Source organism: Bos javanicus, chromosome 23, assembly GCF_032452875.1.
Source record: "Bos javanicus breed banteng chromosome 23, ARS-OSU_banteng_1.0, whole genome shotgun sequence".
Classification (NCBI taxonomy): Eukaryota; Metazoa; Chordata; class Mammalia; order Artiodactyla; family Bovidae; genus Bos; species Bos javanicus.
Genome location: NC_083890.1, coordinates 38863097 through 39007275, shown reverse-complemented (window position 1 = coordinate 39007275; position 144179 = coordinate 38863097). Strand labels below are relative to the sequence as shown.

The 144179-nt window shown below is 39.8% G+C and overlaps 1 long non-coding RNA gene across 2 annotated transcripts; it reads left to right on the top strand.

Moving 5' to 3' along the window:
• The first annotated feature begins 38077 nt into the window (after positions 1–38077).
• Positions 38078–97645, top strand: LOC133236637 (uncharacterized). 2 transcript variants are annotated; one of them, XR_009732956.1, is made up of 3 exons: positions 38078–38295; positions 60347–60411; positions 96896–97645. It is a non-coding gene; the product is annotated as an uncharacterized LOC133236637 (long non-coding RNA). The 2 variants fall into 2 exon arrangements; XR_009732957.1 differs by lacking the exon at positions 96896–97645 and adding an exon at positions 72839–73171.
• Positions 97646–144179: the final 46534 nt, after the last annotated feature.

Sequence of the window (144179 nt, the reverse complement as noted above, 5' to 3'; positions counted from 1 at the left end):
TGCTCTGCAGAAGCACATCATATTGCCCTAGAATGATTCTAAAGGTAATTATGGGAGAGAAAGTCAGAGATATCTGCTCAGTTCTGAGAATCTCTCTTACTATGAGAGACTATGTGGGCATTCACAGCAAAACTCAAAGGGTTAAGTGGACTAAATCAGTGGCTATAACGAGGGTGCAATAAATGGGCACATAATCGCCCCACCATGAAAAACCCCTTCAGTGGAAATGAGCCGAGCTGCTAGTTACTTGTCTGCTGCTCTGTCATTTTCCTGCAACCATCCACCTCTAACAGGGACTATCAGAATCACGTACGGTTTGAAGTGCTGGATCCCTCCTAAGCAGTTCCTGTCTGTTGTGAAACTGACTGGTTAGGGGAAAAGAACAAGGGAAAAAGACAATGCCTTGACCGACAGCGATTAGAATGGGGTGATGAAATGTGGGGAGTGAGAGAAATGGAGGGAAGACAACATGGAAGTAGAAAGAATTAAACATTGTACACTCTGCGGTTGATTCCATCTGTCTTGTAGCTTGAATGGTTAAGTCACGCATTTAAATACTAGACATCTTATTATTATTTTCTTCCCGACTGATGCGCATGGAATCTTTACAACACAATCAGCAAAATAAACTCCAGCCCAGGGAACAATCTTATTGAAGCCCACAAAAAATAAATTCAATATATAAATAAATTTTCCACACATTTTATATGGACTTCCAGTAATAAAAGCAAATATATGAGTTCTGGAGAACAGGTGTAATTCTTATTCAGTGGAGGAACTGGCCCTTGAGGAAATTAATGACCAATGCCTTGATGAAAACCTGGATCCCAGGACTTGGATCTTGCTTTAAAATTATTTTATTAAAACCATACTGATATTTTAATTTTATTCCTTCTAGGAATGCCTTTTGGCATTTCAAAGCAGAACGGTAGTGATCTTAGAATACTTCTGAAGTGTATCAAATGTCTATTCTTCTTACATTGTAAGCATTTGTCTACGTTTGAATATTTTATCAAAATTTTCACTGGAACTCCCTTCAGGTAGTATCTTTCCTAGGCCTAGTGTTTTGACCTTTGCTCTCTCTCAGAGTGTAGAGCAATGAACAGCAGCCCGACTACATGGAAGACAGAACGAAGCCCTTCAAATGGCTAAATAGATTCAAAGCAACTTCCAAAATGTCAGAAAGAAGAGACCGAAATGTAATCAAAGTGCAAACAATCATAGACAAACACGCACTAGACTCCTGAAGCATTTGAAAATATAACTGAAAAGCTGAGGGCTATTTCAGGCAAACCCTAAATCAAATTAATAATATGTATTGTTCCAGCAGCCATGAGAAAGCTAAGACAAGAAGCAATATAAACAAATAGGGGCAAAACTACTGAGTTGTGGAGTCTATTGCTTTCTCAGTCTCTACTAAATGACCGTGTGACTTCCATCAAGACCAGCCACATACTCATCTCTAAAATGAGAGCATTTGGCTCAGTGTCATTTAGTGTCCTGGCCAGCTCAAAGGTCCGTATGATCCTGTGACCCAGTGGGGAGAAGAGAGAGAGAGGCATAACAATATTTGATGATGACCCTAAAACAGCTTCTATTTGCCTCATTTGGATGTATTTTCCCATTTCCAAGGGCTAGCAATGAGGTTTAAAGGCCACATGCTCAAAGGATTTAGGGGAAAATATTTTGAATATTTATATAAACTCTTTTAGATATCATGTGGAATATAAAAATGTCTGTGGCACAGTCCATGTCACAGAGGAGCGTTCACTCTCCTTGGGAAAAACATTCTTTATGAAAACACAATAATGCTGTAAAAACCCAAATAAGCCCGAATGAAGTGCTAACATCACAAAAGTATAAATGTTGGCTGCTTTGGAGATTCAGAGATACATGATCTCCAGCTGGAGGAGTGCTGAAGATGGTCTTGAAGGAGAAGCTTGGACCACAGACATCTGGATGGACAGATGTCTAGAATATAGTAAACACTTTAGACGGGAATAAGATCACCAAGGGAGTGAACACATAGAAATGAAGGTGACATCTCCCAGGAATAGTAAAAAGAAAGGCCTCTTGGATCAGAGAGACTGTTATAATAGCACTAGTGGGAGGTAGGATCATACTTTATAGACGTTCACACAGAAGAAGATGGACTTTTTTTCTTTTTCTTTAATTTTTTTTTTTTTTAGGGCTTATGGCACCCCACTCCAGTACTCTTCCCTGGAAAATCCCTTGGACACAGGAGCCTGGTGGGCTGCAGTCCATGGGGTCGTGAAAAGTCGGACACGACTGAGCGACTTCACTTTCACTTTTTACTTTCCTGCATTGGAGAAGGAAATGGGAACCCACTCCAGTGTTCTTGCCTGGAGAATCCCAGGGACGGGGAGCCTGGTGGGCTGCCGTCTATGGGGTCACACACAGTCGGACACGACTGAAGCGACTTCGCAGCAGCAGCCAGTGGTAAAGCACTTTGGTGCAGTGGTAAAGAATCTGCCTGGCAAATGCAGATGTAAGAGACATGGGATCAATCCCTGGATCAGGAAGATCCCCTGGAGTAGGAAATGGCAACCCACTCTAGTATTCTTGCCTGGAAAATTCCATGGACAGAGGAGCCTGGTAGGCTATAGTCTATGGGGTTGCAAATATTCAGACGTGACTGAGCACACATGCACCCCACCACCATAGTTGTTTTACAATGTTGCATTCGTTTCTGCCGTACAGCAATGTGAGTCAGCCATAAGTATACATATATCCCTCTCTCCCTGGCCCCATCTCCCATACCCCCGCCCCAGGTTGTACAGAGCTCAGGGCTGAGCTCCCTGTTACACAACAACTTCCCACCAGCTCTCTGTTTTATAAATGGTGAGGTATGTGTTTCCCAGGTGTAAGGGCTTCCTAGGTGGCGCTAGTGGGTAAAGAACCCACTTGCCAATGGAGACAGAAGAGACATGGATTCGATCCCTCAGTTGGAAGAACCCCCTGGAGAAGGAAATGGCAACCCACTCCAGTACTCTTGCCTGGAGAATCCCATGGACAGAGGAGTCTGGTGGGCTACAGTCCATGGGATCACAAAAGAGTCGGATATGACTGAAACAACTTAGCAGGCAAGGCCACAGATGTATATGTTTAAATGTTACTCTTTCAATTTGTCCCACCCTCTTCTTCCCACAATGTGTCCACAATTCCATTCTCAATGTCTTCATCTCTATTCCTGCCCTGCAAATAGGCTCATCAGTACCATTTTTCTAGATTAAGATGACTTTTCCTAATAGTTTATGTGGTACTAGCAATGGGAAAGGATTATGGGAGACAACTTCATCTTTTAGAAAGATCAAGCAAGGGCCAATTGGAAGAACTGATTGAGGCAAAAGACAGGTAGCGAGAGTCAAGATAGATGTCTATGGGACTTGTCCTGAACAGGTGAAGACCTAAAGCATTAAAAATGGAAAAACTCTGATATTGAAGGAGCTCCCTCACTAACTCTTTCCTTCTTTCCTCTTTCCCTTCTTGATCTGAATAAGCCTCTGGGTCATGAGGTAATATAGATAAAATTATGCTTTCACTCACCAAGCCAAAGAAATGCTCCCAGCCCCTAGTGGTGGTCTTTGGTGGGATGGGTTTGAACCATCGAACTGATTTTGTAGCTTGTCTCATGGGGGCCTCTGGGAAAATCATTCATTGGGGTGACCTTTTGTTTCCACATAATTATCGAGATATGACCCAAATCCCCACCCTGAGTTCAAAAAGAAAACAAATCCTCTTCATTATTTTGTTGGCTCTCCTCACTTCTTGATCTCAGCCAACTTTCTCCAGGGTCTCCTTCTATCTGCTCTCCTCCCACGATAATAGTCTTGTACGTTTGTTCCCTTGGAGCCCGAGACACACTCTTTCTGTGATGAAAAAGAGTAGATTCACCAAAGTCACTCTGGACTAGCTGTCCATAGCCCCGTGGTAATCGTTTCACTATCTAAAAGAAAAATGTGATTTTACCACAAACACTCCCGTGATGATTCAGTCCTCACTCTTGCCAGAGGGAGGGCTACGCCATTTTTCCCCCCTTCTCCCCAGCACGCAGGCTGCTGTGAAGAAGCATCTGCTGTCTAATTCTTTTCTATATTAGGATAAAATGTTTTTTGGCTTGCTGATTTCAAGCCCTGAGGAAAAGGGCGAGGGGGGGTTGGGGAGAAGAGTTTCTCATAAAGTGTTCATTGCACAAGCAATTGGTCTGTGTCCTGGGAACCCCAGGCATGTGTTCAGGGACTGGGCCCCAAGAGCAGCAGCTCAGAGCTGATGGGGTCGGGACCTGGACAAGACGTGCTCACTCGAGGGGTGTAGATGGTGTCTGTTTAGCTAGAACTCTTCTGCTATGATTGCTTTCTCACCCAGATCATTGTAACTGGCTTCTTACCACAGTTGGGAGGGCCAGCATACTTTTCCTAAAGGCTGATCAGGTACAGCTTTCGATTTGCACAGTTTAAATAAGAGATGGGTGGGAAGGCCAGCTGAAAAGAATGGGGTCTAGGAATGAAAACACTCATTCAACGATGGATATGTCACTGAGAATACATCTGAAAAGCAACCCAAAGGAGAGAGTATTGGGGCTGTATTTCCCTATCAGTTCCTTCAGTGCCCTGCCTCCACACCCAGAGAACACGGCCACGGTGCCCACAGTAAGATTCCTGGCCCAGATCGGGGGCAGGAGACCGAGAGAGGTGAGAATGCCTAGGAAGTACCAACCTGCTGAAGGCTCTTCTCTTGGCCTTTCTACCTCATGAGAAGACAACATAGGAAAACTTGGAATAAAATGGATTGTGCTTTGCTCTATCCATCTCATCCTTCAGCTTTCTGTGTGCCAGTGGCCTGACTCATTCAGCAAGTGCACCCCCAGACACCCGGCGGAAGTCAACTGGAGGCTGAAACAGCCCAAGCTACCTCCTGGGAAAGAATCCCATTGGCAGGGCTGTGAGCTATGTTTTTGTTCAGTTTTGATTTTGTAATGTAATAGTAATAATAATCCTCATCATTGTAGCTATGATTTTGTCAAACTGGCCTATTTGATATATTTCCTAATATGCTGTAAAGCCTTCATAGACATGGAAAATATAGCTGTTGAACATGCTTTGAATTAGCAAATCTCATATCTCATTGCTTGCAATTTTTACTTAAGGACCAGAGAGAATGCAGCCTCCATTTTTGTTCAATGAGATAGATTTTTAAAAAAGAAATAAAAAATAAGATAGATTTTAAAGCCAAAATGAGGCATATCACAATCAAAAGGACTTTTTTTTTTTTTAAGTAAAGGTGATAGATAGAGGAAGAAGATGCTTATTACGGGGAGTGCTTTTTCATAATGAATCCCAGACTTTACGCTTCCAATCAGAACATATCAGTTCTCAGAGGTTTTACAATGCAGCTCTCCAAAGACTTCCCTTTTGGTTGTGGGCAATTCACAGATTTCAGCTTCTTGCTCCCTGGTTAGGGTTGATGGGCCAGGGAACCATTTTTATGAGGTTCTAACGCATCTGCGGTACTTAAATACGAGACTGAAACAGGCACTTGTTCTCTGCTGTAGGGTGATAAGTTGCATTAATTTTTATTTTAGTCTGTCTCCAAACATGGCTTTTATAGACTAATAAAAAAGCAATTTTTATAAGTTCACAAAAACAATGAACACAGTCGAGCATAAATATCTTACAAACACGGCCAGAGGAACGTTATGAACTGAAAAATCTGCTGAAAATGCACAAAAGCACAATACCTAGAAGCTTCATTCTCAAGGTAAATTAAACTCTCACCTAAATGGAACATTCTGTGATGTACATTTCCACCAGTGATTCCTCCCTGATCTCCTTCTATTGCAGTGGGAACTCTGTCGCCCTACCCTTCACTAATGTTTGTCCATTGTGCTCTTTTAAGATCAGTCTCAAAAACTCAAGTCCTTATGTTTCTTTATAGCATAAGTATATTCAGAATATACTGGAAAGCACTAAAACTTTAAGAGGAAATCTTTCAGGAAAATTATTCCAGTCATATCTCTGGAGAGATATTTTATAAATGTGTGGGCAGAATCTCTCGGACAACAAAATATGTAAAGTGTACCTGAATGAGCTTCCTAAATGGCATTAATGGTAAAGAACCTATCTGCCAATGCAGGAGACGTAAGAGACACGGGTTTGATCCCTGGGTCAGGAAGATCCCGTGGCGTGGCAACCCACTCCAGTATTCTTGCCTGGAGAATCCCATGAACAGAGGAGCCTGACAAGCTACAGTGTATGGGGTTGCAAAGAGTTGGACACAACTGAAGTGGCTTAGCACACACACATGCACCTACTCTGAATATCCCTCTTATCAAAGCAATCCCAGATGGTTTAGATATAGAGGCAGCTACTATACTGTTACATAATTATAATGCTATGTGAAATACATGGTCTCAATTAACATTATAACAGTGTGTGTGTGTGTATGCATACTTAGACATTCAATCTTGTTTGACTTTTTGCTATCCCATGGACCAAGAGAATTTCCCCCAAAGTTAAAAATATATATATATATCAATAACTCATCTAGATCTTTTGTTTACTTATTGCCAGAAATCTGAATATTTGGAAACTTCCAGATGACTGACAATGATGTTGACTTTTGATTCTGCCAATCTGAGCTCATGAGATTACCCTTTAAATTTGAAGCGTAAATCCTTGCTTTCACTACTTTTGTAAATTTTTGTTTCAGCCACACAATTAGCCTGACATGAAGATTTTCCATTGCTTCAATACTCCATGCAAAAAAGAGAAGAAACATGTCGGCAAACAAAGTATTCAAGAATTTTCTTTTTAATATACAACTGTCACCTTAGACAAAGCATGTTGACTTTCTTAGGCTTTAAATTGGTTAAAATTTCCTAACATAGTGACATCTCACTGCCGAGGTGTTTTGTTTTTTTGAAAAATAAAGGTAGTAGACAGAATTTAGTTAGAGATCTTACTCACAAGATACCTTTGTATTTGACATTTTCTCCATTCTTCCCCCCAGTGGAAGCACATGGGAGATGGCAGTATGGGAAGCTATTCCATAATTTCTATGCAAAACCGATTTGAGTTCAAAAGTACTTGCCAGAAAGCTGGCTTTACTAGCAAGTACATCATTTTACATAAGTTGCATGTTTATTTTGAGAAGCTGTGGAGGGCCTTCTGGAGATTATGAGGAAAATTATCCATATTACTTAAGGTGATACTTGCAGCTAAAACTAAAAAATTCCAAAATCTCAATGGCTTAACACAGTAAAATTTTACTTTTTATTCATATAACTGCCTAATGCATATTTATGATCAAGTGACTTTTCTTCAAGTACTAATTCCTGGCCCCAGACTCCTTCTAGTCTGGAGCTTAGCAGTCTTTACCAAAGGCCTCTAAGGACACCAAATTTTTAGCATTAAGCTGTGCAAGGGAAAGAGGAAGGAGAGATTTCTTTTTGAATTTCCTAGATTAGCCCTACAAGTGGGTATCCCCTTGGCTGGGACTTATTCCCATGGCCACACTTAACCACAAGGGAGGCTGGGAAATGTAGTCTGGCTGTGTGTCCAAGAAAAACATCTTAAAAAAAAATTTTTTTTTAATTGAAGGATAATTGCTTTACAGAATTTTGTGGTTTTCTGTCATACTCAACAAGAATCAGCAATAGGTACACCCATTTCCCCTCCCTCCCAGAACTCCCTCGCATCTCCTTCCCCACCCCACCTGTCGCAGAGCCCCAGTTTGAGTTCTCTGGGTCATACATCAAATTCCCATTGGCTATCTGTTTTACATATGGTATTGTAAATTTCTATGCTACTCTTTCCATACATCTCTGCAGGGAGCCGGAATATTGCATATTGAGTGCATATTGCATATTGAGTGCAGCACTTTCCACAGCATCATCTTTCAGGATCTGGAATAGCTCAACTGGAATTCTATCACTGCCGGTAGCCAGTGTGAGGAACTCCGCCCAGGACAAAGGTCATAAGGAAGGAGGCTCAGCATACGCAAAGGTGGGATCGAGCTTCAGGAGTCCCCCTGGAAATTCTCGAGCATATACCCCCCAAACCAGAGTCTGCCTACTTTCTGCTTTGTGCTTTCACCTACACCCCTGACTTTACGGGGGGCTGTCCCCCACTACCTCTCTCTGAAAAGGGTTAGCTTACAGTTCCAGTTAATAATTCCTGGGTGTGACAGTGTTTAACCTACAAACTCCTTTGGAAATCCTCTAGCCTGCCTGAATAGGTTTTTCCGGCCACATGTGATTGTTCAGAGCCTCCCAACTGTGAGAGGCAGGAGATGTTCTAAACTGTCTAAACACAGATTCTTCTCAGTAGTTAAAAGATTGATTAGAAATTGTATTGGTGAAGGGATTTTCACTTGTTGGGCCAATGTTTGCTGCTAAGTTTCCATATCCCTTACCTGCTGTGTCCCTGGCAGTGTATTGATTAATATAATTGGTGTAAGTAGTAGCTTTAATGTTTGTAACCTGGGACCCTTGAGTTAATTCTTTTTCTTGTTATAGCCCACCACACCTTTGCTCTGTAGGAATGCAACTTTATCTAATGCTTTTGGAGGGTAGCTCCTGACCAATCACCTTTAGAGAAAAATAAGTTTTCTGAAGAAAAGGTCTTAAAATGTTAACAGGCCTCCGGGCCAGAAGATAATGCAAATCACCTAAGCTTTTGCATATGATAAGTTTGCAGGAAGAAAGCCTGGCTTGCTGCATGACTCTACCCCTTCCCCCATTATCCTCTGTGCACAACTTAAGGTATAAAAACTACTTTGGAAAATAAAGTGTGGGCCTTGTTCACCGAAACTTGGTCTCACCATGTCGTTCTTTCTCTTACCTTCTGGCTGAATTATTCAGCCTCTTTTCTCCACTGAATTTCCTCACTGAGCTATCCTTATTTCAGCCTCTTTTCTCCACTGAATTTCCTCACTGAGCTATCCTCATTCTATTACTCTTTATATCCTTAATTAATGTTTAATTAAGCAATTGTTTCCTGATCTTCGCCTACGCCGTCTCTCCTTCGAATACCCTGGATCAGCCGGGGCTGGACCCCGGCACGTCTCCCCTTCTCCCTCCTCTCCTCCCATCTTGTCCATACATCTCTTATCTATGTCTATTTCTCCATTCCTGCCCTGAAAATAAATTCATCAGTGCCATCTCTTCAGATTCCATATATATGTGTCAGTATATGATATTCATATTTCTCTTTCTGACTTACTTCAGTCTGTATAATAGGCTCTAGGTTTGTCCATCTCCTTAGAACAGATTCAAATTTGTTCCTTTTTATGGCTGAGTAGTATTCCATTGTATACATGTACCACAGCTTCTTTATCCATTTATCTGTCAATGGATATCTAGGTTGCTTCCATGTTCTAACTATTGTAAATAGTGCTGCAGTGAACACTGGGGTACATGTGTCTTTTTCAGCTTTTATTTCCTGAGGTTATATGCCTAGGAGTGGGATTGCTTGGTCATATGGAAGTTTTATTCCTAGCTTTTTAAGGAGTCTCCATACCATCTTCCAAGAAAATTTTTAAATGAGTTTGGTGATCAGCTAGCAATCTCAGCTACAAACTTCAACTTCAGCCTCCAAGTCTTCCCTTGATAATCCCACTAGAAGGAAGATGAAGCATAAACTTCAGTGTCAAGCTTCCATCTCCCAAGTACTCACCTTAGAGGTATCAGTGAAGGCCATGAGATTCCCCCCAAACCTAGCAGCTTTGAATAGGTTCCCCCGACCCCCCAGGAGTGTGTCCCTTCACCATGCTCTACTGTACTTCCTGATTCATAAGCCCATGTCACTGTAGGGATCACCAGGCACCAGGGATGACATTTAGAAGATGGGACTTATTGTACACAAGAGTTAAATTTCAAACCACCAAAACTGAGTCTTCTCATTTCCTTTTTTTCTGATTTGGCATTGATTTTTTTCATGTTTGAATGAGCTTTATAATTTTGCCAAGGTGGAAGTTCACATTTGCAACTTTTTTTTTCATTTCAAAAGAAAACGAAAGTTAAAAAAAGTCTGATTAATTTTCAAGAGCTAGAAAAGGTTAGTTTTTTTCCCACCCCCATATAACACAAAAATGGATGTGCTAATTTAGCTGAAATGTTATGAAATATGTACTATTGGGTTGAAACCAAGTATGGAAATTCCATGAACATTTCCCACTGCGATATCTCTTCAGAGACACCTGTTCACATCCTACCAAACAGATTTCTGTTCCAATAATTAAAATGTAAATACATCCAACATCAGTAAAAGAAATTCAGCTACCAATGTTGGGATGTCTCAGCTCTCTGAACAAGTTTGATTCTTTACAACAATATCATGCATGACTCAATCTGTTATACATTTATACTTGAAAATTAGCAATAACTGTCAGATTCAATTATTGTTGTCTTCAGCTAAAAATTTTAAGGGCTTTCCTGGTGGCTCAGTGGTAAAGAATCCACCTGCCAAAGCAGAAGACATGGGATCAATCCCTGGTCTGGGAAGATCGCACATATTGCAGATCAACTGAGCCCATGCACCACAACTATTGAGCCTGTGCTTTAGAGCCCAGGAGCTGCAACCACTGAGCCCTTGCACTGCACCTACTGAAGCCGGAACATTCTGGAGCCTGTGCTCCACAAGAGAAGCCACCACAATGAGAAGCCCCTGTACCAGAACTAGAGAGTAGCCCCTGCTTGCTGCAACTAGAGAAAAGCCCACACAGCACAGAGATCCAGCACAGCCAAAAACTAAACAAAATTTAAAAGAAGAGATGACCTTTTAAAACAGAAAAACAAATTTCAATCTACAGTTGCAATTTCCGTGGAGTTCAAATTTTCTCCCATGAATATTTTTCAGCAGTCCACTAGCCTTATGAACACTTTGATTCTTAATGAAATGGTTAGCAGAAGGACAGTTGCATGTTCAGATGTTGTATAGCTCCTTGGAAGCCAGTTTCCCACAGCATTTCAAGTTCTTAGAATTCCATTGATGATGTTCTCACACTATGAATGCTCAAAAATTCACTGGCAACACACATCTGTGTTTACCCTTTTAATCAGGACAATGTCCACAATAATTTTCATATTCCTAAAGGATTGAGTAATACCTTTAGAATCTTAGAAGGCAAACATGACTTATGCTGGACCTGAAATCATCCTACCATCCATAATATGAAGAGTCCAAAATTGGAAGTCACTTACAAACCAGAAGCAGAAGATTGTCTGAACTGCCTATTTCTGGCAAATTACTATAATGAAAGAATCTGTAAAGTTGTGAAAGACTTTGGTCTTGTTATAAGGGTCTTTGGCTTTCTTTTTCTCTTCATCCACATTCCAAATCACTTATATTTGAATTAGGGATTTTTTTCCCAATATATAGTGTATACTGTTGTGCATCTTGCCAGTTTTATTTTATTTTTTTTTAACAACAATGAATACAGATGGGAGCAATCACAGAATGAGGCAGGATCATCAGTCTTTCCATGTTTTATAGAGAGAAAAAAATGTTTGACTCCTAATTAGCCTTTCTTAAAGGGTCTTAGGAAAGAAATAGAGATCCCATGAAATAAATTTCCTACAACTCTGGGGTATAATCAGAATCAAAGAACCAGAAAGCAACTGAAACCACACATGTTCAATAACAGTCACTACCACTCTGCTTCCCACTCTCTTGGCCAACATTGTTAATTGATCACATTAGCCCAATGGACCCAGATATGAGTGAAGAATTGTTCTCAACATAAAGCTTTAGGTATCTATTTCCAACTGACAGTTGATTTAAGTTGTTGAATCCTGTTATAGCAACTTTGGTGGTGGTTTAGTCACTAAGTTGCATCCAACTCTTGTGACCCCATGGACTGTAGCCTGCCAAGCTCCTCTATCCATGGAATTTTTCAGGCAAGAATGTTGGAATAGATTTCCATTTCCTTCTCCAGGGGATCTTCCTGACCCAGGGATTGAACTTGGGTCTCCTGCATTGCAGGCATATTTTTTTACCATTTGAGCTACTTCAGTTCAGTTCAGTTCAGTCGCTTAGTCGTGTTTGACTCTTTGCGACCCCATGAATTGCAGCACATCAGGCCTCCCTGTCCATCTCCAACTCCCGGAGTTCACTCAGACTCACGTCCATCGAGTCAGTGATGCCATCCAGCCATCTCATCCCCCGTCGTCCCCTTCTCCTCCTGCCCCCAATCCCTCCCAGCATTAGAGTCTTTTCCAATGAGTTAACTCTTCACATGAGGTGGCCAAAGTACTGGAGTTTCAGCTTTAGCATCATTCCTTCCAAAGAAATCGCAGGGCTGATCTCCTTCAGAATGGACTGGTTGGATCTCCTTGCAGTCCACGGGACTCTTAAGAGTCTTCTCCAACACCACAGTTCAAAAGCATCAATTCTTCGGCGCTCAGCTTTCTTCACAGTCCAACTCTCACATCCATACATGACCACTGGAAAAACCACAGCCTTGACTAGACGGACCTTTGTTGGCAAAGTAATGTCTCTGCTTTTGAATATGCTATCGCGGTTGGTCATAACTTTCCTTCCCAGGAGTAAGCGTCTTGTAATTTCATGGCTGCAATCACAATCTACAGTGATTTTGGAGCCCCCCAAAATAAAGTCTGACACTGTTTCCACTGTTTCCCCATCTATTTCCCATGAAGTGATGGGACCAGATGCCATGATCTTAGTTTTCTGAATGTGGAGCTTTAAGCCAACTTTTTCACTCTCCTCTTTCACTTTCATCAAGAGGCTTCTTAGTTCCTCTTCACTTTCTTCCATAAGGGTGGTGTCATAAGGGTGGTCTGAGCCACCTAACTAGATATAAAAATCTATTTTTCATTCTTGACATAGAATATCTCTGGGTAAGAATCAGAGTGAAAGAAAAGTTGCAGCCATCATCTTGGAAACGTCTCTGTAGATTCAAGTGGTCACATCTACAAAAGAAGCTGCCCTTTACACTCTGAGGTTATTTTCTTCTGGTTTGATTTTTCCTCAAGAAGCTTTGATGCCTTCCTGGCAGGCACATCTGTAACAATCATGAAAAGTAAAAAGCATGATAGAGAAATAAGTTTAACACCTATTGTCTATAGCATCCCCTTTTCCCTATGTTGAAGTCTCATCAGTTACCAAGCTGTGGTATACACAACCCGTCAAGTGCAGTAATCTTACCAGAACATACTGGGCCAACCTTGACAGTGGGGCCCAGGGTAGGGTTTCCAGGGGCAAGAGTTCAGGGCTGCTTTCTCTCTTCTGGGTCTTTGAAAAGTAAAATCTCGGCTAGTCCATAGCTTTTTGGTTAACTGCTTGGTGGTGGAATGTGTGTGTGCTCAGGTATGTCTGACTCTTTGTGATCCCATGGACTGTAGCGTGACAGACTCCTCTGTCCATGGGATTTCCCAGGCAAGAATATTGGAGTGGGTTGCCATTTCCTCCCTCAGGGGATCTTCCCACCCATGTATCAAACCTATGTCTCTTGTGTCTCCTCCGTTGGCAGGTGGATTCTTTACCACTACACTTTCTGGGAAGCTCCTGACTGATTACTAAATTAATTCTGAATCAGACAAAACCAGCAAACGTACAAAACCACACAAGCCCTTTTAACTCTAAGTCATTTTTAATTTTTAAAACTCATTTTAACATTATTCTTAAACATCTTAAATCCTTTTTGGTACAAGGAAAGACAAAAATAATAAAAATGAATTAACATAAATAAATCAAAATTACCACCTCACCACTAGCCTTTTTACTGATGCATTTCACAGTCCACAAATTTCACAGAAGGTTACTATCTTCTGAAAATCATTTGTTTTAATAGAGTGTCTGTTAGCCAAAGGGGGTCTGTTTACCAATATATCCAACAGAAATAAGTTAAAGACAGGCTAATATACCTAAGAATAACACCACAGATATCATCAGTCTTACAGTTACATTTATAAAGGTGCAATGTTCTTCTTTGCAACTTTAAGATATTGTTGGGTCTTTTTTTCCACATGGAGAAATTAAAGTTATTAAAGATATTCTATGATTTAACCAATGCCTCAGAAAACCCTAGAGGTGCAAGAAGCTGTAAGAAATTGACTCATGTCTCCAGGGTTTAATATTCCCTTGAGAGAAGACATTATTTCTTCTCTTTATTTATATCTGTGAAATCTTGCTTTTGACTTTGACCAGGCCAAAGAAAATAATGTCTCTCGGGTAACTGATAGACTGTGAAATTAAGTTCAAGAAAACAGATCACTCGAAGGAGTAATCCTTATCCTTGAAGCCATCCCACCATCACTGACTCAAAGAAATCGAACTTTGAACTTATCTATCAGTTTTGTTTCCTCTCTTTGTTTTTGCAGTTGGTGGGAGAAGCTGGTGGTTTTGAGATTGGCAGGGAAGAGTTCAAGTGAAAACAAAGCTTTCTTGTAGGCACTTTTGCTGGTAATAGGATCCCTTTCTCCTTTGAGTTCTCAATGCATTTCTCAGTTTTTCAGATATTTTCCTTTTGAAGTGCTCTCACCAAAGCTGTCAGTAGGATTTATGACAAGTGCAACTTATGCAGACAAGAGCACTTTCTTTATTCTATACCTGCCAAATATATTGCTTTTTAACCTGGCTATTTGTTACCATTGGTGGTTCCAACTTTAATGCTGAAATAAATTGGGTTTCATGTTAAGGGAAGCTGCCTATTGTCTTGTTGACAGAGGTGACTTCTTATCATCTTACAGAATAACTTGCTCTTTATTGTGCACACCATGTGTGTGTCACGGCCTAGGTCACTATGCGTCAGGTTTTCTCTGAGTCAAACAGAAATAATACGTAGTTATTATCATCATCATTATTAAAGAGTTTCAAAACAATGTCAAAGGAATTAAAAAGTAATTAAATAGGTGACTGAAAACCATGTAAAAATTAGAATTTAAACCCAAGAAAAATCTGAATTCAAAATCAGTGTTCTATACTATTCGCCTCTTACTGTGAAGCTGCTCTGAATATGTTTCACTCAGGCTTCAACTTTTCAGTATACAAAGTGTATACTAATCAAATTTTCAGTTTTATTAATCAGAGGCACCTTATACTCTTTACATTCTTCTCCTTTCAAGAAGATTGAAAATGTCCCAATGCATGGAACTTTACACAGTGTTATACCTATCAGTTTTGCAGTGAGCTGCATTTGGGATCTTTAGTCATTTGAAGTGCTGTAATTCAGGAATCAGAGAAAACAAATCTGCAAGTCTTATATCAGGACTTGCATGCATTATTTTTCAAAACACAAATGAAAAATCACTGCCTAATGTGGTTGGCATAATTAATGAGATTAGGCACTTTGTTTGGACTTAGATTTCAGTGGTTCTAAGTATTTTCTTTTAATATTTTGTGGAGTTTTAAGAGAGATTTGAAGGAGTTTGGCCTTCCGTGCTTGATTTTAATTTAAATATTTTTGTCATATCTACCTCCATTTTCCTTCACATTCTGTTTTCCTGTTCCTTTTTTTTTTTTTTTTTTGCATCTGTGAACTATAGTTTGATCCAATAAGAATGATAAGGAACTTACATAACAGTGTGTCTGTCAGCTGGAATCAACACTTTCCCAACTTAATTTTCTTTTTATGTTTCATTGAACATCCTGTACATTGTGTACTCACACAGGAAAATAAGGACTTTTATTTCTGCTCATTTTTCTTACCTTTTTCCAGGCATATACAGGAAACAAGTCAAATTTTCTGAATTCTGAGCATTGTCACCTATCAATCCATCTTGCAATTGTTCATGCATTTAATTAAGAGCTATTTTTCAGTGCCTTGTGTGTTTGTGCCAAGTATAATGTAGTAGGCACCAGGACTATGGCAGTGAAATAGATAAAGTCATTTGGGTCCTCTAGAAATCACAGAGCAGGTAGAAGACAGAGAGAAACTGAAATCACCAGTATGGTGAGGGGTACGAAAGAGGAGAGACATCATTTGTTGAACCAATAACAGAGGACTAAATTTAGCCTGGAGAATTGGAGGATCAGCAACATCTTCCCTAAGGAAGTGACATATATCCTGGAGAAATAAAGGAATTGGCCAGATAGGAAAGGGAGGGGTAGGGGTAGTCAGGCTTTCTAGGCACCATGAGCCACTTAAGTGAGGGGCTGTAAGGTGATACAGAAGACCTAGAGTTCATTGCCAGTATTCTAGATGTATTTTAAAAGTCCTTTTTGCCAATGTCTAAATTCAAGCTTTTCATTCCAATCCCAAAGAAAGTTAATGCCAAAGAATGCTCAAACTACTGCACAATTGCACTCATCTCACACGCTAGTAAAGTAATGCTCAAAATTCTCCAAGCCAGGCTTCAGCAATACGTGAACCGAGAACTTCCAGATGTTCAAGCTGGTTTTAGAAAAGGCAGAGGAACCAGAGATCAAATTGCCAACATCCACTGGATCATACAAAAAGCAGGAGAGTTCCAGAAAAACATCTATTTCTGCTTTACTGACTATGCCAAAGCCTTTGACTGTGTGGATCACTATAAACTGTAGAAAATTCTGAAAGAGATGGGAATACCAGACCACCTGACCTGCCTCTTGAGAAATCTGTATGCAGATCAGGAAGCACTAGTTAGAACTGGACATGGAACAACAGACTGGTTCCAAATAGGGAAAGGAGTATGTCAAGGCTGTATATTGTCACCCTGCTTATTTAACTTATATGCAGAGTACATCATGAGAAATGCTGGGCTGGAGGAAGCACAAGCTGGAATCAAGATTGCTGGGAGAAATATCAATAACTTCAGATATGCAGAAGACACAATCCTTATGGCAGAAAGTGAAGAACTAAAGAGCCTCTTGATGAAAGTGAAAGAGGAGAGTGAAAAAGTTGGTTTAAAGCTCAACATTCAGAAAACTAAGGTCATGGCCTCTGGTCCCATCACTTCATGGCAAATAGATAGGGAAACAGTGGAAATAGTGGCAGACTTTATTTTTCTGGGTTCCAAAATCACTACAGATGGTGATTGCAGCCATGAAATTAAAAGATGCTTACTCCTGGGAAGGAAAGTTATGACCAACCGCGATAGCATATTCAAAAGCAGAGACATTACTTTGCCAACAAAGGTCTGTCTAGTCAAGGCTATGGTTTTTCCAGTAGTCATGTATGGATGTGAGAGTTGGACTGTGAAGAAAGCTGAGCGCCGAAGAATTGGTGCTTTTGAACAGTGGTGCTGGAGAAGATTCTTGAGAGTCCCTTGGACTGCAAGGAGATAAAACCAGTCCATCCTAATGGAGATCAGTCCTGGGTGTTCTTTGGAAGGACTGATGTTGAAGCTGAAACTCCAGTACTTTGGCCACCTCATGCAAACAGTTGACTCATTGGAAAAGACCCTGATGCTGGGAAGGAATGGGGGCAGGAGGAGAAGGGGATGACAGAGGATGAGATGGCTGGATGGCATCACTGACTCGATGGACATGAGTTTGGGTAGGTTCTGGGAGTTGGTGATGGACAGGGAGGCCTGGAGTGCTGCGATTCATGGGGTGGCAGAGTCAGACACGACTGAGTGACTGAACTGAACTGAAATTAAAGCTTTAAGGAAAAAGCTTTTGCTACTATATTTCCCATTTCCCATATATTGGTTCTTTTTTAACTCTCGATACAGTTCATGGAATTCTCTAGGCCAGAATACTGGAGTGAGTACCTTTCCCTTCTCCAGGGATCTTCTCAACCCAGGGATCAAACCCAGGTTTCCCGCATTGCAGGCAGATTCTTTACCAGCTGAGCCACCAGGGAAGCCCAAGAATACTGGAGTGGGTAGCCTGTCCCTTCTCCAAGGGATCTTCCCAACCCAGGAATTGTACCAGGGTTTCCTACTCTGCAGGTGGATTCTTTACCAATATGCTATCAGGGAAGCCCCAAGATAAGAATAACTGAGGATAAAAAACCAGAAGAGGTTTCTGCAGTATTAGCAAGAAGGTATTTCAAGGGAATTTTAAAGGGAGAGGAATCATTTATTATTCTTTACTATAGGCATTGTGATAAGGTCTCCTTTTAAAATTTTTATTTATTAAAGTGAAGGATAATTGCTTTATAATGTTGTGTTGGTTTCTGCCATACAGTGTGAAGCAGCCGTAAGTATCCACATACACCCTCCCTCTTGAGCCTCTCTCATCCCCCACCTCATCCCATCCCTCTGGGTTGACACAGAGCACCAGGTTGAGCTCCTTGTTATAGAGCAACTTCCCACTAGCTAGCTCTTTTATATGGTAATGTTTATGTTTCAGTGCTACTCTATTGATTCGTCCCACCCTCTCCTTCCCCTGCCGGGTCCACAAGTCTGTTCTCTACCTCTGTGTCTCTGTTCCTGCCCTGCAAATAGGTTCATCAATGCCATTTATTTCTAGATTCCATATATATATATATATATATGGAACTGCTTTAGTGATTTTACCACCAGCTTGGAGGAGAACACCACTGAGGTGAAGTTATAGCTTTTTGAGAAAAACAAAATCACAAGATGATGAAGACCTTCATTTGTTGGATTATCTGGTGCCTTCTGATGCTGGCTCCACCACATACTCTCAGGTGACCACAAACAAGTCATTTAACTTGTCTAAGCTGCTGCAGTCTGGTCAGTTAAATGGGGATATTAACAATACCCCCTCTTAGAGTTTGGGGGGAGGAATAAACAGATATATGTCTCCTAGCATCTGACACAAATTAAATGGTAGTTTAATTATTATAACTAGGCCACAGTGAAACATTTCTTTTTCTCATTAAGGAGGAAAAATTAGTGGCTGTATTTGAGTTTAAGGATTTTAACAAATGTTATCAAATATTTTTCTTATTTGCTAACAACCAGAGTCATTACATTTACCATTTCTCTGGATTTTGAGCATGGAGGGGAATCAGCTGTGAAACTGATCATGGTATGTAAAATAACTAACCTGTATCAACCGGAAATTGATATACAGCTCAAGTTTTATACTTCACAGCACTTCTGAACCAAAAGGGAAAGAGGGCTTTCCATGAAATCAGATTAAATAGAAACTTAGGCCTTAGCCCCTTTCTGATTCTAAAGGTCGGCTATCAGTTCCACAAGTCACCCAGGTCTGAAGCTTCAGAGTAACTAAGGCTAATACATGGAACAGTGCGCTTCTCTTGACTGTCAATGGGATCCAAGGTACTCAATTCCACGTGCAGAAGTTGACAGGAAGAACACATTTCACGGACTTCTACTAGCAAGGGAAGTTTGCGTATTTATTCTCTGTTTAGCAATTAGGTTGCTTCTGTCACAGAAAGACAGTTTCTGGAGGAGAAGAGGCAAGCTGCAAATGTGTGCTTCATTTTTGAATTTGGGATGAATTTGCTGATGGTTCATCATCTTGGCCCTGAAGAATGGTTTTATAACACTGAGTCTATATGTTTTCAAGTTTTTAATGGGGATAATATGAGATAATATTTGAAAATTGGTTTTTCATTTTCTTAGCATAACTTTTCATTTACTTTTTATATCTCTAGTCATGGCAGGAATAAGAATAAAGGAAGCAATAATGGCAATTATTAATTTTTATTACTGTTAATAACAGTTATTATACAACCAGGGGTTAAACCTGTTGTTCATTTAGGCTAGGATGCATACAAGAAGTCAGAGCATATTGTAGCCACAGCTTAACTCAGGTCATGGGTAGATGGCAGATGTGGGGAGTACTAAATGTACAAGAGAAAAGTTGGAAACAGAGAAACCAAGAAGAGAAAGATCAATGTCAAGTGGTAAGTGAGAAGTGTAATTAACTATTTTCAGGGATGAGTCAAGGATAGAAGTCTATGAACCCTTCATCTCTGCCCTAAAGGAGGGCTGCCCATTCCGTGGTATTCTGGGCTACCTGTACTGATAAATTCAGTATGCTTTTCAGAGAATCATTTTTTTATCTTGCCAAATGCAGTTCTCAATATATAATTATATTTCCCCACACCTTCTCCCAGTCAGGGCCTAGCATTTAAGGGATTTCCTGAACTCACTGCTGTTAGTATCAAGCCATAGGAACCTTTAGGTGACCACAAGCCTATTCTTGTTTTCTTAGCAATGACGTAGGGCAGAACCAAGAAGCTTAGAAAAACTTGGACTGAGTAGTTTTTAAAAAGGAGCTGTGGTCTGTGTGAGATGACCACTAACCCCCTCAATTCCTCCTGTCTAACTCCTCACATTGTCTTAGAGCAATAATCTTCAAGGTGGGATCTTGCACCATGTAAAGCAGATTCAGCTGGTTTGTTTATTAAAAAGCATTCCTGGGTTCTAATATGCCTGGTATGGCACTTACTTGCCTGTAATTTTGACAAAAACTTCAAATAATATGTGAAATAAAGCTTTCTCTAGGTCCTACTTCTTCCATCCAACTACCCTTCCCAAATTTGCTCTTAGGTGGCTGCCAATCAATTTTTGCAGAGGTGTGAAAATTAATCACAATGTTCACAGACACTGTCCATACTTAAGAGTATTTCTCCCACAAAGGTATTTGCATTTTTGAAGTGGTCTTCAAGAAGGTAAAATATATTTCTTGATGAGATGGAAACTGTAGTATTAAAAGAAGTTAGTTTGTCAATGTGTTATGCAAATGTTCAAATAATGAGACTATAATAATAATTATAACCAAGAATTATGGAACATTGATTTACTATGTGTCAAATCCATTATAAGCATTATTGCTAATTCTTATAAATCATAGGAGAAGAAATATCCCATTTTCACTGAAGAAAAACCTGAGGGTCAAAGTGGTAAAATACTTTGCTCCAAGACCATACATTTGGCAGATGTCTGATCAGACTTTAAATTTTATGTTGTTTTGGCCATATAGTTCAACCACTTACCATTTAGACTATACTACTTTCTGAAAAAAAAAAAAAATAGCCTTTCAATGACAAAGTACACATTAGACATCAACCTTAGAGAATTACTGTGACATCCATTTGGCTAAAGTAGCTGAGAACCGTAATTATTTTTATGAACGATTAAAGCATTTTACATGTTTCTAGACATTTCTTTAATAATGTTTAGCACTGCTGGGTTGAAAATGTGTCATTTTCATTACTTCTCTGAGACTGTTTCTGCATCCAACTCTTTATTTCTGCTACCTTGGTTTCATTTCTATCATCTTTCAAAGAGCTGCCTGTCTGAAAATATGGTTAGGTTATTTGAATTACTATGAATTAACTCCAAAGAATGGGAAAGACTAGAGATCTCTTCAAGAAAATTAGAGATACCAGGGAACATTTTATGCAAAGATGGGCTCAATAAAGGACAGAAATGGTATGGACCTAACAGAAACAGAAGATATTAAGGAGAGGTGGCAAGAAAACACAGAAGAACTATGCAAAAAAGATCTTCACGACCCAGATAATCATGATGGTGTGATCACTCACCTAAGAGCCAGATATCCTGGAATGTGAAGTCAAGCGGGCCTTAGGAAGCATCGCTACGAACAAAGGTAGTGTATTGAGGTCCTTTAATGGACCGGAACCTGGTGGTCTAGAGTCAACTGATAAGAAAGTAAAGGAGAGAGAAAGAGGCTGATATTCCTTGGTTTACCCAGAAAGCCAAAAAGCCCCTGCATGGGACTTGCTCTGTTCACAAAGGCCTCAGGCACCCTCTCGATGGGGTGAAGGCACAGAGTGCCTTCTCAAGAGGGTCTTAGAAGCCTGGGCAGGAAAGTGAACTCAGAGAGCCTCTGCGCTCCAGGGGATCAGCTTGAAAAAGAGAGAGAGAGAGAGAAAGCAAGACACAGGGACCAAAGCTCTGATGGAGCAGAGGTGTTTTACTCAACACTGTGTAGGTATTTATACTGTCCTACAAGATAGCTATTTTCAGCAGAGATAAAATCAAAACTTACAAGGAAACATGAGATCATCCATATGAAAGAGAGAGGGTTGTAAATAATCACTTTTACCATATGGTTCATAAAAAGGAAAAGGGTACTTATCACTGTATAGAAAAACTAACGAAGGAAATGTCTGGATTCCTCAGCCCCTGGGAGAGGCTTGCCTCTCCTCTTAATTCCTGAATATTTAGGAATTAGTAAGGAACAGAGAAATTTTGACAGATCCAAAACAGCACACAGGAAGCCTCCTGTTAAATGTTTCCTGACAATAGTGGAGGTGATGGGATTCCAGTTGAGCTATTTCAAATCCTGAAAGATGATGCTGTAAAAGTGCCGCACTCAATATGCCAGCAAATTTGGAAAACTCAGCAGTGGACACAGGACTGGAAAAGGTCAGTTTTCATTCCAATCCCAAAGAAAGGCAATGCCAAAGAATGCTCAAACTACCACACAATTGCACTCATCTCACATGCTAGTAAAGTAATGCTCAAAATTCTGCAAGCCAGGCTTCAGCAATATGTGAACTGTGAACTTCCAGATGTTCAAGCTGGATTTAGAAAAGGCAGAAGAACCAGAGATCAAATTGCCAACATCTGCTGGATCATGGAAAAAGCAAGAGAGTTCCAGAAAAACATCTATTTCTGCTTTATTGACTATGCCAAAGCCTTTGACTGTGTGGATCACTATAAACTGTAGAAAATTCTGAAAGAGATGGGAATACCAGACCACCTGATCTGCCTCTTGAGAAATCTGTATGCAGGTCAGGAAGCAACAGAACTGGACATGGAACAACAGACTAGTTCCAAATAGGAAAAGGAGTACGTCAAGGCTATATATTGTCACCCTGCTTATTTAACTTTTATGCAGAGTACATCATGAGAAACGCTGGGCTGGATGAAGCACAAGCTGGAATCAAGATTGCCGGGAGAAATCTCAATAACCTCAGATATGCAGATGACACCACCCTTATGGCAGAAAGTGAAGAGGAACTTCACTTTAAAAGCCTCTTGATGAAAGTGAAAGAGGAGAGTGAAAAAGTTGGTTTAAAGCTGAACATTCAGAAAACGAAGATCATGGCTTCTGGCCCCATCACTTCATGGCAAATAGATGGGAAACAGTGGCAGACTTTATTTCTTTGGGTTCCAAAATCACTGAAGATGGTGACTGCAGCCATGGAATTAAAAGATGCTTACTCCTTGGAAGGAAAGTTATGACCAACCTAGATAGCATATTCAAAAGCAGAGACATTACTTTGCCAACAAAGGTCCGTCTAGTCAAGGCTATGGTTTTTCCAGTGGTCATGTATGGATGTGAGAGTTGGACTATAAAGAAAGCTGAGTACTGAAGAATTGATGCTTTTGAACTGTGGTGTTGGAGAAGACTCTTGAGAGTCCCTTGGACTGCAAGGCGATCCAACCAGTCCATCCTAAAGGAGATCAGTCCTGGGTGTTCATTGGAAGGACTGATGTTGAAGCTGAAACTCCAATTCTTTGGCCATCTGATGCAAAGAACTGACTCATTGGAAAAGACCCTGATGTTGAGAAAGATTGAAGGTGGGAGGAGAAGGGGACAACACAGGATGGGATGGTTGGATGGCATCACTAACTCAATGGAAATGAGTTTGAGTGAACTCCTGGAGTTGGTGATGGACAGGGAGTCCTGGCGTGCTACAGTCCCTGGGTTTGCAAAGAGTCGGACAGAACTGAATGACTGAACTGAACTCCAAAGAAAGCTTATAGAATTTCAGAGATCTGTAAGAAATGTGAGGATCTATTTGTTTAATTTTAACTTAAAATTTATTAGAGAATGATTTCCCAGGGTTTATCAACTTACTCTGTTGGTTTGACATGTAGTTGAAAGTAGTTACCCCTATGATTCCCAAAGAACACCATCTCTTTTCTATGTTCATCTCTAAGATATTTTTGGAGAAGACCATCTATGTGCTAAATCTAAATGCATCTATACACCTACTTTAGTTTTAGTTTGTTTTGTTTTTCTCCAGCAAAGGCAGAAGTCTAAAACTCAAACTGATTAGAAGTGATTTGAAACCTGAGGTAGCAATTTGATTAAACTGAACATTACTTGTACTCAAACATGACTCCAAGGATTTAAAATCCTTTTGAACTGGCAAGTGTTCTTTAAGCAGCTATGTGGAGAGAGGCCATCACTTTGCACTGAGTAAGCAAATCAATGGAGAATATAGAGAGAGCATAATGATGCTGCCTGCCTTGGTGCGTTGATGGCATTTGCTGCTTGTCCTAGGATGCATTTCTCATCACTCCTGTCCTCTGTAGCGTCAGGGAAGAGCAGGTGTTAAGCATTTGCCTGTCACCCTGGCAGTCACCCAGGCTGTGCTTGGTCAATAGTAAGCACAGAAAGGACCCTGTGGGAGGCGAAGAGAGAAAAGAACCTAGTTATTTGTATTCCTTCTTCTTTGCTTTGGGCAGGTTCTTGGGGGTGACTTCATTTTATGGAGTACCAAATCATTAGCTCCTACCAGACATATCTGCTATGATTCTACTTTTCATAAAGCGATGCTGACCTGTGGGTTCAGAGAACACCATCTCCTCTCTTTGTCTCTCCAGCCTAGGAATGGAAGTGGTTCCTGCCATCAGAATCTCTTGGGTTACCTGACTGTCTCTTGTTTGATATACTTGTAGAACCACCACATGTATAACCACGTCCCTGAGTGTAGATATCTGAACTTAGTTTTGTTTTTCTGGTTAAACCTTAACCTCTACACCTCTATATACATAACGTTCATCATTAGCACTAGTAATATGTTTAGGGTTATTTTAGTGCCTTGTAATGACAACCTAGAGGAGTACTGGGAAAACTGCAACAAATCTAACTATTGTCATGATATTGAACTATAATTAATTATTGAGGATTTGCTATCATGTATTTTTGAGTGAATAGAAGAAAATGTATCTTGCCGAAAGGATTTTTAAAATTTCCATTATAACCACATGGTAACCTACCTGACTTCAGGCTCTACTACATAGCCACAGTTATCAAGACAGTATGGTACTGGCACAAAGACAGAAATATTGATCAATGGAATAAAATAGAAAGCCCAGAGATAAATCCACGCACATATGGACACCTTATCTTTGACAAAGGAGGCAAGAATATACAATGGATTAAAGACAATCTCTTTAACAAGTGGTGCTGGGAAATCTGGTCAACCACTTGTAAAAGAATGAAACTAGACCACTTTCTAACACCATACACAAAAATAAACTCAAAATGGATTAAAGATCTAAACGTAAGACCAGAAACTATAAAACTCCTAGAGGAGAACATAGGCAAAACACTCTCCGACATACATCACAGCAGGATCCTCTATGACCCACCTCCCAGAATATTGGAAATAAAAGCAAAAATAAACAAATGGGACCTAATTAACCTTAAAAGCTTCTGCACATCAAAGGAAACTATTAGCAAGGTGAAAAGACAGTCTTCAGAATGGGAGAAAATAATAGCAAATGAAGCAACCGACAAACAACTAATCTCAAAAATATACAAGCAACTCCTACAGCTCAACTCCAGAAAAATAAACGACCCAATCAAAAAATGGGCCAAAGAACTAAATAGACATTTCTCCAAAGAAGACATACAGATGGCTACCAAACACATGAAAAGATGCTCAACATCACTCATTATCAGAGAAATGCAAATCAAAACCACTATGAGGTACCATTTCACACCAGTCAGAATGGCTGCGATCCAAAAGTCTACAAATAATAAATGCTGGAGAGGGTGTGGAGAAAAGGGAACCCTCTTACACTGTTGGTGGGAATGCAAACTAGTACAGCCACTATGGAGAACAGTGTGGAGATTCCTTAAAAAACTGGAAATAGAACTGCCTTATGATCCAGCAATCCCACTGCTGGGCATACACACTGAGGAAACCAGAAGGGAAAGACACACGTGTACCCCAATGTTCATCGCAGCACTGTTTATAATAGCCAGGACATGGAAGCAACCTAGATGTCCATCAGCAGATGAATGGATAAGAAAGCAGTGGTACATATACACAATGGAGTATTACTCAGCCATTAAAAAGAATACATTTGAATCAGTTCTAATGAGGTGGATGAAACTGGAGCCTATTATACAGAGTGAAGTAAGCCAGAAGGAAAAACATAAATACAGTATACTAACACATATATATGGAATTTAGAAAGATGGTAACAATAACTCTGTATACGAGACAGCAAAAGAGAAACTGATGTATAGAACAGTCTTGTGGACTCTGTGGGAGAGGGAGAGGGTGGGAAGATTTGGGAGAATGGCATTGAAACATGTAAAATATCATGTAAGAAACGAGTTGCCAGTCCAGGTTCGATGCACGATACTGGATGCTTGGGGCTAGTGCACTGGGACGACCCAGAGGGATGGTATGGGGAGGGAGGAGGGAGGAGGGTTCAGGATGGGGAACACATGTATACCTGTGGCAGATTCATTTTGATATTTGGCAAAACTAATACAATTATGTAAAGTTTAAAAATAAAAGAAAAGAAAAGAAAAAAAAATTAAAATAAAAAAAAAGAAGAAAATAACGTACCAGTTTTAGAGGGGTTTTTTTTGATATGTTTTTCATAATGCTCAAGGTTATTAAATCATTTAGTAAAAAATTCCATCCCTGGGACATTCCACATTGTAGTTTCCCATGAAAATCTAAATTTCGAAGGCAGCACAAATATAGACACCCATCAAATGTTTTCATAGCATGAAATTTCTAAACAGATTTGAACCAGTACATAAAAGCCTCATCTACATTGAAAAAAATTAATGTGTGGTATATTTTGTGTATTTGTACCAAGGGCCAAAGATGGTCAAAATTACTTTTACCTCATGACAGTTTAAATATAAGAAAACTAGTCAGAGGCTTTGTAGTTTGGCTGGACACTCCCCTCGCATTCAGCCAGGGGTACTGCTTGAGGGGAACCACTTCTAGCTCTGTCCCTAACTGTTACACAAACAAAACTAGTGTTCTTTAGACCCTGTTCCTTTTATTCCTGTTTGCACAAGTGAGTGATACATATAGCTTTCAATTTATATAGAAAAGGTCATATGTCTGAGTTCTGGCCAATGGAATGTGGGAAAAAGTGATGCATATACATTTCAAGTACTGATTCCTAGAAACTTGCTAATATATTCTTCACTTGTGCTTGGTTTTCTTTCACTTTGCCCAAAGCAATTGATATAATTAAAGAATATGAGATTCTTAAAGATGGTAAGCTATAAGCTGAATGTGTGGGGCAGAAAGGCCCATGTTCCCCAAAGGCTGACATGTATTGGACTGTGATGTGAAATCACTGCAGATGGTGACTGCAGCCATGAAATTAAAAGATGCTTGTTCCTTGGGAGAAAAGCTATGACCAACCTAGACAGCATATGAAAAATCAGAGAAGGCACTTTGCCAACAAAGTTCTGCCTAGTCAAAGCCATCGTTTTCCCAGTAGTCATATAAGGATGTGAGAGTTAGTCTATAAAGAAAGCTGAGCACCAAAGAATTGATGCTTTAAAACTGTGGTGTTGGAGAAGACTCTTGAAAGTCCCTTGGACTGCAAGGAGATCCAACCAGTCCATCCTAAAGGAAATCAGTCCTGAATATTTATTGGAAGGACTGATGCTAAAGCTGAAGCTCCAGTACTTTGGCCACCTGATGAGAACTGACTCATTTGAAAAGACCCCGATGATGGGAAAGATTGAAGGCAAGAGGAGAAGGGGACGACAGAGGATGAGATGGTTGGATGGCATCACCAACTCAATGGATGTGAGTTTGAGCAAGCTCCAGGAGTTGGTGATGGACAGGGAAGCCTGGTGTGCTGCAGTCCATGAGGTTGCAAAGAGTCAAATACAACTGAGTGACTGAACTGTGATGTGTGGGAAGATTTGCTTTTCTGTGTAAAGTCACTAAAATTTAGGGTTAGAGTAACAAGTGTTTACCTTGATTAGTACACAGATAAATTAAGCACTGACAGAACAAAATTTCAGAAATATAATATTAATCTGGTACCTAAATCCTTCGATTTGGGCTCTTTTTGCTACCTCATTCATCGTTTCTTCTCCTTTTCCTTCTTCTAATGTCCATATGTTCATTTTAAAATGGAAAAACGGGCTCTGTTGAAATATAAATTAACTAAGGCATGCTGCCAAAGTCTTGTCTTGTGGTGTGCCTTGAGGATTTAACTTGGATTTTATTTTTCATAGCTATAGCAAGAAATCTTTTTGTTAGTCTTTTGAGGGGTGAAGCACTGGGAGCAAATAACAGGGACTTGATCCATCTCCTTGCCAAGCTGGACATAAGACTTTCTTTGTGTTTATAGCAATTAGGCCTTTTTAAATGTACCATCAATCTCTTCTTGAAGGGATAATCTGCTCTTTTGCAAGAGTAAAGGCATGAAGGAGCTCGTTTCGTGAGGATCTTAAAATAATCAAGGACTGGCAGGACATTGAGGACAGAATATGAAAAAGAAATAGGTTCAGGGTATTAAATGATATTCTAAGATCAGGGCAAATGGACTAAATGAAGTATGCAGGAAGGTCGCCTTATAAATGCTTGGGACCAGTAGCTGGACTAGAGAACCTGAAGTGAAGTGAAATCACTCAGTCGTGTCTGACTCTTTGCGACCCCATGGACAGTAGCCTGCACCAGGCTCCTCCGTCCATAGGATTTGCTAGGCAAGAGTACTGGGGTGGATTGCCATTTCCTTCTCCAGGCAATCTTCCTGACCCAGGAATCGAACCCAGGTCTCCCACATTGATAGACGCTTTACCATCTGAGCCATCAGGGGACCATCTCAAACTTATTCCTATGCTTCCCTAATAGTTAACAAATGACCATGTAAGGATTTACATCTCATATCCTAAGTCTACTACATACCAAATGGAGCAGTGGAAGAGCAAAAGACCCAGCGTTTTGAGAGTTGGAGTGATCTATGCCAGTTATTCATGAAACTAGGTGAGAAGACAGTGGATTCCTTATTGCTTGACAATTTTGTGAAACTGTCCTAGGCATGGATGTGTGATACCTTTACTGAGGTCCACTCTTCAGTATTTTCACCTTATATGTCTTTGTAAAGCTTATTTCAAATAAATTGGAGAGCTCAGGTCTCTAATAATGCAGTTCAAGTTTTTATTAAATGTTCAGTTCAGTTCATTTCAATCGCTCAGTCGTGTCCAACTCCTTGTGACCCCACAAACCGCAGCACGCCAGGCCTCCCTGTCTATCACCAACTCCCGGAGTCCACCCAAACCCATGTCCACTGAGTCAGTGATGCCATTCAACCATCTTATCCTCTGTCATCCCCTTCTCCTCCTGCCCTTAATCTTTCCCAGCATCAGGGTCTTTTCAAATGAGTCAGCTCTTCACATGAGGTGGCCAAAGTATTGGAATTTCAGCTTCAACATCAGTCCTTCCAATGAACACCCAGGACTGATCTCCTTTAGGATGGACTGGTTGGATCGCCTTGCAGTCCAAGGGACTCTCAAGAGTCTTCTCCAACACCACAGTTCAAAAGCATCAATTCTTCGGTGCTCAGTTTTCTTTACAGTCCAACTCTCACATCCATTCATGACTACTGGAAAAACCATAGCCTTGACTAGATGGACCTTTGTTGACAAAGTAATGTCTCTTTTTTAATATGCTATCTCGGTTGGTCATAACTTTCCTTCCAAGGAGTAAGCATCTTTTAATTTCATGGCTGCAGTCACCATCTTCAGTGATTTTGGAGCCCCCAAAAATAAAGTCAGCCACTGTTTCCCATCTATTTGCCATGAAGTGATGGGATCAGATGTCATGGTCCTAGTTTTCTGAATGTTGAGTTTTAAGCCAACTGTTTCACTCTCCACTTTCACTTTCATCAAGAGGCCCTTTAGTTCTTCTTCACTTTCTGCCATAAGGGTAGTGTCATCTGCATATCTGAGGTTATTAATATTTCTCTCGGCAGTGTTGATTCCAGCTAGTGCTTCCTCCAGCCCAGTGTTTCTCATGATGTACTCTGCATATAAGTTAAATAAGCAGGGTGACAATACCCAGCCTTGACGTATTCCTTTTCCAATTTGGAACCAGTCTGTTGTTCCATGTCCAGTTCTAACTGTTGCTTCCTGACCTGCATACAAATTTCTCAAGAGGCAGGTCAGGTGGTCTGGTATTCCTATCTCTTGAACAATTTTCCACAGTTTATTGTGATCCACACAGTCAAAGATTTAACATAGTTAGTAAAGCAGAAATAGATGTTTTTCTGGAACTTTCTTGCTTTTTCAATGATCCAGTGGATGTTGGCAATTTGATACTCTACAATGAGCATAAGTTTGCCTTCTCTTGCTTGTGGTTCCTTCTCCTGGCTCATGCTGACTTCAGAATGCTGTCCCAACATAGCAGAAAGTACACCATTGTTGACGTAAAAAAGAAAAAAACACAACAAAAAGCCTTCTGTTTGGCTACTGGAAAATCTATTTGTCCTCTTTTGATTTATTTCCTCTGGGCTACCTATATTATGGACGTGTGACCAGGATGAAATGAAATAACATATATGAATGCACCTAGCATGTTGCCTGGCACATGGCAGGCACTCAGTAAATACTATAGATACTATGCAGGGGTATCTTCTAAAAATAAATGGACCTTGGTGTTTCTATATCCAGGAAGACCTGCGGAGAACATCTGTTGTTCCTGATACAGGTGTAGCCCTGCTATTTTTCTCATGTCTTTTCAAGCATTTAACGTTCTTGTCTTCACAGCTCCTATAGGCCTGAAAGCTCCAATGGTCAGGGCAGAATGTAGACTATAGGAAAAAAGCCTTTCATGTTCTCTGGTATTGCCTGTGCTCTACCACTTCAAATCTTATCTGGAAACCAGCCTCTAAATGGCAATGATTTGATTTTCTCAACTCTGATCCAGGAACTGTCACTGTGTCCTAGAATCTTTACAATAACCTCAAGAAAAAGGTGCATGATCTTGTTTTCTGTTGGTCTCAGCCTATCAGTGATGATATGCCTAGGAATGCCTGGGAACACTCACCTGGGCCCAAATCACTTGTGGTAGTCCCCACAGAGGTTTCCTGCCTGGAAAGAGTCAGTGTTATGGCTGAACAGGGCCTTGTGGTTCTTATTATGATTGCAAGATGCACCTCAGAGAAAAGCTATCTGGGAACTTTGAAAAAATAAGATTTATTATTCGCAGTTCTTGGATGGCATACGGCATAGAGCCACCCAAGGAGGTTCTGGGTAGAGACACAGTGTAGACCTGAGTTCTCCCTTTCCTGGAATTGAGGGTGGGATGCCTAAGGTTTTATAGGTTTATTCTTTATTTGGTGAATTTAAAACCTAAAGGTAGGAATTTGGGCCTGGAAAGGGAAAAGCAGGGTGACTCAAAAGGTCAGGAATCTAGGTTGCCTGGGGCTGTCTAAAAGGGCGACTTCCTGGGTGGAGGGACCTGGCTATTTATTTAGATGTGTAGCTAGTGGTATGTTTATTCAAGATGGGTGTCTTTGAAATAGACGCATTGGCAATCAGAAACTAAATGTTAGGCACTTACGTTACATTCAAAAAAAGCTTACTGCCAAGCACTTACACTCTGGATCTTCGCCTGATGCATGAAGAATCTGAGTAACTTGATGAATACCTTGCAGCAAGTTAGGACTTCATCTTGAACTTAAAACCGAGATTTCTCGTATCATATGACATATATCTGATGAAATATACGATATGTCCTTTTCCAAATTACGTACCTCAGTTCCAGAAAAGGCAAGCAGAAAGAGGTAAACTTCCTTTCTTCCTTTCTATTTCCTTTCTCTTTCTTTCCCCGCTCCCTCCCTCCCTCCTTTTTTTTCCTTTTCGGTCTTTATGTCATTGGAAAAAAATGAACAAACAAACAAAAAACCCAGAACATTATCTTTGTGTCTCTGGACTGTTTGCAACTCTCTGATACACCCTGAAGATGGTGCTCATTTTCCTTGTTGTTGTTCAGTTGCTAAGTCGTGTCCAACTCTTTGCAACCTCATGGACTGTAGCACACCTGGCTTCTCTGTGCTTCACTATCTCCTGGAGTCTGCTCAAGTTCATTTCCTTATCCTGGTCTAAAAACTCACTCTCAGAGCCATTCACTAGGACCAGGCTTCACAGTTCCCCTGAGTCCACAAAGAATGACCTTTCGTCATAGTTACCCTTATTCAAAAACACTGCAAGTAATTTCCCCTTAGTACAGTGAATTATGACCAAGGAATAAATAATAATGTTTCAATCATCTAACTAACAGTTAGGCTAAAGATAAGCAGGCTATCAATTTTTCAAAACTTTGGTCTTATGACTCACAGGCCAATGCAGTTTTTGAACACAAGGCTGTTGCATGTAAGCTGTTGGGTGAAAAGATACAAAGGTACATAAATTGATATTTTTGTTCATGAGGACGGCATGCATATAATAATACAAAGTTCTGTGTAAGGAGTTGTCAGAGGAGAGGAGTGAATAGTAAGAGACAGATCTAGGTGTGAGGAGTTGATGGAGAAGTCTTCCTGGAAGAAGGGAATTTTGCCAGGCAACTAGGATTTGAAAGCATAAAAAAGGTTAGGGAGGATTGATCTAGATCTAGGATAAGAGCATATACAAAAGCACAGAGGAAAAATACATGCAAGATATGCTGTAGAGTGGTAAAGAATCCACCTGCTAATCCAGCGACTGCAAGAGACACTGGTTCAATCCCTGGTTTGGGAAAATCCCCTGGAGAAGAAAATGGCAACCCACTCCAGTATTCTTGCCTGGGAAATCCCATGGACAGAGGAGCCTGGAGGGCTACAGTTCATGGGGTCGCAAAGAATCAGACAAGACTGAGAACAGCGCACAACATAAAGTGAGAATCAGTTTGGGCAGAAAGGAGAAATACATTCTTAAGTTTGGTCAGAAATGTGTACAATGCAGAATGTTAAAAAATACGATAGGACCATTGGACTTCACCCAGGTGTTACTGAGAAAACTCTAGGGATTTGAAGTAGGGGACTGCAATGAAAGCGTTGTTTAAGAAAGACTACAAGGTCAAAGGAAATGGATACTAGAGGCAGAAAAATTTGTTAGGGATTCAGTTTTCTAGGAGGAGATGCTGATTATCTGACAAAGCAAAAGGAATGGAAGAGGTTAAGAGACAAACGACGGAACCTTCCAGCACAGTAGGACCGAACACAGGAGGAGGAAACATCACTTGGAATTAGTGGTTGAAGAATTATGGCTGTGGATCTCAAACCTGAGTGTGCATCACAATCTTCTGCAGGGCTTGTTAAAACACAGATTTCTGGGTCCCAGTACAGAGACTCATGGGGGCCAAGAAGTCTTGACGATTCCAGAGAAGGGAAAGTTATGTGTCCAACACTTAATGTCAAGCACCACATCGTGCAGATCGCATTTCCTGTAATTAGAGGAGATGTGTAGTCAAGTCAGGGGATACTGTATTCATACTCAGTAAATCTCACATGTCATTTGAACATGTAATACCATAAGCATATTTCTTGTCCCAAGCACCAATTGCCGCACACACATTCACTTTCTGAGGTCAGAACAGCGATTTAACAATCTCATTGCCCAGTGGTGATATACTATGTACTTTCCAAAATTAACCAAAATGAGAACCCCTGGGGTACATAACTCAGCTCTCTCCTTCCAACACGTGCATGGTTTCCTTCATCTCCTATTATGCTCTTTGCACCCGTAGTCATGCAAATGACCCAAGTGAACAGCTGCCTTCTGCGAACCAGATGGTCACATGTGGGAACAGAGATGGGATGGAGACAATAGAAGTAATAGCCTATAAAGTAGGTTAGCACTCCTGAAATTCTACTTTCTTCTATTAATACCAAGTGAAAGGTTAATTATTTCCATCCATGTTCACTTAATGGAGAGAATTAATCTCAAAGGCACAGCAAGAAATTTTCAGCAAAATTCTGTGACTGCTTATTCCAAAATAGGGCAGAAGCATGATTGAGTGTGTGCTGGAAAGCATGATGGGAAGAGTGAAGAGGCTTATGGAACACTCTGCTTGAGATGTAAGGCTGCACTTGTAGGCGTTGGGAGGAGAGTAAAGAAAGACTACGCTCTCATCTTTCTCAGTATTGAATCCCAATGGAACAAAAGAGAGTCATTTGGTGACTGGATGCTGTTCTTTTCTGAAATCAAAACTGCTTGAAATTAAGATATCAACTTCTTTCCTCTGTGCATGACATGAATCATGTTTAACATCGGTTATTTAAAGATGCTGTGTACACTCATTTTGTAGACACAGTAATATTTACAATCTTCCTAAATTTTGCATACTCATATTTTTACTTTCCTAAGTCCTTCCTCATAGCACATTATACGTATATAACGTCTTCATTTATAAGATCACATTTAATCACATTTCAATATCTATGAAGAGTGAGATATCTTTTGCTTGTGCTGGGCGCTTCTGTTTTGCAACTTAAAGATTTACTTGCTGCTGCTAAGTCGCATCAGTCGTGTCCAACTCTGTGCAACCCCATGGACTGTAGCCTACCAGGCTCCTCCATCCATGGGATTCTCCAGGCAAGAGTACTGGAGTGGGTTGCCATGACTTACTTGCTAAAGGACTACAAAGTTCATAATGTATGTGTTAGTCACTCAGTCATGTCTGACTCTTTCTGGCTCTTCTGTCCGTGGATTTCTCCAGGCAAGAATACTGGAGTGGGTTGCCATTTCCTTCTCTATGAAATCTTCCCAACCCAGGGACTGAACCCAAGTCTCCTGAATTGCAGGCAGATTCTTTACCATCTGAGCCACCAGGGAAGCCCATAAATAGTAGTTAAATTTCAGATTGATGTTATTTCATCCACTCCTTCATTAAGATAAAAATCAAGGTTGATCTGTTGCCTGGCCCAATATTTTTTACAGAAATATCTAGGGTCCAATTACTTTGGAAATAGCTACATAAAATAAAAAGAATAGCATATTCTGTTGTATATTAATTAGTGTTTAAAAAACAATGAGATGCAGGGAATAAAGAAGCCTATGGCAAAATAAATATTTGGGTCCATTTTTAGCAATCAAAAGAAAGCATTTTGGTGAAATTTACTGAATAATAAAAGAAAACTATGAACAAATTTAAAATGACCAAGAAAATGGTAAGAAGAAAATGACTAGCCCTGATTCTACTACATAAAATATTTTAATTATGTGTTTTTCTTAATATAAAAGTAAAACATGCTTATTTGTAGACAGTTTGGAAAAGAGCCAAGAACACAAAGAATAAAATAAAAATTACCCATTATACTAAAGATAATCAATGTTAACATATTGCAGCATTTTCTCCTAGTCATTTCTTTATACACTTAAACCCTATATTTAAAATAGTCCACGTTCCTTTAATAAATTATAACATTATGCATTATTCTTTTCCTCATAATATTCAAAGTTCTTTTTAAGTACTATTATTAGTCATGGGATGCCGTATGTTTAATTATTTCTCTTCGAAACTCATGTATATTAAAGCCAAATTTTGGTGCCACTAATAATGGTGTGATAAAACTTTTTCCTATTTTTGGATTCTTACTAAGTTCTTGTACTCTGATGAGAAGGACAGAAATTTAGCTGGCAACTAATCAGAGTCAGCTTTTTAATTGATTTTATAGAGGGTAGAGGAGTCAAAAATTCATTCCTTCAAATATTTTTTAATAACTACTCTTTTTTTAGCCATGGTTCTAATGGGGATACATCAATAGACAAAATGTATAAACATCCCTGTGTGTGTGTGTGTGTGTGTGTGTGTGTGTGTGTTTAGTTGTTTAGTCGTGTCTGACTCTTTGAGACCCCACAGACTGCAGCCCACCGGGCTTCTCTGTCCATGGGATTCTCCAGGCAAGAATACTGGAGTGGGTTGCCATTTATTTCTCCAGGGGATCTTCCTGACCCAGGGATCAAACAAGAGTCTCCAGCATTGCAGGCAGATTCTTTACCATCTGAATATAGGGAAGTCCCTATAAATTTCATGTAACTTGGGTTCCAGTATGCTCATTTATTAAGACAGAGAAAATAATAGAAAAAATGCTTTGTAAAATTTTCTTTTTTTTTTTTTTTTGAGGGGGATGAAGTTGCATAAAATTCTGCCGTGTACATGTTGGTCTGAGGTGCCAGTGAGGTATCCATGTAGGGATTTACTGGAGGAGCTCAAGAAAAAGTCTGGGCTGGAGATATTGATTTGGGCCTCGTCAGCATACAGGTGAGAGCTAACACCATCGAGGGGATCTAATCAGGGGAAAATGCTGAGAATTACTGATAGTGGAAGACTTACCTAAGGAACACCAGCATTTTAAAAAGAGGATATGGAAAGAGTACAAAAGCAGGAAAGAAAGCTCTTAAGACTATAGAGCCATGGAGCCAAGGGGAGTATATTGCTTGAAAAAAGAAATAGATAATGATAATCCTTCTCAGAAATCAAAGCAGAGACTTGAAAATGCACCTTGCATTTTGAAAACATGAAGTTCATTACTAACAGGTTCATTACAACCCCATTCTGAGGCTCCACACATCTTTGATCTCTTACCTCCCTTGTCCCCTTCATCTTAGCTATTTCCTTCTGTGGCCACACCTTATGATTTGTCATGACTTGTTACTGTGTCACTCCTGAAATGACAAACTCAAACAATATACTCTGTGACCACACACCATTTCTCCCATCTCATGCACTCCAGTGCTTTCAGTGCACTAAACTATTTGCTATTGAGCCCTTCTGTAAATTGATTCCTTTCCTTTCTATCTATTATTCTTTTCCATTCCATAGCTCAACACTCTCCCAAGAAACTTGAACAACTTAGATCCAGGAAAAGAGGAACATTTTGAAGGCGTTGGTCATGTGACAATGTCCCTCCATGTGTGAATCAATGGAAATGCTAGACTCAAAATAAAAGCATGGCACCACCTCTTCTTCTAAGATTTTTTTTTAGCAGGTGAGAGATGAGTTCTAGCAATCTCCTTAACTGCAAAACACATCAGGAGGCAAATCTACGGTTCCACCATAGAAGATGTAACTACATTTCCAAATTAATTGAACTAAAATTTTAATTAATTAAAAGCCCTCAAGCCTCTTGTAATACCCATTTTAAAAATTTCCACCCATCTGCCTAAAATCGCCACTTATAAGTCCATTTAGAAATCTCCTAGACAGAAGATCTGAAAGCATGGAAGCCAGAGTGGTTGGGATAGTTTGAATTCCACTCAAATATTGAGAAAAGGATTTAAGTGCAAGTGGTTTTTTGGGCTGTGATACCAGGAGATAACAACTGAGGGAAAAGGGGGTGAGACAGAAAAAGGAAAGCAGCCAGTAAAGGATGTGTTATTATATCAGTGAGCCCATTGGGTAATTGGGACTTGATTCTACTAAGAAACTCAGGGGTTCGGTGTAAACCCTGTGACTCAGAGTGGTGCCCCTGTCCCCTTGCCCCCAGGAAGGAGCTGGACTTTGCATGTGATCATAAAAATCCTCAGATAGCATTGCCCCGGGGTGGTAGCGTGCAGGGAAGGGAAGGAAGAGGAGAGACAGACAAAGCCCCAAGAAGGATGTTAGACATCACGCATTACAATGAGAAGTCAGCCTCTGCTCCAGCCCATCCAGAGATGCTCTAATATGTCCAGCATTTTTATCTCCAAGGTATAGGATTCTGTACAATTGTCTGGGCTTCTATCTGGGGAAAGTACTTTGTTTTAAAACTATTTGAATTTGAAGAGTTCTAGACTAATGATGTTGTTCTCATTTATGTTAATCAGTAGATCCCCTTTCTGCTGAATTCCATTCAAATAAACTAGTACAGACAGAGACTGCTAGTTTTATCTAACTGTATGACCCCGTAGAAAGAGATGGCTGCACACAAGCAGATGGCCAAATAAAATCTAACGTGAGAGTTTGATCTTGTTCTCATAATTCTGTTGTCCTTGCCTGCTACCTTAATCAACATAAGCTAGCTTTATTCCAGCATAGAAATTAATTCCCAAATCCCAGTGACTTCACACACCAAAGGGTTATTTTTCAATCACAACCTGTTCATTATGGCATCACAAGTTTCTCTGCTCAACATATTCAAGGCCCCAGGATGAAAAGAGGGTCTATAATTGTATGTAGCGGCACCTTGTGCAAGAGGCAGCCTCTTTTGTCATAGTAGCAAGGAAAGAGACTATGAAGAATCACACGTGAGTTTCCTTTGTCTCAGCTCAGAGGTAATGAATCATCTCTGCTCAAGTTAGCCAGACCATTGACATCACAGTGCTTAACTGCAAAGCACTGAGGAATGCAAGGAAGCAGAGAGAACATGTGATGATCACAACAGTTTTCACCACACCTACCTACCAAATAGAAGATGCCTTTAAGATCATCCAGGCCGGGGGTTTTCCAGCTGCACATTTTAGGAACTCTACTACTCCCAGCATCCATTAGGAACTCCTGAAGGTGAAACAGTTATTTCCCCCATCCCCCTATAGAGCCAGAAAAGCTTTTTTTCAATACTTTCTCCATCTTGATGTTTCTCGTATGATTTTCTTTGAGGAAAGGATTCTGTAGCTTTAAAAAATAGTTGGAACATGACAAAGGCAATCCAGCTTGTTTTATTTTAAAGATAAGAAAAGTCAAGCCCCAACAATACTGAGTTTCCAAAAAGATGCAACTGGTGAGTGGAAAATCTTGAACCGGAACCTTTCTCAGACACTGTACACTTTGACATTTGACATCGTGTCCTGATGGACTCCTCATTGTTGGGAAAAACTTTTCTCTATGATGTTTGTCAGGAGTATCTGGAAAGTAAGTCTCTAAGCTAGAATTCATTTGAGAAAAGAACAATGAAACGATAAACGAAAGAAGAAAAAAAAAATCACAAGAGACCGGAGGGAAAAAAAAGTTGGCAAAGTGAAAAAGTAAAGTGAGAGCACTAGAGAGAGGTCTGGAGGTGTGAAGAGGCCGTGGGCCCAAGTGAGAGCCACTCAGTCTAGACTCCAGATGTGAGGCCATGGCTCCAGTGAGTTCAGGACTGGTTGCTGCAAACACTGTTGCCAGCTGACATGGCTGAGCTACACACCCTTGGATGGCTGACAGAATTGGCTGTGTTTCTGTTCAGCATTTTGCTTCCTAGTGTGTGACTGTTCAGTCTGCTGGCTGCTCCAAGGTTGTAACACCAGATAATGGGAGACCTTCTTTTAATACTGAAGTCAGCCTTTGGCAAACCCCAAAGAAGGAAAGTCCTTTTAAGTGTCCAAAGGCAGGTTGGTACCCCTTGGACTATTAGAAGTGCCACCTTCCCACATGGAGGTTAATCTGACTCCAAAAATAGGAAAATGGTGGAGAGACACAGAGTAAATAAAACAAAAGGAGGCTACTGCTTGTTAGCAGCAGGAGAATGGGTAAATGTCCTTGTGCTTCTGGGATTGCATTTCCTCTGCGGGATTTCATTAAATAGTCTTCTAAGTTCCCTCTGAACACTGACACCCCATAAGCCTATGAAATGGCACCAAGAAGGAAGGAAGGATAAACAAGAAAACCATGTCCTCTGCAAGCTTATATGATAAAACAGCAATACCTAAGTATTTATTTTGTTAAATAAACAAGTTGAATACTTGTATTTGCTCTCTGCGATTGAGCAAACTGCAGAATCTGGCAATGAGTTTAACACATGAAAACTAAGATGGAAGAGCTCTGAAGACAAGGAATCATTCTAGAGAAAGGAAAATTTGAAAGGGCCAGTCCAAGACTATAATTCAGAAGTGAACAGAATTTGTGTTTCTTATTCTTCCAACATTCTTCCATTCTTTAAGCAATTATTTAATGCCTGCTACATGGTATGGCTAGGGATTTTATGGCAAGGAAAATAATCTCACCTTTGTATATAATATAATGGTGGATGCAGGCAATTAGACAAAGATGAATACAATAAGGATAAACATAGGGGAAGAGATATAGGTGATGGAGACGGGAGAGAAATTCAGACCAAGCTTGAAAGACCAGAGATACTGGAGGAAGTTTATTTTAAGTTGAGTCCTGACAGAAGTGTAAGAAAGGGATAGTCAGACAAAGAGGTGGAGAAGGAAAGAACCACTTGAGATGTGTTTATGAAACTGAAAGTAATGTATTATGACTGTCACTTGTTGCCTATGTGAGCATGAGCGTCCTACCTCTCTGAGCTTCAGTGTCCTCATCTGAAAAATGGAACAGTTACAGGTTGCAAAGACACGTGTAACAATAGTTACACGTGTAACTATCACTTTCAATATTAAGAACAATTGTGTATGTGTGTGTGTCTGTGTGTGTGACACCTACTCTAGCGCTTACCGTATAGGGGGTAATAAGGAGGTACTTGATGAATGATAGAAAACTATAATATTACAGTGCAGGACTCGGGAAGGACAACACAGGAGTCAGATTGTTGCCCAAGTTTCTGGCTTTGGAAATTCAATTCTGGACATGTTGGAGGCATGTCTACAATAGCAGATGTAGTATCCAGTTGGCTTAATATACATGTATCTGGAGTAAAGGTGATCTGGGCTGAAGATGTATTTTCAAATGAACACAAATATGATACAAAAAATAATGTCCCTTTCTTCTCCTTTTATTGTTCCATGTTGATCTGCTGAAAAATTCCTCTTCAGTCCATATTTCTATCATCCATAGCTGTCGACTCCTAAATTATTAGCTAAGGAATTGTATTGTAACAGAAAGGGATTGGAAATGTTATGAAAACTGAAATTTTTTGAGACTCTATAAGAAACAAGGCACAGCGGGACAAGACTGTGAAATCTGACAGTCACCTGAGGTTGAACCATTGGGCCAGGTTGGACAGGCTACACGGATAGCCTTCTCTCATGTGTATAGTATTTTCTGAAAAGAAAATCAGTTCTGTTCAGTACTCATTCATGTTTGACTCTTTGTGACTCCACGGACTGCAACATGCCAGACTTCCATGTCCATCACCAACTTCCGGAGTTTACTCAAACTCATGTCCATCGAGTTGGTGATGCCATCCAGCCATCTCCTTCTCTGTTGTCCCCTCCTCCTCCTGCCTTCAACCTTTCCCAGCATCAGGGTCTTTTCCAATGAGTCAGTTCTTCACATCAGATGGCCAAAGTATTGGCATTTCAGCTTCAGTATCAGTTCTTCCAATGAATATTCAGGACTGATTTCTTTTAGGATGCACTGGTTGGATCTCCTTGCAGTCCAAGGGACTCTCAAGAGTCTTCTCCAACACCATAGTGCAAAAGCATCAGTTCTGCAGTGTTCAACTTTCTTTATACTCCAACTCTCACATCCATACATAACTACTGAAAAAACCACAGCTTTGACTAGATGGACGTTTATTGGCAGAGTAATGTCTCTGCTTTATAATATGCTGTCTACGTTTGTCATAGCTTTTCTTCCAATGAAGAAGCGTCTTTTAATTTCATGGCTGAAGTCACTATCTACAGTGATTTTGGAGCCCTGCAAAATAAAATCTCTCACCATTTCTATTGTTTTGCCATCTATCTGCCATGAAGAGATGGGACCAGATGCCATGATCTTAGTTTTCTGAACGTTGAGTTTTAAGCCAACTTTTTCACTCTCCTCTTTCACTTTCATCAAGAGGCTCTTTAGTTCTTCTTTGCTTTCTGACGTAAGGGTGGTGTCATCTGCGTATCTGAGGTTATTGATATTTCTTCTGGCAATCCTGATTCCAGCTTGTGCTTCATCCAGCCTGGCATTTTGCATGATGTACTCTGCATATAAGTTAAATAAGTAGGGTGACAATATACAGCCTTGACGCCCTCCTTTCCCAATTTGGAACCAGTCTGTTGTTCCATGTCCGATTCTAACTGTTGCTTCTTGACCTGCATACATATTTCTCAGGAGACAGGTAAGGTGGCCTGGTATTCCCATCTCTTTCAGAATTTTCCACAGTTTGTTGTGATCCACATAGTCAAAGGCTTCAATAAAGCAGAATTAGATGTTTTTCTGAAACTCTCTTGCTTTTTGTACGATCCAATGGACATTGGCAGTTTGATCTCTGGTTCCTCTGGCTTTTATACATCTATCTTGAACATGTGGAAGTTCATGGTTCATGTACTGTTGAAGCCTTGCTTGGAGAATTTTGAGCATTACTTTGCTAGTGTACCACTTGAGTGCAATTGTGTGGTAGTTTGAATATTCTTTGGCATTGCCTTTCTTTGGGATTAGAATGAAAACTGACTTTTTCCAGTCCTGTGTCCACCGCTGAGTTTTCCAAATGTGCTAGCATATTGAGTGCAGCACTTTCACAGCATTGTATTTTAGGATTTGAAATAGCTCAACTGGAATTCCATCACCTCCACTAGCTTTGTTCGTAGTAATCCTACCTAAGGCCCACTTGACTTTGCATTCTAGGATGTCTGGCTCTAGGTGAGTGATCACACCATCATGGTTATTTGGGTCATGAAGATGTTTTTTGTATAGTTCTGCATTCTTGCCACCTCTTCTTAATATCTTCTGCTTCTGTTAGGTCCATACTGTTTCTGTCCTTTATTGTGCCCATCTCTGCATGAAATGTTCCCTTGGTATCTCTAATTTTCTTGAAGAGGTCTCTAGTCTTTCCCATTCAATTGTTTTCCTCTATTTCTTTGCACTGATCATTGAGGAAGGCTTTCTTATTTCTCCTAGCTCTTCTATGAAACTCTGCATTCAAATGGGTATATCTTTTCTTTTCTCCTTTGCCTTTAGCTTCTCTTCTTTTCTCAGCTATTTGTAAGGCGTCCTCAGACAACCATTTTGCCTTTTTGCACTTCTTTTTCTTGGGGATGGTCTTGATCACTACCTCCTGTACAATGTCATGAACCTCCATCCAGAGTTCTTCAGGAATTCTATCAGATCAAATCCCTTGAATCTATTTTTCACTTCAATTGTATAATCCTAAGGGATTTGATTTAGGTCATACCTGAATGGTCTAGTGGTTTTCCCTACTTTCTTCAATTTAAGTCTGAATTTGACAGTAAGGAGTTCATGACTGAGCCACAGTCAGCTCCCAGTCTTGTTTTTGCTGACTTTATAGAGCTTCTCCATCTTTGGCTGCAAAGAATATAATCAATCTGATTTTTGTATTGACCATCTGTTGATGTTCATGTGTAGAGTCTTCTCTTTTATTGTTGGAAAAGGGTGTTTGCTATGACCAGTGCGTTCTCTTGGCAAAACTCTGTTAGCCTTTGCCCTACTCATTCTGTACTCCAAGGCCAAACTTGCCTGTTACTCCAGGTATCTCTTGACTTCCTATTTTTGCATTCCAGTCCCCTATGATGAAAAGGACATCTTTTTTGAGTGTTAGTTCTAGAAGGTCTTGTTGGTCTTCACAGAACCATTCAGCTTCTTCAGCTTTACTGGCTGGGACATAGACTTGGATTACTGTGATATTGAATGGTTTGTCTTGGAAACAAATAGAGATCACTGTCATTTTTGAGATTGCACTCATGTACTGCATTTTGGACTCTTTTGTTGACTATGATGGCTACTCCATTTCTTCTAAGGGATTCCTGCCCACAGTAGTAGATATAATGGTCATCTGAGTTAAATTTACCCATTCCAGTCCATTTTGTCTCACTGATTTCTAAAATGTCAATGTTCACTCTTGCCATCTCCTGTTTGACCACTTCCAATTACTTTGATTCATGCACCTAACTGAAATCGCTCAGTCGTGTCTGACTCTTTGCGACCCCATGGACAGTAGCCTGCACCAGGCTCCTCAGTCCATAGGATTTTCTAGGCAAGAGTACTGGAGAGGGTTGCCATTTCCTTCTCAGGGAATCTTCCTGACCCAGGAATTGAACCCAGGTCTCCCACATTGATAGACGCTTTACCGTCTGAGCCACCAGGGGACCTGGTGGACTTCCCTGGTGGCTCAGATGGTAAAGCATCTGTCTGCAATATGGGAGACCCAGGTTCGATCCCTGGATTGGGAAGATCTCCTGGAGAAGGAAATGGCAACCCACTCCAGTAGTCCTGCCTGGAGAATCCCAGGGATGGAGGAGCCTGATAGGCTACAGTCCATGGGGTCGCGAAGAGTCGGACACGACTGAGCGACCTCACTTCATGCGCCTAACATTCCAGGTTCCTCTGAATATTGTTCTTACAGCATCAGACTTTACTTCTGTAACCAGTCACATCCACAACTGGGTGTTGTTTTTGCTTTGGTTCCGTCTCTTCATTCTTTCTGGAATTATTTCTCCTCTCTTTTCCATTAGCCTATTGGGCACGTACGACCTAGGGAGTTCATCTTTCAGTGTCCTATCTTTTTGCCTTTCCATACTGTTCATGGGGTTCTCAAGGCAAGAATGCTGAAGTGGTTTGCCATTCCCTTCTCCAGTGGACCACGTTTTGTCAGAACTCTCCACCATGAACCATCCATCTTGGGTGGCCCTACATGGCATGGCTCATAGTTTTGTTAAATTAGACAGGGCCTTGGTCCATGTGATCAGTTTGATTGGTTTTCTGTGATTCTGTTTTTCATTCTGTCTGCCCTCTGAGGGATAAGGTTAATAAGAGGGAAGCTTCCTGATGGGAGAGGCTGACTGTGGGGGAAACTGGGTCTTGTTCTAATGGGTGGGGCCATGCTTAGTAAATCTTTAACCCAGTTTTCTGTTGATAGGCGGGGCTGTGTTCCCTTCCTGTTGTTTGATCTGAGACTAAACCATGGTGGAGGTCACAAAGATAATGGCGACCTCCTTCAAAAGGTCCCCTGCATGTACGGACACACTCAGTGCCCCGACCCTGAAGCAGGCCACCACCGACCCACGCCTCTGCTGGCGACTCCTGGACACTCCTAGGCAAGTCTGGGTAAGCCCCTTGTGGGGTCACTGCTCCTTTCTCCTGGGTCCTGGCACACACAAGGTTCTGTTTGTGCCCTCCAAGATTCTGTTTCCCCAGTCCTGTGTAAATTCTTGTGGCTCTGTGGTGGGGTTAATGGCAACCTCGTCCAAAAGGGCTTATGTCATACCCAGGTCGCTGCACCAAGAGCCCCTGCCCCTGAAGCAAGCCACTGCTGACCTGTGCCTCCACAGGAGACACTCAAACACTCAAAGGAAGGTCTGGCTCAGTCTCTGTGGGGTCTCCGCATCCTGGTGCACACAAGGTTTTGTTAGAGCCCTCCGACCGTCTCTGGCAGGTATGGGATTTGATTATAAACGTGATTTCAGCCCTCCTACCATCTTGCTGGGGCTTCTCTTTTGCCCTTGGTCATGGGGTATCTTTTTTTGGTGGGATCCAACATTCTCCTGTCAATGGTTGTTCAGCTGCGAGTCGTATTTTGGAGTTCTCGCAGAAGATGAGTGCACATCTTTCTACTCCATGTGAAAAGAAAATGGTGGTGGGTTAATACGAGGCAGCAGACATATTTGCTGAAGTGGATACTTAAGATTTTCTTGACATTCCCTTCTACCCCATAAATCAAATTAGCTATAAATCATCATTGATGTAGCAAATCTGTCTGCCCCCTTCTTTCTGTTTTTCATTTCAAATTAATATCAGATGAAACAATTAATGCCTTTCAGAGCATTTTCCAGATCAAAAACAGACACACAATCACATGAAAAATTTGGCATTTAAGGGGAAAAAACAACTTTATTTAACATAAAACTTATTGAAAAATTCAAAGCCTGCCAACTGGGAAAGAAATTAAGGTTAGGTTTCTGAGAAGTCTCTCTAATCATCAATAGGAGGGACTAGCAGGGGGCTTGGCTGTGGCTCACTAGCTGTTGTCAAAGTGAAATCCTTGTTTAGTGAGGATATGAACAGTCCCAGCTATTATCTCCTTCCCTCCTACTGAATGTAAAACTCTATCAAGCCTCTACTCTAGGATTAAATGCTCATCCTAGTATAGCTTCTTTTCTATTGCTTTCTATGACATCTGAACTTTCAGAGCACCAATTTCTGGTCTGCAATCCACCTTCCACTAGCCCCTGAATTCTCTGTCCTTGATGCTGGGTCAGCAGTGGCAAGTAAAAGCTCAGGCTTAGAGGGAAAAAAAAATTTTTTTTTTCCTTCAATAGGGCAGAAGTGAGAGATGCAAGACCCTTGAAGACTATTTAATCAATAAATGTCTTTTCTTCATAAATCTGATATGTAGCCAACACTCTAAATGAACTTCTCCACTGCTCACAAAGTAACACTTATATTGAAGCTACAGCTGCTATTTCTGCTTTAAAAAGCATGAGATTTTGTGTCAGAAAAGTGAAACATATATCCTGGTTCTATATTTAATACCTGCTTGAAATTGGGCAAGTCTTTATCAACACTCTGAAATTCAGTTCTCCTCTCTAAAAGAATGAAGAGCCAGATTTTCTTTCTGTATCATTTTATTCATGCCTTTATTTCCGAAATTCTCACCTTTAACTGTCATCATTACTTGCATAGAACTTAGACGATGGACTGCATCTTAGTCACTTCTGTATTCCCAGGATTTAAAACACTGTATGTTGTAGATTTTCTGTGAGACTTTCTAAAAGGAATTCAAAATATCCCTGCCTCACAAAGTTGACAGATACATTGAAAGCAAGCTCAGTTGCTGGAATGTGCTCCTGCTTTCTCCTTCAAACACTTAGAAATATAGGATATAAAACAATGATGCTTTTAGTATAACAAAATAGAGGAAAAGCTCAAAATAGAGGAAAGGAAAATCCTTAAGCTGTTAAATAAGGAAGTCAAAGCCAGAGTTTTAAACTTGGCTAATGCTAAGGACACCTAGGGGCTTCTCTGATAGCTCAGTTGGTAAAGAAGCCGCCTGCAATGCAGGAGACCCTGGTTCAATTCCTGGGTCAGGAAGATCCCCTGGAGAAGGGATAGGCTACCCACTCCAGTATTCTGGCCTGGAGAATTCCATGGACTGTATAGTCCATGGGGTTGCAAACAGTCGGACACGACTGAGGGACTAACCACAACAAACGGGCTTTCACTCACTCAAGGACACCTAAGAAGCATTAGATAAAAATATATACACCAAAGAGCTAACTAAAAAGCATTATAATGCCCGGGTTGGAGAAAGTAAATGTGGCCTTGAACTCATGAAAGGTGAAGACTTCTAACTGAAATCTCTACAGAAGGATGAGCTTCTTGAAGGGTTGGTCCCTCTATATGGAAACGAGACTAGAAAGACATCTACTTTGAGATTGTAGTGGGAAAGGGGGTCTGAATTTCTACTACAAATTCAAGAGTCACAAATGATAAATTAACGCATAAAAACTGGCCTTAAATTGAAGATATCCCAGACACTGTATGAGAAAAAACTCTTCTATGAGGACACAACCCAGGGTGAATGAGGCTACCACAGAAAAACAAGCTCCTTGGAAGATAAGTATTAAAAAAATCAGTCACTCAACGAAATGGTCAGCCATGAAAAAGAGTCAGCAAAACATAAAGGAAAACTAGAACTTCTTAGAATATCTAAAATAGATAACACAATATGTACACTGAACATGATAAAGAGACCAAAGACAGCATAAAAAGCATAATAAAAATATGATACCATGGGGAAAGCAGATTGGTAAAATATCCAAGTAGAAGTATTAATCATTGAAATAAAGAAATAAGGGAAAATAAAGAATAAAGAAACTAATTAAAAATAAAGAAATAAAGAAAAAAGGAAGGGAAGGGGAGAGGAAGAAAGAGTGAAGATTTAAGTTTGGTCAATCAACTTAAGGCAAGAAAGGACACAAGTAAAGCAAAGGAAAACACAGTAGCAGGAAAAAAGATTCCAAATATATATGTAATCTCAATAAAAGTAAAGAGATTTAAATCACTTCTTATTTTTCTCTCAGTGGTCAAACTATAGAATAAAATTTAGCTATATGTTATTTATGAGATACCTAAAATGTAGGTACACAAAAGGCTGGAAAATTAAAGGATGAAAAATATATCTGAGAAAATATTGTTAAAAAATAAAGTTTGTTTTTAGCTGTGGTAATAGCAGATAAAATAGAATTACAGGGAAAAGTTATTAAAGACAAAAAGACCCACTAAGGACAAAGAGGATTATTGTAATAATAGAAGGAAACTGTAAGATTTACACAGCCACACTAAATTATTTTGGCACATAATTATGTATTATATAAACATGTAGATTGACAAAATTGCAATAAGAAACCAAAAAAAAAAAAAAAAAAGTTAAAAATGTTGACCAAACTCACAGAAACCAAATCACCAAGCAAATGAAGCCTCTAAATTCTTAGAAAAAGCATATAAAAGAAAAAAGTCAGAATATATAAAATTTCAACAACAAAATTAACAAACTATATCTAATAGACTTATATTGAACTCTGTAATCAAAAGTTAGGGACTATATGATCTTACCCACCACACACAGAACATTTTTAAATTGACCATCTATTGAGTCATAAAAGACTCAAGAAATAGCAATGAAAAATTATACAAGAAAGGCAATGTTTTCCAATTTAAAGCAAGAAAACTAGTATTCAATTATGAAAGATAGTCATAAAGTTACAAATTTGAAAATATAGAAATTCACTTTTAAATAATCCTTGGGTCAAACAAGTGGTAATCAAACATACAAAGTATTTAGAACTAAACAGTGAAATATCATATAGCCAAACTTTGGAATAGAGCTTCCCAGATGGTGCAGCGGTAAAGAATCTACCTGCCAATGTGAGAGATTTGAGCCCTAGGTCAGAAAGATCCTCTGGAGTAGGCAATGGCAACCCACTGACTGAACACACGCATACACACACACACACGCACACACTTTGTAATGCTGCTAAAATACTGTTGGTATATAAATTATGGCTGACCCATATAGATTTATGTAAATGGGTTCCAATGCCCTCTAGCTTCATGATGGAGCCACAGCAGGGGACCAGACTGAGTTAGGAAACTGATGTTAGGAGATTATTCTCCTGGCATTCAGCTGGAGAGGTAGCCTGGCTCTGCCCCACAACAGTTACTGCTCCTCTCAAAGAGGGAGACTCTGCTTGACTCTCTCTCCTCCTGGGTCCCAGGAAGTGCTCACTCCCCTCATCTCTGTGGGATGGAGGTTAAATACCCAGCTGCGATTAGTCCTGGGTTACTGTACTATCTCTTGTGGTTTCCCCTCTACGCATATCCTTGTAAACAGTCCTGTTGTAAATAAACCCTCCTCAAATTGTACTGTTTGGAGAGTGCCATCTGTTTCCTGTTGGGACCATGACTGAAACAGTGTTATAGATTTAATTTAGAAGGCCTGTTACACTCTTGGACACAGGGAGAAAATAGAGGAAGGATGGAAATGGTGTTGCTATCTGGATGTAACTATAATCTGGACATTGGTACCAACCGAACCTGGCAGATACACCATGACTGTCCTTCCTTTCCCAGGGCACATTTACGGATTCTTCAAAAACTCCTCAACCCCAGAGATCTCTCACTTACAGTTACCTTGGCATGACCATGGCATCTCTTCTGCTGGCCACCATTTGGCCAGCTCTGACTCCCCCAATCAATGGTGTGCTTCGGAGAGGTGGACAGCACCTCTGTTCTTCCGGTGAATAGTGAGAAAGGGGAGAAAGCTTAGTTGGATGGGTGAAGCAGTTGTAGTTCAGCTGAATGGGTAAGATTTTATTTCTATCATTTTAAAAATCTTTGTCAACCAAATTTAACATTAATACTTACCTGTGTTAATAATCAGTTCAGTTCAGTCGCTCTGTTGTGTCTGACTCTTTGCGACCCCATGGATGGCAACGTGCGAGGCTTCCCTGTCCATCACCAACGCCCAGAGTTTGCTCTAATTCATGTCCATCGAGTTGGTGATGCCATCCAACCATCTCATTCTCTGTTGTCCCCTTCTCCTCCCGCCTTCAATCTTTCCCAGCATCAGGGGCTTTTCCCCAGCATCAGGTCAGTTCTTCACATCAGGTGGCCAAAGTATTGGAGCTTCAGCATCAGTCCTTCCAATGAATATTCAGGACTGATTTCCTTTAGGATGGACTGGTTGGATCTCCTTGCAGTCCAAGGGACTCTCAAGAGTCTTCTCCAACACCACAGTCCAAAAGCATCAATTCTTCAGTGCTCAGTTTTCTTTATAGTCCAACTCTCACATCCATACATGACTTCTGGAAAAACCATAGCTTTGACTAGATGGACCTTTGTTGGCAAAGTAATGTCTCTGCTTTTAAATATGCTGTCTAGGTTGGTTATAGCTTTTCTTCCAAGGAGCAACGTCTTTTAATTTCAATAATAATTGAATGATAATAGTGTTAATAATAGTGATGTAATATGATTATCTGTGTGTTTGAAAATATTTAATACTTAGGAAACTGATTTTTAAGGAGTAAAGAGGCAAGGTATATAAGAATCTCTCACACAGGGTCTGACGCACAGGTATTTAGCACATCTCTGTGACATACTATTCCCATCCCAGCCCACAGCTTTATTGCTATGGCCATGCTGATTTCAGACCACAGTACATTCTGCTTACTGCATCCCTAAAGTCTCATGCCAACTTGCCAAATGAGATTTTTTCAAGTATTTTGAGATAGAATTGGGTTAGGAGGGAGGAGAGGAAGGTGAGAAAGGGTTATAGAATTTCTTAGAGTTTGAATCATAGATTTAGATACTCTCCAGTACCATAAGCAGGCTTCCACATGACTCCTTCTCGCCTCTGATTTCTTTTTCCTTAATCAGAGCATCTTCAGCAGAGCAGCCATTGCTTTTCCCAGGGGAGCTCAGCTTCTCTTTATTTCCTTATCTCTACAAAACCACACCCCACTTCTCTGTAATTTAGGAGATCTAGGAACAGTGGGAGGTAAAAGGGTTGCCTTGAGGACCCAGTAACAAAACATAGAAGGTTTATTGGGGATCTTTGAAGGCTGAATACAAGGTCCCTATCAGTATTTAAACAAGAGACCCTGGTAACCTTAAAAAAAATGTAATTAGATCTAAATTTCTTCTGCACTAGAGATGGTCATGAACTTGAATCACACCTTTAAACATGGCACCCATGCCTAGCCTATGTTATCGGCAGACTCCACAATTTTTCCTTTACTCTCAACCAGGATCTGTTTGGTTGTGTGTATTTATATACAGTTGTGTGGTACATAGAATAACAGAATGTTCTGGCTAAGTGTTTTAATTTAGAGATAAAGAAATTGAAGTCTCACCATTTGTTAGTTGAAGACCAGAAACAGATTCCTCTCTGACTACAGGTGCAGTAGTTGGATCAGTGGATAACTGTAAAAGCATATAAGCATTTTATTAATTCATAAGTATAATACCCTTTTAAATTAAGTCTGGGAAATGAGAAACTACTGACCCAAGGTACCCAAATATTTTGATTTATTTATTGTTATCAAAAATTGTTGAGAACCTATAATATACCAGATACGAGTGTCTTTATGTGTTATACAGCTCTTTAAAGGAGCTATGGTACATTTGTCCAAGATACATGAGGTTAAATAGAAGTGGTTATTTTAGGTACTGCCTAAAAATTTAGTTTAATACCTTTACTCTTTGTGAGCACATCATAATGTCCTCCCATCCTCTTGGAGAGCAATGCTGGTTAAACATCTTGGTACTCTGATGCTATCCAGGATACATTTCTTTTGATATTCTGATAGTCGATTTTGAAGAGTTGGCTTTGGAGTCTGAAGTCCTGCTTCTAAAGTGATCAAATACCTTGGCATTCTTTGAAAATAAGCTCTGTATGTCACACTTTCTAGTCACCCCTTAGTTACCAAGACCATCAAAATCAAGATGGTGCCTCAAGTTTTCAGTCGGTCACCATTCCTTCCTACTGATGTACTGAAATAGGGATGAAAAAACAAACAAAAACCCACTGTATTTCCCTAGAAGAGGCTCCTGGACAAATCTGAGGCTAATCATGAACAAATTTCTGTGTGAAGACAAAAGCAGAAAAGAGAATCAGGAACTACAGGAGGAAGACACTGAATAAAGAACACAAGCCTTTCTTTTACCTCTGGGAGAAACACTCATTTACCACTTGCCCTCAAAGTGCTCCCATATCAAGCAGCTTCTATTTGCACACTTTTGCTTTTCAAGGCACTTGCCAGCATTTTGTTATCATTTGGTCCTCTAGAAATCACATAGCGTTGGCCAAGAACTTGAGGCTTGCCAAAGACATGTAAGTCTCAGTGGTAAACCCCGGAAGCTTTTAGAATGAGGCAGGCAGAAGATGAGAAAGTTTAGAAGGAAAGTAAAAGGAAAGACTAGAGTCGTTCTATTCTTGGTACAGTGCTCTTTGTACGGAGCCATTTTTCAGTTTTGGTCCAGGCTACGGCCTTAGATAATCCGATCAGGACACTGAGGTTTTACTTCAGTTACAATAAATTTCTCCCTGCCTTGATACATTTTTATATTTCCCCTAAATAAAATTTCACTAAGGATTTTGAGATAACAATATAACTTGCACATTTTCCAATCTTCTCAAGGCTTTCAAATTTTTTAAAATGTAATGAACATTGACTTACACCCTATCCCATATAAAATGGCATCTCATCCACTATTACTAAGGATTCTTTAGGGAACAGTATTTCTGCTAATTCAGTTCAGTCGCTCAGTTGTGTCTGACTCTTTGAGAACCCATGAATCACAGCACAGCAGGCCTCCCTGTCCATCACCAACTCCCGGAGTTCACCCAAACTCATGTCCATCAAGTTGATGATGCCATCCAACCATCTCATCCTCCGTCGTCCCCTTCTCCTCCTGCCTCCAATCCTTCCCAGCATCAGGGTCTTTTCCAATGAGTCAACTCTTCACATGAGGTGGCCAAAGTATTGGAGTTTTACCTTCAACAACAGTCCTTCCAATGAACACCCAGAACTGATCTCCTTTAGGATGGGCTTGTTGGATCTCCTTGCAGTCCAAGGGACTCTCAAGAGTCTTCTCCAACACCACAGTTCAAAAGCATCAATTCTTCGGTGCTCAGCTTAGGTAATTCTCCTAATTACCTAGCTTTATATCCTCTTCTGTTCTCAGTCTCTACTGAGATATATTCATATCCTGAATGTACTCTTTATTTCAACATTCTGTCTCATCACTGGAAAAAGCCATGCTGGCTTCAATTCCCAGAAAACCACTGACCTAAAGATAAGTGTACACAGCTCACATTACCATAGACCTAGGGCTGTAAATTGCTGTTATATTGAGAACCATCATGAAAGATACTTGTCTTTTACTGCACAAGTCCTATACTCTTGCCCTTAAAACAGGTACCCTCATCTTCTTAGATTTCCGAGTCTACCTTGTGTGAACCAGGACCCAGGAGAAAGGAGCAGTGACCCCACAAGAGACCGACCCATACTTGCCTATGAGTATACAGGAGTTGCCAGCAGAGGCATGGATTGGTGGTGGCCCGCTGCAGGGTTGGGGGCACTGAGTGTGGCACTGCATGCAGGGGACCTTTTGAAGGAGGTTGCCATTATTTTCATGACCTCCACCATAGTGTGGCCACAGGTCAAACAACAGGGAGGGAACACAGCCCTGCCCATCAACCAAAAACTGGATTAAAGATTTACTGAACATGGCCCCATCCATCAGAACAAGACCGGGTTTCCCCCTCAGTCAGTCTCTCCCATCAAGAAGCTTCCATAAGCCTCTTATCCTTATCCATCAGAGAGCAGGCAGAATGAAACTACAATCACAGAAAACTAATCAAATGGATCATATGGACCACAGCCTCATCTAACTCAATGAAACTATGAGCCATGCCACGTAGGGCCACCCAAGATGGATGGGTCATGGCGGAGAGTTCTAACAAAACATGGTCCACTGGAGAAGGGAATAGCAAACCACTTCACTATTCTTGCCTTGAGAACCCCATGAACAGTATGAAAAGGCAAAAATATACAGCACTGAAAGATGAACTCCCCAGGTCGGTAGGGGCCCAGTATGCTACTGGAGATTAGTGGAGAAATAAATCCAGAAACAATGAAGAGATGGAGCCAAAGCGAAACAACACCCAGGTGTGGATGTGACTGGTGATGGAAGTAAAGTCTGATGCTGTAAAGAGCAATATTGCATAGGCACCTGTAATGTTAGGTGCATGAATCAAGGCAAATTGGAAGTGGTCAACAGGAGATGGCAAGAGTGAATGAACGTTGACATTTTAGGAATCAGTGAACTAAAATGGACTGGAATGGGCATGATGGCATGATCATTCACCAAGAGCCAGACATCCTGGAATGTGAAGTCAAGTGGGCCTTAGGAAGCACCACCATGCACAAAGCTAGTGGACGTGATAGAATTCCAGTTGAACTATTTTAAATCCTAAAAGATGATTCTGTGAAAGTGCTGCACTCAATATGTCAGCAAATTTGGAAAACTCAGCAGTGGCCACAGGACTGAAAAAGGTCAGTTTTCATTCCAATCCCAAAGAAAGGCAATTGCAAAGAATGCTCAAACTGCTGCACAATTGCACTCATCTCACACACTAGTAAAGTAATGCTCAAAACTCTCCAAGCCATTCTTTAACAGTACGTGAACCATGAACTTCCAGGTGTTCAAGCTAGATTTAGAAAAGGTAGTTGAACCAGAGATTGCCAACATCTGTTGGATCATACAAAAAACAAGAGAGTTCCAGAAAAACATCTAATTCTGCTTTATTGACTATGCCAAAGCCTTTGACTGTGGATCACAGCAAAATGGAAAATTCTGAAAGAGATGGGAATACAGACCACCTGACCTGCCTCCTGAGAAATCCGTATGCAGGTCAAGAAGCAACAGTTAGAACCTGACATGGAACAACTGACTGGTTCCAAATCAGGAAAGGAGTACATCAAGGCTGTATATTGTCACCCTGCTTATATAACTTCTATGCACAGTACATCATATGAAATGCTGGATGAAGCACAAGGTGAAATTAAGATTGCCGGGAGAAGTATCAATAACCTCAGATATGCAGATGACACAACCCTTATGGCAGAAAACAAAGAAATAAAGAGCCTCTTGATGAAAGTGAAAGAGGAGAGTGAAAAAGCTGGCTTAAAACTCAATATTCAGAAAACTAAGATCATGGCATCCAGTCCCATCACTTCATGGCAAATAGATGGGGAAACAATGGAAACAGTGAGAGACTATTTTGGGGGTCTCCAAAATCGCTGCAGATGGTGACTGCAGCCATGAAATTAAAGACACTTTCTCCTTGGAAGAAAAGCTCTGACCAACCTAGACAGCATATTTAAAAGCAGAGACATTACTTTGCCAACAAAGGTCCATCTAGTCAGGCTATAGTTTTTCCAGTAGTCATGTATGGATGTGAGAGTTGTACTGTAAAGGAAGCTGAGTGCTGAAGAATTGATGCTTTTGAACTGTGGTGTTGGAGAAGACTCTTGAGAGTCCCTTGGACTGCAAGGAGATCCAACCAGTCCATCCTAAAGGAAATCAATCCTGAATATTCATTGGAAGGACTGATGCTGAAGCTGAAACTCCAATACTTTGGCCACCTGATGTGAAGAACTGACTCATTTGAAAAGCCCCTGATGCTGGGAAAGATTGAAGGCAGGAGGAGAAGGGAACAACAGAGGAAGAGATGGTTGGATGGCATCACCGACTCGATGGACATGAGTTTGAGCAAGCTCTGGGAGTTGGTGATGGACAGGGAAGCCTGGCGTGCTGCAGGCCATGGGGTCACAAATTTTGGACATGACTGAGTGACTGAACTGAACCATGGTATTTGGCTTCTCCACCCCCGCACCCAATGAGTGTCTGCTTCCTCCTCTCTGTTTTTATAATGGTGATTTCCCGTGACCAAAATGTGCCTATTTACATTAACATAGACAGCCCTTGTGCTATGTCCTTAAGGAATCCAAAAATATATTTCAAGTATCGTGATACTGTTTGTCAGATGACATAACCAACACCTGACCATTTAAGTAGATATCACATTTGTGTAAAATAAACTCTGTTACTAGAAAAAGTTAAGAGATTACATATGAATAAACCAATATTGGATGAAGAGAATTCCCCAATTTAATATATGTGGATTAACTTCTTTTTAAAATATTAGAGTATGACTGAGATACAGGTTCCACTAAACTTGCACTGAATAGAATCTGCTTATTCTTGGCAAACCTAGGGAATATTTTGCCATCATGTACTATTTTTCCTTTATATATGTTGGGCTTTGTACCCAAGAGTACAAACATGTATTAACTAATATCTATCTTTAGATGTTAAAGCTCTGATAACAGAAACTACAGGCTCTCCAGGTGGCTCAGTGGTATAGAATCAGCCTGACAAGCAGGACACACGGGTTGGATCCCTGGGTCAGGAGGATCCCCTGGAGAAGGAAATGGCAACCCACTCTAGTATTCTTGCCTGGGAAGTCCCATGGACAGAGGAGGTTGGTGGGTTACAGTCCATGGGGTCGCAAAAGAGTTAGACATAACGACTAAACAACAACAGAAAGTATACAAAGAAACTGATAAATTTGTGGATATGCCAATGTCCACCAATGACAGTCAGCCTATAAATGAATATCTGCAGCTCTAGATAGCTGGATAGACAGCAAAAATCCACACAATATTGCCTTCACATTCATAGCTAAGTCCATGGAGCATTTCCTGTAGGCTTTAGTACAGGGACTGACCTGAGAATTGCCAGGATACGTGGGCATTGGCTAGGGAGGAGCCATTGACTCTGCATAATGAATTCTCAGGCCAAGAAATATGTGGCAAAGACTATCCCCACACTGTACAATGTAATCCTTCATGGGCTTTGGAAGACTTTTGTGAAACTTCTTTTCAAAATAAAGGCCTGATACCACATTTAACATTGAACAGGGCCAAGCTTTGCATGGATGTTGTTTTCCCTTCCCAAATGAAGGCCCTGCCCAGTTGTTGTTATTTCTTCTTCCACATTTATTTTTATTACATTGTATTGTTTCAAATCATTTCAAAATGTTTTTAATGCAATATATCTTATTAAAAATAATTCTGAAATTCATAAGCAATCCCTATGGCATGTCCTTGGCATCGGCTGTAAAATTCCAAAGTACCTAATTTATTTGATTGATTGATTTTTCAATGTTTTAAAGGGTACCAAGCCCAACAGCATATAATTTTTCTCTTACCAAATGGAATATGAATGAATAAAAGATAATTGCATTTTTTGTATTCAGTCTGCTGTCTTTGTGATTTTTTTTTTTCTTTCCTACATCTCTGAAGTGCATGAGAAAGCATGTTTTTCTTTTTGTAGCAATAACAGTTCACCCTGTTTTTCCTCCACAAGGTTCATATGCGGGTCCAGCTCTGAACTTTGCTGATATGTTACCTCAACCAGGGTGCTGCAAATCACCTATGATACAGTGAACGTAGCAGAGACTAGGGAGGGACTTGGGCTTAAAAGGAACTTTCCTCCTTGGTCTGGGAGAAGAGCCTTCCTCTAAATCCTTCTTGTAAATCCTTTTCTGGTTTGGAGATGCATCTCCATTCTCTTCAATTTGCAGAACTAAGTACAATGCAAGCAGTTTAAATTTCATTTTCCCAAGCAAGCATGTGGATACAGCCTGTAACTTAGATAACAGCTTGTATGGCATGGCCTTGAAGAAGCAACTCTTCTTATCTCCTCTTCTCTCACTTCCATCATTCTCCAATGTGGCTAACAGTATGCGGCTGGCCAAAAGAATTGCACTCCCTTATCTTGGTGACCACAGCAGTCACTCTTTGTAATCCCAGCAGAAAAGTGTCAGGTGGTTATGAAAGGGCTAGAAGGCTGAAGGACAGAAGAGAGTGTTGCTAAAAGCCCCCTTCACCAACCCGAATATCCCCCACCCAAGTGCTTACCATGCACAAAGCTGGCCTTTCCACAGCCCTGGAAATCTATTACCTAAGAAGAAAGTTGGACAAAGTTAAATTTTAAGAGCACTTTCTAGAGATGATACTAAACTCTTCATCTATCTTTAAAACCTAGAAAGAACTTCAATTATTTGCAATTTTTTTATTGCATTAGTCTGTTTTGGAGAAGAAGGTGATGGTAAGAACAAAATAACTCTGTAAATCTATTTCAGGTTTCAAGTCTGACTCTAAACACCCACGTACATGTGGCTTGTCACCTATGCAAAATTAAACCAAAATGGGAAATTTTCATTCCAAAAATAATAAATCAGTTTGTTTTCATGTCCCTAGTCCTAATAGCAAAAAACACTAGGGTGAATGAAGGGAAATGATCCTGTTGTTTTTGCCGTAGTCCTTTGTAATGTTCCAGAAGGAAAATCAATCAGTTATGAAGTATAGACTGAGTGCCTACCACATGCACTGTTAGGCCAGCCGTCTCCAATGTAACCCTCAGGGCTCTCAAATTTTCTGCAGGATTAACCTTTAACGCCGAGCATCTCCCACAGGATCTTCATGCAGATCAACCAGTGACCTCTAGCTTTGTGACAGACCTCCTTTATGTGGTCTTCTCAAAGTTTATTGCATTACAACTATGGGAAAATACAGCTGCAAGAATGGGTTTGGCTGTGTTAGATTTGACCCAATGCTGGAAGCCAGAAACACTTTGTCAGTGGTCATGTCAAAACAGAAGTAGAATATATCTGAGTAAGCATGTGACTCGTGTGTTTATGTACTGAACTGGGCATAAGGTGAGGACAGCTTCCTAGAGTAAAGAACTACTCAGAGTGTGCTCCTTATCCCAAGATGCTTCTAAGTATCAGCACAACAAAGCATATTCCTCAGAGTGCCATTCTAAATTTCACCAGGAGTCATTTTTTACCAATCCCCTCCTCACAACACAAACACTTCATATACTAGGGTAAATGAATAGATTTGTTAGGGAGAATTTCTAGTGTTGAGTTCAAAGACTTGTTGAGGAAAGATACTTTATGGCTAGAGTTCATGGTTTCCACCTGTAATAACTGCACGGCTCATTCAATTTTGTCTTTGTATTTCAAAGAGTCAGGCACCCCCAGTTGGAAGAGCAGGATTCAAGGCAATGATGGTGCCCTGCATGTAGTAAGGCAGAAATCCTGTATATTGACTCATTACAAAAGGATGGTCCAATGTCATAAATGTCAAGGAATAAAAACCAAAGAAAGAAATCCAGAAAATTGACAAAGGCACAATGCAAATGGAGCATGGCTCCAATAATTACTACTTTCACTCATAAATGTTTCTCTGATGAGTCAGCTTAAACGTCAGCATTCTCTCCAGCACTCCCAAGTGTGAGAGATCCAACTTGAGAAGATATCTTTATCTGTGACTTCCTTTCTCGACCTAGGAAGTAGTGGCAATGGCTGCGAGGGAGAAATGAATGAATTGAAAAGGGTCCAAAGAAACTGACTCAGAGGGAGGTCAACACCTTATGTCATTTGGGGGAGGTATCTGTGGTATAATGTCTGGTGTTAATTTTGGAAAACCTTTGGCTATTATTAATTCAGATATTAATATTTCCTTTATTATATTCTCTCTTCTACTTCCTCTGTTATCCCAATTACATGTATGCTATACAGTCTGTAATCATCTCATAGTCTTAGATATTCTAGTCCCCCCCCCTTTTTTTTTTCATCTTTTTACTTTTGCATTTCAGTTTAGGAAGTTTCTACTGATACATCTTCAAGCTTATTGATTCTTTCATTGGCCATATCTAGTCTCTTGATGAGCCCAGAATTATACATATTTTAAGCTGTATTTGGGCTTAATCCTCCTGCAATGTGGGAGACCCCGGTTCCATTCCTGGGTCAGGAAGATTCTCTGGAGAAGGGATAGGCTACCCACTCCAGTATTCTTGGGCGTCCCTGGTGGCTTAGTTGGTAAAAAATCCATCTGCAGTGTGGGAGATCTGGGTGCGACCTCTGGGTTGGGAAGATTTCCCTTGGAGAAGGGAAAGGCTACCCACTCCAGTATTCTGTCTTAGAGAATTCCATCAACTATAGGTCCATGGGATCACAAAGAGTCGAATACAACTGAACGGCTTTCACTTCACTTCACTTCACTTCACTTCACTTCACTTAAGCTGTATTTGGAACAGTATTTAAACTTGTAAATTTAATACATAAGAATTGATATATTTTTAACAGTCTTACAACAATATGACTCATTATTAATTAAAGTTTATCTTTTTCATAAATTTTATAATTTTTATATTTGTGTGGTTCTTATGGGGTATTGTGTTGAACTTATTAGACACCTAGGTTGAAAAAGTTTGAGTGTTAAGTTATCCCATTAAAGTTTTTAAATCTTCCAGTTTGGATTTCAAATATTATTTTATTTTAAACTACTTTGTAAGTTTTTAATAAAACCAACTAGCTCTTTTTAAAGTTAATCCATGATTCACCTTAACATTTTTTATGACTATCTGTTCCTTTTTCATAGATACTTTTCCCCCTATTATATGGAAACATGAACAGATGAGAGAACATGTTACCTAATAATTATACATAATGATTCATTTTAAGAATTACAGTATTTTTTTTGCAAATTTCCAGAATAATACTTCCTTTCTCTAATAATGAATTTTCTTTTTTAAATTATTCATATATTCATTATTGAACAAATATATGATGAGGTTTTAAATTATGTTTCAGGCTCTGAAATATGTGCTCTAGTCATGAAGCAGAGAATATGATAATGAAGACAGAGAACTAAATGAGTAAGTGCAATATGATAAATACTCTGATTGAGGTACACCACAAGTTTTCTGTTAAAATCTTGATTCTAAATGTCCACATCCTTGTGTGTGAAAATGGGAATAAGAACAGCACCTGTTTCTTAGGATTATTGTTAAAAGCAAATGAGGTCAAACATTTGAGATGTCTACCAGGTTGCCTGGCAGTTTTGAAACATTGTTACCTATTGTTTTTGTCGTGAACAGCTCATCATAAGCTTCTTATCTAAAATTCTACCATCAGTCATTTTCTGCCACAATGCCTGTATTATTTCTTCAAAGCACTTATTATATGACACTCTCTATTTATTTGTTTACTGATTTATTGATATTTTTTCTCATAAGGATGAAAGTTCAAGCAGGTAGAGACTCCTTTTTATCAAAAATGCTTACTTATGCCCAGGATCTGGAAAAGCAGTGTTTTAAAATGATGAATAAATAATAAAAATGTTTATTTCCATAATAACATTATTTTCTCAATTCATGTTAGTTAAGAAAAATATGGAAACTATAAAACTGTATGTTTAATATCTCATCTTTGAGTATTTGAGATAAAATGCTTTGAGCATTTTGGTAAATTTTCTTTCTGGGTTTTCCTATGCATACACCAATTAGGTCATATTATACTTAATAAAGCTGTATCTTGTTTCCTTCTCACTTTACAACTTATGCCTTTTCCTTATATTTCAAAACATTTTTCATGGATTCAAAATGTTAGCATATGCTCACCTACTGAAATCCTAATTATTGTATGTGAAGTATTATACAATTTTCCAGCAACCTACAAGTATAAAAAATAGTATCATTATACTAATTTATTCAAAAATAATAATTAAATCTCTACTATATGCTGGGAATATGTAGAACAAGAAAACCTTGTCTTTGCCCACATGGAGCTAATATTCTATGGAGAAGACAGTCTATAACTAGTCTCTCAATTTCTTCTACCATAATAAGGATAAATTTTATGAGGGAGGTACATAAGGTTTTAAGAGTCTATAAAGTCTGTGTGTGGGGGGAGGGATTACAAATTGTGATACCAGAAAAGAAAATGTGAGGGAATAACATTTGAAGTGAGAGCTGGGACTTCCCTGGCAGTCCAGTGGTTAAAACTTCACCTTCCAATGCAGAGGGTGAGAGTTTGATCCCTGGTGAGGAGCTGGGACCCCACATGTCTAGCAGTAAAAAGTTAAAACATGAAACAGAAGCAGTATTATAACAAGTTTGGTAAAGTCTTTGAAAATTAGGGCTGAAGTGCTAAATCAGTCAGTTGTATCTGACTCTTTGTGACCCCCATGGTCTATAACCCACCAGGCTCCTCTGTCCATGGAATTCTCCAGGCAAGAATACTGGAGTGGGCTGTCATTCCCTTCTCAGGGAATCTTCCCGACCCAGGGATAGAACCCACATATCTTGCATCTCCTGCATTGTCAGGGAGATTCTTTACCACTGCGTCACCTGGGAAGCCCTCTTTAAAAATGGTCCACATTAAAAAAAAGACAAACAAGTGAGAACCGATTGTTGATTAGAAATTGGTCCAGTGAAGAGAGGAAGAGGACTAGAGAGTGAAAGGAAGAGAATATCTGAACCTGAAGGAAAAACAGGAGTGAAGGCCTTGATGTGGAAATGAGTCCTGGATGAGGAAAAACAGAATATGAAGAGCAAAGGAGAGTGAGGGTGTTACCTGTCTTACCTGAGTCAAATGATATATTCCCCGTACCTACATAATGCTCAGAATAACACCACAGAGAGGGACCAAGAAACAAGTAATAAAGTATAGACCGTAGATCCACCAAACATGGAACTCACGTTCTGAGTTGTTTTTCTAGTAGTGATGATGTGAATGGACTCATCACTCAGTCCTTGGGTGACCAGATCATGTATATACAAGCCTGACCCCATGATCAATAGAGCGGCTCATGGTTATAGAAACAACCCCTTGTGTATTAATCCATGGGCTTAGCCTTAGGGATCCCAAGCTCTCATCAACTAAACAAACTTATCTCAATGAGATAAATGATAGATAAATAGATGATAGATAGATAGATAGATAGAATTGCTCTTTCTTGAGAGCAATTCTTACTCAAAATGGCATCATCTCTTTGGCTATTTCTTGTTTGTAAATTTCAAGGAAAAGTGATGAATAGCCTCAAAGTTTTCCTGAAAGCTCTGAGAAAGATAGAGTTTGAATTTTATTCTCCATAAAACTCCAGTTGTGCTAGTAAATAAAAATTGGATTTTATGATGCAACTCTAATGAATGTTATCACTTGGAAGTTAAGATCAATAAGAAAAGTACTGGGAAGGAGTCATGTAACATTTGTATTTGATACTTGCTGCTGCTGCTGCTAAGTCACTTCAGTCGTGTCTGACTCTGTGCGACCCCATAGACGGCAGCCCACCAGGGATTCTCCCGTCCCTGGGATTCTCCAGGCAAGAACACTGGAGTGGGTTGCCATTTCCTTCTCCAATATTTGATACTTAAGCATTGACAAATTCCTCCTTAAAAAAATTGACCTAGGAAGACACATTAATTAAATTCATCTTTCCATCTATTCTTTGTGGGAATTAGGCACAGCAAAGTCACATGGAAGAACAGCAGTTTCCAATATTTTATGAATCACATGCTTTATTAATACAAATCTGTATGTATGGTTCAATACAAAGGAGTATATTGGTTCAATTATACGAGTTAACAAGAAGGACTTTCTAAAGAAACCATTAATATATCCATCAAGCATTTATTAGAAATCTTTACATAGGTGCTGAAAGAAATACAAAGATAAATGTCACCGTCTTTGCTTTCAAAGAATGTATAACATCTGCTATAAAATTGGTGGTTGTAGAAAAAATGATGGCTTTTTGTTTAAGAGAATCCAAATGGAACGTAATGCAAAATAAAATTAATCCACTTTGAATGTTTATGTGTGATACTTCAACCAGTTCTACTCAATGTTATCATCTCATATGATTTAAATATGATTCAAACCTATACGCCCAAGAACATATGTTTTTTTGTGTCTCCACGATAACCTTTCTGTCTGACATGAAATCTAGCCCCGAACAGAGTTCCTGAAAAAAGAAACAATAGGGGCAGTTATAACTTACTTTTATAAAAAGCACTCAGTTGAAAGATGACATTTAAGCTACGTTTCACTCCAAGATTCCTGATGTCACTACAGTTAACAATGCTTAATTTATCCAATTAGTTAGTTCTCCAAGCCGATCTAAATCATCATTTTTGCCGCAAGACAAGAAGTAGAATTTTAAAGGTGCTGTGATGAATGCCTGCAAAAGAGTATACCCAGGCTCTGGAAACTTTAAAATTTTTTAATATTCTGATTGAGACACATGAAAGGAAATTTTATAACTGACTTTCTTACTCAATTTTTATACCTATACTTACAAAGACAGTATGTAATACCTCCACTAGGAGATGTTAGTATCCTTCTTACAGAACTGATGAAATCGAGACCCAGATAAATATGTATTTTTGGTGCTGGGTGTGCATATATACATTTCTAATGATGCATGTCTCTGTACTATGCATCTGTATCCTTGGGATATAAATCTTTTACCATGTTATGAAATTTCATGTAAGTCCCCAGCATATATTTTTGATCAAACCAGTTTATATCATGACAGATGGTCTATCCATTGCAATACACTTAATAATCTGAGGCTTGCATTGGTGCCATAATGATAACATTTCATCACTGTGTTCTCCCCATGGACTTGGAACAGATTGAAACTGAAAATTAAGTAGCACCTCATGCCCCAGAAGTCCATATATTAGGTAGCCAGGACTCCAGAGATGTGGTTAGGGCAGCAGATCCTCCTTAATGGCCTCAGAGAAGTTGTCTGTACACTTATTTTGATGTACTGAACTTAAACAGCAGGGAGGCAGCTTAAGAATATCTGCCTTATGGCAAATTGTATAAAAGCCTTTCTACCAGAAGATTTGAAGACAGCAAGAGCAGCAGCAAGCAAGATGGTTATACTTCTGAACTTCATTTTAATTATTATTATTACTATAGTAAAATAAAGTTTACCAAATGAACATTTAATGGTATTGGGCAAGGGAAAGAAGCAAACATTTCTTCAGGAAAATCTGAGATAGCTGCAGCCCCTCACAAGATTCTCTCCTGTGAATTGTAGGGCTTTCATAATGTGTGACCTTGTACTATTTAGGAAAAAAAAAAAAGAGAGAGAGAGAGAATATTCCTCTAAGAGCCAACACCTAAAATATAAAACACAACTGATGTTCCATAGAGTCTGGATAGGGTGTGGTGAACCTCTGAAGTTAGAAACAATTCTGACGTCTACGCCCTGGAAAGGAATCGGGTGATGGATGAGATGGAAGTTTTCCAAAAAAAAAAAAACAAAAATTAACTTCAGCCTTCCCTTCAATGAAAACATTATGCATTCATCCTGGGAATTTTTCTTTGGGTTGCAATTTTTTTCTCTCCTTATTTGCTATGTGCTAGATGTCTCTGAGGTGAGTCATGATGACGTATTAGCAAAAGAACACAATAGCCCTTTGATTGGCACCTGCTATGCATTTGCCTGGCATCATGCATGCAGCATCTCATTATTGTCACAATGCCCCTATGAGCTTGACATTACACTGATTGGGGAGAGGAACCTGAGACTCAGAAGATATAAGGAATTTGTGAAGCTGGGACATGATCTCTACTTAGCTGACTCTAAGAGCTCATATGTAGTCACGGCACTGTACACATTCAGAGGCAATCTGTCACCTTCAGACTGACATTTAGTTGTCCTTTGAAAAATAAGAAAAATACCAGAAAACTTTAGTCTGGTGTCTGCTCCCCAAGTTAACTTAAAAAGCAACAGATCATACACAGTCCTTCCTTAGGGCACAATAAAGGGGAAATACACAGTGGGACTCATGGGATAAGACATTATTGATCATTTCAAGAGTTGCACACAAAAAAGAACAATAACTAAAACTTATGAGCCTTTTCCAAGTGACGCACACTCTCCTAGACAGGTTACATGTGTTGTACTCTTTCTAAGTGTTCAGGAGGTAGGTGTTGCTATGATCACTCTTTTCCTGCTGAGGAGATCTTAACCGTATAGCCAAATAAGAAAGTTTCTAAAGGTGGAATCTAAACTCATGCCCAACAGACTCTCCCAGAGTCTGGGATTTCTACACTCGATTGCCTTGAATAGCGATTTGCCTCAACTTTTGTTTTAATTTTTATTTTATATTGGAGCAATAGTTGATTAACAATGTTGTGTTAGTTTCAGGTGTGCAGCAAAGTGATTCAGTTATATCTTAATATTTATATATTATTATAAATATATATATATATAAATATATATTTATATAAATATATATATTTATACACACATACACACATGTATCTGTTCTTTCTCAGATTCTTTTCCCATGTAGATTATTGCAGAATACTGAGCAGTTTGCCCTATGCTCTACACTCGGTCCTTGTTGGTTATCACTTTTAAATATATAGTGTGTACATTCCACTTTATATCCAAAGGGATTGGGTCTAGCTCTCCTTAAAAGTAAAGAATACTACCAAAATGTAGCTGCTTTGAACCTGATGGAGGGGAAAGCAAATAGCTCCTAAAGGAGCCCACTCTTTCATGTCCTTAAACCATTAGAGCAGAGTGAACCATTACCGGCAGTGTGTCGGGGGGGAAATTGTTCAGGAAGATATTTACCACTTCCTGTCCATGATGTGCCCTTAGGGGTTCAATATATATTCCTCTGCCTCTGAAATCTGACATAACAGCTTTCCTCACTTACTCTACCAGATTGCCTAATTCCTACTTTTGGAGATAGATAAGGCAGCATTGTTTTCATGTTTAATAGCTTTGATATAGCAATGCATTTATATTATTCAAAAATAAAAAACAATTACAAAATATAAAAATATGTACAGTGAAATGTTTTTCTCCTGCCTTTGATCCTCCCCATCTCTCTCCCCTTCATATTCCGTGACCTCACAAAAGCACTGTCTACTATGTATCCTTCCAGAGTTTTTTAAATACATATGAAGCAAATATGAATATATATTATTTCTCTGTGTTTTTGGACAAAAGTTAGCATTCTGTGTACATTGTTCTGCACACTTCTTTTTTTCTGATTATTTATTCAGAGAAATTTTCTATATCAGTATGTGATTTTTTTCTCTCTCTCTCTCCTTTTGTTAGTATCACTCCCAGTATCCCATTGGTTGGGTGACTATAATTTACCTAAATCCCAGTAACGGAGAAGGCAATGGCAACCCACTCCAGTACTCTTGCCTGGAATGTCCCATGGACAGAGGAGCCTGGTAGGCTGCAGTCCATGAGCCTTAGCGACCCATGAGGTTGCTAAGAGTCGGATACTACTGAGCAACATCACTTTCACTTTTCACTTTCATGCATTGGAGAAGGAAATGGCAACCCAATCCAGTGTTCTTGCCTGGAGAATCCCAGGGACGGGGGAGCCTGGTGGGCTGCCGTCTATGGGGTGGCACAGAATCGGACACGACTGAAGCGACAGCAGCAGCAGCAGCAGCAAACCCCAGTAAACTCTGGATAGACATTTGGATTACTTCCAGTATTCTTGCCTGGAGAATCCCAGGGAGAGGGGGGCCTCGTGGGCTGCTGTCTATGGAGTTGCACAGAGTCAGACACGACTGAAGTGACTTAGCAGCAGCAGCAGTATTACAAATACTGATATACTGAATAACCTAGAATATATTTCATTGAGCACACCTGCAGGTACATCTACAGGATTAATTCCTGAATTGAAGATGCATCAAAAGTTATACAAATTCATAATTTTGGATGGGTAGAACCAACTTTCTATCTCTAACAACTGTACTGTTTCAGGGGTTCCCAAACTTTTCCTCATCATAACACTCAAAGCAAATAAAGTGGTTTATACTTGGGATAAACTGGAAAAGATTTGAAGCCTTAGACTGATTGTGGCCAAAGGCAGCAAGCCTACTAGTTCTAACTGACCAGGATCCATTGGGCATCAGAGACCTGCGGGAAGTACGCCCAGCACCAGGTCCGGGAAGTCCTGAGGCTCTGTGTTTCAGTAAGCAGTGCATGACGCCAACTTCCCCTCAGTGTCACCAATGAAGAGTTGGAATTTGAGTTAACCTGATAGGTTCAAACAATGGTGTATCTACGCAGTTTTATTTTAAGTGAGATTGATTACTTTTCGTATGTTCCAGTGTTTTTATAAGCTTCTTGTCTATGAACTGCCCAATCTATTTTATTTTCTATTCAGCTGTTTGTCTTTCATTATTGACTTTAAGAAGCTATTTTTATTGAGAAAAAAAACTCATGCTGCCCATGATATGAATTGCAGTTCCTTCCCCCCCCATTTTGTATTTGTCTCTTGACTTTATTCATGGTTTTTTGCCTTATCGCTTTTGCGTGCAGAAGTCTCTTTTCTGTTTTCTCATGTTGTCTTTTGCGATTTGGATTCTGAGTTGTTGATTAAAGGAGACTTTCCCTGCTTCACATTTACAAATGAATTTTCCTACTTCTTCCTACTGTTTTTATGACTTTCATTCTTGAATGTTAAAAAAAAAAAAAAAAAAAAACCCTCCATTTGGAATTGTTTCTGATGTTTGGTGTGAAATATGGATTCAGTTTTTCTTTTTTCCCCAGATGGGTTATTCTACAACACCATTTATTGAAAAATCCATCTTTGCCTTCACATTTGTTTTAATTTTTCTTTGTGTGGATTTCTACATTGTTTTAAAGTTTATTTCCAAAGATATTGTTTTGCTGGTTTTGGCTGTTTTAAATGTTTTTCCCATTAGGCATTTTAACTGCTTGCTTTTGGTACATAATAAATTTATTGCTTTCTGTTTATTATTATCTATGTCCCATTACTTCCCTGAATTCTCTCACTCTTTGTAGTGTTTTGGTTGATTCCCTTGGATTTTCAAATGTTCCCTCATGTTATTGCCACATAATTACAGTTTATAAAGTTTTTGCTTCTTCTTTTCCTTCGGCTCGTCTGTTTTGACTAGTAATGCTAATACTTTGAGTTTCCCAGGTGGCGCTAGCGGTAAAGAAGCTACTTGGCAGTGCAGGAGACATAAGAGACACAGGTTCGATCCCCTGGGTTGGGAAGATCCCCTGGAGAAAGGCATGGCAACCCACTCCAGTATACTTGCCTGAAGAATCCCCATGGACAGAGGAGCCTGGTGGGCTAGAGTCTGTGGGGTTGCAGAGTAGACATGACTGACGCAACTTAGCACGCACGCAAGCTAATACTTTATGGTATTCTTCTCTTGATCTTGATTTTATTTTATTATTAGAGTATAATTGCTTTGGGCTTCCCTGGTGGCTCAGACAGTGAAGAATCTTCCTGCAAGGTGGGAGACCTGGGTTCGATCCTTGGGTTGGGAGGATCCCTTGGAAGAGGGCATGGCGACCCACTCCAGTATTCTTGCCTGAAGAATCCCCATGGTCAGAGGAGCCTGGAGGACTACAGTCCATGGGGTCACAAAGAGTCAGACACGACTGAGCAAATAAGCACGTAGCACATAATTGCTTTACAATGTTAATTTCTGCTGTATAATGAAGTGAATTAGCCATATGTATAAATATATCCCCTCTCTCTTGTATTCTCCCTCCCGTCTCACCCCCATCTCACCCCTCTAGGTCACCACAGAGCTGAGCTCCCTGTGTAGTACAGCATTTTCCCACCAGTTATCTATTGTATACGTGGGCAGTGTATATACATCAATGCCAATCTCCCCAAGTTGTCCCACCCTTCCCTTCCCTCACTGTATCCACATGTCTGTTCTCTACATCTGAGTCTCTCTTGCTGCCCTGGAAATAGGTTCCTCCATACCATCTTTCTAGATTCCACATGTATGCGTTAATATACAATATTTGTTTTTCTTTCTCTGACTTCACTGTATGACAGACCCTAGGTTTTGATGACTATGCTTCTAGTCAATCTCCAGTGAGCACAATGCTGACTTCTGGACTGAGATCAATCTATGTTTACTGTATGTAAAAGGTGTCCATCTATCCTCATTTAACTGAATGTGTTAGTGAGGAATGGCTATTGTATTTTGCCAAATGACCTTTCATCATATATGAAAATGATCATAATTTTTCCCTAATATTATAAACTACATATAAACATTTTTCCTAATAATGAACCATCATTGTACTTCTGGAGTAAATTCCTCTGTCAAAATAATTATTCTTTTTGTATTCTTTTGGGTACATGTTCTTTGAAATGGTGCCCTCATTTTTTTTTTTTTTGGTAATAGATTAATCTATTCATTTTATTTGTGTATAAAACATCTTTGTCAAGTTTTATTATCAATTTTGCACCATTTTCCCAGAAACAATCTTAAGAAATTCTTTCGTCTGTTTCTCTCTAGAAACGTTGAAATATCCCTGGTTTTATTTGCTTTTAAATTCCCTTATGAAAGTGACTAACCCTGCAGCTTTGCTGAAAATAACCTTTTGATCATTTTATCCTCTATCATTTTTACTGAAGTAGTTCTAAATATTTAGATTCTTATTTCTTGATGTCATTTAGTGTAAATCATATTTTCCTTAAAAAAGTCTTACTTCATCCAACTTTTTCAATTTCATCATCTTAAGATTCTTTAATCTCCCCAGTTCCTGTGTGGTTAATTCTTCCTTTACTGTTGAGTTTTGTTTCTTTGTTTTTAATCGCAGTTTTCTCTTTCCTGATTAACTAATGATTTTTCTCTCTTTTTTTTTTTTTTAAGACAACCAGATTTTGTCTTCATAGATTACAGCTACCATTTTTCTAATTCATTGGAATTAAAAAACATAATAGTGACTCTGTCATCAACTCCATCATTTTAACACAATAGCAACCCTAGGCAACATGTAGATGAATAAGCCTGTTGGTGGTCCTATAAAACTTTTTTATGGATACTGAATTTTGAATTTCATACAATTTTCACATCATGAACCATTATCATTCATTTTTTTCCCCCAAACATCACATAAGCTGTAAGCAGCATTCTTATTTTGCAGGCCATACAAAAATAGGTGTTGGACCAGATTTGGCCCATAAACTGTGATTAGCTGGTACCTACTCTACCCAATATACTTTGAATTATAATGGTATCTATTAGTTTCCTAATATGAACAATAGTAACAATTTTGCTATACCCGCCTTCCTTTATCTTAGTTTCTTTATCAATATTTTCTTCCTCATTATTTTACTTTGTATGTTAAATAATCTTGAAGAAAATTTACCTGATCATAAGATATGGGTCTCTTCCTTTCTTTTTTATTGAATATCTTTTACATGTTGCTGTACTGACTTCTGACCTTGTTTGTGACTATGGAGAAACATACAGACAGCTTCGTTGTTTTATCTTATTCTTATACTTAGCGTAATCTTTTTTCTCGATCACGCAAATGATCCTCTTGCTTAAATCTTGGAATTTCGATAACATTATTAGCATAGCTATCGTGTTGCTGTATCAGTTTCAGTATTCACTAGAACATTATCCTCCCAATGTAAAAAATATTCAAGGCATATTAATTGTGAATATTTTTCTTGATTTATTTCTTTAAGATAAGTTATTTTCCATTTTGTTGCTTCTGTTTTTTTTTTATCTTCAGAGATTTCAATTATACATATGTCATATTTTTAATTTTTGCTTCTTTTCTGTATCTCATTTTATCTGTAACCTTTCCAGTTGTTTTATTTTGCTGTTTCTAATTCATTTTGTTAATTCGTCTCATTTCTGTAATTTATTTCCTTTACTATATTTTCCATACTGTATGTTCTTCAATAGTGTTCCTTGCATTTTCTTAATTTATGTGCTGATTTTGGTTTTTCTTCAATTTTTCCTGAGTTCTACCAGTTCAATTTTCATTTCTTTCTGGTGTAATTCCCTCTTATCTCTGAATTCTAGTATTACTTCCCTTGGGCTTCCCTTGTGGCTCAGCTGGTAAACCCGCCTGCAATACAGGAGACCTGGGTTTGATCCCTGGGTTGGGAAGATTCCCTGGAGAAGGGAAAGGCTGTCCACTGCTGTATTCTGGCCTGGAGAATTCCATGGACTGTATAGTCCACAGGGCCGCAAAGAGTTAGACACTACTGAGTGACTTTCACTTTCTATCATACACTTAAAAAGGATACTGCTTCATATTCTTTTACTTGCTGGTAGAGACTAAGGTCAAATATTTAGTCTTTGTGTCACCATTTTTCTCGTGAGTATTCATTTCGGAATGAGTTTTCATGCTGTTTTTCACATTTGTTTTCACGTAAGAATTTTGTACGGTTGTTCTGCTGGTTCTTTTCCTATTAGTTGTCATTGAATACGTTGGATTTTCTTGGATTAGTATCCTCTACAGAGTTGATGGGAAAGGGAGGCAGTTGTTGCCAGAGTAACCATTGACTTTTTACTACAAAAAGGATCTTTATTTGCTGCCACAAAGATAGATAGTTCTCTATACAAGTATGGCTCAAGTACGTGAACATGTTGCACCCCTAATCCCTCTGATTTTGAGTCAAATGCAGTGAAGGGGAGGGTTTTGTCAATAGCTTGTTGACTGTAGTTCCAGCAGAAAATTTTTTTCCAAACAAGATTATAAATTTTAAATTGAGGGTGAACCCCTCATCTTTAAGAACTATTATAATTTTGCTATTATCCTCTGAGCTCTACTTCTGTGGGGCCCCTTATCACTCTTGACATTTCATAGCTTCACTGCCTCCCAAGAGAAATCTAACATTTTTTGTTTTTTTACAATTCCCAAATCCCTTGCTTTTTTTGGATTATATTTATCTTCCAGGTCTGATAAAAATTAGAGTTTTAGAGGTTTTCGCTGTTGTTTTTCTGCTGTATGATGTCCAGGAGCAAAGAGGAACTATGATGACTTTCCCAGCCATATTTATACAGGGATTCTATTAACATTATGCTTTGAAAGAGTTAATCGAAAAGGGTGCCTATATCTAGCTTTCAACAAATGGAGTATAAACTTTAAAAAGCAAATACAAAATTGTGATGCGACCATGAAGATTTGAAACTTCCAGGAGTAATTCTAGAGTAAAAATCTAAAGAATCAGCAAAAATGATGGAACGTAAAAACCATAGGAATTCAGATAAAGAGAAAATTGAGCATTGATAGGCTCAGTGATTGAAGGGGTTGTATGGGAACAGAGATTAGAAGGATTCAACGAAGGCTTGAGCAAATGTCACTGGTATTCCCACCTATAATTTTGGTCTAAGAACCTTGGAAAATTCTTTCTCTCTTACCATTCTGTATTCCTGGTTGCTTTCCATCTACCTCAAGATATCTCAAACTGTGAAGAAAATGAAAAGAGATAGAGCTGGTTAAGGGAGAGGAAGAAGGTTTCAGAATAAAAAACATATATATATTTTTTCTCTCTATGTCTCCAGAGTTTATGCCAGTTCCCCAGAACCAAGCCAGGCTCCCAGAGGCATTCTGGACCGAGAGTTCTTGGCACGGACAAGATTTCCAAAAGACAGAAGTGCCTTTGAGCCATATCCTGGCGCCTGAAACCAAGCCAAAACAGCTTGGACAGTGAGAAAAGTGAAGCAGCTTCAGAACATTCTGTGTCGCATATTTGTTGCTGGCCTCTTTGCTTTATAATCTTTTTAAAAATTATGTTTTCCTCCTGGATATTTTAGTCTGCTTTTATTAGTCACTTCAAGGAGGATCATATAAAGGCTTAGGGAAGGCTGGTCGCTCATTCCTCTCCATGGCCTCCAGTGCAGCACCCTGCCTGCGCTCTCTCCACCACTGTTTACTTATAAGCTTGATTTTGGCAGCCAGTAAGTTTATTTTACATTTTACTGAAGTGTGAGGGGAAATACTGATAGAAAAACTAAACAAAACCCCTCATGAAATGGTATCACCAAATGAGCAAAGTACCTGAAAAAGTCAAACATCCGGGTGCCCAGAACTCAAAGGCTGATTTTTCTTCCCTATAAGGCACCCTCAGAACCTCTTCCTAAAACTGGCTGTTGATAAGATCATCTGAAAATTAATCACTAGTGGAGAGAGGGCTGTGTTCACTGTCAACCTACCCTGCAAGTCTGGGTCCTTGCCTCCCTGAGTTTCTCCTGTGTTTCTGTGTTCACCAGAAACTTCAGAACAGGGGGCACAAACTTCTTTGCCGTTGCTTTAAAGAAATGGGAATGCTAGCTCTTCTGTCTAATGAAAGTATGATTTTTATTTGCCTACGATAGCTGCTGCTGCTGCTGCTAAGTCGCTTCAGTCATGTCCGACTCTGTGCGACCCCATAGACGGAGGCCCACCAGACTCCCCCTGGTGATTATTGAAAAACAATCTAAAATAATTTCTTCCTCATATGCAATGATGTAGCTCATCATAAAATATTTTATAAAAGAAAAATTTCAATGGACACATGTAAAGTGAAGGGTTTTAGAAATCTGGACAACATAATTTTACATAATTTTTCTATAAAGCAAGTCTCTAAGAGTAGACATTAAGTGTGTGTCTGTGGAGGGGTGGCATATGTATATATCTATACTCCAAACTTATGTCTCTCATTAATATGTTGATGGTTGAATGATACACATCCCCATAATCATTTTGGAATAATATGGCAATTTAAAATGGGAGAAGGATATAACTTATAAGAGCAAACACATTTGCCTAAAAGGGTTATTCTATATTAGTCCAGGCCTAACGGCACCCCACTCCAGTACTCTTGCCTGGAAAATCCCATGGATGGAGGAGCCTGGTAGGCTGCAGTCCATGGGGTCACGAAGAGTCGGATAAGACTGAGCGACTTAATTTCACTTTCTTTTTTTTTTTATTTAATTTTATTTTTAAACTTTACAATATTGTATTAGTTTTGCCCAATATCAAAATGAATCTGCCACAGGTATACATGTGTTCCCCATCCTGAACCCTCCTCCCTCCTCCCTCCCCATACCATCCCTCTGGGTCGTCCCAGTGCACCAGCCCCAAGCATCCAGTATCGTGCATCGAACCTGGACTGGCTTTCAATACAGAAGCTTAGTCAGACAATAGAGAACACCCAAGTCTCCTACAAGTGAGGCTAATCAGCTCCAGGTAAGAAGTAACCTGCAAGAGATAGACCTTCTCTGAGGCACTGCACAATGGAAAGATTAAAAGCTGAGGGTTGAGAAGACACTCGAAAAACACAAAAGCTTTCTGACAAAACAGTTCCCACTCACTTAAAAAAAATATGTAGTGTACAGATCATAACCATAGCAACAACAAATCTCAAATCCAGCTCAATATCTAATGAGATTAACATTAATTCCCATAGTAAAGTCCCAGCAGGAAAAAAAAAACAAAACTGTACCCATTTCTAAGAGTAAACATTATATGTCTCAGTCTGTATTGTAGTACACAAGATGTCTTGTCTTTATAAAAATTACGAAGCATTAAGAAAGAAAAAGTTTCCCAAGAAACAAAGCAATTCTTAAAAGCTCAGATATGACACAAATGTTGGAACTCTCTGGCAAGGAATTTCAAATAACTATGAATAATAGGCAAAAGCACTAACTGGAAAGATAAGTAACATGTAATATCAATTGGGTGATTTCAGGAGAGAAAAGCAAACTGTAAGAAAGTATCAATAGAAGTTTAGAAATGAAGAACAAAGAAATGGAGATAAAAAGTACTTCTTACAGACTTATTAGTAGACTTAGCAGGGTCAAGCGTCATAGTTTTCAGGACAGCCATACCAGAATATTATGGATGCGTGACTTACACAACAAAATTTTTCCGCATAAATGGGCAATCTAGAAGACTGAGATCAAGGAGTTGACAGGGCTGGTTTCTTCTGAGGCCTCTCTACTTGGCTTGTGGATGGTCATCTTCTCCCTGTGTCTTCATGCGAACTTCCCTCTGTGTGTATCTGTATGTCCTAATCTCCTCTTGTAAAAACATCAGCAGTATTAGAGTAGGACCCAGTTAACAAGTTCATTTTAACTTACTTATTTTTTGAAGAGGTCACCAAAACAGACCCTGTATCCAAAACAGTCATATTCTGAAATGCTGGGATTAGGACTTCAACATATAACTTTTTTGTTGTTTTTTGAGAAAGAGAACAACACAACTCAGCATATAGCACAAAGAAAGTTTCAGTGAACTAAAGATAAGTCTACAGATGGGACACAAATTGAAACTGAAATAAATGAGAAAAGGGAAAACCCAACAGAAGAGATCACCAAGAGATGTGAAACAACATCAAACGGTTTAACATACTGTAGCTCAGATGGTAAAGAATCTGCCTGCAATGCAGGATTCAACCCCTGGATCAACCCCTGGATCAGGAGGTTCAATCCCTGGATCAGGAGGATCCTCTGGAGAAGGGAATGGCAACCCACTCCAGTGTTCTTGCCTGGAGAATCGCACGGGCAGAGGAACCTGGTGGGCTGTAGTCCATGGGGTCACAAAGAGTCGGACATGACTGAGCAAAGTCTAGTTAACATATACGTAATTAGAATCCCAGTGTTTGACAGTATATGCTGAATCATTCATTACAACTTTCATTTAAAAAGTTTTTCTTCTCATTTTTTTTAGAACTCGCTTTGTTGTACAGGTTTAATTTCTATCATCCAATATTTTGTTTACATATTTTCACACTTTCTAGTATAATGTTGGCATTGAAGGGTCTAAATTGGTGTTTGAATATATCTTTAGCCATATATCATAATAATATTTTAAAATCAATTTATGATTATTTCCTAAATATTCTAAAATTGAGAATATTATCAGTATTTCATTGTTTTTTATTAATTATAAAATTTCCAGCAGTACAGATATAACTATAAATAATAAGCTTTCTCTAATTTACCTCAAACCAACTTTTCAAAGTACCAACCGCTAATAGTCTCTTTATTCTTTCAAATATTATTTGATTCATATAAACATACATTACATTACAAAGGCTGTAAATGTCTACCTTGTGGGAGTATCATAGGGAAATATAAATATTTCCCTATAGTAAATTCCAGAAGAGGGTTTCCTAGGTCAAGGGGTATGTACATGTTTAATTTTGATAAGTACTCTCACACTGCTCTCCACAAAAGACTATACCAGTTCATACAACAATAGTATATATTCAAGAACATTTTTCTACACTCTGGCCAATCTTAATGTATCAGTTCAGTTGCTCTGTCGTGTCCAACTCTTTGTGACCCCATAGACTGCAGCATGCCAGGCTTCCCTGTCCATTTCCACCTTCCAGAGCCTACTCAAACTCATGTCCATTGAGTTGGTGATGGCATCCAACCATCTCATCCTCTGTCGACCCCCTCTCCTCCTGCCTTCAACGTTTCCCAGCATCAGGGTCTTTTGAAATGAGTCAGTTCTTCACATCAGGTGGCCAAAGTATTGGAGTTTCAGCTTCAGCATCAGTGCTTCCAATGAATATTCAGGACTGATTTCCTTTAGGATGGACTGATCAGATCTCCTTGCAGTCCAAGGGACTCTAAAGGGTCTTCTTCAACACCACAGTTCAAAGGCATCAATTCTTTAGTGCTCAACTTTCTTTATAGTCCAATTCTCACATCCATACATGAGCACTGGAAAAACCATAGCCTTGACTAGACAGACCTTAGTTGGTAAAATAATGTCTCTGCTTTTTAATATGATATCTAGTTTGGTCATAGCTTTCTTCCAAGGAGCAAGCGTCTTTTAATTTCATGGCTGCAATCACCATCTGCAGTGGTTTTGGGGCCCCCAAAATTAGTCTCTCATTGTTTCCACTGTTCCTCCATCTATTTGCCATAAAGTGATGGGACTGGATGCCATGATCTTAGTTTTCTGAATGTTGAGTTTTAAGCCAGCTTTTTCACTCTCTTCTTTCACTTTCATCAAGAGGCTTTTTAGTTCTTCTTCACTTTCTGCCATAAGGGTGGTATCATCTGCATATCTGAGCTTATTGATATTTTCCCATCAATCTTGATTTCAGTTTGTGTTTCATCCAACTCAGCATTTCTCATGGTCTACTCTGCATATAAGCTAAATAAGCAGGGTGACAATATACAGCCTTGATTTACTCCTTTCCTGATTTGGAACCAGTCTGTTGTTCCATGTCCAGTTCTAACTGTTGCTTCTTGACCTGCATACAGACTTTTCAGGAGACACGTCAGGTAGTCTGGTATTCCCATCTCTTTAAGAATTTTCCATAGTTTGTTGTGACCCACACAGTCAATATTTTAATTTATAATTTGATGTCAGTGATATTTAGTAGATATATTTTAATCTCTAAGAAGCTGGGTTTTTCCCATTTTTAGTGGTGACTCCTTAATCTTTAAATATTGTTCCAAAATTTTTTAGCAGCAATTCAACAATGAGAATGTGATTAGTCAAAGTTTTACCTTTTAAAATGTATTGATGTTTTCCTCTAGAGCTTTTAATACCTTTAAAAATGAATTATCTTTTCTCTGTAGAATACAAATTAACATCTGCAGTTCAGTTCAGTTCAGTCGCTCAGTCGTGTCCAACTCTTTGCAACCCCATGAACCGCAACACACCAGGCCTCCCTGTCCATCACCAACTCCCAGAGTCCACCCAAACCCATGTCCATCAAGTTGGTGATGCCATCCAACCATCTCATCCTCTGTCGTCCCCTTCTCCTCCTGCCCTATCATTCCCAGCATCAGGGTCTTTTCAAATGAGTCAGCTCTTTGCATAATGTTATTATTTTATTTGAGGGGTTCTTGATACCTGTATTTTGTATCTAGTCTTTCAAAACTAAGTTGTTTAAAATTTGTACTACTATGTTCTTTTCTTATAATGTTTATAATAGTTTTTATTTAGTTAAAATTTCTGTGTATTTCTGACATTAGAGACTCCTACTCTGCTCAAGAAACAAGTCAACATACTTAGAGTTTACATGTCAGTGATATAGTGTGTATATATATGCATTTTTTTTCTTGTGAACAGTCATAAGTTAGGGGAAGAGGTCATTTGTGCAATATTTCTTTTTGTTTCTTCATACACATTTTTACATCTTCTTTTCTCTTGTAAAGTTCCATTGTTAATACAGTTTGACCGTAAGAGTTCACTAGAGAGAAATAAAATTCACTCTACCTGTGAATTAGCACATGCATAATTCTTTAAAAGCCTACCACAAGCATCTCTCTAAATAACTCAGGGGTTCACAGGAGATATTGGCCGCATCTTCTAACCTTTAAGCAGGTATTTCCAGCAGTGCTCCAATGTCTAGGGTACTTTCAATCCTTTATTCAACCAGAGAATCTCTGAATTTATTAGAGTTATATAAATGGGATATCAGATAATGTTTTATTAAAATAAAGATTTTGAAAATAAAAAAATAATTTATTGGTTCATATTACTCTTATTCAAAAAAATTCATGCTGTTCAATAATGATTATACTCCTAGCCTAATTTCCACATTAATTATCCCAACTTATTTCCTCTTTGACATCTATTTTGTCCTATGCTAAGTCACTTCAGTCGTGTCTGACTCTGGGCGACCCCATAGACGGCAGCCCACCAGGCTCCCCCGTCCCTGGGATTCTCCAGGCAAGAACACTGGAGTGGGTTGCCATTTCCCTCTCCAATGCATGAAAGTGAAACGTGAAAGTGAAGTCGCTCAGTCATGTCTGACTCTTCGCGACTCCATGGACTGCAGCCTACCGGGCTCCTCCACCTATGGGATATTCCAGGCAAGAGTACTGGAGTGGGGTGACATTGCCTTCTCTGATTTTGTCCTATAGTCATATTGAAATACTCATCAACCAAATATAATCTGATGTAGCAGATATTTTTATCAACTCAATGGACATGAGTTTGAGTAAACTCCAGGAGATAGTGAAGGACAGGGAAGCCTGGTGTGCCGCAGTCCATGGGGTTACAAAGAATCAGACACGACTGAGACTACACAACAGTAAGTAAAGAACTATTCCAGGTTCTGGCTTATTTCCCTTCAACTCAAATTTGGAGAGGCCTCTGTAACTAACAAAAAGTTTGACTAAATATCTTGAGGAGGAACAAAACGACTGAGTCCCAATGTAGGAAATGGCTCCCAGTGGGAGAGCTCCGGGGTGCACATATACAGTCTGGCCTCGGGAGAGCTTTCTAGGAGTTCCCCTTACTCTCATTGCTTGTACCTTTTGCTCCACTGGGCAGCCAGGAGTAATACATGTTGCCATGGTGCAGACCATTTTCTTCTTACTCCCGGAAACAGGCGATATTCTCCAAGGGTAGTTACTCTTGGATTAAAACATGGCTTGGTCAGAGGCACTGGCTGATTATCTCCATAGTCAAAAGATGCCTGGGGAGGTAGAGAGACATTGAGTAACAGTAAAATCTCTCTGTCTCTTTATTTCTGAAGTCATATTTATTACAAGAAAAAGCCCAAAGATGTGAACAAATAAAATCATCCATAAGTCTCATCATCCCTGTATATTTACACCATTTTATATTTCATTCCCTCTTTCTTTACTGATTTATAGAAGTGAAATTATATTTAGATCAATTTTGTGCCATGTCTCTATTATTTTATATTATAAAATTGGAATTGATATGTAAATCTTTATATGTTGTTACTTGGTTGTTTGGTCATGTCCAACTCTTTTGTGATCCCACAGCCTGTAGCCCACCAAGGTCTCTGTCCAAGAGATTTGCCAGACAAGAATACTGGAGTGGGCTGCCATTTCCTTCTCCGGGAGATCTTTCTGGCCCAGGGATTGAACCAGCATCTCCTGCATTTGCAGGCAGATTCTTTACCGCTGAGCTACCAGGGAAGCTCAAATCTTTACATACTTCATTTAATTTTCTAGGAGAAGGGGGCGACAGAGGATGAGATAGTAGAATGGCATCACTGACTCAGTAAACACAAGTATGAGTTTGAGCAAACTCCAGGAGACAGTGAAGGACAGGGAAGTCTGGCACACTGCAGCTCATAAGGTTGAAAAGAGTTGGACACGACTTAGTGACTGAACAACAACAATAGCCACACCACCATATGCTTGTTCTTTCTGTTCGCACTTCTCTTGTATTTGGTTATTATAATTGCTTCCATATTTATTCTATTATAAATGTTGAGGCATGTATCTCTCTGCATACATACATGTTTTAAGAAGTTTCTCTTAACACAATTTCTAGGTCAAATAATATAAATAATATTTACATATTGGTAACATTTATTGAAGGATCACCGTATGCTAGTGTTCTACATGTTTCATGCACATTAACTCATGTAACCTTCACATCCATCTCCTGAAACCAGTACTGTGATCATCCCTAGACTGGAGGCAGAATCTGAGAGACACAGGGACAAGGTTAAATAATTTCCTTATGGCTAGATGGGAAGTGGCAGAGTTGGAGTTCAAATACAGGCTCAAAGATGTAGAAACACATGTGAACAGGTATACTGGCTGAGTATCAGTATAATCATGATAATCATTCAGTATAATCATTCAGCATGACGCATGGGGCATACTATCACATCAATTCTCCATTAAAATGGTAGTGTGGCATCTTTATAGCAGAGAAAGATAGGTATCTACTTTAGGCAAAAGAGCATACATGCAGTGTTTTTGTTAAGAAACAATTTAATCAATCTATGAAATATTTAAACTATTTAGGCAGCCTGCAATTCATATACCTACATTCCCTGTGTGATGGAAGAATTTATAAGGATCACAAAGACACCCTAAGTCTCAATACAAACATTATTACTGGGAAAATATTTTTTTTAATGTATAACTGTGTTTTTAATTTTCTTTGTTAATTTGCAATAACTTATAAGTCATTTAAGTAAGAAAACACTCTCAGAAGAAATTATACATTAACTGTCATAGAAAATAGTTTTTTCTCCCTCTTTAATTTCTTTTGTGTGAATGACATGTCAGAGGATAAGGCATGGCAAGCACTCAAATTCTTCATGGACCTAGTGGTACCAAATGCAGTAGCAGCTTTGCTTAAGCAAAACTCCATGGCATTGTTCTTAGGTTTAGTATTTAATGAGTTAAGTTTTCATCCACATTGCCTATTTTTCTACTGAACCCTGCCAAAAATATTCTGGCAGATGGTAAAATAATAAAATTGCTGGCTCTAAAATCCAAAATCTTAGAGATAATTAGAAGACTTGATACAGGTAACATTTATTAGTCATGAAGAGCTTGACAGCAAGGAGGATTTTTCAACCCACACAATTTTGAAAGGGAAAAAAAATTTCTCTTTCTGAACACTGATCAAACTGTGACTCTGTGAACTCTGTGACATGAAGGGAGAAACACACTTCATAGGATTTAGTTGGACAACTTCTTCACTGAAGCACAACCTAAACAGAGAGAAGGAAATAACGCCTTTTAAAGGTGACTCCATTTACAGAACAGCGACAGCCAGTGTGAACCATCTTTGGAAATTTCCTTCTGTTCTAGTTAAACAAACTGCAAGTTCATTAGGTAGAAATGAGCGCCAAGAATAATCTCGCTAACCATTAGATAGGTTTAAATGAAATAAAATGTATGTTAATTATCAGTTTTCCTTCTTTCTTAACATAAGCATCATTCTTAGGCTGGGAAGGCACCCAGGAGCATTTGCTGGTTGGAGAAGGTTAAGGTTTTAAAATTTGACCACTCAGCTCTTCACACATAAATGACAGCGGTTACGCCATCCATATTTTACCAAAGTCAAGTACATTTTACAGGTATAAGAAATTCAAGCAATCCTGCTGTTAACCCTATAGAAGAAGGGGTACATGGCATTGGTAATCTGCTTTGGGGTTCAAAGAGTATAGTTCAGGCTGCTGTGGCTTGATCATAGACAAATGCCATCTTCCTAGAATCTAAGTGTTTTCCAAACTGAAAGGGGCTTTAAAGATCTCCAGTTGCATTTCTCATTTTTTAGAAGGAAAAAAAAATTTTTAACACTTCATGAAATGAAGTGACTTGCACAGGCTATTCCCGGAAAGCCTGAGACTTGATCACAGATGCCCTGATTCCTCGTATCCTGCTATTTCTAGTGTTATGGCTACAAGTTTGCACGATAAAGTATCTGCCAGACTCACCAAACCTGGTGACCCAAACTGTATCCTGTGAATACACGTAAGAATGAATAACAGGCCCAAATAAAATTGCAACGTGTAAATTTTTAAAAGTTAAATTCAAGAGTGGATAATATATTGAAAGCCTTGAAAAGGGAGGAAACAAGAAAGGAAGGAAGAGAAGCATTTTTTTGTTTGTTTTTCTAGTTGAAATATAACGACCTTTAAAATAATATTTCAGAAAAGAATGGTTGACTCTATATATGTTATCAAAACTTGGGATTCATTCTTCTGGCTTATGAAAATGGAATGATAAATTGCCAAAGAATGAAATACAGCTATGCAGATGAGAAAAGAGATTTTTCACACAAAAAAAATTATAAATCTGATATCTCTGGAGAGAAAGGCAGTTAAGTTCCAAAACCAAGTATCATGACTGATAACAGATATATTTAAAAATAATAGATTTAAAGTAAACATAGTCTAGAGGCGTTAAGAAACAATCCATTGGAAGTAGAAATCTTGTTAGAGCATCATAATAATAGTAAATAACATTCATCTGGTACTTCATACGCACAAACACTATTCTAAGGGCTTTAAATACATGAACTCATTGGTCTCCTACAACATGTCTGTAAAGTATTTATGTTTATTCCTCTCATTTTATAGATATGAAATGAAAGTACTGCTGGATTAAATTGCTTATCTAAGATTGTAACACTACTAATAATATAACTGAAAAATGAACCCAGGAAATCTGATTTCAGAATCCATGGTCTTAACTTCTATGCTATTATGGTCCTTATCCTCATACAAAGATAATAAAATAAATAGAAAATGTATCCTTAGAAAGTTGCTTCAGTCTCTCATACAGCACTGAGACGATTGCAGAGGGGCATCTGTACTATAATGGTGCAAGGGTCTTGTTCAAAGAAAATTGATCTCAGAGCAAGTTGTAAGAGGCTTGCTCTTACATATATAGAAGGTATGTTATGAGGTGACTTCTGAAAGAAGGAAGAAAGGAAGGAAGGGGAAAAGGGAGTGAGGAAAAGAGTATGAAATGTGTGCTGTGCTTAGTTGCTCAGTTATGTCCAACTCTTTGCAACCCCACGGACTGTAGCCCGCCAGGCTTCTGTCTCCATGGGATTTTCCAGGCAAGAATACTGGAGTGGGTTACCATGCCCTCCTCCAAGGGATCTTCCCAACCCAGGGATTGAACCCAAGTCTCCCATACTGCAGGCAGAACTGCAGGCAGATTCTTAACCGTCTGAGCCACCAGGGAAGCCCAAGAATACTGGAATGGGTAGCCTATCCCTCTCCAGGGGATCTTCCCAACCCAGGAATTGAACCAGCATCTATCCACCTGCACTGCAGTAGACCCTGGTTTGAGTCCTGGGTCAGGAAGATCCCCTGGAGAACAGATAGACTACCCACTCCAGTATTTTGGGGCTTCCTTGGTGGCTCAGATGATACATATATGTCAATGAAATAGCATAAGTAACAAAAATAAGGCACAGAACACTTTGATGGCAAAAAAACATATAAAACTAATGGTAAAAACCCATTGTGGACTTTCAGATTAAGCTACAATAATAGCCATTGCTAACATTTTAACACTCTTTGTGTGTGAGTGTGTGTATGTGTATAAATATGTATAACTGAAATGCTTGTGTTCCTCCCAAAATTCCCATGTTGAAGCCTTTGTCACCAATGTGATGGTATCTAGACATGGAACCTTTAAGAGCTAATTAGGGTTAGATGAGTTCATGAGAGTGGGGCTTTCGTGATGCAATTAGTGCCCTTATAAAAAAGACACCAGAGATTGAGTATCTCTCTCTATCCATACCCCTCAGTACTGGACTATAATAGGTTTACAATACTTTTTACACAAATAATACATTAAAAAAAAAAAAAAACATTTTTAATCTTATAGTACAGTACCTTGAAGACTACAGTGGTATAGTACAATAGATGTCAGGGGCCCACAGAGAGGAAACAGGCAAGTCAGTCAGTTCAGTCACTCAGTCATGTCCGATTCTTTGCGACCCCATGAACCACAGCACACCAGGCCTCCCTGTCCATCACCAACTCCTGGAGTTTACCCAAACTCATATCCATTGAGTCGGTGATGCCATCCAACCATCTCATCCTCTGATCGTCCCCTTCTCCTCCTACCCTCAATCTTTCCCAGCATCAGGGTCTTTTCCAATGAGTTAGCTCTTCGCATCAGGTGGCCAAAGTACTGGAGTTTCAGCTTCAACACCAGTCCCTCCAATGAACACCCAGGATTGATCTCCTTTAAGATGGACTGGTTGGATCTCCTTGCAGTCCAAGGGACTCTCAAGAGTCTTCTCCAACACCACAGTTCAAAAGCATCAAGTCTTCTGCGCTCAGCTTTCTTTATAGTCCAACTCTCACATCCATACATGACCATTGGAAAAACCACAGCCTTGACTAGATGGACCTTTGTTGACAAAGTAATGTCTCTGCTTTTCAATATGCTATCTAGGTTAGTCATAACTTTCCTTCCAAGGAGTAAGTGTCTTTTAATTTCATGGCTGAAATCACCATCTGCAGTGATTTTGGAGCCCAGAAAAATAAAGTCAGCCACTGTTCCAACTGTTTCCCCATCCATTTGCCACGAAGTCATGGGACTGGATGCCATGATCTTTGTTTTCTGAATGTTGAGTTTTAAGCCAACTTTTTCACTCTCCTTTTTCACTTTCATCAAGAGGCTCTTTAGTTCTTCTTCACTTTCTGCCATAAGGGTGGTGTCATCTGCATATCTGAGGTTATTGATATTTCTCCCAGCAATCTCGATTCCAGCTTGTGCTTTCTCCAGCCCAGCGTTTCTCATGATGTACTCTGCATATAAGTTAAATAAGCAGGGTGACAATACACAGCCTTAACGTACTCCTTTTCCTATTTGAAACCAGTCTGTTCCATGTCCAGTTCTAACTGTTGCTTCCTGACCTGCATACAGGTTTCTCAAGAGGCAGGTCATGTGGTCTGGTATTCCCATCTCTTTCAGAATTTTCCACAGTTTATTGTGATCCACACAGTCAAAGGCTTTGGCATAGTCAATAAAGCAGAAATAGATGTTTTTCTGGAACTTTCTTGCTTTTTCCATGATCCAGCGGAAGTTGGCCATTTGATCTCTGGTTCCTCTGCCTTTTCTTTTTTTTTTTTAATTTGATTTTATTTTTAAACTTTACAATATTGTATTAGTTTTGCCAAATATCGAAATGAATCTGCCACAGGTATACCCATGTTCCCCATCCTGAACCCTCCTCCATCCTCCCTCCCCTACCCTCCCTCTGGGTCGTCCCAGTGCACCAGCCCCAAGCATCCAGTACCGTGCATCGAACCTGGACTGGCAACTCGTTTCATACATGATATACATGTTTCGATGCTATTCTCCCAAATCTCCCCACCCTCTCCCTCTCCCACAGAGTCCATAAGACTGATCTATACATCGGTGTCTCTTTTGCTGTCTCGTACACAGGGTTATTGTTACCATCTTTCTAAATTCCATATATATGCGTTAGTATACTGTATTGGTGTTTTTCTTTCTGGCTTACTTCACTCTGTATAATAGGTTCCAGTTTCATCCATCTCATTAGAACTGATTCAAATGTATTCTTTTTAATGGCTGAGTAATACTCCATTGTGTATATGTACCACAGCTTTCTTATCCATTCATCTGCTGATGGGCATCTAGGTTGCTTCCATGTCCTGGCTATTATAAACAGTGCTGCGATGAACATTGGGGTACACGTGTCTCTTTCCCTTCTGGTTTCCTCAGTGTGTATGCCCAGCAGTGGGATTGCTAGATCATAAGGCAGTTCTATTTCCAGTTTTTTAAGGAATCTCCACACTGTTCTCCATAGTGGCTGTACTAGTTTGCATTCCCACCAACAGTGTAAGAGGGTTCCCTTTTCTCCACACCCTCTCCAGCATTTATTGCTTGTAGACTTATGGATTTCAGCCATTCTGACTGGCGTGAAATGGTACCTTATAGTGGTTTTGATTTGCATTTCTCTGATAATGAGTGATGTTGAGCATCTTTTCATGTGTTTGTTAGCCATCTGTATGTCTTCTTTGGAGAAATGTCTATTTAGTTCTTTGGCCCATTTTTTGATTGGGTCATTTATTAAGAGTCTCATGCTCTACCGACTGAGCTAGCCGGGCTCCTCTGCCTTTTCTTAAACCAGGTTGAACATCTGGAAGTTCACGGTTCATGTATTGCTGAAGACTGGCTTGGAGAATTTTAAGCATTACTTTACTAGTGTGTGAGATGAGTGCAATTGTGTGGTAGTTTGAGCATAGTTAAACAAGCAAAAAGAGTTACTAACTGGAGAAGGGAGAGGAGGTGAGAGATGGTGTAGCTGAAGAATGATTACCAATAGGAGATGGAGGGCAAGCTGAAATTTCACTGATGCCTGACATTGATGGCACAGGTTCAGTTCAGTTCAGTCGCTCAGTCGTGTCCAACTCTTTGTGACCCCATGGGCTGCAGCACGCCAGGCCTCCCTGTCCATCACCAACTCCCGGAATTTACTCAAATTCATGTCCATTGAGTCAGTGATGCCATTTAACCATCTCATCCTCTGTCATCCCCTTCTCCTCCCACCTTCAATCTTTCCCAGAATCAGGGTCTTTTCAAATGAGTCAGCTCTTCGCATCAGGTGGCCAAAGTATTGGAGTTTCAGCTTCTGCATCAGTTCTTCCAATGAATATTCAGGACTGATTTCCTTTAGGATGGACTAGTTGGATCTCCTTGCAGTCCAAGGGATTCTCAAGAGTCTTCTCCAACACCACAGTTCAAAAGCATCAATTCTTCAGCACTCAGCTTTCTTTATAGTCCAACTCTCACATCCATACTGGATCCTTGATGGATTCAATTCTATTTACCCTCTTGAATAACAATCCAGTGATGTCTAGGTGGTAGCTCCTTTTCTCTCATCATAGATAACGTGATCCTATGTTCGAGTGGCCCTTGCCATTTCCTGCATTGTGAATGTCTGGTTCTTCTCTCTTCATTCTTTCTCTATGTCTTCAATTCCTGGCACATCTTTGCAGTACTAGCTACATCACCACTGCTTTTACACTTGCTTTCCGACACCCTGGGCTTGAAATAAAGATACTGTACTACTGTACTCTATACAGTACTCACTACAGTAAGGTACACAAAAGCACAACCACTTGTAGCAGATGCACACACAGGACAATGTACGCCAGACACATGAGCTCACTTATGGTGTTTGGACCTGTGAACACGTGTCTGCATCTTTGGAAGCTGGCAACTTGAAGGTTTGAATGTAGAGGACTATTATTAATTACAGTCACCATGCTGTGTATCACATCCTCAAAACTTATTTTGTACCAGAAAGTGTGTATCTCCTTTTGACTCCCTTCATACATTTCATCCACCTCTACCCCCATCTCTAGCAGCCAACAATCTGTTCTGTGTATTTGAGTTTGAGCTTGTTTGTTTTAGATTCCATGCATAAGTAAGATAGTCTGGTTTTTATCTTTCTCTGTCTAACTAATTTCATTTAGCATAATGCCCTTAAGGTCCATCATAAATGGCAAGATTTCATTTTTTTCGTAGCTGAATAATAACTCATTGTATATATACCATATTTTCTTTATCCATTTGTGTGTTGATGAATACTTAAGTTGCTTCCATTTCTTGGCTATTGTAAATAATACTGTAAAGAACATCAGATGCATGTATCGTTTTGAGTTTATGTTTTCATTTTCTTTGGATAAATGTTCAGAAATGGAATTTCTGGATCATATGGTAGTTCTGTTTTTATTTTTTTGAGGAACCTCCCTACTATTCTCCATAGTGCCTGCACCAATTTATGTTACCATCAAGAGTGTACCAGAAGGGTTCCCTTTTCTCCACATCCTTACCAATGCTTTTCATTTCTTATCTTTTTGAAAATAGTCATTGTAACAGGTGTGAGGTGATATTTCATTATGTTTTTGATTTGCATTTCCCTATGATTAGTGACATAGAGCATCTTTTCTTGTACCTATTTGCCATCAACATGTCTTCTTTGGGAAAGGTCTGTGCAGATCCTCTACCCATCTTAAAATCAAGTTCTTTGTGTTTTGCATATTGAGTTGTAGAAGTCCTTTATATATGTTGAATGTTGACTGCCTTTAAGATATATGACCTGCAAGTATTTACACCCACTGAATGGGGTTTCCTTTTCACTTTGTTGGTGGTTTCTTCTGCCATGCAGAAACTTTCAGTTTGATGTAGCCCCACTTATTTATTTTTGCTTTTGTTGCCTTCGCTTTTGTTGTCAAATCTAAAAAAATCACTGCCAAGACTAATGCCAGGACGCTTACTGCCTGTTTTTTCCTCAGAGTTTTATGGTTTCAAGTCTTACATTCAAACCTTTAATCCATTTTATGTTCACTTTTTTGTGTATAGTGTAAGAGAAGTGATTCAGTTTCATTCTTTTGCATGTGGCTGTCCAGTTTTCCCAATACAATTTATTGAAGAAACTCTCCTTTCCCTATGGTATATTCTTGGCTCCTTTGTCATGAATTAGTTGACCATATACATGTGAGTTTCTTCCTGGGCATTCTATTTTGTTCCATTGATCTATTTATTTTTATATCAATGCCATACTGTTTTGTTTACTATAGCTTTGTAATATAGTTTGAAATAAGGGCATGTGATGACTCTAGCTTTGTGCTTCTTTCTCGGGATTGCTTTGGCTATTCGGGGTTCCAGAAGTCTGTCCAGGAACCAAGTTCTTATTCTTGGTTGTTATTAGTTTCAGCTACCTTCACCCTTTTTCATGCATTTTTAAAGATGAGAAGTTAAAAAAGGATTATATCCCCAAGTCAAAAAACTAAAAGGCTGCATATGAAACTATGAGTTTGCATTGTCTGTGTTTGGGAGACAGTGGGGGGTGGGGTGGATAATTTGAGAGGACTTAAATATTAGTCACTGTCGCTTTTTCCTCATAAGATTTGACAATCAAGGGTGGAGGGTAAAAAGCTGGTGCCCCTCCCCAAGGGACTAGACAATAAAATAAGGAAGGAGAAACCTAACAGCAGCTAACATGCATAAAACAGAAATATTTCTAGCTTGTTACTTCCCCACTTCTGTCGAAAACAGCTGGCTGTTTCTTTAATCCTTTGTTATCTTGGATTTGACAAAGCACATTCTATTTAAAGGAGTCTTTTACATTTTCAAAGGAGGAAAAAACCGAGTGAGAGTAGCATATTATATGAGGAAACTTTAAAAAAATCTTCACAAAATATGTATGTAGGAAGAGAAAAGTGTGAGAGGAAAAGCAGATAAACCAAGGGGTCTTGATTTTCTGCACAGAAAACTTGACCTGAGTTCTAACCTGGCAGCACAGCCACATATGTTGGCTGCTGCTGCTGCTGCTGCTAAGTCACTTCAGTCATGTTCGACTCGGTGTGACCCCATAGATGGTAGCCCACCAGGCTCCCCCATCCCTGGGATCCTCCAGGCGAGAATACTGGAGTGGGTTGCCATTTCCTTCTCCATTGCATGAAAGTGAAAAGTGAAAGTGAAGTCGCTCAGTCGTGTCTGACTCCTAGTGACCCCATGGACTGCAGCCTACCAGGCTCCTCTGTCCATGGGATTTTCCAGGCAAGAGTACTGGAGTGGGTTGCCACTGCCTTCTCCATATACGTTGGCAGGTCATTTTAATTGTTTGGGTCAAAAGTAATCATGATCTTCTAGAATTTCCTGGAATATTTTAATATTCACATCTTCCACTATGAATTTCCTCCTCTGATCTGGTCAAATTCCCAAATATCATGGGAGAGTCCTTCACATTGCATTTGGTTCTGCAAGACCACCAGCATGGCGTGGATTCAGATTTGTGGTCTTGCCATTTCATCTGATCCAGATGCTTCATTTTGTCTGCTTTCTCAGCATAACTGAGGTGGAGACTTGGACTGAGATAAACTGGCTTTATCCCAACTTGGATAAGATAAATATTTGCAAGAGCAAATATCTAGAACAGACATGGTCTGACTGCCCCTTCTATCAAAAGCACATGTCTTGAGTTATCTGGTAAACATTAAAGTTTTGAATTATATTAAAAGCCCTGGAAGAGACATCAAGAACACATCTCTTGTGTTCTTTTGACTCTTACAGCAGAAGTCCACTATCCCAGATAAACAGATACACAGCCAACCTTTGGTTAGCCATATAAATGCAAGTATCCCTTGGCATGTGTAAATGTTAGCTGTTCAGTCAGGTCCAACTGTTTGCAATTCCACGGACTGTAGCCCGCCTGACCCTTATGTCCATACACTTCTCCAGGCAAGAGTACTGGAGTGGGTAGCCATTCCCTTCTACAGGGGATCTTCATGACCCAGGGATTGAACCCAGGTCGCCTGCATTGCAGGCAGATTCTTTACCATCTGAGCTACCAGGGAAGCCCAGTGTTATTTTGTCCCCTATCAATCTATCTTTCTGCTCAGGTGAGGAGAAACATTGCATATTTCATTGATCCAAAGATACTTATTTTTTCACATTTTAATATCTCTTAACCTAGGATGCATTTTACAATTGATGCAGTGTCATAATCTTTATTGAAAGTGCCATTTGGGGAGATTTTATTAAAACATTTAAAATTATTACATTTTAAAATTGATGGTGTCTTAGATTACATGAAATACTAAAGTTGGAATTCCTTGGAAAGTTTTGTTTTGGTAGTTCTAGGAACAGGGAGTTAATGGGAAGTAAACTTGGGAAATGAACTCAGAAGTATTAGAGATGAAAGTTTTACAAATGATACATGTTTGGTTCTCTTGACTCTTGTCAGTTTTTTTTTGAGTGCAGGGATTAACAGTACACTTTGCTTATTCAATACAACACCTAATCTATTGTGAATATTTATTAACTACATTGTCATAACACAAGTAGTCATTCATTATGAGGAAAGAGAGGAACCCAGCATTAAAATTCCAGCTCACCACTTTTTACTGACCCATTCGATTAGCATTATTTTGCATTATCTTCTACAAGAATTCCCCTGTCATAAACCTAAATACTGAATTATGAAATGCCATTAAGTACTTCCAGACTCAAGAATTTCTTATATCAGTGATTCTAAAATGTGGTTACACATTAAAACCACCAAGGAAGCTTTTAGAAAATACTGATATCCAAACTCCTTCTCACACTAAATTAAAGCAGGACATCTGGGAACAGGATATTAGCACTTTTTAAAAAGCCTCCCCAACAATAGAGAAAATAAACACAACCCAGAAGTGGTTTTTCAGAAAAATTAACAAAATTGGCAAACCTTTAGCTATGTTGACTATGAGAGAAGAGACAAGACTCAAATAAAATCAGAAGTAAAAAAATAGGGTACATTACTACCTATTTTATAGAAACATGAAGGCTTCTAAGAGAGTACTATGAACAATGTATAAACAAACTGGATAAGCTAGATGAAATAAACCAATTCCTAGAAACACACAACTTTTCATGACTGAATCATGAAAAAAAAAGTGGGAAATCTGAATAGGATTGAAAACAGGGGCTCAGATTTTTGTACACTCATGTTCATAGCAGTGTTATTCACAAAAGCTGAAAGATGGAAGCAACACAAATGTCCATCAAATGATGAATGGACAAACAAAATATATATACGTACAATAGAATGTTACTCAGCTTTAAAAAAAAAGGAAATTAAGGGAACGCTGACACAGGCTATAACATGGATGAACCTTGAGGACATTATGCTAAGTAAGTAAGCCAGTCACAAAAGGACAAATATCGTGTAATTCCACTTACTTAATGGATAACACAGTCAAATTTATAGAGACAGAAAGTAGAAAGGTTCTTGCCAGGAACTGGATTGAGGGAGAAAGGCCAGTTTGACTAGATTAAAAGGCTCTGAGGAAGGTCCACGGCGATGGTAGCAAAACAGTGTGAATATAATGAATACTACTGAATGGAACACAAGCCACAAGATTAAAGTGGTAAATTTTATGTTATATTTGCCACAATTTAAAAAAACAAAACAAAACAAAACTTAAGCCTTCCCAGCTGTTGAAGTAGAGCTAAGTTTGAGAATCATGGACTTATACCAAAGGATGTTCATGCTCATCCATGTCCAACTCTTTGAGACCCCATGGACTATATGTAGCCCACCAGGCTCCTCTGTCCATGGGATTCTCCAGGCAAGAAGACTGGAGTGGGTTGCTCTTCTCTTCTCCAGGGAATCTTCTCAGCCCAGGGATCAAACCAGCATTTCTTGCACTGCAGGCAGATTCTTTACCACTGAGACACCTGGGAAGCCCATACCAAAGGATAGTCTCAAATAATTCGGATCATACTTGGCAGTTTTTAACACCTCCTGTCAAATTTTTTCTAGGCATGTTCTTTGTTTGGTATAAGACATGTCCCCTCTCTCTTTTTCATGCTTTCTGTTTTCAATTTATTAATTTAATTTATCACCACCCCCTAAAAGATCATTTCCCTTGCCCATGAAAAAAGTGAAAGTGTTAGTCACTCAGTTGTGTCCAACTCTTGGAGACCCCGTGGACTATAGCCCACCAGGTTCCTCTGTTCATGGAATTCTCCAGGCAAGAATACTGGAGTGGGTTGCCATTACCTTCTGCAGGGGATCTTCCCTATCCAGGGATCAAACCCAGATCTCCCGCATTGCAGGCAGATTCTTTATCGTCTGAGCCACCCATAGACTGACTTTTATCTCAGTTTCTTCTTTAATCCCTCATTGCTACTTATAGGTAAATTTACACAACTACTTTTTTCCCAAAGAGTTCAAACTCGATATTATAAAAATACTATTCCAGGAGGAACATTCCCCTTCATAATATCCATAGGAAAAGAAGGAAGAGAGAGAAAAGAAAGAGTATATTGAATAGAAAATAAGAAATAGCAAATAAGTTGCAATTTCCAGCTCTAGTTAATGCTCCTTATTCAAATATTTTTAAGAAATAATAGTGACAGTTGCCCTTGATTGGTTGCATATTAAGTGTCATTGACTAAGCAGTTGAGGAATATCACCTGTTTTAGTCCTAATTTTAAAAAATATTTGAAGTGACTATTTTTATCATCACTTTCTTGATGTGAAAATAGGCATAGATGGGTTTCCCTGGTGGCTCCGATGGTAAACAATCTGCCTGTAATGGAGGAGATAAAGGTATCTAACTTGCCAAATGTATATTGGGACTTGGCTGCACTTTCTGTGTTGGTGTGTCTGGCTCCAAAAGTTCATATTTTCACCCACTGTAATCTTCTTTGCCTCAAAGTTGTGAAAGAGATACTAGTTTACTCAGGTGATCTTGCTGCTCAAGAAGAACTTGGTGGAATCTTTCCTACTTTTTAAAGTTTATTTCAAAACAGATACCCTGGTATTGATGGGTTGACCATCTCTGGTCACTGAGGCCATCTTTGTTTATAACTAAAGTAAACGTGGCAATTGTGTCATATGTGGCTTAAGCGAAAGTCTTCAGAATTAGACTGTGTCAGTTTGAGTTCTACCATAATGTCTATATAGCATATAACAAGATGCTTAATATCTTTCTAATCTCTGTATAACATAGAACAAGAAGCTTAAGTTTCCTTGTGATGCGACCAAGTAATGATTGTACTTAACTCACAGAAGCATTGTGAGGATTAGGTGATGGAAACCTATAGAGCTCTTTGAATAGTATTCAGAACATTAAACACTCTACAAGTAACTATTATTATCATTATCAATTTTTAAATATTGGCCCTGTTTTATGACTGTCATCTTTTTAGAGAAAGATTTGGAGTGCTTTTATCAATTTCTAGATTATGTTTTTCCATCGACCATCATGTCGTACCATCTGCCTTCTACGATCTACCAGCATCACTAATGTTATTTGTTAGGTGGCAAAACATAAGGTGAGCTCTTTTTCCCATTTATTTTTCCATGAGGAGTTACATCCTAATTCTCCTGAAGGCTATTGTTGTGAAAAAAACAACTCAGGTTATCCACGCCACCAAAATTGATCTTGCAATTTCACGCAAAGTGATTTCACAGAAGAAAAACTGTTTTCCTAAAATATGTGCCTGAGCTATTGTAATCTTTGTGGTTGCAAAATGAAAGCTATTCCGTCCTTTTGCTCCACCCTTCAATATTTGCTCAGGTGCAATTTGATTTCCACATGAACTGATTTGGAAAACTTACCAGGGACTTACAGAGCAGTTGTCATTCCGGCTCTAGTAACTTCCTAAACAAAATCATATTCCCGAAAAATGGTCACATAAAGTACCTCTGGTAAATCTCTCCGTGTGTTTCTGCCTTATTATAAAGCCCGTCGGCAATCTGCCTTGAAGCATGAGCACATTTTTAATCAAGCGGTAAAGCATTGAGAGTATAAAGGTCACCAGAGCTGAAGCTTCAGTGAACTGCTTTGTCCCCGTGGTCAAGGAGCTTGACTGGAGTTATTGCAGGTGCTCCAGAGTTCCGTTCCCTGTGTGCCTGACTGCACTTCCCAAGTGACAGCAAAGAACACACTTCAAGGAGATACTGTTGATTTACTTATACGAGGGCCCTTACTTCCAGATGGATAGGTTTTTTCTTAATGAAGGAAATGTTCAGAAAGTTTATGTGTACACCAAAGGTATCTTTCGTCAAGGGCCATCTGAATAATAAAATGATAAGTAATGTAACAGGATAATGCGCAGTTGACACCAGAAGTAGACTTTTATATTTACAAAATTCAGGAAGAAGGGCAATAGAAGTAGGTAAATTTCACAATGGAGCTTGGAACTCTTGTCATTTAGCTTAGGGCCACCGTCATCAGATTCTTACTGGTGATCTCTTACTGGTCTTTCTCTTGAATGTCAGTAACTCCTCCACAAAGACAATGGCAGCTGAGCTTGAAGCAGTTCACAGGAAATTCTATGTCTATTTGTTTGTTGATTTATTCTTAAATCAACCATATGCATTCTCTCACACTGTAGTTGGCAATGCTTCACTGACTTTTTACAAGCCTGCATGTAATAGCACAAATAGGAACAGAGTAAAGTCACCTAAATGTGCCCTTTCACTGGCTATAAACTGGGATGTGTCTAATGGGTGAAACAAAATCATTTAAAAAAAAACACACATACTAAAGTTCATATCATTTTGTTTTTAAAATATAAGAAAATTATATTTTCATCTCTATCTGAGTGTATATATGTGCATATGTTTACATATATTTCTCTGATATTTATCTCCACACCATGACCCCCAAATAAATATTTAGACAGAATTTACTGTTAGCAGGTCAATAGGAGATTTAAAGCAATCTTCAAGTTCAAAGGACAGTATAGGATTCTGCCAATTAAGATAATATTCAAATTATGAGTCATCAGCGATCTATTGAGAGAATTGATGGTGACGTTTCTTAGAGGTAATGTGTAAGTTTCTTGGAGGAATGTGACGTTTCTTGGTAATGATGAGCTCAGAGAGACAAATTAAGAAAGGAAAAAAAGAGCTAGGGGAGGCTGGATGCTACACATTATTTAATCATCACATTTCTATTATGATTGAGTGTCTTGGGGTCCAAAGGCTTGGTAGTATGCTGACTTTTATAGGAAAAATAGAAGAAAGGAGTTTTGGATTCAGTATCTTGAATTCATATCTAAATCCAAAAAATTGTAGAGTAGATCCCACTAATAACTGCTATTCATGTGTTCTCTGGGCCTTCGGGACATTCTTCCTGGTAGAGCCTGGTTTCCCCAATCCCATCTTTTCTGGGTGCTATGTTCAAGGTTATTCAACTGTCTTGTCCTGTAGGACTCCTGGGAACCAGTGTTCTTCATCGTTGCACACTCGGGTTTCTCTGCCTTTCACAGAACTGAGCACATCTCACTGTCTTCTACTTTCTTTTCCTGTTGTAATTCATTTCCTTATGCTTTTCAGATTGTCCAGACTCATGAGTATCTCTTCCATTTTCTTCTCCGCTCTGTGAACTCATGCTTTTTTCACAGCCCAGACAAAAAATCATTCCACGAGGACCCACCCCCACCTCTCTTCCAACCTTACAAGAAGCACACAGCTACATCTTGTGCAGTAATACTTTTTTAAATGTAGGGCCTGAGATCATTATTACTTTTTGCCAGTGACCTGGCCATATAATGGGGCTTCCCTGATGGCTCATCAGGTAAAGAATCTGCCTGCAGTGCAGGAGACACAGGAAACACAGGTTTGAACCCCTGGGTTGGGAAGATCCCCTGGAGAAGGAAATGGCAACCCACTCCAGTATCCTTGCCTGAAAAATCCCATGGACAGAGGAGCCTGGTGGGCTACTCCATGTGGTTGCAAAGAGTCAGACACAACTGAGTGATTGAGCATGCACAGCCATATAATGAAAGGTTTTATAACTGGTAATGATGAAGTTTTTTCTCCAATGACAATTTTTAAGTTAATGCCACAAAACTGAAGTACTTTTGTTTTTACAGCTGGGAGGAATCTCAGTGACTCTTTAGTCCCACACCTTCATTTAATAAAAGCAGCACCCTGAAGCCCAGCGAGGCAAAGCTCTCATCTCTGTGGGGTAGTGACAAGCATCAGGAGGCCTCTTCCCACGGCCCCATCGGGCCTCTCTGAACCTGACAGCCAACTGAGGAACCCTGTGCTGAATCACTGGGGAGGAATACTGAAGTTCCCTGTTCTTATCCACGTTTGACCATGATATGGTGATAACTATGGGGAAGTCACTTCAACTCTCCATGTCTCATTCTTTGCATTTGAAAAAATGCATAAAACTTTTATTTCTTGCCAGTCCATTTAGAGAGAGAAATGCACACACACACACACACACACACACAGAAGTCCTTTCAAAACAAGTAGAACTTTTGAAGGCATCATTTAGAAATTGAGTTTTCCTCAACTAGCAATAGCATGATCAAGAGAGGAAATAAATTGCCTTCAGTCTTGAAAGCATCAAGAAGACTCTATCTCATATCCGCCAAGAGCATCATTTAATTACCTACAGTGATACCAACTCCGTGGACCACCTATCCCAATTAAGCAGCAGCACATGCTAATTATCATTAGACTTAATTGGTTTCCCAATTCAGCAACTTCCCTGATCAAGTCTGTCCCAGTTAAGTGGTGTTTATTGAACCACCTGAATCTTGCTTAAAAGAAACAAAAGAAAATTTCTCGTCTCCAGTTCAGCAAATATAACCTACTCTCACCAAGTCACACTAGCCAGTTTCTAATTAAATTTGCAAAGCATACGCTGGGGTTGGGTCCAATGTGCGTATCTTCTCCAATTAGTAAATCTCCTCCAATTTCAGTGAAATCAAGTAAGATTAAGCAAAACATTCCAAACAACAATCAGTAAATGTGTGAAAATTAGCAAATATTTACTAACATTTCCCCTTCTTGTACACATTTTTGGACTAAGATGCTAAGATTGTGTCATACTTTAAGATTTTCCAAACTTGAAATGTGCTTTTTCAGCAATAACACTTATTCTGAAGAGTAGGTAAGCATAAAGAAAGACAAAATTATGCTAGTGGGCTCAACCTTCCCAGAGAAAGTTATATGCATGCTAGTTCCTTTGCTTTAATTCCATCAGTAAACTCGATGAATGTAAAATCTGGTACTTGAGAACTGCTCAGGACAAGGGGAGATGTTGGCTGAATGGGGCTCATAAACTGTACAGGTTTTGGAACATCAGGGCTGAGTGTACCTTGGAAGTAGAAGCCCCTCCTTCTAGAAAGCTGGGCATTTGGGGTGACAAATAATATAAGCACATGTGCTCTGTTCTCAGTCATTCAGTCATGTCTGATTTTGTGTGACCTCATGGACTGTAGCCTGCCAGGCTCCTCTTTCCATGGGATCTTCAGGCAAGAATACTGGAGTGGGCTGCCACTTCCTACTCCAGGGGATCTTCTGGAACCCCAAGGATCAAAGCTGCATCTCCTGTGTCTCCTGCATTGGCAGGTGGATTCATTACCACTAGCGCCACCTGGGGAGCCAAGCACACATGTGCTGGTGTGCAAATAATTGTTCCAAGTCTGCTGGTGTGCAAATAATTGTTCCAAGTCTGCTCGGTGACAGTTTAAATAGACTCTGGTGACTCAAGAAGACAGATGAGCGTTTCTGAGCCCTTCCTTGAGGAGCTCTAGAATCCTCACCTTAGACTCTTCCTGCCAATGTGTAAGCACAGCACCAAAGAGAAAACATGACCCCAAGGCTCCCACTTTCCTCAGATCCCCCCAAGAAAAAGATGAAGAGGTAGGTGGGAAGAGCCAGCAGAATCAGGCTATGTCCAGGAGCCACATTTCTTCCCAGGGCAGTAAAACCGTTCACTATTTCTCTGAGAAAGAGTCCGGAGGTCAGCGTGGTCTAGCTGAAGGCGGGGGTGGAGATGAGAGCAGAGACTGCTCCTGGTAGGGCACGGGCAGTGGACTCTCCCAGAAGAGAGAGGTGGATTCTGTGCCCTGGTCTTGCCAAGGCACAGTTTTTGGTCAGCATACTGGGTAGGCAAGGATTTGAGATCCACAGTGACATTGTAAAAAGACCAGTGACACCCTGAGTGGGAGAGAAGGGAGAGGATGCTGGCACAGGGACATGGGCACATGGAGAGAGCTTCTTGGGATGGAGCACTTGAACAAATTCTCTGACCAGTGTGGTCACATCTCAGATGGTCTGAGGATGGTCCACCCAGGAATTCAAGGCTAATCAGCAAGAATGTCTAACCTTGCAAAGTTGGGGGTTGTCTGGAAGATACATTCTCAGGATCAAAGAAAGAGTGTACATTCCTCAGAAATTGCCCATTTTTGGCATTCTAATGATGCTGCATCAAAGGAGTTTCTTATGCCACCAATAGAAGAGAACAACAAAAACAATAATAATAATAATAGAGAATAACAGTCTTGTTTGATCTCAGTTTTCTTTGGACTGGCTTCAGAAACTTCAAACTTGGGCTCAGGGTTCCAAGAAGAGAATAATATGTAACAAAATGCTTTACCTTTTCTCTAGAAACTAGCCCACATTTAGATTATAGTAGAGCTCTTTATTGGCAATGTCAAACTGCAGAGACTAACCTAAATTTGGCCACCAGATGTGAAGAGTCGACTCATTGGAAAAGACCCTGATCCTGTGAAGAAAGATGTGAGTTTGAGCAAACTCTGGGAGATAGGGAAGGACAGGGAAGCTAGGCATGCTTCAGTTCATGGGGCCGCAAAGAGTTGGACAACAAACCTAAATTTCTAGGAATCGATTTAACTCGTTAAAATCAGTAATATACAAAATCACCTCAGATACAATTCTGTGTGTCTGCTCATAATTGAATTAAACTATTCTGGCCTAAAGGGAAATGGTAAGTTGGAATTATTAAAGGTAGAGCTGGAAGGAAATTTATAGATGGATTATTACCAAGCACATTCTTTACCTTTATGGAAACAACACTTTAACCATTAAAGGATCTGGCCAAAGAAGAGCCAGATTTCCCAATTATTATCTAGTGTGCTGTGTCTGTTAACCGTGGTGGAAACCTCTTATGAACTTGCACTGTGATTCCAGTCCCTCCTTCCTTATCAGAATTGGGAAATATCTGGAACCAGTTATTCATTGCTGTGCTTTCTGAAAAGCCTCACCTACAGATTTGATTGGTCAGACAGCAATAGGTCCTGATACTTTGACATGTTTAGCTGCCACTGGTTACTTCTCAAAGGAAATGGAGGTGGGGTGGCTCATTTCTGGATCCCATCAGGTAGGTGGGGATGAGTAGAGGAATCATGGGTTATTTCACTTCTTGGGGAACCATTCCAGCACTTGTCAGTAAGTATATGATGAAGGTTCAACTGTTTCTTAAGAAGAGTAAAAATAAAAAGCCTCTGAACATTGATGCTTGTTTCTTGTTCTTAAACTAATTAACAATGGAAGATCAAAAGCTATAAAGATCTGTCAAAAAGTAGTACTAATTACAATTATTTATGCAGACTACTAAACTATTGGCCTGAAATGTCATGGAACAACACATATCATTAAATATGTGTCAGATTAACTTTGTTGTAAATTATATTTCATGCATTTCCTGTCATCAGCAATTATCAAACACCTGCTATACACAAGATTTCAATTTTTTTTTTCTTTCTTTTTCCACTGATCTCCAACTTTCCTGTTTTAGCGTTTCCCTGTCTTTCTTCTTGTGCCTGGCAATCATGAGACAGCTCTGTGGTCGTGGACTTTATTGGTTGACAACTGGAGCTAGGCTCCACTTTTGCTAAAAAATACAAATTTTGTTCCGATATACTACCCACATTTTTTTTTTTATGCATCATGTCTTTGAAGAAAGGACAGTTCTAGCTCTAATAAATTTTGATTTATATAAATCACTTGTGGTAATTTAATTTCCTTTATCAATGAGCTATTTAGAAAGGGCCTTATGACCCGGCTCTGGCTAATGAAGTATGAGGGAAAGCTTTAGAGAAATGTTTCTTAGCTCTTTAAAAAAGTGTCCAGAAAAAAAGTATGAATTTTTCTTACCATATTTTGACTTCTGGCATTGACATATAAAAAGGGGATGCCGAAAAGCTATAGCAGTCTTCTCAAGATAAGGGCACTCAACACGCCCTGAGAAAAAAAGTTGAGAGATGGGAAGAATCTGTGTCCTCTGTAATAATTTTGAGTTACTGAATTATCTGTTGCTAGAGCCACCCTACCTAGGATCACGTGACAATTTTCGTCTTATTTAAGCAACTTTGGGTTAGATTTCCTGTTACTTGTTGCTAAGTGCATTTTCAAACATAGTAGTGAGCTGGTTAAGTGAAAAGATTTTGGAATCAGGCAAACACGGATTTGAGGCTTTGCTCTACCACTTACTATCTTTGCAACACTGTTTTTTATCCATAAAGCAGAAAATTAATAATAGTGTGTTGTAAGCACAGTATTTGTCAGAGAAAGTCTGTTAATAGTTGAATAGTTCTGGGTGATATCCAAAATTAAAAAAGTAAAAAAAGAAACATTTTAGAAGAAATGTCAGAAAGAGTATTAAGAGCTATAAGGTATGCAAATATAATCTAGATTATTTTTTAAAATTCCAAATTCACCTTCTTACAGCATTGAATCGGAAGAATTGAGAAGCTTCCCAAAACTACAGCAGAGTTCTGAGTGTGTATAGGTCTGACACAGAGAAAAATAGTCATCGAAGGAAATTTTTGTTGTGTGTCTTTCAGCATGCAGAGGAGCCTGGCGGGCTGCAGCCTGTGGGGTCACAAACAGCTAGACATGACTGAGCGACTAACCAGACATGACTGAGCAACTAACACTTTTGCACTCACATGTCCTTCAGGTTATGCAAAAAATAAATAAGACACCTAAACAAAAGTGAACTTTGAGACAATAAAGCTTGCTGCTGCTGCTGCTAAGTCGCTTCAGTCGTGTCCAACTCTGTGCAACCCCATAGTCGGCAGCCCACCAGGCCCCGCCGTCTCTGGGATTCTCCAGGCAAGAACACTGGAGTGGGTTGCCATTTCCTCCTCCAATGCATGAAAGTGAAAAGTGAAAGTGAAGTCCCTCAGTCGTGTTTGACTCTTAGCGACCCCATGGACTACAGCCTACCAGGCTCCTCCGTCCATGGCAGGAGGAGCATTTTCATTTCCTCCGTCCATTTTCTAGGCAAGAGTACTGGAGTGGGTTGCCATGGCCTTCTCCCAATAAGGCTTATAGAACTCTAATTTAAAGCATATATCAATTATATCTATTAAGAGGCACAAATTTATTTCAAAATTCAAAAAGATCTTACTGTCAAATTGCTAACTTCCTTGTCATCTAAGGTATTTGTTAGTATATAAAAATGTGTGGGTAATGCAGCATACTTATCTCCTCACCTCATATTAAAAATAAAATAAGTCAAATTATACATGGGACAAAATAAAAACTGGACAAAATAAAAACTGGGCAAAATAAAAGAGACACACATTAAAATATTACTGTAGCTAATCAAAACCTTAGACTACCCTACTAGTCTTTAGATTATATTCTGAAAGTATCTTAGTTTCTCAGAGTATCATAATTTTATTCTTAAAAAAATTTTTTGAATATACTTGCTTTACAGTGTTATGTTATCTTCTACTGTACAGCAAAGTGAATCAGCTATACATATACATATATCCTCTCTTTTTTGGAGTTCCTTCCCACTTAGGTAACCATAGAGCATTGAGTAGAGTTTCCTGGGCTATATAGTAGTAGGTTCTCATTACTTATCTGCTTTATACATAGTATCAACAGTATATATACATCAATCCCAATCTCTCAATTCATGCCACCCTTCCCCTTCTGCCCCCCACTGCCCACTGCCTTGGTATACATTTGTTCTCTATATCTGTGTCTATTTTTCTGCTTTTGTAAAAAGATCACTATACTAATTTTTTCAGATTCCACATATATGCATTAATATAGGATATTTGTTTTTTCTCTTATTTACTTCACTAAAAGTATTATATTTAAATGATAAATCTTTTTGAAATGGAATATTCAGACTCAAGAAATAGTACTTTGAGATGATTTTATTTGAATTCCATTCCACATGAATTCCTAACATACTGATTTGCAAAGAAATCTGATAAAGCTTTTCAGAATACTGCTCAAGAGAAGCAGAGGTAGAGAAATTGAGTTATGTTACACTCAACAGGACTGTTTTTGCTGCTGGTCACTGTCTGTTTGAAAGTTTTCTACCAGTTAGGTATGACTTCACATATTAATACCTGAGGGGAAAGACGTGTTTTTTACAAATTTTGTTATTGTTCAGTCATTCAGTCATATCTGACTCTTTGCGACCCTATGAACTGCAGCACACCAGGCTTCCCTGTCCTTCACCATCTCCTGAAGTTTGCTCAAACTCATGTTCACTGAGTCGATGATGCCATCCAACCATCTCATCCTCTGTCACCCTCTTCTCCTCCTGCCCTCAGTCTTTCCCAGCATCATATGCAGAATTAACACTGATACTCTTCCTTCTTATTTTTACTTCTTCAAATCTTTCCCTTAGAAAATGCCTTCTGTAGTAGACATGTTCAAAGACGCAATGTGATTGAAAATAATTTGAAGTGAAGTAGCCAAGGAATGGTGAAGGAAGAAGGCCACCTATAAAAGCAAATTAGGGTGGGTAAGTATCTGAGAGGAATTATAATTAGGTCAGAGTGCTTATCCAAAAATGCAGTGGAAAAAATGCTGTAAGAAAGGGGGATCCATTCAGCAAATAACGAATGATTACTATGTGCCAGGCAGTATATTGCATGGCGGGGACACATATGTTCTTTCAAAATTCTCAGTAAAGTTTACCATCTGATGACACACCACACCTGTGTGGGGCTGATGTTGATTTCCAAGGCAAAGAACAAAAAATTAAAACAATGATTATTTTTCAAAGTTGTTTAAAATATTTATATTGGTTCTATCCCAAAGAGAATCTTATATTTTGATGCATTTTGTCTTATTCTTAATGGAAAGTGTAGGGTTGAAGGAGCATCTCTACTAGCAGTTGCTAAAAAAGAACCTCCTTCTGGGATCTTCCAGAGACCCCTGGCAGAGGACCATTCTGGGCTGATTTACAGAGTGGCAGTTGGATTTTCTTTCCCACACCTGGAGGAGCTCAGCAAACAGCCGCTCACAGGTGTCACCCAAGTTTGGCGGAGACTGGCTCCAGCGAGTCTAGCCAGGCTCTGGCTTAACTATTCCGCCCCTCTGGAGGGGCCTGCCTCCTGTGAACTGGGGCTTGAGTGCCTGGATGTGGGTGGCTGAGGGTATGTAACACTCCCTCTTATAACTCTCCAGTCCCTTTCGGCATCTAAATAGTAGTCAAGCACTTAAAATAACACTAAGACACGTTCCACCTTGTCCTGCCAGTCAAAGGAAAGAGGAAAAAAAAAAAAAAAATTGAAACCCGGCATTTCAGAACCCCAAGGGCTTGCCGATATGTTAGGTTTAGTGGCTCAGAGGATTAAAAAGGCAGAAATATTAGGAAGGATGAAGAAAGAGCCAGCATGCCCATTGAAGCAAATCTAATGGGCTGCTGGGACCCAGAAGAAAAGGGTCCACTACCTGAGCCAATCTTATTTATTATTCTTGCTTCACAATTAAAAAAAATTTTTTTTTAACTAATAATAATTTCCTAGACATTTTTCTTTTTTTGCTATGCTAGTCACATTTCCCAAATCCTTTATCAACGCTGCTCTGCATATGAATGGGCTGTAATTGAACTGTCACATTCATGAAGGTCAGTAACCTTTCATTAGGAAGAATGTGTCTTTCTTGATAAATTATAAAGTCCCTGAGGACTTGAAAGCACATTAAAAAAAAAATCTCTCTCTACTATACCTTGAAAAACAAAATACAGATTTTTCTTTGTTATTTCGTAGGGGTGTGGGAGAGAGTGACTGCTTGTGTTTCTGTTTAATTTGCTTTATGTGTTGTTTTTTTTTTTCTTTTGAGCAAGGGGTGGGGAATCTTCTTCACACTCTACCAACCCTGGCTTGTTTTTCTGTCGGCAGCACGATGCAAAATTGTCTAATGTAATCTTCTCCCAAGTCCTTCTTAAAAGCTAAACGGAGAACTTGAACTTCTTCTCTAAATAAATTATAGCCGTTCTGTCTGCTATTTTTAAAAAATGTAATCATGGATATTTTCTTCTCTCATAATATACTTTAGCATTTGATATGGGAAAGATCAAATTCATCGTGTGCAAATAAAGACCCACCAGAGTTATGCATATTCTGCTAATCCTACCCAATGATTTAAGTGGTAATTAACACAGACAAGCACGGAGCCACCCCACCTTCGTGTTCAAGATGGCGGACCTCAGAGTGCTTCAAGTCCTGCCGGGGATGTCTGCTTCTCCTTACATGTAATTTGATTTGAGACCCCTCTGGGAATTTTTAGCCAAAGCTTCAGACTTACTCAACCAGCACTAACTCCCTGCTCTCCCCTTTAGTTCAACTGATGTTTGGTCAAAAACTACAAGTTAGATATGCCTTGTGCACCAGTGTTCTAAGCGGAAAGCATGGGAGGTAGGTGTCAATTTTCAACATAGCTTCTTTATTTGGCTCTATCAATTTTAAGTTAAACTCAAAAGATTCTTCTAGCATCCCTGATATTGAAAAGCACTTGAAACATTTAACATGAAATTTGAAAGACAAAGGTGCATAGACGAAGGCCCACAAGGGACTCACCCCACTCTATGGTTTCTGCCTTACTGACTTATCTGATACACTTAGGACTTCAAGTCTTCACTATTCAAACACGTGGACAAGCATCGATATAAAACATAGTCTGCGATAGAAAATTTAAACAAAGAAAGACAGGAGTTGATTTAGCATAAGATGATTCCACTCTCAAAGAATATTACTATCATTTGTAATTCTATATGGTTGGCATGGTGGGTATATCAAAATAACTTCCTGTCAAAAAAACCCAACTATTTCCCCACAGTATTAATTAAGTTCCAGCTAAGAAAATAACCTATGTCAGATAATTCAAGAAGAGGAATGCAATAGTGGAAAATGTTTTCAGTGTTCTTAGAAGAGCCAAGGAGCAGCTAGGGAAGGAAGGTGAGTACCAACCATAGTGAGTAAGTAACTACCACCCATAGGCCTGGAGGAACCATGAGAAGGGGTGGTGTTACTGGGACCTGAGTGCTGACTGCAGCTGCCCACACATGTGAATTGGGATATTGCAACTGAGATCCATGAGTGCTATTATAAAATATGAATTTGAAGAAATCAAATTAATTATTCAACCAAGTATGTCAGATCTTGTGTCCAAAGGGTTCAGTTGGCAGGAGCTGAAATTGTAGCATGTCTGTCTGGTGGGGGCTGGCAACATGCAGGGAGGAACTGAGTAGTGGGAGCTGAAGCCACTGAGAAGATACAGAGGAGACCTGACGTGGCAGAGAGAAATAGGGAAATAAGCTGAGGCCCTCTTCCCTCTGATCCTCCAATCTCCTGCTGCTGCTGCTGCTGCTGCTAAGTCGCTTCAGTTGTGTCCAACTCTGTGCGACCCCAGAGACGGCAGCCCACCAGGCTCCCCTGTCCCTGGGATTCTCCAGGCAAGAACACTGGAGTGGGTTGCCATTTCCTTCTCCAATGCATGAAAGTGAAAAGAGACAGTGAAGTCGCTCAGTCGTGTCTGACTCTTCGCGACCCCATGGACTGCAGCCCATCAGGCTCCTCCATCCATGGGACTAGGGCCTCCTGTTGTTAGGACTTACCTGGAGACGACTTGGCCAAGAGGTCTGGAAATGCTGATGCAGGGGTCAGCCCCAGCAATACAGGGGAAAAGAGCATGACAGGCATTTGAGAGCAAAGAGACAAATGAGCTGCAGTGAGTTCTGATCAGAACATGCAACTGGGGCAGATGCTAGTGTTAGGTCCCTAAAATAGGTTATGTAGGTGGAGAATAACAGCATGGAATTATGATGTTAAAATAGACAAGAAGTTAATTCATTCTAGTGGTCAACCAGAACAGTTCCTGAGAGATTTCTCAAGAAGTTTCTTTTTTAAAAAAGGAACTTTCATAAAGGATACCCACTTTGGCAGTTAATGGCCAAAACTAATCAGCCCTGGTATCAACACAGGGCTCCTGGGTGGCCTTTCCCAGGTTACCCTTGATGATTCCTGTGAGTTTAGCTGGTGCTCAGTGCAGTTGCCAGGCTGTGTGCTTACAGATGCTGAGAATCATTCCTGTATTTCTAAAACATGGTTTCCAAACAGAACTATTTTCTAACAGGTGTATCAAAATTTACATCCAAATAGTTTTTCTTCTTTAAATTCCTTTGGCAAATTGAAACATTAACAAACAAACAAAACTTCCCAATAATATACATGGAAGGATAGAATATTCTTGGATGTAGATAAGAGTCAATTTGAGATGCCTTTATTCTTTTTGTTTTTAAAGAAATTCTTAATTATGAGATTTTGTGTTGTTCAGCTTTATTGTCTTTTGTTTTGGCCAGGGACTTCTTACTCTGTATTCTGGGTTACTTCTCCTTACACAGATGAGGAAGGATTTATATGACAGACTAAAGGCACAGCAACGTGTGGCACAAGAGGCTTTGATATAAGCTCAGAATTTCTAAGCCCTTGGAGAAGGGAACTACTCAGTCTCACCTGCTTGATCTCATGGGTTGATGTGGCCCTTACTCTGACAGTGGTTTCAGACTGGAATCCTAGAAGTTCCTGGAAAGTACAAATAGTGTTTGAAGGCTAAAAAGGAATGAGAGGCAGAGGTGAGCAAGGGATGAGGGGTGACTGTGCCTTCTACTCCCATCTCACTCACAGAGGCATCGCTAATTAGATTGTGGACATCGTGCTTGACTTCCTAAACCATTCTTCCCGTTTTCTCTTGGTCTCTCATTCTGCACTATGAGAAACTGATTCTAGTTCCTGATAAGTCCTCCAGCCAATCACATAATCTCAAAGTCCCTTCATGAATCGGTTCGGGACCTCAGGCAGAAGCCAATCAGCAGATGCCCTTCTCTGCAGGTATGTGAACCTGGGTGGCTCACTGAGACCAAAGGGAAATAAATTAATTCCACATTATGAGAGAAATTCTTTCTCTCACCAGCTGTGAACAAAGAGAAGTTGTAGCCTGGGTCTATAGTAGCCATCTCATGACTACTGGGGGGATCAACTCTGAGATTAAACAACACTGAAATTGTTAGGGTAGAGAGAAGGGGTGAATTGGATGCTTTACCAAATTATTGAACAACTGACTCAACTAACCTAAGGATTTCCCTGGTGGCTCAGATGGTAAAGAATCTGCCTGCAATGCAGGAGACCTAGGTTAGATCCTAGGGTTGGGAAGATCTCTTGGAGACAGGAATGGCACCTCACTCTAGTATTCTTGCTTGGAGAATCCCATGGACTGAGGAGCCTGGTGGGCTATTATAGTCCATGGGGTCGCAAAGAGTCAGACACGAATGAATGACTAACACAAGCCTAAAGGTCACTGTGACATTTGGAAGCCTTACATAAGGTAATAATGTCCTTGTCATTTAAGCCTGTCTGTTGAGTTGGATCTTCAGCTACCTACAGCAGGGCCTTCCTGGTGGCTCTGACGGTAAAGAATCCACCTGCAATGCAGGAGACCCAGGTTTGATCCCTGAGCTGGGAAGATTCCCTGAAGAAGGAAATGGCTACCCACTCCAATATTCCTGCCTGGAAAATTATATGCACAGAGGAGCTTGGAATTGCAAAGAATCAGACACTCCTGAAGCAAGTGAGCCCACACACAGCAGGACCCATTATGACTGATAACATTCCGTCTTTAAAGGGATTAAAAATAAAAAACAAAAACAACAAAAACACCACCCTACAGAAACTTCTAAAACACTTCAGATTTCAGATAGACATTAACTGTTTCTACTTTTCTAATCCTAAATAGGAAATTTAACTTTTTATGGATTTTAATATACTGAGTTTTCATGTTTAGAAAGTCCTTCTGTGTTTCAAAGGGGCCGCCTTGCTCCATAGTGTATGGCTTTATGAATGATCTCTAAAACAAAACTGTATAAAAATGTCTCCCATCTTTACATCCTGTGTTTTCTTTTCCTCCTTGTGACACTTCCCTCCTTGCCTTCAATCCATCAGCGCTCTCGCTTCATCGTCAGGCCTCCCGAGGATGGCCTTGGTCAGATCCTACCTAGGTCTGTGCTCTCTGGGTATGAATCTTGCCTTTCCTGCACCTCAGTCTTCATGCTCTGTTAGTCACCCCCTGTTGCACTTGTCATGATGGTTGACTGGAATCATTGATGAATTAGTTCTTTGTGGCCAGTAATGGCAATAGAAATTTTAGGTGGGACCAAGGTGCCTTGGGCTTCCTTGATGGCTCAGCAGTAAAGAAGCCATGAGCAGTCCAGGAGATGTGGGCAATGCAGGAGATAAAGATGCAATCCCTGGGTCAGGAATATCCCCTGGAGAAGGAAATGGCAACCCACTCCAGTATTCTTGCCTGGGACATTCCATGGACAGAAAAACCTGGAGGGTTATAGTCCATGGGATTGTAAAAAGTCAGGTACAACTGAAGTGACTTAGCATGCAAACATGGGCAAAGTGCCTTGCCTACAACAGAAGATCTGGCTCAATCAAAGGGTTAGTGAAATAAATATGTGATTCGACCCCCATTGCATTTATGGTGGAAGAGGGAGTTTTTAAGGTGTTACATCACAGGACTTCGCTGGTAGTCCAGTGGTTGGGAATCTGCCTTGCACTGCAGGGGATGGAGGTTCAATCTCTGGTTGGGGAACTGAGTTCCTGTGTGCCATGAAACAGCTAAGCCTGTGTCCCAAAACTACGGAACCCACATGCCACAATGATCTGGCATGCCTCAACTAAGACCCAACAGAGCCAAATAAATAAATATTTGAAAAATAAAACTAAGAAAGTACTTTATAAAAAAAATAATAAAATAAACTGTTACATCATAACCCCCTATAGATGAATCTATAATAGAATCACAGATTCACTGACCAGACAGTGGACATTTTTGAGAAAAGCCTCTTTTTTTTAAGGCTGTTTGAACCATAGCATTTATTTGACCACGTGCTTCACCTTGTACTAAACCAACCTAGGTGGCAAAAGCGTTCATAATTTTAATAAAAGGCCTGAGTGCTGGAGACAGGTGTTGGGAAACCCACCCTTCACGTTAGCACGAACACCATCCAGCATTCAAATCGCTGCTCACACGTCTCTGCCGGGGCCTGGCAGCCGGCCCTTCCCACTCTGTGCCGCCTCGTGTCTACACAGTGAAAATGAAACTGTTGCCAGTGTTAATACAGCATAATTTATAAGCTGAGAAGAGAACTCAGCATGCATTCCCTTTTCAAGTGAAACAGACTATTTTCAGAACCAACTGAAGGGTGGAGACATTTCTTAGAAACCAAGGCAACTAACTGCTGATTCCCCAGACCCTCTCTGCCTCAGAGAATCCACCTCTCTTCAGGCAGACTGGACCAACTCGGAAAAGCTCCATCTGACACACCTCCTGCCTGAATTATAGAAGGCAGATTTTTCTGATAAGGTCAATCTTTCTAGGCTTCATAAAGTCCTTTAGACCTACAGTCCAGAGAAGGTGCTCAGGGGACGGAAGATCAGAAACCTGGCTTATAAGAGAAGGCCCGTAGCAGAGAATCCATGTCCTACCACTGAGTATGTTTTCAGGAATACCACAAAGCCAGACTATCTCAGAAGCTGGACACAGGGGACAGAAAAGGAAAAGTGCAAGTGTTAGTTGCTCAGTTGTGTCTGACTCCTTGTGACCTCAGGGACTGTAGCCCACCAGGTTCCTCTGTCCATAGGGTTTTTCAGGCATGGATACTGGAGAGGGTTGCCATTCCCTTCTCCAGGGGATCTTCCTGACCCAGGGATTGAACCCAGCTCTCCTGCATTGCAGGCAGATTCTTTAACGTTTGAGCCGCATGGGCACGGAAGCCTAACCCCAAAATGGATGCCTTGGGATCCAGAAAAAGTTGGCCCCATCCCTATCATATCCATTGTCCCTTGTTTTTAACATAGAAACTGAGATTATTTAACTGACCCCACCCCTCCCACAAACACACACACTTCCAAATTCTAGTACCACCAATCTTAAGGAGATGAAGAAGAGGGGGCGACAGAGGACAAGATGGTTGGACGGCATCATTGACTCAATGGACATTAGTTTGAGCAAACTCTGGGAGATACTGAAGGACAGGGAAGCCTGGTGTGCTGCAGCCCATGGGGCCGCAAAGAGTCAAACACAGCTTAGCGACTGAACAACAAAAACCTTAGGAGAGATGGGTGGTTGTTAACCAGTGTCAAATATATCTTGCTGATCCCATCCTAAATTCAGTTCAGTTCAGTCGCTCAGTCATGTCCGACTCTTTGAGACCCTATGAACCACAGCATGCCAGGCCTCCCTGTCCATCAACAACTCCTGGAGTCCACCCAAACCCATGTCCATTGAGTCAGTGATGCCATCCAACCATCTCATCCTCTGTCATCCCCTTCTCCTCCTGCCCTCAATCTTTCCCAGCATCAGGGTCTTTTCAGATGAGTCAGCTATTCGCATCAGGTGGCCAAAGTATTGGAGTTTTAGCTTCAACATCAGTTCTTCCAATGAAAACCCAGTACTGATCTCCTTTAGGATGGACTGGTTGGATCTCCTTGCAGTCCAAGGGACTCTCAAGAGTCTTCTCCAACACCACAGTTCAAAAGCATCAATTCTTCTGCGCTCAGCTTTCTTTATAGTCCAACTCTCACATCCATACATGACCACAGGAAAAACCATAGCCTTGACTAGATGGACCATTGTTGGCAAAGTAATGTCTCTGCTTTTTAATATGCTCTCTAAGTTGGTCATAACTTTCCTTGCAAGGAGTAAGCGTCTTTTAATTTCATGGCTGCAGTCACCATCTGCAGTGATTTTGGAGCCCAGAAAAATAAAGTCTGACACTGTTTCCATTATTTCCCCATCTATTTGCCATGAAGTGATGGGACCAGATGCCATGATCTTTGTTTTCTGAATGTTGAGCTTTAAGCCAACTTTTTCACTCTCCTCTTTAACTTTCATCAAGAGGCTTTTTAGTTCCTCTTCACTTTCTGCCATAAGAGTGGTGTCATCTGCATATCTGAGGTTAGTGATATTTCTCCCAGCAATCTTGATTTCAGCTTGTGCTTCCTTCAGCCCAGCATTTCTCATGATGTACTCTGCATATAAGTTAAATAAGCAGAGTGACAATATACAGCCTTGACGAACTCCTTTTCCTATTTGGAACCAGTCTGTTGTTCCATGTCCATTTCTAACTGTGGCTTCCTGACTTGCATACAGGTTTCTCAAGAGGCAGGTCAGGTGGTCTGGTATTCCCATCTCTTTCAGAATTTTCCACAGTTTATTGTGATCCACACAGTCAAAGGCTTTGGCACAGTTAGGTATCTCCACATTTAGGTTTCTATCTTTTCTCTTTTTATCCAGTGATTTTCCCCTTTTATCAGTCTCCTAATTACTGAGTTCATTATACTTCTTTTAGGCGTCTGCCATCCCAGATCTTTCCTATGTTCCTTCCATGGCTCCTCTTTTGCCTGATTCCTGGCTTCTTCAGATCCTAGACTTGAATTGGACTTTGTACAAAGATATCTTCCTTTCTTCCATGCCTTGAAATTTTAGACTTATTTTACGTCTGAAACTATCCCCGCTTGCCTACTGTTGGAATCACGTGCTGCCATGTTTGGACACTCCGTTTTTTTGCCTAGCTCCACACTATCGGTCTGAACGATAACTAAACACCAGTTTTAATAGAGTATTGTTTCCTAGATCCCCCTTGGGACGTGATGCCCAGGATTGGAATGGGTCAATTATGCTGATTATCCTGCTAATTCCCCCATTAGGATAGAGAGTCAGGGTATTCAGTGTAAGGATAGACATTCAGGAATAAAACAGGAAGGTCCCTACTGCCTGGGAGGAGCATGATAATGACCAAAATCATATTCCATTTCGATGACTTCAACCTTCACAGCTTGAACAGACCTATCACCCTATATGATGAACTTGGCCTTGAACACAGATCCAGCCTGGTGCTAGAAAAACATGGTAATGGGACCTCATGGCCTCTGTTCTTGTTGTTCAGTTGCTAAGTGTGTCTGACGCTTTGTGACCCCATGGACTGCAGCACACCAGGCTTCCCTGTCCTTCACCATCTCCTGGAGTTTGCTCAAACTCATGTCCATTGAGTCAATGATGCCATCCAACCATCTTATCCTCTGTTGCCAGCCTCTTCTCCTGTCTTCAGTCTTTCCCAGCATTAGGGTCTTTTCCAGTGAGTCAGCTCTTCACATCAGATGGCCAAAGTATTGGAGTTTCAGCTTCACCATCAGTCCTTCCAATAAATATCCAGGGTTGATTTCCTTTAGGATTGACTGGTTTGATCTCCTTGCTGACAAAGAGACTCTCAGGAGTCTTTTCCAGCACCACAGGTTGAAACTATCAATTTTTCGGAGCTCAGCCTTCTTTATGGCCTCTGCTTAGTACTATTTTCAGTTCCTAGGTGTCTAAGTACCTGCCTTAAGTAATTTTTTGGCTACATTTCTATTGCTAAACCACCCCTATGTCTTTAGAGTAAAACATTGTATCTCATACAGTCCTATTGAAATTTTAAAAGTCTGGAAATATAAGTTGCCAATCCATTGTTAGTCCATCAGTATCTTATTGGAAATCCTTCATTCAATATTTATTTAATGCTATCATTTCCCTGTATAATACCTGGATGAGAAAGAATAGGACCCAGGACTAATATATATTTTATTATGGAAGAGAAATAAGTAATAAAGAAATAGGTTTCTTTCTTTGAGTTTTTGCTGGTGAAGAGGGTAAGACAGAAATTTATATGGAATGAAGAGCTAGGCGTGTGCCTCTGAGATTCACTCAGCTGCAGCATTGCCAGGAGACAAAATAATCCCAGAAAGATGAAAGTGAAGATACAGAGTGAACTCCTAACTCTCTGGGGCAAGTGACTGTCTCCAGTTCTTTCTATTTGCCAAACATCCAGTTCATCACAACCTCCTTTCTACAAGGAAATATGTTAACCCAAATCAACATCAGCACAAAGACATTTGTGTCACAAATCTTGAAATTAATCCTGCTGCTGCTGCTGCTGCTGCTAAGTTGCTTCATTCGTGTCCGACTCTGTGTGACCCCATAGACAGAAGCCCACTAGGCTCCCCTGTCCCTGGGATTCTCCAGGCAAGAACACTGGAGTGGGTTGCCATTGCCTTCTCCAATGCAGGAAAGTGAAAAGTGAAAGTGAAGTTGCTCAGTTGTGTCCGACTCTGTGTGACCCCATGGACTACAGCCTACCAGGCTCCTCTGTCCCTGGGATTTTCCAGGCAAGAGTACTGGAGTGGGGTGCCATTGCCTTCTCTGAAATTAATCCTAGGATCCTATAAAATGTTATAGTTAAAGTGAACTGTATAAAAACTATCTGATTTCCCCGGACATACCAAGTGAAATTAAGGTGATCCCTCTTTTCCATGAGTTTTCCAAGAAGAGGCATAGAAAGATGGTTAATATAAGTTCCAAGCCCATGTAAAACAAAACCACTCCAGGTAACTCACAGCTTAGTTAAACCAACCTTGTTAAATAAATTTTTAAAGCAAAAACACAGAAAGACAGGCAGGCACATGGGCCTTGTAAACAACTCCATTCACACTCTCTTGTGATCTTATCCTCTTATTTCTCCAGCACTTTTCCTCTGAATCTACGCTTCATCAAGCAAGGACATCCTGATAGCTCAGGAACATGAGTCCTCCTTGCCTGTCTCTCAGCCACAGGGGTCTCCCTGGCTCACTGTATTGGTGTCAGCTCATGACCTCAGTGTCCCAAAGACTCACAATTTTTTGTTTATAAGCCATGTGGTGGCCAGAGTTCACAAACTCTTGTCTAAAAATGCTGGATACCACAGGCAGGAGTCCTTTAAGGTAACACTTTGAGTACATGGTTGATGAATTTACAAAGAAAAGGAGTTTTTGGTTTTCTGTTAAATGTTCCAGTTGATAGACCTCAGCAAGACCTCTCTCATCAGCTTAATGAAAAAAAGAATTTTGAACAGAATACTTTTCTCTTGGTACCCAACATAAACATGATAGATAAAAGTGTAAAACGTCAGACTGCATCTAACAAGTATTCTAGGCCACTACTCTTCTATCGTTAATTAAACCATGGGGACAAAGATCAGAATAACCTTGCCCATTACCTTATAATGTGAAGTCTGTGTTCTGGATGATATGTATATCTGTCCTTCAAAAAAAGTCAAGCTTAAGGTTTTTATCCTCTTTTTAGGTAGTTCTTAGAGATGTCTGTTTGGCCTTTTTAAAGAGCTAAGTGAGCATTTGAGTAGAATGATATTTCTGACTCTTAAAAATGATAAGATTATATATAATGTGATACATCTTGACATGATCACAGAATTCTGCTGCATCCAGATACCTTACTAGCCTTAACCATCTGAAACAAATAACTAGGAACCATCTTGCATAGTCCCTGGTTTGGCACAGTAATAGAGTGACTTGCTAAGTGCTGTCAAGTAGACTGTGGTCCTGGGAAATATTCAACAAACCAGAGACAGTCTTCTTCTTCTTTTTTTAATATTTACTTGTTTATTTGACTATGCTGGGTCTTAGTTGTGGCATGCATGATCTAGTTCCCTGACTAGGGATGGAATCGGGACCCCCTGCATTGGGAGTACAGAGTCTTAGCCACTGGACCACCAGGGAAGTCCCAGAGACCATCTTCTTTGTCTAGATGTCTTATACCCTAGATGCCCACATGTTCAGTTCCTTCACATATAAATGAGGGATGTCCTGGCTCTTCAGAATTTTACAAGACTTAACTAGTGAATGTTCAAAAAATATATATTTAAATTCACATTAGAAAGAGCCATCTATAAGTCCCTGCACTTCCTTCAGGAACAGTTCCAAAGGCAGAAGTGAACAGTTCCTCTAATGTGTGACTCATTTATTAGAATTAGTTAAGGTCTCATCATTCTTGCTTATTGCAAATATCTCAAGAGATATTTGGATGTCAGTTAGAAGGTTCTAATACATTATCAACTCCCCAGTTATCTCTTTTTTTTTTTTTTCTTTATTTTTCCAATCCTGAACCCTCCTCCCTCCTCCCTCCCCATACCATCCCCCTGGGTCGTCCCAGTGCACCAGCCCCAAGCATCCAGCATCGTGCATTGAACCTGGACTGGCATCTCGTTTCATACATGACATTTCACATGTTTCAATGCCATTCTCCCAAATCTTCCCACCCTCTCCCTCTCCCACAGAGTCCATAAGCCTGTTCTATACATCAGTGTCTCTTTTGCTGTCTCGTATACAGGGTTATCGTTACCATCTTTCTAAATTCCATATATATGCGTTAGTATACTGTATTGGTGTTTTTCCTTCTGGCTTACTTCACTCTGTATAATAGGCTCCAGTTTCATCCACCTCATTAGAACTGATTCAAATGTATTCTTTTTAATGGCTGAGTAATACTCCATTGTGTATATGTACCAAAGCTTTCTTATCCATTCATCTGCTGATGGACATCTAGGTTGCTTCCATGTCCTGGCTATTATAAACAGTGCTGCGATGAACATTGGGGTACACGTGTCTCTTTCCCTTCTGGTTTCCTCAGTGTGTATGCCCAGCAGTGGGATTGCTGGATCATAAGGCAGTTCTAGTTCCAGTTTTTTAAGGAATCTCCACACTGTTCTCCATAGTGGCTGTACTAGTTTGCATTCCCACCAACAGTGTAAGAGGGTTCCCTTTTCTCCACACCCTCTCCAGCATTTATTATTTGTAGACTTTTGGATCGCAGCCATTCTGACTGGTGTGAAATGGTATCTCATAGTGGTTTTGATTTGCATTTCTCTGATAATGAGTGATGTTGAGCATCTTTTCATGTGTTTGTTAGCCATCTGTATGTCTTCTTTGGAGAAATGTCTATTTAGATCTTTGGCCCATTTTTTGATTGGGTCATTTATTTTTCTGGAGTTGAGCTGTAGGAGTTGCTTGTATATTTTTGAGATTAGTTGTTTGTCAGTTGCTTCATTTGCTATTATTTTCTCCCATTCTGAAGGCTGTCTTTTCACCTTGCTCCAATTATCTCTAATAACAATGTAAATATTTATAAATTTATGATGACACTAGATTCAAAAACAATCATTATCCTCTTTCTTACTATCTCAGAGATCAAAGTATGTATTTCCAAGACCTTTGCCCTAAAATAGCTGAATGGTATCAAAGACAGAAAGAGAGGAAAGTCTAAAGAAGAGTAAAGAGAAATGACAACAAAATATGATGCTTAATCCCATATTATATCTTCTAAAAATATTTGTTGTTGTTCAGTAGCTCAGTTGTGTCCAACTCTTTGCAACCCCATGAACTGCTGCATGCCAGGCTTCCCTGTCCTTCACTGTCTCTCGGAATTTGGTCAAACTCATGTCCATTGGGTTGATTCCTTCCAAAGAATATTCAGGGTTGATTTCCTTTAGGATTGACTGGTTTGGTCTCATGCAGTCTAAAGGATTCTCAAGAGTCTTCTTCAGTACCACAGTTCAAAAGCATCAGTTCTTTGGTGCTCAGCCTTCTTTATGGTCCAGCTCTCACATCCATACCTGACTACTGGAAAAACCATAGCTTTGACTAGATGGACCTTTGTTGGCAAAGTGATGTCTCTGCTTTTTAATACACTGTCTAGGTTTATCATAGCTTTTCTTCCAAGGAGCAAGCATCTTTTAATTTCATGGCTACAGTCACTGTCTGCGGTGATTTTGGAGCTCAAGAAAATAAAGCCTAAATATATATATGTGTGTGTGTGTGTGTGTGTGTGTGTATCAGCATATTTTGAGATGACTGGGGAAAACTAAATATGGATTGTTTATTAGCTAATCATATATAAATGTTTCATCCCTGAGTGTGATCACTGTATTTGGTTATGAAGGAAAACGTCCTTGTTTTTAGATAGATGCTGAAGTATTAACATAAAATGTCACCATGTGTGCAACTAATTTCAAATGTCTCAAGAAGAAAAGTAAGATGATAGATGGATGGATATATAGATAGATAGATAGATCAGATCAGATCAGTCGCTCAGTCGTGTCTGACTCTTTGTGACCCCATGAATCGCAGCACGCCAGGCCTCCCTGTCCATCACCAACTCCCGGAGTTCACTCAGACTCACGTCCATAGAGTCAGTGATGCCATCCAGCCATCTCATCCTCTGTCGTCCCCTTCTCCTCCTGCCCCCAATCCCTCCCAGCATCAGAGTCTTTTCCAATGAGTCAACTCTTCGCATGAGGTGGCCAAAGTACTGGAGTTTCAGCTTTAGCATCATTCCTTCCAAAGAAATCCCAGGGCTGATCTCCTTCAGAATGGACTGGTTGGATCTCCTTGCAGTCCAAGGGACTCTCAAGAGTCTAATCCAACACCACAGTTCAAAAGCATCAATTCTTCAGCGCTCAGCCTTCTTCACAGTCCAACTCTCACATCCATACATGACCACAGGAAAAACCATAGCCTTGACTAGACGAACCTTTGTTGGCAAAGTAATGTCTCTGCTTGTCAATATGCTATCTAGGTTGGTCATAACTTTCCTTCCAAGGAGTAAGCGTCTTTTAATTTCATGGCTGCAGTCACCATCTGCAGTGATTTTGGAGCCCAGAAAAATAAAGTCTGACACTGTTTCCACTGTTTCCCCATCTATTTCCCATGAAGTGATGGGACCAGATGCCATGATCTTCGTTTTCTGAATGTTGAGTTTTAAGCCAACTTTTTCACTCTCCACTTTCACTTTCATCAAGAGGCTTTTGAGTTCCTCTTCACTTTCTGCCATAAGGGTGGTGTCATCTGCATATCTGAGGTTATTGATATTTCTCTCAGCAATCTTGACTCCAGCTTGTGCTTCCTCCAGTCCAGTGTTTCTCATGATGTACTCTGCATATAAGTTAAATAAACAGGGTGACAATATACAGCCTTGACGAACTCCTTTTCCTATTTGGAACCAGTCTGTTGTTCCATGTCCAGTTCTAACTGTTGCTTCCTGACTTGCATACAAATTTCTCAAGAGTCAGATCAGGTGGTCTGGTATTCCCATCTCTTTCAGAATTTTCCACAGTTTATTGTGATCCACACAGTCAAAGGCTTTGGCATAGTCAATAAAGCAGAAATAGATGCTTTTCTGGAACTCTCTTGCTTTTTCCATGATCCAGTGGATGTTGACAATTTGATCTCTGGTTCCTCTGCCTTTTCTAAAACCAGCTTGAGCATCAGGAAGTTCACGGTTCACATATTGCTGAAGCCTGGCTTGGAGAATTTTGAGCATTACCTTACTAGCGTGTGAGATGAGTGCAATTGTGCAGTAGTTTGAGCATTCTTTGGCATTGCCTTTCTTTGGGATTGGAATGAAAACTGACCTTTTCCAGATAGATAGATAGACATATATAAAGAAAAGGTTGCAAAATGTTAACAACTGGTGATTTCCAAGATAAATATGAAGGTAATGACAAAAGGTGGCTCTTAACACTTTTCTTGGAAATTTCTCTATAGATTTGAACTTTTCAAAATAAGAAGAGTTAGGAAGTTGAAAAACAATGCAGGGTGGGGGAGGCAGTGTGTGAAGTAGAATTGAAAAAATACCGGTCATTTGTTGATGACCATGGTGATTTATGGGAAGTTCGTCAAACTAGTTTTTCTTCCATATATTTTAGACGTTTCTATAAGAATAAAAAAAGTTTTTAATAGAACAGGAATATTCCCTCTTCACCTCATCTGTTAGTTTCCCCCATACTCTGTTTGGATCTGAGCCCCTCTCCACTTTAAATAATTAACCAGCCACAATACAGCCTTGTTTTTGTGACAGGGGAGAGGGCTCTAAGTTGAGGTGGTACCTGTGTTGACAGCAACTAAATAATGTCTACCCCAAAACCCACAGTATTTATAGGGCACTGGCTTAAAATGATGCTATGCACTGGAAGGAGAGGACGAATGTAAGAACAGTATAATTTAAAAGAAAGCGTTGGTGGAAATAACCTGATGTCCGTGGATGGATGAATGGACAAAGAAAATGTGGTATATCCATACAATAGAGTTTTGTTCACCCTTAAAAAGGAAGGAAGTCTTGACACATGCTACAACAAGGATAAACGTTGAAAACATGCGGAGTGAAATAAGCCAGTCACAGAAGGACAAATACCATAGGGTTCTACTTATAAAAGGTACTTAGAATAATCAAATTAATGGAGACAGAAAGGAGACTGATGGTCGCCAGGGTCTGGGGAGTAGGAGTGGGGAATTATTGTTTAATGAAACAGAATTTCAGTTTCAGAAGACAGAGCCCTGGAGATGAATGATGGTAATGGTTGCACAACAGTGTGAACGGACTTCACTTAGAAATGGTTAAAATAGTACACATTTCACGTTATGCATAGTTTAGCACAATAGGAAAGAAAGAAGGGAGGAAGGAACACAGGCACCAAGTCTCTGTCTTTCTGCTCTTTGAAATGTTGAGGCATCCTCATGCCTCATGCTTGCAATGTCCATGGGTAAAAATGTTGTCTTTGCCGTGACTGTGTACACTGCAGCTACTGGTAGGAATTATCACATTAACACAGCCCCAAACCTGGCTGCCAGGAGGATAGGAGTTTCCTGACAACAGGAGCCTTTCTGCTGCCCTGAGGGGAGACCCTGCTGGGTGGCCCCACAGAATCCCAGCTCACCGAGTGGTTGACTTGGGGCGAGGGGAGAGGGGAAGATTTCCTGGTAATGCTTCTTGTAATACCTTGTTAGTGCTTGTAATCAACATGACTGGGATGAAAGAATTCTGGCTTCAGAACAGATACGTCATGCTTTAAATTAAATCAGATCCCCGCCGTGAGCCACTTACTCCCTTTCTTCCCCACAGCCAGGGAAACAATTCAGAGGCTTCTCTGCAGGGTTAGCAGCATGAGTGACCTTCAGTCTTTCCACTTAAAATCGATTCAAGATGATCACAGTGGCTTAAATAAAAGTCTCCATCCCACTCTTCTTCCCAGCATCTCTGTTTCTCTTACCTCCTCTGTTTCTGTCTCTGTCTCTCTCCTGCCCCCTCCCTCCCTCTCTCTCTCCTGTCCCCTCCCTCCCCCCCGCCCCTCTCTATCACACACACACACACACACACACACAGAGATACTTTCATGTTTATTTCTCTTCTGCATATGTGCCTAAGACTTGCTAAACCCACTTCCAAAGGCATCTCATCACCCTTCCACCTGGCTCAGAACTGACAGCAAGATTTTTCACCTCCTCGCTCTCCTTTCTCTTCTCTGATGAACAGTGAACCAGATGGCCATTCCCCAGTCTCCCAGCATGGGTTTGACTGACAGGGGCCTTTGATAAACCTCTGAAGAATGAAGTCATCTCCAGGTCACCGCGGCAGCCTGGCCTTTAACACCCACCACACAGACCACCATTATCTGCTGAATAGGAGACAAAGGAAATTAGCCCTGCTTCCCTCTCGTCCCCATTATTTCCAGCCTGATTTAAACAAGGAGGCAATGAGATGCCCTTCACTTTCCTCCAAAAGGCACAAATGTCAGCCGTTAAAAAATGCAAGCAAGAGGCTTTTCTGTGTTAATGGCTGGGTTTCTTTGTTAAAGCTGAGGAGTGGAAAGTATGGTTAAGCACTGCCTTTGAGAAAAGACTTAACAAGCTTCTCAACAACTTCCTTAACTACCCATACCTCAGTCTAATCCATAGGTATTCTTAAGCCTTCAGGTTTCAACTAGAAAGGAAAGATGGATGTGAGGCTTCACTTCCAAACATGGGGTCTCCCAGGTGACTCAGTGGTAAAGAATCTGCCTGCTAATGAGGATACAGGAGACCTGGGTTTGATCCCTGGGTCAGAAAGATCCCCTGGAGCAGGAAATGGCAGCCCATTCCACTATTCTGCTCTGGAAATTTTCATGGACAGAGGAGCCTGGCGGGCTATATAGTCCATGGGGCCACAAAGAGTTGAACATGACTGAGTAGCTGAACACACAAAGAACCTGGAAAGCTGAGTAGAAAGAGTTTTCCATCATGTTACTTCTGCAATTGAAAAAGTAGGAAAAGGATCCCTCCCCTCTTTCCCCAAATGTTCTCCCCCGAGGAACTAAATGTTTAAGTCTCAACAGAACTAAAAATGAGTTGTGAGTACCTACATCCCTCCAGGTTTGACAAGGAGATTGTTTCTGGTTGTCTCCTGCCACACTGTGAAGGGCAGGCCTGTGTCTGTGTGTATGTGTGTCTTTGGGTGTACTCTAGTTTGTTGCTATAGATGAGTACTTCAGCTTTAGCTGGAGAATGGAAAATTATGGCAGAAGTGTTCATTATTGTGAAGAAATTTGTTTCACAATTCCATCTCTCTCTCTCTTTAGTTGATAAGTCATGTCCAACTCTTTTGACCCTGTGGACTGTAGCCTGCCAGGCTCCTCTGTCCATGGGATTCTCCAGACAAGAATACTGGAGTGGGTTGCCATTTCCTTCTCCAGGGTATCTTCCCAACTCAGGAATCAAACCCGGGTCTCCTGCATTGCAGGCAGATTCTTTACCAAGTCATCTATGAGGGAAGCCCATTCACAATTCCATAGTCGTTTCTAAGTATTAAGGATCGTGGCACATTTTCTTTAGATAACAGCCTAAGAAGGCAATGTTTGCTGTTGTTATCATGCAGATTATAATACTTTAAAATTGTTGGTTCTGCAAAACAGCCAGAAGACTGCAGAAAAAGAGCAGATATCAGATAAATCATGACAATTCAGAAAAAATTAATGACTCAATCAACAGACATCAGAGCCAGACATTGTATTAGGTCCTTCTTGTGATATCAATTTGGAGGCAGAGTCCCCACAAAGAGTTTATGATCTAGATAAGGAAACATAAGTAAGGCTAGACCTCATTCCTAAAGACTAGGCATTGTTGTTTAGTTGCTAAGTGGCCTCTGACTCTTTGCAACCCCAAAGACTGTAGCCTGCCAGGCTCCATCCACGGAATTCTCCAGGCAATAACACCGGAGTGAGTAGCCATTCCCTTCTCCAGGGGATCTCTCAATCCAGGGATCAAACCCAGGTCTCCTGCATTGCAGACAGATTCTTTACCATCTGAGCCACCAGGGAAGCCGAATTTATACTTCCTTCCTGTATTCGTTAGCTAGGGTAGCCATCACCAAACATGGCAGACTGGGTGAGTTAAACAACAACATTTAATTCTTATAGTTCCGGAGACCGGAAGTCCACCATTAAGGAATTGGTAGGACTGTCTCCTTGGCCTGCAGGTGGCTGCCTTCTCACTGTCACCTCACATGGCCTTTCCTCTATTTGTGTATCCCTCGTGTCCCTTTCTCTTCTTGTAAGGAGCCAGTCATATGAGATCAGGATCCCACTCTTATGACATCACTTAGCCTTAGTGACCATCTTAAAGGTCCCACATCTAAATACAGGCACATTAGGGGGTAGCATGAGTTGCTCAGTCGTGTCTGACTCTTTGTGACCCCATGGACTGTAGCCCACCAGGCTCTCCTGTCCATGGAGTTCGCCAGGTAAGAATAAGGGGGTGGGTTGCCATTCCCTTCTCCAGGGGATCTTCCCAACCCAGCAATCAAACCCAGGTCTCCTGCATTGCAGGCAAATTCTTTACCATCTGAGCCACCAGGGAAGTAGGGTTTCAACATATGAGTTGGGGCGGGGGAAGGGTTTACATGATTAGGTCCATAACACTTCCTTTAGCAATGAGGTGAGGAAGTGATGAAATAGGGGATCCACAAGCTGAAGAGTTGCTTTAGAACTGCAATTGAGTTAATGAAGAGAGGGGACAAGGAAAAGACAGTGTAGGAGGTTATTTCTATAGGCAATAGGTAAAATGGGCAGGGCCTGGATTTGATTTTGGCAGTAAAAAGAACCGCAAGCCAAGTAAAAACATTAGGGAAACATTAATAGGATTTGATGACTGATTTAATATGGCAAGCAAGAGAGAAAAGAGGCTTTGGGTTATTAATTCTGAGAGATTATGGAGATGGTGACCTATGAAATGAGTATGGAGAAGATACTTGTACTGCCAAATAGAGTGGAAAGTTCTTGCATTGTGCAGTCACACATGCTGCTTTAAACATGTAAAGGTGGTCATGTTTTAAATGTGTGATTTTAACAATTCATTTACCATTTCATTACTCTCATATGAAATTGGGATGATAGAACCAACTTAACTGGGTGGTTTCTATTTTATGAATGAAAAGATATCATATAATTCAACTATGACATAGAATTCAAAATTACTCTGACAGGTTTCAGAAGAAGCTTGCATGCACGCATGCGTGCTAAATCACTTCAGTAATACCCAACTCTGTGCAACCATATGCACTGCAGCCTGCCAGGCTCCTCTGTCCATGGGATTCTCTAGGCAAGAATACTGGAATGGGTTGCCATGCCCTCCTCCAGAGGATTCCCCAGCCAGGGATCTAACCCTTATCTATTACACCTACCTGCAGTGGCAAGTGGGTTCTTTACCACTAGTGCCAACCTGGGAAGCCTCAGAAGACTCTTAAATCTAGGTAATTATAAATATTATTGGTTTTCCTTTTAGTTGGAAATCTTCTCCCTGATATAGAGAAGCAAATTGGTAAGTCACAGGCTGTGTCAGGCTGTGACCCAGTTCTTTGAAGATATAAACAACTGTCCCTGTTCTATAAATTGAGTCTTTACAAAACCAGAAGTGTGGCTCTGAGAGCAATTCAAAGCCCACCTAGCTTTACTAATCCCCAAACCTCACCTATTTATCTCAAAATTCTAAAAGCCGAGGACATTGGAAATAGAACTGTCCTCCATTCAAGGGAAAATATTAAATTAATATTACACACTAGATTTCAGATATTAATTATCTGACACATAGATAAAGTTTTAAAACAAAAGCTACAAGGTCTCCATGCAACTGTCTGTATGTTTATATATATATATATATATATATAATATTATACATATGTGTATGTATATATTAAATGACAGTTTCTACCTCTAAATGATATTAAAAAATTATTTATTGAATCACTTAAAGGAGTCCTATTCAAGTTGGCTTAGATACAAATGAACACTCACATAAATTAAGGATTTCTAAAACTCTCAGAAATACAAACTTTGACCCAGGCATGTTTTGAAGTTTGCATGAGTTGGGATACTCTTTGATAAATAAAACTAGTTTTTAAATTGTTGGTAAAATTAAAACAGGCATTTCTTCAGTGTTGTCAGCATTAAAGATAAAGCAGAGATACAATTTACTTTCTACCTAGGTTTGCCAGTCAAATAAGCTTATGTTATGTCTACTAAACATTTAAAATTATAAAACTATAAATCCAACTTAAGAAACAAATATGCAAAAAAAGTTAACTGTTTGAGGCATGTCAAGCATAGCAGTTAAAAAAAAAAAAAAAAAAAAACCCGGAAAGGAAGAACCATATTTTTAACTTTCTGGAGTCTTTGTCTTGGTGATATTTTTATACTTGCCTGCTTTATCAACAAGAAAAATAACTTAAAATGATGGCTAGCTTTGTTATTTGTCTCGTGAAATTTTCACAAGCAATTCAAGTATAATTAAGAACATGTGAATTAAATAGATGTCTGTGGGATAAAAGTTTGCAAATGAACTTTTCAACATTAATTATGTTTAAGTATGTTTACTTAAAAATAGTTCCAAAGATCGGTTTGATAACTGAAAGCCTTAAAGCTATAGAAAGTTAAATTAAATGGTGAATATTCATTGAATGTATAGGTTATTTCAACATGAGATAGAACATTAATTGCTGAACAAAAGTTTGTTTATCTACTTTCGGCATCTTGTGTTTATGTGGTATAGAGAAGGTAGATTTATTGGACCAGTTAATGAACATGAGGAATTTTACTCTGAAAACACATATGCCTTTAGAAATTATGAAAGAATATATTTATAAATTTACGATAAAATTATAGTACATGGAAGATAGTTCCCAGTTGCTTACTTCTTAGTTTTCACTGAAAAGAAAAATTACTCATGGTTAAAAATTCTAATGAATATATATAAATAAAACTATGAAAAATAATAAGAATAAATTATCATCTGTAAAGGAAAGGAAGATGTATTTTTGCTGAGGAATGTTCAAAGGACACATTTAAGGGGAATAGAATCATCTTGAGCTGAAGCAGAAAGATTGATACAGAATGAAAAAACACAGAAGACAAAAATTAGATAGATTTTTAAAAATTGTAGACAGTTGTGGAAAAGAAATTTTATGTGTGATTGAGTTGGTAAAGTTAAATTCACACTGTCTTTATCAGACCTTTGATTACTTAAGAAAACAGAATATTTTCAACATTAAAGAGTTAAAGACTTTTGTTTTTAACAGTCATATAACCAATATTTATCTTTAGTTTTATAATGTCACTTTGGTTAAGTAGATAGTTAAGTTTTATTTTATATTATATGATTCTGTTTAGTCAGATATACATACTTTTTGACATTCTTGACAACTTCCCCAAATTAAATTCTAAATAGAGTAAATTTTTTTTTTTTTCCTTTAAAAGTCTAAACTGAGATTCCTCATGCTGGAACGTTTGTTCCAGCAAAGGAGCGTTCACTGTTTTTGCTGCACCTAAGTAAATAATCAGGCCGGGTTTCATAACATTCAACTTATACTGCAAAGAAATTAGTCTTACTTTGATTATCTTTGATAGAAATGGAGGTAAGTAGACAAAATACATATGTATATTTGATGGAAAACTGTAGCACACTCTTGCAGGTATTAAACTCTAATGCTATACATGGTCTTTCAGATCTTTTTTTTTTTTTAATTTTATTGTATTTTTAAACTTTACAATATTGTATTAGTTTTGCCAAATATCGAAATGAATCCGCCACAGACATACCTGTGTTCCCCATCCTGAACCCTCCTCCCTCCTCCCTCCCCATACCCTCCCTCTGGGTCGTCCCAGTGCACCAGCCCCAAGCATCCAGTATCGTACATCGAACCTGGACTGGCGACTCGTTTCATACATGATATTATACATGTTTCAATGCCATTCTCCCAAATCTCCCCACCCTCTCCCTCTCCCACAGAGTCCATAAGACTGATCTATACATCGGTGTCTCTTTTGCTGTCTTGTACACAGGGTTATTGTTACCATCTTTCTAAATTCCATATATATGCGTTAGTATACTGTATTGGTGTTTTTCTTTCTGGCTAACTTCACTCTGTATAATAGGTTCCAGTTTCATCCATCTCATTAGAACTGATTCAAATGTATTCTTTTTAATGGCTGAGTAATACTCCATTGTGTATATGTACCACTGCTTTCTTATCCATTCATCTGCTGATGGACATCTAGGTTGCTTCCATGTCTTGGCTATTATAAACAGTGCTGCGATGAACATTGGGGTACACGTGTCTCTTTCCCTTCTGGTTTCCTCAGTGTGTATGCCCAGCAGTGGGATTGCTGGATCATAAGGCAGTTCTATTTCCAGTTTTTTAAGGAATCTCCACACTGTTCTCCATAGTGGCTGTACTAGTTTGCATTCCCACCAGCAGTGTAAGAGAGTTCCCTTTTCTCCACACCCTCTCCAGCATTTATTGCTTGTAGACTTTTGGATCGCGGCCATTCTGACTGGCGTGAAATGGTACCTCATAGTGGTTTTGATTTACATTTCTCTGATAATGAGTGATGTTGAGCATCTTTTCATGTGTTTGTTAGCCATCTGTATGTCTTCTTTGGAGAAATGTCTATTTAGTTCTTGGGCCCATTTTTTGATTGGGTCATTTATTTTTCTGGAGTTGAGCTGTAGGAGTTGCTTGTATATTTTTGAGATTAGTTGTTTGTCAGTTGCTTCATTTGCTATTATTTTCTCCCATTCTGAAGGCTGCCTTTTCACCTTGCTAATAGTTTCCTTTGTTGTGCAGAAACTTTTAAGTTTAATTAGGTCCCATTTGTTTATTTTTGCTTTTATTTCCAATATTCTGGGAGGTGGGTCATAGAGGATCCTGCTGTGATGTATGTCAGAGAGTGTTTTGCCTATGTTCTCCTCTAGGAGTTTTATAGTTTCTGGTCTTACGTTGAGATCTTTAATCCATTTTGAGTTTATTTTTGTGTATGGTGTTAGAAAGTGTTCTAGTTTCATTCTTTTACAAGTGGTTGACCAGTTTTCCCAGCACCACTTGTTAAAGAGATTGTCTTTAATCCATTGTATATTCTTGCCTCCTTTGTCAAAGATAAGGTGTCCATATGTGCGTGGATTTATCTCTGGGCTTTCTATTTTGTACTTACTTGTAACTGAACTGGATCCTGAATTCTAGTTTCTTCCTATATCTAGCAGCCTCTCCCCAAAACCAGTATTTCCAATTTTTCTCTCACCCTTCTGACTTGAAGTCACTAAAAATTAAAACTACCCTTTTTCCTGGGGCCCTGCAAGCTGAAGTTGGACGACTTGATATAAACCTCAGAGAAATCTTTACAACAGCTCGTATTTGGACAACTTTTAGGCCTATTGTTGTGTGGGCCACTCAGAGAGTTTACTGGAGCAAATGACAACATCCCCAGAGACATTCCAACTCCAAACCAGGAAAATCCGCAAGACTGCCACCACCTGCCCTCACTCCTGAAGATTACACTTTGAGCCTAACATCTAGAAATTGCTTCAGGACTCAAAATGGCTAGTTTGTTCTAGCCATTAACCTTTGTTTTTCTTTTGTTTCCATGGAAGTACCCAGCACTAAGAGATTAGTACAGTAGATTACGAGACCATTCGCTAACTCAGTGTCTGGACTGTGAAACTTCCTAGGGAAGTTTCAGATGGAGGAATGAACACGCTCGGGACACACTACCCAAAAACATGGAACCTTGGCCTATTGACTATTTTAAGCTGGAGGACTTCTGAGAAAACAGGAAAAGCAGAAGAATCACTCTGCCCTTCTCCCCTGAAACAGATCAGAAAACCCTCTTGTGAGACATGCCTTCTCTATACCTGGAAGAAAGGAAAATCCTTCTCTCTGAAGACAAAGGGAAGCCAAACAAACACATCTTGCTAAGTTTCCCCCGGTTTCCTGCACTTATATACCCTTTGTCCTACCACATTTCTCATGACTCTCCACTTTTCAAACTTAGCATACACCAGAAGGTCTGTTTTCATTTCCTATGAAGACTCCCATGTCACATAACATTCATATGAAATAAATCTGGAGGAAAAAATCTGTATGCTTTCCTCTTGTTAATCTGTCTTTGTCACTTTAATTTTCAGGCACAGCCAGAGACACTAACAGGGTCAAGGAAACCTTTTTCTTCCTCTACACAACCATAAAAACTAACAGAGAGCACACCTCTCTCTCTCTTTAAATATCTATATGTTGTATATTTAAAGAGAGAAAGAATCCAGTATATATATATATGTGTGTGCGTGTGCATGCTCAGTCTTGTCCGACTCTTTGCAACCCCATGGGCTTCAGCCTGCCAGGTTCTCTGTCCATGGGATTTCCCAGGCAAGAGTACTGGAGTGGGTTGCCATTTCCTTCTCCAACATATATATATATGTGCGTATATATATTTGGAGAGATGGAGAATGACGTACTCAACATGAGTTGACTGGGATAGCAAATTCCTTGGTTTAGAGAATATGTTCCCATTGAATATATATCAGTATGCATTACTATATAACACAGCATATATTACTATAGCTTCTCCCTGCTTTGTAATCTTTGAGAAGAGACCCAACAAAATTTGGAGAGAGATCTTGTCAAACCTTCACTTAATATTTTGATTTCATGGCTACAGCTCTCATTGTTGCTGGTTCAGAAAGCTTTCCTTTCCTCTTGTACCCAGTGCGACTTTTAAATAATTTTAATGATGTTTAGCATCACAAAAGCTGGTTTTATGGAATCACAAAACTGCAGAATACAAGGGAACTCTAGAGAATACTGTTTAAATTTATTATGTAGCTTTATTGGGTCAATGCTCATAGTTTTGAAGTGATCTTCAGGTCCCTTGAGATTCAGTGCAGTTTTTAAGAATGTTGATTATTTCACTTCTTATATTTGGAATTGAATTCTTTGAAATTAATTATACAAAAAGTAAGGAAAACTTACAGAAGTAAAGCATCTTGGTATTGTATGGAAATTTAAAGATGTTCTGAAGTGAAAGTGTTAATCGCTCAATTGCTCAGTCGTGTCTGACTCTTTGGATTGTAGCCCATGGATTGTAGCCGACCAGGCTCCTCTGTCCATGGACTTCTCCAGGCAATAATACTGGAGTGAGTAGCCATATCCTTTTCCAGGGGATCATCTCCAACCAGGGATGGAACCCCTGCCTCCTGCATTGCAGGAACTCCTTGTGGCTCAGACAGTAAAGTCCACTATACACTATCAACCTGTGAAACATACAAGAAACAGACTCCTGCCAGATAATCTGTAGCTTTCTCATCCACTTAGCCATAGCTCCTGGGAAAAAACTACAAACAAACCAGTGACCTGAGCTAATTTAAAAATCCTTCTTCTTTTGGTGAACATAATTGCACTCTGACAAGTCTGTATCTCAACATGGACATCATAAGAACACATCAAAACACAACGTAATGAAACTGATCAACATGATGAACACAAAGGAAATGTACAGTGGTTACAAGGTTCCTGGTTTCAAAGTTAACAAGACAATTATTTGAATAACTCTAAATACAAGGAGTAAGAAACAGTGTAAAAATCCCTGAGAAATACCTGATGCTATGGTCATCCTAGATCCAAGTCCTTTTGGAGGCAGAGAATGGCAAAGTCTTACATGGAGGAGCAGCCATGGAAATCAGTTTATACAGACACAGGGCCTCAGATGGATTTGGACAATTCTGAAAGAATTAAAAAGGAACCAACATATAAATAAAAATGAAAGGCATCACTCTTGACCAGCCTGGCTATTGGAATGCCCAACAGCCTGCCATGCAGGAAGGACAGAGCCAGTGATAAACATCGCCAACTGAGAGAGGAGTTTTTTCACCTCTCAGCAAGGCTGAATAGAAGGAATTTAATTTGCCTGCTTGGCTCTTATGCAACGCCAGGTAACCGTAGAATAAAGAGGGCTTTGAGGGAGAAAGCCAGACTTCCCAAACACATTGCTGCAATCATATCCTCCTCTCGTCAGATGCCTGCAGACACAGCGACCAACATGTCCCAGACTGCTCATTGCTATCACTCAGATTCATAAGGCTGTGTCTCCCACCGAGAAGGATGAGAGATATAAAGGCTCCAACTGCTCTCCTTGTGCAAACTCCATGGTGAAATTCCATCAGACAGAAGCCAGCTCTCTGCTGAGTGAATTGAGCCTTTTATCAGTCAGATCTGTATACATTACAGAGAGAGCCAAAGAAGGGGGTTACTGTACACCTCGTATATTTTTAGTTCCTCAGGATTAGTTGCTATTGGACTTAATGTGAGGGGAAGAAAAGAAAAAAAAAAAAGACAGCTTCAGCCTTCTGTGTGTATTGGTGGCCTCTCAAGGTCTCCAGGTTTTGCTGGACTTGCCTGCTTACTTTTAGGATATACTCTGGTAGCGCAGAGCATACTAATCTGTTTCATGTTCCAAATTCTATATCAATTTCATTTATGTTTCAAATAATTTGCTGATGAGGGTGTGTGTGTGTGTGTGTGTGGTGTGATTACATGAATGCACACAAACTTACATTGAATTGATTTCAGTTTTGAGACTCATTCTGTCCATAAGAACAGCATAATAAAACTATTTCAGTTGGCAGAATCAGCTAGGAAACTTGTGCAAGTCCTTTACTTTCTTCATTGACTTTAGTTACTGCTGAAGAAATTCCCCTGGGATAATAAACACAAAAACAAGCAAATCCATAAAATATGTGGATGCAGAGACAGAGCTAGTATTCATGTCACTAAACATATTAAAATAAAACAAAACCAAACCTGGCTTTTTAAACTTGGTCTCTTGCAAAATTTTGAGACTAGAAATAACCCTTCTATCATGGTATTCACTCCTATAATTATTTTAAATGTCAGTCTTACTACTTCCCCTTCCAACCTGGTGCTGTGTGTATAAAACAGAGCTCAGCCTGGTGCTCCGTGATGACCCAGAGGGGTGGGACCAGGGGGCGGGGGGGGGGGTGTGAGAGGGAGGCGCAAGATAGCGGGGATATGTATAATTATGGTTGATTCATGTTGTATGGCAGAAACCAACACAACACTGTAAAGCAATTAAACTCCAATTTAAAAAAAATTTTTATGAGCCACATTAAAAATAAAAACAGATGAAAAAAACAAAACAAAAAAACACCAAAACAGATGAATCTGATTCCCAACTTGAGACTGGTTCACATTTACTCATATACCACTTTATGTACTCTCTTCCAGCTTTTTCTTTGATGCTGTTAAATAAGTAAGCTTTATCACTGTCTATTCTGGGATACATTTTCAAGGTACTAAAGTGAACATCCATCTCTTTAGACCTAAATGGCTTTATGGGCCTACAATCCGTTCACTCGTGCAGGGCTCCAAGCTCAGAAAGTTCCTGGGCTTGGTTTAACTCTCTACTGTTGCATCTTGAAATTCTTGATACTTTTTGGACAAGGGGCCCTACTTTGTCATTTCACACTGACCTTGCAAATTATGTAGCCAGTTCTGTTTTTAGAATCAGTGAACAACTGGTGGAAAAATTTGGATAGGGTAAGGGGTGAGAGACTCTGTTGGGGTGCTAATTCTAAGCTCTTAACCACCCCCAAGTTAGGTTATCAGAGAGCCAATTTTCAAAGGTGATAGCACTGGATGGTCAGTCATGACTGCTCAAGAAATAATTAATTAAGCAATTACTTTTCTAATATTTATTCAACAAAAATTTACTGAGAAAAAGTCTTGAAGATGGACCAAATGAAGGTTTAACTCATTAATTATATTTGAGCTCTTTGGCAGTATTAATTTAAATGAGCAATGGAGAAAGCCTTATGCATGATTATTAATTATTTATCAATTCTTATGTAGAAGGTAATATATTAGATATTAAACTTAGAATCAGAAAACCAGGTTTCCTAGGCATTCCTTATGATCATCTGTGGCCCCTTAAGCATTTTGGGTTTACAGAAGATGAAACTGAGGTTTAGAGAATTTGAGAAACTTTCCCAGAATTACATTTGGACCTGAAGAACCAAGCCTAAAACCCAAGTACATAGGACAAAAAAGTGGTGCTCTTAACACAAGGTATCATTACCCTGCCTCGTATTTTGCCATTTATCATCCAGCTCTATACCCCTGGGCTTCCCAGACGGCGCTAGTGGTAAAAAACCCGCCTACCAGTGCAAGAGATACAAGAGACATGGGTTTGATCCCTGGTCAGGGATCCCCTGGAGGAAGATCCCCTGGAGGAGGGCATAGCAATCCACTCCAATATTCTTGCCTGGAGAATCCCATGGACAGAGGAGCCTGACAGGGTTCGGTACATAGGGTTGCAAAGAGTTGGACATGAGCAAAGCAACTTAGCATGCATGCATGCATCTGTACCCCCGTCGACTTCCTTCCTTCTCTAGAACTGAGAAGGTATATAAGCAAGTTCACATGCAAGGCTTACCACAGGCAGAAGAGCACCTGGACCAAAACTAGTTACCTAAATATTATATTCTCAACCTTAAGGTTCAGATGGGATGTTTTCTAGACAACGCAACCCTAGACTTGGCCCCGTGTAGTAGTATATCACTAAAAACACATTACTACACCTTCATACACATGCAAGCCCTATCTCCTAGTTTTCTTCTTAGAAATGAGACTGAACTTTAGTTTAGACAATATACCCTTCCAAGATACAGAAACTTTGAATTATGTAGCATCATCTTGCTATTTAAATGAATCAGGAATTTAGGAGTAAAAGTCGATAATCATCAAGGTACTATCTTTGAAAATCATTTTGTATTTTTCATATTCTTTACTTCTAAATAAACCATTCGTAGTCAGGTTTGGCAAACGTACTCAATTTCATTCTAAGCAAGTGTTCCACACGTGAAGGATTCTTGGTTTGTATGTTGATGTTGGCCTAGTTAAAGCCTCCATTGCCATCTGAATTATGTGAGAGCTTTCAAATCTGCTAACGTGGAGTTTGCACCTTGCAGAAGGGAAAGACATTTTAATAAGCCTTATTTGTATTTGCCGAAGGAAAATTAAATTAAATTTGCAGAGATATTTACTTTTTAACAAGGCTAGTGAGAAAGCTATATACAAAGACAGAAAACCAAAAAGAGAATTTCAGTTGGAGTTTGCCTTTTTTTCCCTCATATCTTTTTTTTTTTTTTTTCCTGACTGCTAGCTCCTTTTCTCTGTCAACTTCTGCCCAGGCTGAAAGACAAAAAATTCTTTTACATTTCTTCATGCCACTCCCTACAGCTTTTGCTTCTTGCTAGCAAGTGAAAGAAGGTCAAGACAGAACACATACTGGTTACTCTACCAGATGCACCAGAAAATTCCCAAAGCAACATGCAAGGCTGTATCCAAATTCCCACTGACAGAGAGAAGAGGGTCTGTCTTGTGGTTATTTACACTGGACATCTTTGAACCAAAATAACTTCCCAACCCTTTAACCAGCTGATGCTGACCCACCTCCTTTCAAACAATCTATACAATTAGTTTTCTGGATTCAACAGGTCACTTCATTTAAGCTTCTGTTCAAATGTCACCATGTCGAAGTGGCCTTTGCAAAGCACACAAGGTAAAATGTCACCCCACACCCTCGATCCCATTGTCTTAATCACAGGGATCACTTCCTGACTTTTACAATACATCTTCTGATCATTTATTTGTTGTTTTCTTCTCCTTCTGTAATGTAGGTACTGTGAGGGTAGATTCGTCTAACTGACCACTGTACCTCCAATGCCTAGAACAGTACCCACACGTGAGAGGAGCTCACTAAATATTTGTTGAATTAATTAAATACCTGTGAAAATGAGTCGGACCATATGGAGCTGGCAGAAGTATACTGACACACTAGTTTCTGATGTCATTTGTTCTCACATAATTCCACCTGAAGGAAACCTTTTCAAGGACGCAATCTCTAGTTAAAGTTTCTTCCATGTCTTCCTTCTGCTCTCTGTGTAGCCAGCCCAAAGGATATTTGAGTTCAATTTGCAGAGAAATGCTATAGATAGAAATGATAATGTCCCCTCAACTTAAAAGAGCTGAGCATGTTTTGAAAGCGTTTTATGAACTGGAAACCTTTCTATGAGGTATTTCACTACCGCCCCATAAAACCTGACACCCTGCTGGAATTTCATCCTGTTAAATTTGGCAGTGTTTCCTTCCTCATGTAATGAGTTCAATTCATGTTTTCATTTAAGTTCATACCCAGATACAAATCAGTGTCACCGCCACAGGCAATGGCTCACAGAATTCTTAAGCACTTGGGGCTTAAGAATTGGGATGCAGGGTTTAGAAGGACAAACGCCAAATTCTCCTCTTCGCATGGGGGTTCTGTAGCATTTACTGTCTTCTACCCATCTCCGTGCCAGGTCCCGTGGAGGCCGTTGGCTAAGTGGGCTTCTGGCTTCTATCTCAACACAAGCTCGTCTTCTAAAGCCTCTGTGGATTTCCCGTGGTAATCCCTCTTTGTGTCCCTCTTAGAAAGAAACAATAATCACTATTTTTTTTTTTCCAGGAGGAAAGTTCAAGAGCACAAATGGTTTTAGTTAGGGATTCAATAAACACTTTGGCAGGAATGAGGAAAGCAGCATTGAAAAGACCTAGTTTTTCTTTCACTTCTAGTTTAAGGTAGATATTTTCATGTGAGGCAAACCAGGCAGAGTCAATACTATGAGGACAACCTATGTTCTTGGCGGATACACCAGGTAACTAAAATCTAATACCTACTCAAGGGCTCTTTCTTCAAGTGCCATTATCAATAAATGATCGTTTATGGCAACAAAGACGGTAACAATGACAGCCAGAGCACCCTGTGTATGGACGTTCTGTTCTGCCTGTGGGGAATGTGTCTCGATTTGCATTGACTTTATGACTTCCTGCAGGCAAACACCTGGAGACTCTTTCCTAAAGGGACTGCTGAGCTCAGGACAGTGCAGTCACCTTGTCTTCATTAAGAGCTAGGCCGCCAGCTCTTCCCTTCCCCAAGACGAGTTCTCAGACTTCAAGGAGCTGATTTGGGAGGAAGCAAGGTTGAATAATAAAATGATAGTTAGAAGAAAGTTTAAAAAGGAGTCCATTTGCCTTCCTCATCTTCAAGACAGCAAGTTAATGGACACACCTATACACTCACGTTCATATTTTACGAGCTTTTTTGCCCAGGAATAAATTGTGATCTTTCCTAATCACATGATTGAAGTCATCATCCCAGGAGCCCTGAATTTTAATGCTGATAAATCCCATCACTATTCTTAAATCCAGGAGAGGCAAACACAGAGCCCACCCTGAGCTGGTGGGTGACATCCGGGTCTGGGACATCTGTCTGTGGGACCCTCTCCGGTAGATAAATGGTTGTATTATGATGTGAGTCATATTTTCTTTGTGTGCACCATTTAGATGCCTAAAACTATTGATAAAACTTGCTCTATTAAAAAAAAAAAAGTTACTTTTCTACTCCCCCATTAAGGAATTCGAATAAATTTTCATTTGGTCCCACTACTTAGAAATCAATGTGCCACAATTCTTGTTTAAAACTGCACGTTTCCCAAATTGTCCCATAACAGGCTGAAATATATCCACATATATTCCTTTCAATCTGATAGCTTTATATCAGTGTGATTCATTCATTAATCAATTAATACGTTAATTCAACAACTATTTGACTGAACACTTAATAATTTCAGGCACTTCATTAGAAGCTGGACACTGAGAAAGCATAGATAATATAAGCTCTTTGGTATATATCAAAAATCCGGGGCCAAAAAAGGTCCGTCTAGTCAAGGCTATGGTTTTTCCAGTGATCATGTATGGATGTGAGAGTTGGACTGTGAAGAAAGCTGAGTGCTGAAGAATTGATGCTTTTGAACTGTGGTGTTGAAGACTCTTGAGAGTCCCTTGGATTGCAAGGAGATCCAACCAGTCCATCCTAAAGATCAGTCCTGGGTGTTCATTGGAAGGACTGATGCTGAAGCTGAAACTCCAATACTTTGGCCACCTCATGTGAAGAGTTGACTCATTGGAAAATACCCTGATGCTGGGAGAGATTGGGGGCAGGAGGAGAAGGGGACGACAGAGGATGAGATGGCTGGATGGCATCACCGACTCAATGGACATGAGTTTGGGTAAACTCCGGGAGTTGGTGATGGACAGGGAGGCCTGGCGTGCTGCAATTCATGGGGTCACAAAGAGTTGGATACGACTGAAGGGCTGAACTGAACTGAACTGAACTGAATATGGGATTTCATCAGTTGTTAAAATAAACTGGACATAATGCAGGGGGAAAGAGATGAAAAAGCTACTTCAGACACTAAGGCATGTGGTTTAAGGCGTATTCTCTATGTTACAGGTTCTGTTTTGCTTCTTCAAATAATTCTTGAAATTTCGAAGAGTCATACCTCTGTTGTCATATAGCAAACCAAAATTCAAGAAGTGGTCTCATTTTGAAAATTTGTATTTTATCAGCAGTTGTGATCTGGTGTGACATCAGTGTGCCTTGGACTCTTAAGTCCAAGAATATAAGCTGTTGTCTCCATCATCAAGGTCACACCAACAGAGACACTGGATTTGGCTTGGGGGCACTGGAAGGTACAAGTCCACAGCCTGGGGTTTCAGTTGAACAATCTGAATGGTGGATTTTGACAGCTGCAGAAATGGAAGAGTTCATCACCCCCTGAAGTGCTACAACAGAAACCACAGAATTTTCTTCTGCACGCAGCAGAAAGCAGGGCCTGCCAGACTCTTCAGATAGGCGCTCAGTGATTAGAAGATGAGACGGAAGAGGGCAAGCTCAGATGGGCCTAAGCAAGAACTCTCAGGGAGGAGACTGCTGATGCCTGGTTGTCAGTTGCAAAGGAGGGTGACGCTCTTACAGCGCTGGAAGAGGTCAATAAATCACCACCCTTATCTTGCAAACAGAGCCTGTGACTTCAAAAATTAGCTCATTTATTCTGCACAATTAAATTTATTGAAGTGTGACAGAAAAGTTTAGCAGCCAGCGGAGCATAAAGCCGGCAACAGCCGAGGCGAGCTTCTGAGTGAATGACACAATTAGTTGACTTTCATTTTATTTATCAATATAATTATTGAATTGTATTTATCCTTTTCCACAGATTTCTACAATTATTACCGCTCGGGCCTCTAGGGAAAGAATTAGTTTAAATTTTCGGTTGAAGTTAATGTGATTATGGAGCCACTAATAAAAGGAAAGTTCTTTAACGTGCTACACAATCTTGTATTGAATGTCACTCCCATCATTGGGCTTAGAAATTCAGTCCCCTTTCATGTGAATGCAGTAAATTGAATTTAAATTTGTGAATGTGACACATTCCCTAGGTGGGGACTGAACTGGGGATGGCCAAGGCCCATTCTCAGAAAAGGGGCTTTAAAGCAACTAGAGATTTGGCTTTATTTAAAATTGGAGATTAAAACAAAACAAAAAAAATTTTTTTTTGGTTTTGAAAGTGATTAAAAAAAAAAAAAAAGTGACCCTAGAAATCTTTTCAGGCTTAATGAAGTTTGGGACAGAAAAAAGACTATAGGAATGCTTGTTTTTTTATCTTTGTCTCTTCAGACCTGGCATTTCACTGTATTCCTGAGAAAGCCTGTCAAAAAGATAGAACAAATAAAAGTGGGTAAGACAGTTTTCATCTCCCAGAGGAAGATGGAGAGCGGCCTGCCCCACAGGTTCTGGGAGACTAGTTTATCCTCCTGAAGCAGCAGCATATGAATATACCAGCTGTCTGGGTCTGAGCAGTCTTCTCCCAGTGAATCAAAAGACTTATGCGTGCTGATGTACACACTTCCTGCAAAGTCTGAAAACGGACCCATTTCCCACAGGGAACTCAATCTCATTCATCACCTACAGGCCTCTCTGTTAAATGTTTGTTATCTTCAGCATCTGAGAGATGCTTAGTTTCTCTGTTAAGGTGGAGTGGAGGTAACTCAAGTTCAACTTTTAATAGACCCGACCAGATACACAATTCCAAGGAAACCTATTAAAGCTGTAATCTTTAGGCTTAGAACCTGTAAGGATATGGGATCTTGTTAAAATGAAGATTCCCTCAATTTTAAATGAATAAGAGACTCTTTTGGCTATGGTGTTGGAATCAACTTCAAGAAGTCTTAAAAGTGCTAGAAACATGTGATTGAAGAGTGGCAGTTCTTCCGAAGAGAAGAAATCTCGTTCTCCATTGGAGAACTATTGACTCACAGGAAAAGATGAGAACACTAAACTCTGACCTAATATGGGCACCTAACATGCAAGCTAAAGCAAGATTATCACTGCCACATTTTCATGTGTTATCATTTATCCTGTTATTGTTAATATTTGATAATATTCAGAGTTAAGAGCTAATGTTTATGGTATCCATTATGACCGAAAATAATTCTGTATTCCTCTTTCTCTTCAACTCTCATATTTAATCTACCAACAAGACCTGTCTACATTACAATCTAAACTATATCCCAAAACTACTTCTTTCCATATCCACTAATTTATGTCCTTTATTCCTCACCCTGGAGTCAGGGTGGCTGCAGCACAGAGGGTGGGAGGCAGCCGGAGGTTCAAATCTGTGAGATAGCTAAGGTCCGGGTCAAGTAGGACCTTGTAAGCCTTCAACTTTGGAATTTATTCTAAATGTGATGGGAAGTCACTAGAGTGTTGAGATGTCATGATCATCAAGATCTGCCTCATTCTTTTAAAAGATTTGTTCTGACAGTTCAATGGAATATAGGCTATAAAAATGTATATAAAAATGAGTCCAGTGTAAGACTAAATTCTGAAGTCACAGGACAAGATTTTAGAAAGACACCTTAGCCCATGGTTAATTGCAAAATAAACATATCTCCAAAAGCAGTGAGAAAGAGGGCTCTTCTTTTATGACTCATTCTTTTGCAATTCATGGGCTACTTACTTCTGACATGATTCTACCTAATCTTTATGCCATTATAATGCAATGTTTGATACTTACTTTGACTTATATTTCCAATTAGCACAAAGATTTAGTTATCTTTTCTCTCCCTGTATTTTTTGAGAGAGTCCAGCAATGAGCTGCAGGGTTAGATAAGATGGAGTACCCACCTAATATGTGGAAGGATATTGAGTTAACTCCACAGAGTTTCAAACGTCTATCATCCTGGGCTACCAGGGCAGAAGATTTTATTAGTGTCAGGCCACTCACTTTCCAACCCATCCTTTTTTTTTTTTTTAAATGGGCGAACAGGGAGAGAAAAGAGGAGCATAGAATATTCACAGGTCATTGGAGAAAGGCCTGACTCATTTTTGTGATGGTTGGACCCTGTCTTGAGCACACTGGGGTTAAAATTGTACACAGATGGAATAAATGGGGCTGTCTTAAAGTTAAACAGAGAAGGTCAAATATTTCACTTCAAGTTAAAGAGAAGAAGGAGATATGGAGTTTGCAAGTCTATTTTGTAGTGACCCAGTTGTACCAATGACCTGGAGCTATATGTCAATTTACATGTGTGCACAAATTTCAAACACAGCTTTCAAGCTGTATGTAGACAAGTTAAATAAACCCGAAAGCCCTATTTTGAATGTAGCATTTCCCTGAAATTTTTGCTTGCAGGCACTATGGCAGGCACTTTAGACCTTGAGATTATTCTTGGTTAAGTTCCAAGTCAAACTCTCAATAATACCCAACACCAAATGTATATGTTGAAATATCCAAGAAATTGCCATTTTCTTTTGAGTTGGATTTCCTGGAAATCTCTCATGGATTTTAATGCATGTGCTATCAATTAACCAGCTTTTGCATATTGTCAGGACAACTGCTTAAACCCTGGGCTGATATCTTTCCTGAAAGGATAGTTTGCTGCTGCTAAGTTGCTTCAGGCATGTCCAACTCTGTGCGAACTCATAGACAGCAGCCCACCAGGCTCCCCCGTCCCTGGGATTCTCCAGGCAAGAACAATGGAGTGGGTTGCCATTTCCTTCTCCAATGCATGAAAGTGAAAAGTGAAAGTGAGGTCGCTCAGTCGTGTCTGACTCTTAGCGACCTCATGGACTGCAGCCTACCAGGCTCCTCGGTCCATGGGATTTTCCAGGCAAGAGTACTGGAGTGGGGTGCCATTGCCTTCTCCAGAAAGGATAGTCTATGACCATATATATTAGGATGCAACCCTTTTTAATCTTCTTAGATTCCATAGGTTCCATCACTACTGGATTTTAATAAAACACCACACTGTGGGGGGCAGGATCAGCTTCTGGAGAACTTGGTGAAAGGCCCAGATGACACAGCCCAGAAGACAGTTAGCTCCATGCAGTAAAACTTGGCCAGTTGGAAATGGGAGATAGGAGAGAGCTGAACAAAAAATGTCCCCTTCTTTTTCTATCCTGTGAGTTATTCTGGAATGAAGTTTCTTCTCATAAACCCTCTAGAGTATCCCTGTGTACAAAATTAATAATTCTACTAAGTAATCTGCTCTGGCTTGTTATAAAGTGCTAATACCTAAAGGGCTAATACATTCCATTTTACCTTGCTTCCTTATCTTTTGCTCCTGCCTTCACTTCCCTGGACATGTACCTCCAAGAAAAGTATTAGCATCAGTTTCTCATCTCAGGATCTGCCTTCTAGAGGACTCAAGCTAAGACACACAGTTTTCTGTAGATGCGGAGGAAGAAGGGAGCTCAACCAGCTTGACTTAGCCATTAGGATTCTCAGCCCTGGGTGAGCATCAGAATGCCTCATTTGTTAATAATGAAGGGAATTCCCTCGTGGCCCAGTGGTTACGAATCCATGCTTTCACTGCCAAGGGCCCAGGTTCGATCCCTGGTCGGGGAACTAAGATCCCACAGGCCACACAGCATAGCCAACAAATGAAATAAAAATAAACAAATAAAAAGTTATATTTAAAAAATAAGCAGGCCCTCTCACCACACCCTCTGCCAAGCCAACCTGAGGTCTACTGTTTCTAACGATAGGGCAACTCACAGATTTAAAAATCTCCAGTAACCCTGATGGGATCATAGGTTGCCTTCAGTCTGGAGAACTAAAACAACTCAGACCTCTGAAGAATGAAGGAAAATAATAACAGGGATTAAGGAGACCAGGAGATCATTCCATTCTTTCCCCACTAGAACCAGTAGCTTTGACAAGCTTTAGAAATTTAAATATACCTAAGAAAACAAAATAAACACTTAACAGGGTAATGTACCATATAGAAAATGTAATAAAACAAAAATATAGTTAATCTCATTTGCTTTTCTGACTAGAGAAACCCAAAGAAGTGGCTTGCTACATATGACTTACATGCTCAGTGACAGAATTGGAACCTGAGCCTGCCTCACTGTTTTTCAGGCTGAGTTCTCACTCCACTCCCCACTACTGACAAGTCTGGGATGAGAGATGAGTTGCCATAAAAGCTTCAGTGTAAGAAGAGGACACAGACAGCGTGGAGAAAAAAGGAAAGAAAGTGAAGTCGCTCAGTTGTGTCTGACTCTTTGTGACCCCATGAGCTGCCTACCAGGCTCCTCCATTCATGGGATTTTCCAGGCAAGAATACTGGAGTGGGTTGCCATTTCCTGGTAGCAAAAGGCAGGGTCTGCCCTTCCAAAGTTGCACTTCCCTTTTTCATCTTCATCTTTGGGTCTGGAGTTGACTTGGATGTCACATCTCCTTAGTAGAGCCACTGAGGCCACGACCCTGGGCTTAATTTGACCTCTGACCCACAAGTTGTAGACGTCTCATAAGGAAAGAAAGACTGAATAACAGCAAACATTTTCCCACCCCTTTAGGGAAAGTGATTCTTTTCTCTCTCTCTCTTTTTTTTTTTTAATTGGAGTATAGAAAAAGGGAACCCTCTTATGCTGTTAGTGGAAATGAAATTGATATAGCCACTGTGGACAACAATATGGAAGTTTCTTTAAAAACTAAACACAGAACTACCATAAAACTTAGCAATCTCACTATGGGGCATATACCCTGAGAAAACCATAACTCAAAAAGACTCACGTACCCCAATGTTCATTGCAGCACCGCTTACAAAAGCCAGGACAGGGAAGTAACCTAGATGTCTGTCAACAGATGAATGGACAAACATTTATTTTTATCTCACTATCTAGGGGATCAAGAAGAAGAAATTTGGGTAACTTTTATGTGTCTGGGTTTCTTCTTTTGTGAGCTGAAGAGAAAAAACTGAACCTTAGCTTTCCCCGAGACCAAAGTATGGAGTTAGATAGATTCATTCACCTTGGAGATTAAGATGAAATAATTTCATAGAGTTCATCATATTAGCAAGACTTCATTAGAATATATAGCTATCTATTTTAGGGTATTAAAAACTTAAGGGTGCGTGAGAATCCAAGAAATAGATTATTAGGAAACAAAATGGAATTACTATATGTAATGCAATTGCATGATTACTGCACCATATCTACTCTTCTATACATTTCATATTCTTTTAATCATTTAATTACTGGCACAGCCCTACGCCGAAGATGTGTGTGTGCGCTTAGTCGCTCAGTCGTGTCCGACTCTTTTCGACCCTATGGACTGTAGCCTGCCAGGCTCCTCTGTCCGTGGAATTCTCCAGGCAGAATACTGGAGTGAGTTGCCATTTCCTTCTCCAGGTGATCTTCCCAATCCAGGGACTGAATCTGGGTCTCCCTCACTGCAAGCAGATTCTTTACTATCTGAGCTATCATGGAAGCCCATGATGCAGATATTATTATCGTAATTTTATACATGAAGAATAAAGGTAGGTTAGGTAGACAGAAGTTAAAGAGTTGGATTTGGAATTCAGCTCCAACTCCAAATCCCATTTTCTTCCTTTTTATATTATAAGTAGAATGGGGTTATTTTAAATATGAGATAAATTTTGAGAAGTTAAATATAAAATGGTGTAATTAAGTAAATTCCTTAATTTAGAGATCTGGGAAAAGATCTGGACTTCCCTGGTGGTCCAATGGCTGAGACTCTGAGATCCCAGTGCAGGGGGCCCAGGTTCAATTCCTGGTCAGGGAACTGGATCCCACATGCCACAACTTTAAGATCCCATCTGCTGCAATCACCGACTCAGTGAACATGAATTTGAGCAAATTCCAAGAGATAGGGAAAG